Here is a 144,179-nt window from a genome sequence, read left to right as displayed (position 1 = left end):
GCATTCTTCTGTCTTCATATTATCTCTCTCTCTGGTAGTACTTTGCAGGTGGTATTTTACTGTATCATCTATGTAAACTATGAAACTAAATTTAATCATACAGATCAAACCCTGTCAGTCATTGCACATGTGCTGCACATCTGTACTGCAACGTATCACTGCCAGAATACATCACTGGAATACATATTGCTGGACAGATTGAGGTGATCTGGGAGACGTATGAAAAGAAGTTAGAAGTACTCCATCTTATGGCTGTAACATCTGAAACTGCTGTTGCTGGAGCTCTTTTGCCAATTCACCATCACTAATCATACACTACCGTGTTTAATTCCAGCAAAGATGCCTCCATATGTTTCAGTACTGTAAGTGATCACATCTGAACCACAGAAAATCACAGTACTTACAGGGGTATTCTGCTCAAACATTACTTTTCATATGTTTCTACCCATGGTGAGACTAACAATTCCAGCATACCTGTTACTATCTATGCAGTCTTCTTCCCCCAGTTATGAGCTGCTGCTTTCTGCTGAGACAACTGGTGTAAACAAGTCTCTCGTAGGCTATATCTGCAACATCCTAGCTGCGTAGCTTCGGTTTGTAATGCTGGGAGCATTGTTCTAAGGTCAAGATGCTGATGAATTCACTGTGATTAACCCTCCCCAGCATTACAAAGTTGCAGATAGGGACTTGTTTACATCAGCGGTCTTGGAAAAGCTCAAAGACACAGACTTTGTGTCTTTAGCAGAAAGCAGCAGCTTAGAACTGGAGGAAGGAGGCTGAATAGATAATAACACGTATGAAAGAAATTGTCAGAAATCCACAGGCTCCTGTTTTGCATATTCACATGTTCCCAGGGAGCAATACACCTAGGATTTCACTCTATTGAGCGGTTTAACTAGCATCCGGTAGAGTTATTTTTGGCTGGTCTCCCTAAGATCAGTGATCTGTTTCTCTTATGGCTTTACTAGGCATTGCTCCCACCTAACCAGAATCCTGCTCCACACTGATGAGGGGCAACACCCTGAAACAGCTGTCTGTGGATAGATACCTGGCCTTGGTTTTTCCCTTGTTATTACATTGACTTACAGGGCCACTTAATATGGTGGTTTCCCTACAGGAGCCACCCCTTGGCTGGGTCCTTCCCGGAGGGATATCTGACCAGTCTTGTGTTTTGAGACTTTTAAGTGAGGCTCCATGGGCTCCTTTTTTGCATATTCTTTTATCCCAGGGAGGAATTCACCTAGGATTTCACTGTATTAAGCACTTTAACCAGCAGCCGACACTGTTTTTTTGACTGGTCTTTCTGAGGTCAGTGATGTTTCCCATATGAAAAGTTATGTTTAAGTGGAGTACCCCTTTAAAGCGACTCCACCAACCCACCCCACCAAACTGCTAGTACCATCCGTTTGAAGAGAGTTAATCCTTACCAGTCATGTCTTTTAAAATACGCCTGGTTCCCTGGTTAGAGCAAAATATAATCTTTTAATCTGCAGCGCTGTGTTATACAGGCGTAGCCTAGTGTATCTGTGCCCCATGTCTGCGATACCTCTCCTCCTCATCATTAGGAACATCCCTAGGCAGTATTTCTGTTCATTGCTCATCAAAACTGCACCTGTGTAGGCCAAGCGCACTGTGGGAAGGAAGGAAGGAAGGAGAGGTGTGACAGACCTGGGGCAAAGACATACCAGTTTGACACAGCACTGCAGATTAAAAGATGCTCTAACAAAGGCACCGGGCACATTTTAAAAGACACAACCGATGAGGATTTTCCCTCATCAGACGGATGGTACTAGTGGTTTGATGGGGTTTCATATACATTCATATAGACATGGCTTTTTTTCTGCCACGTTTTCTCCCTTATAAAAGGGAGAGGAAAAACGCCAGTATTCTGCAAAAGAGCAGAAAAATGTCCTGAAGAAAATGTCAAAACCAAAAACTTCATGTGGGTATAGCAATTCATATTTCTTCACTGACCCTCAGCTAACATCTGGCCACATTTTTAAACACCTAGTCTGAGTACACCCTAGAGGGGCTTATCCATAATTAAAAGGGTATTTTCACCTCAACTAACAGTTTCCCTCCCATTGTTGGTGGCTTGTTGTGGAGGCAGCCATTTAACCCTTTTACTGCCGGTATGCAATGCAATCACAGCATTTAATGGGCTAAATGATAGGTCCCGCATCTGTCAGTTGTCTCATTGGCACCCCGGTAACATGATTGATTGTTACAACAAGCCGAAAATACTTACCTTCCGACTCGACCGATGTGTCTCTGCTAATAGACTCTGGCTCAGATGTGGCCTCTAGCAATTTGAAGCAATAGGGGTTAATGCAGTGTTGATCTTATAGTGTGATGTTTTGTATGCACAAGAGTGTGATTTCTTACAGTCCCCATTTCCTGACCTATCAAAGGTTTATGCTACAAAGTGTGGCATGTCAAGCCACCTCACAATTTCTCCACCAATGGGGAATTGGGCCCACCCTCTTCTATAAAATTCCCTGTTGGTTTCTGGTGGTAAGGTAGAATAGTAGTGAGTTAGTAGTGGAGGAGTCTATTAGGAGTCTATTGTTTAAGCCTGTGGTCTGTGCTGCTGGATTTGGCACTTCCAGCATGAGGCAGTATTCTTCAAACTGTGAGTACGGGTTTCTTCTATAAAGTACCAAGTATTAAAGTCATCCTAACAGAGTTTTGCACTGCATAGACAGGTCCCTCTGGTAGCCCCTTATTAGTTCCAAAGGTCATCTTACTTAAAACTTATGTAGGTGACTGTCCTTTTTCCATTCCAATTATTCCAAAGTATTGCCTTAGTGTTTTCAAAAAAAACCTAAAGCCATCATGCTAAAGCGCACCCCACTGACTGTAAACTTGTGCAAAGTATAAAGCTGTACCCTGCCTTTAAAGTAAAAGTTTACAACTAGTTAATATGATAATATAGTTAATATTATAACAGAACTTTAAGTTTAATACTCATACAATTGTTTTCATTTCAATACTCTATACCAATTCAATACTTAATAAAGTTTTGGGGGAAAAAACCCTTCATCCTAGGTTGTGTATTCACTACATTTCCTCCTTGCGCAACCCACGGGCCAATAAGGTACTGTACATGCTATAAAAGATATTTTGAGCATGTTTTGAGACTATTATGCTACCCTTTATTCAATACAAGGCAAATTTGCTTCACTTTCCAATCTGGATCTACAGGCCAAGATCCAAACATACATGACATCTCACCCGATCCCTAAACTTCCTCTTGAAGTTAGGAAAACCATGGAGAAGGAAATCTCAGCTGTAGAGCTAGAATAGGTTATCAAAGCCACTAAAAATGGGAAAACTCCAGGCCCAGACAACTACTCGGCCGGGTTCTATAAATCACTTGGTGGCCTATTGTCTCCTGTGCTTCTCTCTGCCTTTAATGATGTTCTCAATGGGGGTACATTACCTTCATCAGCCCTTCTGGCCCATATAACAGTTCTCCCTAAACCTGGGAAGCCCCCAGATGTATGCAGCAATTTTAGGCCCATATCTCTGATTAACCTGGACATTAAACTATACTCTAAAATCCTAGCTCAAAGGCTAAGTCTTTTTATGCACTTATTTATTTCTAATGATGAGGTGGGCTTTGTGAGACAGAGAGAGGCACGGGATAACACAATCCGGACACTAACCCTGGTGGAGAGAGCCAGAGCAGCAGGAATCCCCCTGTGCATCCAGTCTCTTGATGCCGAAAAGGCTTGACAGGGTGCACTGGGGGTTCTTAGAGTCAGCACTACAGTTTGTAGGCCTGTGTCCCATCATGCAAAGGGGGGTCATGGTCTTATATTCTAACTCATCCGCCCAAGTTAAGGTAAATGGGTCCCTATCTTCCCTTTTCCCGATCTTAAATGGGACACGACAGGGCTGCCCCTTATCCCCACTCCTCTATATCTTGGTCATGGAATTCTTTGCAGCTGCCATCAGAGACAATGATAGCATATAGTGGAAGGGAAGGAGCAAAAATTGGCCATGTTTGCGGACGATGTTCTGCTGTATGTCTCACAACCGTTAGTCAGCATCCCCAATATCCTCGTAGAAATAGGGGCCTATGGCGCAGTAAGTATCTTTAAAATAAACACAACTAAATCTGAATTTCTTAATATATCTCTCCCCGACCCTGTTGTGTCCCATCTACGCTCTGTATTTCCCTTTAAATGGCAAGTGAACTCCCTGAAATATCTAGGCATCCACATAACACTTTTTGATTTCTGCTTGTATTTTTTTTTTCCTTTGACCTCCTTTCTTCTGCCTCTTTCTCTTTCTGCCCTTCTTCTCCTTACTCCCTTTTTTTTTTTTTTTTTTTGCTTTTTTTCCCACTTTCATCTCCCACGGACCTGCATGGGACTTTCATCATTCATTAATGTCTGTTAATAGTTTTATCATTCTACTTATTGGGTTTAACCAGCATTATATTAGAGTATCATTGCCTATTTATTTACACCAAACTCTTTCTATGTATCCTTTCCCCCCTGATATGATAAGACTGTGGATGTGGATAATTTTTCATTACATTTTACAGTTCAGACAAATATGCATGCAATAATGCCAAATATGTTTGTTTGTTTTTTTACTTTTTTGAACAAAAGAGGAAAGGGGGGATTAATAGAAATATTATTATGATTTTTTTTTAATTATTAAAAACACTTCCCCTCTACCTCCTAGCATGCCTCCTAGGGCACAAGGAAGTATGCTGGGAGTTGCAGTTGTGCAGCAGCCGTGTCCCAACACAACAACTCCCAGCAAACCTTCTTTTGCACTACAACTCCCAGCATACCTCCTTGTGCTCAAGGAGGTATGCTGGAAGGTGTAATGCACAAGAAGGTATGCTGGGAGTTGTTGAAGGGCCACTGCAATGGTGGGGGGAGAGGATGGTGGGGGGAACTGGCAGGTTCGAGAGACTGCTGGCTGCAGTGGCGAGTCCTGAGGAGAGGGGAGAGGATGGGTGCAGGACTGGCAGGTGTGAGGCACCGCTGGCTGTAGTGGTAGGTCCTGGATAGAGGTTGAGGGGCGGAACTGCATTGGTGGGTCCTGGGAGGGGGAAGGCGAGAGGATTGGAGGCAGGAATGCAATGGCTAAATTACTGCCATCTGCGTGATCGAGGGCCACAGTCTTTAGGAGTTAAATGCTGCTGTCAGTTGTGACAGCGGCATGTATACAGTAAAGTTTAAAGTTGGCGCCACTGGGAGTGGAGTGTTCGCAGGATGACAAGGGGGGCAGGGGGCGTAACACAGAGAATATTGCCAGTACTCAGGTAGTCGCCCGACGTGTTCTCTGCACTATACTTTATGTTAAGCTGCATAATAGTGCAGCTTAACATAAAATACTGAATACCAGGAAATCCTGGAACCGAACCGTTTTTTTGCCAGGAATATCGATAGTAGTATTATTATTTCAGCGCATCATGCATCACTACTGGTTAAGTTAACTGCTGTTCCTCTGGATACATTACAAGGACTACCTAGAACAGTATAAAATTCAGCTTTGCTGTAAATTTTATAATAATGTGAAAAGTGTCATGAGAAAGTACAGTAAGTCCTGCAAAAACAAGCCCTCATATGGCTCTGAATATAGAAAAATAAAGGTGTTATGGGTTTCAGATGATGAGGAGAAAATGAAAACTTAAAAGTTAAATTAAACCTGGACTCAAAGGGGTTAAACCACAAAAAGACAGCTTCATCAAGCCATAAGGGTCCACAATAGAAAATGGGCAACAAGTCTGCCACTGAAAAAATAGGTGGGGATAATGAGAATTTTAAGTAAAAATGTTATTTAAAAGAAAAACTATGAATTTGAATCTGCAAATGTGTTTTTTGCTGTGGATATGTAGCCCTTCAATTTCAAAAAGCAGAATCACTGCAGATTTAGGCTACATTCACACGTTCAGTAGTTTTTCAGGACTGTATATGGTTTCTGCAATGGTCCACAATCCGCAAAAAAATCTTCCGTATTTTTTGCAGGTAAGCAAAATAAAGAGAAGCTGACAAGTAAGTGGGAATAGTTTACATATACATATATAATTTTTTTTTTTATAGCTTTGCAGACATTACAGCTGTAAACTGTACGTACTGCAAAAATTACTGACACTTCCATAGACTTCTATGGGAGAATCTGTGCCGCAATAACAGTCAGTCTAGAGCTTGTCAGTAATTTTTGCGAATTGCAGATTCAGAATAGGCAGTGTGAACAGCCCAATTGGAATCAATGTGCTCTAAAACTACAGAACACATGAATGTAACCTTAGACTTTCGAGGTCAATAGGAAAAGTCAACAACACAACATATTTGTCAGCAGATAAACTGACAATAATCAGTAAAGTAGTATCAAAGTCAAGCAATGCAAAACACCAAACTATGATATGAACAACAACAAAGACTTTATTTGTTTTTATTTTTTATAACATAATACCATTACAGAAAGCACTTGACAATAATGACTTGCACTGTCTATAGGCTATATACAATATATGTGTAAATAAATATACTTGTGGCAGCAAGTTAAAGTCTGGGTCTAGTCTATTACTATTGTACTTACATTAAGCGTGGATTTTAATTCTTTTCAGGTGACATATTTTGTGTACATTTTGCTACTTACGAGCTCTTAAACACAGCTAGCTTTTTATAGATTTGGCAGCTAAACAATTGCAAACTGGCACACAAAAGGCAGGGTGTCTTTGCAGTTTTTATCAAACCACTTACCAATGGCAACAGCAGAAAGAGATGCACAGTTCTCCTGCTTGCCACCATCAGGCTGAGTGGTTATTTCAGTTTCCCAATGTTTAAAGGCAATACGGCTGCCAGTCATATCAACCCAGGTTCCTTCATTAGCCATATCATTGATACCTATCCAAACCTCAGAACCTGAGCCTAAGCTCTTCCGTACATAATCATATAAAGCATCATTTTCATCGCCGTTCCCTGGAGCACTCAGGGTTCCTCCTTGTGAAATGCAGGTGTCACTGGCTGCATGGTACGTCTGGGCTTCAGAAAACGACAGGTAACATTTGTTCAGACCCTTGTGGCCCTTAAGGCAAACTGGGAAAATAATTATAATAAGATTTATGATAAAACTAGAATTAAGCATCTATAAAGTAAACAACAATTCCAAAAATAGTGGATTTAAAATGAACATCTTTGCAGGGTTGTCGCATGACAGATCAACCAGACAGGCTGTATGTTAGGTGCTTTTAGGATCCCAACCAGTGGTTCCAATTGCTGTTCATCTTTTTTGGCCGCTTGACGCCATCTTTTTGGATGTTCATAATTTGAGGCTAAATAACGGATGTCATTTTTAAATCACCTCCCTGAGGTCAACCAGCATCCTTTTGCATGCACTTACTAGTCATTGCTCCCACTAGCCAGAAACCTACTCCACACTAATGAGGGACAAAAACCCCAAAACAGCTGTCTATGGATGGATACCTTGCTTAGGTGGTTTCCTTAATTGGAGACATTCCTTGGTTTAGTTGTTCCTTCCCGGAGGAAGGTCTGGCTAGTTCACAGACGTTGAGACATGTGATGGTGTCTTTGCAGTGTTCTTTTGCATATTTGATTTCCCAGGGGGCAATGTTCTATAAAACACTGACGTTGAGACACGTGATGGTGTCTGAGGTGTTTTGGTTGATCTCCCTGAGGTCAACCAGCGTTCTTTTGCATGCACTTACTAGTCATTGCTCCCACTAGCCAGAAACCTACTCCACACTGATGAGGGGCAAAAACCCTGAAACAGCTGTCTGTGGATGGATACCTTGCTTAGGTGGTTTCCTTAATTGGAGACATTCCTTGGCTTGGTTGTTCCTTCCCGGAGGAAGGTCTGGCTAGTTCACTGACGTCGAGACATGTGACTGTGTCTCTGCAGTGTTCTTTTGCATAGTTTTAAATCACAGACATTATTGCAAAATAACAGACATCTAAAAAGATGGCAGTCAAATGGCCAAAAACACTGTGTGTGAACCTAGCCATTCACTTGTTTCTGACATTTCCATTTATCTTTATAGAGCGCTATGATGTATGCTTGCTCTGTTATCTGGCCAGAAATGTGGAATTGGAACATCTCGTTCTCAGCAAGGTAGGTATCACAGAGGTTAGACTTCCTATCTAACTTACCTTTATAGAATGTTTGATGGACATAAAAGTAAAAGAAAAAAGGATGGCTATTGAAATGAATAAACAGAGTGACAGAAAGACAAAAAGAATGAATTTAACAATCATCAGACCATTGTCCATACCAGGTCTGCCATCAAAGCAAAGGCACATGACCTCCCCATAATATATGTACTGGCGATCTAGCCACTAGTTCAGATGGTGTGGGCATGTGAAGGGATTAAAGGGATATCTATTGGCAAGAAGGACCACAAAATTGGACTGTTTTGTCTTCCTGCCCCTAGAATCAATGCCCCATATATTAGAAATACTGAATACATTCAGCTCTGTTTGTTACTATAAAGTAAACTCTAACAAATCACTGATCTTAGATGTAGGAATCTCTCCTGACCTTAAAGCGGGACTGCAAGAAAAATTTCCCTGCCAATAGTCCGATGGTGCTGTTCCTTACTTAAAGCGTAACTGTCATTTCAGGGCCATTTTTCTGAAAACATTAAATATCAACAGTACAAGCGATTTTAAGAAACTCTGTAATAGGTTTTATATACTAAAAGAGTTTCCTTCTGGACTGAAAAAGCAATCTCCCAGCCTCCCCCTCACATCAAATGAAGCAGGATTTCTCTCTCCATTATGTGGCTATGGAGAGGGGAGGGGCTGTTAGAAGTGACTGAGCACGTAGCAGTCCTGCACAGCACAACACCCTGCAATCTTCTCTCAGTAAGTTCATAAATAAGCACTGACCTTTCTGACCCCAGAATCCTGCGGTTTAGGTGCCCAGACAGTCTACAAACAGCTGACCTTCATGTCACCTCTTCCTGCTCCCTCATCTCCCTCAGCCCCTCCCCCCTTCATAGGGTTACAATGGAGAGAGCAGAACCCGTCTTCACTGGCTTCTCTGTAATGAAGACGTGTTTGCCTGATAATGCACAGATAAGAAGTCGGGGGGGAGGCTGGGAGATTGCTTCTTGAGTACAGAAGGAGGCTTTTTTGGCTGATAAAACCTATTACAGAGTTTCTTAAAAAAACATGACAGTTACGCTTTAAGTGTTACCATCACATTCCCATTGTCTTAATTGGTGAGCACTAATAATGCTTTGATTTCCCCTCTCTCCAAGAACATAGCCAGGTATGCAAAATCACCTATTTCGTGGATTGGTAAGGTGTCATCCTGGTAAGGTGTATTTAGGAATTTGCCTAAATGTATGTCCGAACCCCCTGCTAAATTTCTAAACCCAAAGAGTATGGCCGGTGGCTTATTTAAGGGCTATAAAGCTCGATAATGTTGCTCTGCCGGCCTTGGTAAAATGGGAATTGGACCTACAGAGGTCCTTCACTAGAGAGCAATGGTGATAGGTATTCCTCTCAGTCTCCTAGGTGTTCAGATTTATAACCCACTTGGAGTCTTCAAGAAAATTGCTATACCGTTAGTCCTTTACCCCATATTGCTTGTCCTTGATATTCCCAACCTAACCCCCTGTATGTTGGTGATAGCAAAGCGGAATTGGTAATTTACTTCATATATGGTAGAAATGTCCCTGTCTACTGCCCTTCTGGTCTTGAATTTATGCCCTTCTTAAGAAAATACTCCATCTGAACCCCTGCCTCCCATGGGGGACCAGCTATGGCCTTGTTAGGCTTGGACCTAGACGACTGGCCTCTTACAGATCTTAGTTACTTTACATGTTTTGCTAGTGTCTAGGAATTGTATTGCTAAGAGGTGGAAAATTGTGGAGATCCCTACAGTCACAGAAATCATAGCGACTGTTCACTGCAACTACCAAAAGGAGAAACAAATTGCTATAAGCATAGGTTCTGTAGAATCTGTGACAAATAAGTGGGCTTAATGGGTGGAATATTATATATATATATATATATATATATATATATATATATATATATATATATATATATATATGGCCTTTGCTTTGCAAGGGTAATAACAAGGGGTATACAGGCATGTAGGCGCAATCTCACATTATTTGTTTACCACACCATAGCTTTTTTGCAAAATGTTCTTCTGGATGCTGGTTGTTGTGTCTCTAGTTGTGTTTACTGAGTTTTTATTTTGGTTGCTGTACTTTGCTGATATGCTAACCTTTTATTGGCATTGATGTACATTTTCTGATGTTTTAAATTAATAAAAAATTATTAATCATAAAAAGCAAAGGCACATGACCATCAGAATAGGTTCTGTTCTTCAACACAATTTTATATATATCAAGTCTTGCTTCTCCTTTATTGATATTGCAAAAATTTAAGTGCTGTAGAAAAAAAAAAACGATTTTGCAAGCATGGGTTATACAGTAGTCTTTGTACCTACTTGTCTGCAGTGCCTGTTGTTCCTTCAGGTGATTGATCTCCTGCCGAAGATCTTGCAATTCCTTCTTTACTTCTTCATACATTTTCATGCTAACTACATCTGCTGAAAAAGCAGACAATGACATCAGACAATGTCACCAAAACATTATTATATGATTATTAGTACAATAGATAACACTGTCCTATTAATAATTGAACTAGGGTAGTTGAGGCTATTGGTTTTACTATGAAGTCCATAGTGTTGACTTATGCTTTAAAATGTACAAATGTAAGAAATGATAAATATATAGCTGTTAACCCCTTAAAGGCGTATTCCACTCAAACATAACTTTGTTTGCCCATTGATGAGACTAACAATTGATTCCATAATTATTATTCATTTAGTCTCCTTCCTCTAGTTCTGAGTGGCTGCTTTCTTTTGAAGACACAAAAAAACGTGTGTGAGCTTTTTTTCCCCCTCCTCCTACCCCCTTCCTTCCGAGACGCCAGATGTAAACAGGTCCCTGGCAGGCTTTATCTGCAACTTTGTTGCTTCTTTGTAATGCTGAGAGAGTTATTCTGAGGTCAAGTTGCTAATGAACTCACTGATTAATCCTTCCGGCATTACAAAGTTGCAACTAGGGACTTGTTTACATGAGCCGTCTCAGGAGGAAGGGGGAAGCTGACACAGATTTATTGTGTCTTCAGCAGAAAGCAGAAGCTCAGAACTGGGGAATGAGACTAAATAGATAATAACAAGTATAGAAGGAATTGTTAGTCTCACCATGGGCAGCAACATATGAAAGGTTATGTTTGAGCGAAATACCCCTTGAAGCTATGTTCCTATGACGTATAAAGATCGCAAAGAACAGCCGTTGTTGTTAACCCCTTCAGGACCAGGCTAATTTTCGTTTTTGCGTTTTCGTTTTTTCCTCCTTGTGCTTAAAAGGCCATAGCAATTGCATTTTTACACCTACAGACCCATATGAGCCCTTATTTTTTGTGTCACTAATTGTACTTTGCAATGATAGGCTGAATTTTTGCATAAAATATGCAGCGAAATCAGAAAAGAATTATATGCGCGATAAAATTGAAAAAAAAAGACAATTGTTTTTCTATGGGGGGGGGGCGGCTTCGTTTTTACGCCGTGCGTCCTATGGAGTAACTGACGTTATGTATGTTCCTAGAGTCGTTACAATTACAATGATATGTAACATGTATAACTTTTAATGTATCTGATGGCCTGTAAAAAAACTTCAAACCATTGTTAACAAATCTATGTTCCTTAAAATTGCTCCATTCCCAAGCTTATAGCGCTTTTATCCTTTGGTCTATGGGGCTGTGTGAGGTGTAATTTTTTGCGCCATGATGTGTACTTTCTATCGGTACCTTGATTGCGCATATGCAGCTTTTTGATCACTTTTTAATAACATTTTTCTGGATTTGATGCGACCAAAAATGCGCAATTTTGCACTTTTTTGCGCTTACGCCATTTACCGAGATCAAGAATATGATAAATTAATATTTTGAGCGATTACGCACGCAGAGATAGCAAACATGTTTATTTATTTATAAAATGGGAAAAGGGGGGTGATTCTGACTTATTAGGGGAGGGGGCTTTTTTTTTTATTAATAATGATACTTTATTTTTAACTTTTACACTTATACTAGAAGCCCCCCTGGGGGACTTCTAGTATAAGTGCACTGATCTCTCATTCAGATCTATGCTGCATAGATATGCAGCATAGATTGATGAGATCGGCACTCGTTTGCTTCCGGCTGCTGCAGCCGAAAGCAACCGAATGCCGAGCTGGGATCAGCGCCATTACGGTGCGGACCCCGGCCGGCACCAGTCACGGAGATCACTCCTTCGTGACAACATCATGGGGGAGCGATCTCCCCACTAGACACCAGGGAAGAGCTGTTCTGAAGTCTTTAGATGCGGCTGTCAACTTTGACAGCTGCATCTGAAGACTGAATTAGTGGGCACGGCGATCGGACCGTGCCTGCTAATAGCCGCGGCCCCGGGCTACATGGGGCACCCGGGACCGCGGCGGTTCAGAGCGGGTTTGCCGCGCGGCCCCGCTCCGAACCCCCCCCCCCCCGCACGAGGACGTACAGTTACGTCCTCATGCGGGAAAGGGTTAAAGAGGATGTACCATCAGGTACATCCTCTTTAATCTAACCCAGGGATAGAACGGTGCGGTCACTGTGAAGCTGTGTATGGCGCTGTTCTATCCACGGCCCCGGGTCGCAGCTGAAGCACAGGAGGCGGGCCGGGCAACCCCCAGTGGGAGGGAATTCCCTTCCCTCTATGACGAAGCTTCATTAGAATCAATGGAGCTGCGTCATACTGGGGGCAGGCCGGCCCGTCTCCTGTGCTTCAGCTGCGACCCGGGACCGTGGATAGAATGGCATTGTACAAGTCTTCCCATACTTTTTAGATGCTGTATGTCCTGCAGGAAATGTTTTCTTTTCAGTCTGACACAGTAGGGATTTGCTACTGCTCTGGACAGTTCCTGTCTCGGACAAAGATATCAGCAGAGAGGATTGTGTCAGACTGAAAATAAAATGGGAAGACTTGAGATTTTCAGATAGAAGTAAACTACAAATCTATATCACTTTCTGAAACCAGTTTATTTGATAGAAAAGATTTTCACTGGTAACCCTTTTAACAACGGACATTCTTTTTGATCTTTAATACGTCATGGGAACATAGCTTTATTGGGAAAATCCCATCTCATAAAGAGATAGCATATTGCTTGGTCATGGGTGGCCTGACCACTAGAAACCTCCACATATCCTGGGAATGAAGGGTGCACAATGCTGATTCAATGCAGTGGGTCTCTCACGGTGATTGCTGCAAGTCCTCTGCATGCAAGTGGTCAGAAATGGCAACTGTAGTCCCCTGCATAGCTGGTTAACTTGTAGAACTGATGTTTAGGAAATGTATCAGTAAATCCATCATTTTCAGGATCAGGCCTAGAGGTTGCACCCCACCTGTCATAAAGTAATAGAATATCTAATGCCAATTATGACAACAGCAGAAAACTGCAACCTGCCTACTACTTTGCCTCTGGCATTGTTCAGCACAGTGCAGAATGTTGTAAGAACACTTCATTCTTCCCTAAATGTCCTAATAAAAAAAAAATAATTATTTATATAAATATATATTAGAAGATTGTGATGTACACAGTGAGGACTGCTCAGAGACAAGATCCAGCCAAACCTCCTGAAACAGCAGGACGATGTGTCATTTTGGGAGGCTGAGACAACAGTGCACTAAAAATGAAAGGACTACACAACTTTTTCTCCGTGGTAATTCAAGCAAAAATATGCTCAGCTTTCATTTTACCATTTCTGAACCTTTGAAAGCTCTGATTGTTATGAGAAAATAATTTATTTATTAGGATTTAAACCTAATTTTACTTTTATTTTTCCTACTAACAGACCTGAAGCAGCTACAAACTGCTTTGGAATACATTTTATACAAAATTATGGCCTTTCAACTGTAAACTTACAGGCAAACCTATTAGGCAACACAGTTACATAGTTGATAAAGGTGAAAAAAGATAATCACTAAAGTTCAACCTATAATCCTACTGTATTAATTCAAAGAAATTCAAAAACCCCTCATGAGGCAGATGTCAATTGGCCATGGAAAAAATTCCTTCCAGACTCCAAATTTTGCAACCAATAGAATGTCAAATGCCTTAAATACCACAGCCTTTATTTATCATGGCATCTAACATAATTCAGTTCAGGCTTCATTGGAGGGGTGTGGCCACAGAGGATACTGGCCCATCTGGCATTTGCAGAATTGCCAGATGGGCACTATAGTCCTAGCACATGGAATTCAGGCAAATAATATTAGAGTATATTCACATGTACCATATCCGCTATAGATATTACACTGTAGATTTGATGTTCAGTGTTTGTTGTCTGTGGCCTAAAACAAACCAATGTATTTAAACTTAGGTTTTGCAAACTGTACGTGTCAACATATCATTAAAGGGGTGGTGCGGAGTTTAAAGATTATTCACTAAATAACACACATTACAAAGTTATACAACTTTGTAATGTGTGTTATGTGAGTCAATGGCCCCTTTCCCCATGTTCCCCCCTACCCCGGAAGTGTGGTGCATTATACTTACCAGATTACTCTTGACCCCGGACGCCATTTTGAACATAACTGTGCTCAGCCAATCGCAGCTGAGCAGCTGATGACGCGGCAGAGGGGGGCTGGCATGAGTGACGGCTGGGGCGGTCCAGCCGGCCTCCCGAAGATGACGTTGTTTGACCCAAGATGGCGGCCAGGGTTGACAGTAATCTGGTAAGTATACTGCACCACACTTCCGGGGGTGGGGGGACAGGGGGATGGGGGCCAATAACTTACATAACACACATTAGAAAGTTGTACAAGTTTGTAATGTGTGTTATTTAGTGAATAATTTTTAAATGCTGCACTACCCCTTTAAACAGCATCCAACATTTTAGAAATCTATTGTTTTCATACAATCTTGTTCAGAGAAAATGCTACATGCAAATTAAACAAAAATGGTCTGGAGTAGATTATTACTGTATGGTAGGATGGTCATAGTGAAAAACTGAAATAAAAGGGGAGTGCACTGTTGAGGACTGTCAGAGCATTGAATTACCCTTTCTACAAAGTGCATCCCTGAACAGGCAGTGAAGGGGCTGGTAAGTAATATAATGTTGTACTTAAAGGGATTGTCCAGCAAAAAAATGTTTCTTTCAAATCAACTGGTGTAAGAAAGTTTTATAGATTTGTAATTTACTTCTATTTAAAAATCTCAAGTCTTCCCATACTTATTAGCTGCTCTCTGCTGACATCTCTGGCCGAGACAGGAACTTTTCTATGGGGATTTACTACTGCTCTGGACAGTTCCTTACTTGGCCAGAGATGTCAGCAGAGAGCACTGTTTCTGAATGTAAATAAACAACCCTTCCTGTAGGACATACAGCAGCTAATAAGTATGGGAAGACTGGAGATTTTTAAATAGAAGTAAATTACAAATCTATATAACTTTCTGACACCAGTTGATTTGAAGGAAAACATTTTTCGCTGGACAACCCCTTTAATTAAGTATTCTGCTTTTTCAATTACTATTTATTTATTTCAGCAACAGGCTCGTCCGCATACTCATCTGGGCTGGTCATATTCCCGTGGCATGGTAGTATTCAGATTCCGCTGGCGCCCGAGTGACTTCTCCTCTGGCTTTCCCAAATCTAGAGAGGCTAGAAGACACTGTCTTCTATGCATCTATATGAGGGCATTGTCATAGAAAAGCATAGAAGTGATTTCCAGCTTTTCAACAGCGCTGTAGATTGAAGAAAGTGAAAAGAGAGGTCTTGTGGGTTCTAAACGATATTAAAGCACCCGAATAACACCACAGGACATTGATCAGCCCGGGTGAGTTAACAGGCCAGTCTGTTTGGGGGGGGGGGGGGGAGCAGAATGCTTCTTTAGGGACATGTTGCATGATGCCCATTTTATTACAGTCAATGCATTCCTGTCATGTTTGTTGCAATGTTAAAATGTCATTTTATTCACAGGGACTGACCTCAATTTATTTGGAACTACCCATGGAACTAAGGTAAATATCACACACAAACCAAGGACAAGAGTAGCGCTGTTTCTGAAACAAAAAAGGAATGTTAAATCTGGAGCTAAAAGCCTCTTAAAGGGGTACTCCGGCCTGGGGGCTTTTTTTTTTATATGCCCGTGGAGGAGGTGGCTAATGGCAACGACGTCCACTTACCTCCCCGGTTCCAGCGGCGGATCCTGTAACGTGGCGCTCCAGTCCCCGCTGCCCGGCCGCTTTCTGGTGTCTGACACAGGCTTGAGACTTGACGTTTCAAGTCCGCTCAGCCTGTCAGTAACAGAGCAGAATTTAAAAAACTAGCATTTAACTCACCTGGGGCCCGTTCCCAGCCTCTGCGTGCCTCCCACACTGTTCTGGGCGCAGGCAGTGCTCGGCTGCCGGGAGAGCTAAGGGAGAATGAGAGAGGCTTTGGGAACTTCCGGCGCCTCTCATATTCTCCAGAAGCTCTCCCGGCAGCAGAGCGCCTCCGAGCCTCTACGAAGAGACACTCAGCTGCCCGGGAGAGGTTTGGCGATCTTTGTCTCCGGTGCAGGTAGTGTACATCACACTGCCTGTGTCGGAAATGGTACGGAAGGTGCGTGGAGATTGGGAACAGTTAAATGTTTTTGTTTTTTTTTTATTTGTAGTCCTTCTATTTTCCTTTTTCTGTCAGTGGTAAAGCACCGAAAGGCAGCTGAAGCAAATACTATTAATCATAACATTATATTAGAAAGTTATATATCTTGGGGTTTTGACAGCGGCATTAAAGGGGAACTCCGGATAAGAAAAACTTTCTATTAAAAGTACATTAAAAGTTAAATATATGTGTCTATACAATCTATTACTGTATCTGTATGGTTCTGCCACACTGGTAGCTGATAGAAATCCAGGAAGTGAATAAAAATGGCATCTGTGCAAATCCACATTGTCTCCTGCTCCCTATGCTCTTCCGCCTTAGGAGACAAATCTTCCATGCCTCTGTCTCACATTGTGTGTGTTTACTGAGATCAGGCTGATGATGCAGACAGGGGGCAGGGTGTGATGTCACAGGAGGCTTGGCTGGATCACCCAATCCCCTGAGTGATTCACCATCTTTGACCAGCCAGAAGCAGGTGTTGCACTGATTTCTCTAATTGTGCAGAAGTGTGCAGTGAAATTAGGGCTGTGTTCACACATGTTGGAGTGTCATTGCAGTACTGCAGCGTATTCACAAAAATGATGCAGTAACACAAGTAAATGATGCTAAACGGCAGAGAGGATCAGAGCCTTATTGTCGGGCTCAACTTCAAAGATAACAGGTGCTTGATCATAATATGTGCGTGGAAATGAATAGAAAAAAATAAAAAGGTTCTTTACTTTATTCCAATATCAGAGTTACAGGTAGAGAATACAGGTTGCTGTATGGTGTTACAGATAGAGAATACAGCGTGCTGTGTGGTGTTATAGGTAGAGAATACAGTGTGCTGTGTGGTGTTACAGGTAGAGAATACAGTGTGCTGTGTGGTGTTACAGGTAGAGAATACAGCGTGCTGGGTGGTGTTACAGGTAGAGAATACAGGGTGCTGTGTGGTGTTACAAGTAGAGAATACAGTGTGCTGTGTGGTGTTACAAGTAGAGAATACAGTGTGCTGTGTGGTGTTACAGGTAGAGAATACAGTGTGCTGTGTGGTGTTACAGGTAGAGAATACAGCGCGCTGTGTGGTGTTACAGGTAGAGAATACAGCATACTCTGTGTGGTGTTACAGGTAGAGAATACAGCGCGCTGTGTGGTGTTACAGGTAGAGAATACAGCGTGCTGTGTGGTGTTACAGGTAGAGAATACAGCATACTCTGTGTGGTGTTACAGGTAGAGAATACAGCGTGCTGTGTGGTGTTACAGGTAGAGAATACAGCGTGCTGTGTGGTGTTACAGGTAGAGAATACAGCGTGCTGTGTGGTGTTACAGGTAGAGAATACAGCGTGCTGTGTGGTGTTACAGGTAGAGAATACAGCGCGCTGTGTGGTGTTACAGGTAGAGAATACAGCGCGCTGTGTGGTGTTACAGGTAGAGAATACAGCATACTCTGTGGTGTTACAGGTAGAGAATACAGTGCGCTGTGTGGTGTTACAGGTAGAGAATACAGTGTGCTGTGTGGTGTTACAGGTAGAGAATACAGTGTGCTGTGTGGTGTTACAGGTAGAGAATACAGTGTGCTGTGTGGTGTTACAGGTAGAGAATACAGTGTGCTGTGTGGTGTTACAGGTAGAGAATACAGTGTGCTGTGTGGTGTTACAGGTAGAGAATACAGCATGCTGTGTGGGTGGGACCACAATGAAATCATAAATTACGTCAAACAATTCAGTAACACAAATTCAGTAACACAATGAAATTGCAACGTGTGAACACAGCCTAGATGTTCTGCAACAGCTTTAGGCGGGGAATGAGCAGGGTGGACTGTGATGAACAGCTGAGGGAAAGCAGTGCATTAGGGAACCTGTAGTACTGTGTACAACTGATAAACTAGGAAGTGCAGAAACACAAAACAGAACCCCCCCCCCCAAAAAAAAAAAAAATAAATGGATTTTTGGTAGTTTCAAAAATGGAATAGATAGGTAAGTTATGCTTTATGCTTCTGCAGAAGTTTCCCTTTTTTAACCTCTATCTGGAGTTCCCCTTTAAATAGTTAATTAGCTAGCACAGCAATCGACCCCTGGCAGCTCTGCATAGAGGGGGCTTACATTGTGAGAGCTCTCTGTACATCCCTTAACCCATGACGACACCCCTGTAATCCCAAAAAAAGAAAATTTGAAGCACACACTAAAGTAGGAAAATTGTATGCAAAGGAGTGCTACCCTTCTCTGAAAATATCGAGCATGAAAGCAAAGAAAGAGAAGCCTAAGAAAAGGTAGAAACAAAGAACAAAAACAAAGGCAAAGTGCCTCATAGAGTAGAACCTCTGGATCAAAATAGTGATCTAATGTATGTTTGAAATCACTGCTCAGCTTTTGGGGTTGTGGAATCAGAGCCACAATACCCACCAGCACATGTAATGATGTGTCCAACACACCTCCCAGGGATTGGGGTAGCAGTAGTCTTCACAACAGGTCCAGACCGGGCTTCTTATACAAAGACTCGTAGCTTCCGGTAAACAGATAGTGCCAAAACACAACACAGTCTGTCCTGAATCTGACAAAGGGGCGCCACAGCCCTGAAATACGTTATTATTGGACTGAATAAATCGTGTTTTGTGTGAACATTGGTTTCCACAATATTTCTGGTAGTGAGCGCAATCTCCAGGTCATCCTTTGTCGTGTTTTGGCACTATCTGTTTACCTGAAGCCTAAGAAAAGAACTTTCCACCTCCAAAATATATAAAATAATGATGCTGGCCTGCCCCCAGTGGGAGGAATTCTCCAGCCCTCTATGATGCGGCTTCATTGATTCTAATAGAGCCATGTCATAGAGGGGCGGGGGTGTCCTCCCACTGGGGGAAGGCTGGCCCGCCTCCAGTGCTTTACCCCCGGCCAATGCCCCGGAATAGAACGGTGCCGTATGTGGGAACCAGGCCACGGTTCAAAAAAAGGACAGCAGCAACGGCTTCCCCGCACCATAACACACAACGATAGTTGTTAGTTACGATGGCAATTGGAATGGCAATTACGATAGTTTGCATGCTCTAGTATAAAAAATGATCGTAATAATGAACGAACGATGTGTACATACACCGTACAGTTAACAATTTCATGGTGGGCTTAAAAGATGCGATCAATGGGACACGAAAAATTTTCAATTAAAGCCTACATACACACAGAAAGATTATGGTTTAAATTTGAACAATGTAATGATTTTTTACAGGATACTTGTTCCGTGTAATAGGGTACTAAGTCTATGGAGTCCATCTCCTGCAACAAGCTGAACTCTGCTCCCAGCTTGTTCCAGCAACTAGTAAAGGTCTGAACACCCAGACTGATTTGACATTTAATAAAATTCAAAACTCCCAAAAAAAAAAAAAATCTAAACTTAAAATTAAAAAAAAATGATAGTATTGCTTTATCTGTGGGATAACCCCTTTAACCCCACAATGTATTATTGCCGGTGTAATTTTCTCAGTTTTTCCATAATCACCTCTAAAGAGCTGTACCTTTTACATATTTCTGGTGACATAGCCATATGAGGTCTTGTTTTTGAGAGATGGGGTGTCATTTATGGAACCATAACTTTTACTATTTTTACAGGGGAAATGGGGGAAAAATATATGCATGATTTAGTCATTTCTTTTTTTTTTTTTTATGTTTGATTATAAGTTTATGTTTTTTTGCCAATAATTGTGCCCCCTCCCCCCTGCAGCATGGTTGTTTTTTTCTTCCATCTCCCCCCTAAGCAGCCACATACAGTGCATGTCTCCCACCTGTGCAGCCACATACAGTACATGTATCCCACCTGTGCAGCCACATACAGAACATGTCTCCCACCTGTGCAGCCACATACAGTACATGTCTCCCACCTGTGCAGCCATACAGTACATGTCTCCCACCTGTGCAGCCACATACAGTACATGTATCCCACCTGTGCAGCCACATACAGAACATGTCTCCCACCTGTGCAGCCATACAGTACATGTCTCCCACCTGTGCAGCCACATACAGTACATGTATCCCACCTGTGCAGCCACATACAGAACATGTCTCCCACCTGTGCAGCCAAATACAGTACATGTATCCCACCTGTGCAGCCACACACAGAACATGTCTCCCACCTGTGCAGCCACATACAGTACATGTCTCCCACCTGTGCAGCCACATACAGTTCATGTATCCCACCTGTGCAGCCACATACAGTACATGTAGTCCACCTGTGCAGCCACATACAGTTCATTTATCCAACCTGTGCAGCCACATACAGAACATGTCTCCCACCTGTGCAGCCACATACAGTTCATGTATCCCACCTGTGTAGCCAAATAGAGTACATGTATCCCACCTGTGCAGCCACATACAGTTCATGTATCCCACCTGTGTAGCCAAATACAGTACATGTATCCCACCTGTGCAGCCACATACAGTACATGTCTCCCACCAGTGTAGCCACATACAGTACATGTCTCTAACCTGTGCTGCCACATACAGTACATGTATCCCACCTGTGCAGCCACATACAGTACATGTCTCTCACCTGTGCAGCCACATACAGTACATGTATTCCACCTGTGTAGCCAAATAGAGTACATGTATCCCACCTGTGCAGCCACATACAGTTCATGTATCCCACCTGTGTAGCCAAATACAGTACATGTATCCCACCTGTGCAGCCACATACAGTACATGTCTCCCACCTGTGCAGCCACATACAATACATGTCTCCCACCAGTGTAGCCACATACAGTACATGTCTGTAACCTGTGCAGCCACATACAGTACATGTATCCCACCTGTGCAGCCACATACAGTACATGTCTCTCACCTGTGCAGCCACATACAGTACATGTATCCCACCTGAGCCCCAACAGTGATTTAGGGCCCATTTGTTCTATGCCCTATTAGTGCTGTTCTGGGATCACTACCACACTATATATTCACACTATATATTCTGCTATATATTCTGATCTCCCACAAAGCATTCAGTGTACAATGCACCCAGGACCCTCCAAGTACACTACAACTACCAGCACACACTGCAGTCTGCAGCCCTCAGGATGTGCCGAGAGCTTCATAAGTGTAAGACATTCTGAAAGTTATAGTTATTGTTACTCCGGGAGTTGTGGTCACAGATACATTAGTCCAAGATAGGACAAAGTCTGCATGTCGCTTCTGACGGGTTCTTTATTTAGGTGCCCCCCATGATAAATTCTATTGGTTGGCCACAGGTACCCCAGTCCCACACTAAGGCCTGCACAGACTATAGTACAGTCCTTTAGTGGGCCCTGCCATCTGTGCTGCGCTGTAGGGCCCTCCCGAGACACCAGGACACGTACAGGATACCTGGGCGTACATATGTGTGCGTTTAAGGCAGAAAGATAGAGAAATGAATAAGTTATGGGGGCCCAAACACATTTTTTGCACAGGGGCCCTTTGCAGTCTGTGTCCGTCCCTGCCTAGAGGCCTGATCATAACCCTCAGCTGCCATGGAGACTAATTGGCAAGGGTGCAATTGTGTCACCAGGAAGCCGATGGGGAGAGCAGAGGACAGATTCCTTAGGTGTTCACTATTTGACTGCAGCCTATAAGAAGTTAGTCTTACATGCTGGAGGCTTCTCTGCTCCTGGTAGTTATAGGAGCTCCTACAATCCCTGCATAGGAGACCTGTGCAGCTTTATTCTAGCCATGCAATAGAAAGGTGGTGGCCTTTCTTGATCCATAGAATAAATCCCTCCAATGACCACTGTAAAATGTATTTCAGTGGTCATTAAGAGGTTAATTTCATAAAAGAAAAGTTTTTTGATCTACACAGGCTGGAAAAGCATCTTGGCACTTGACTATCTATGGAATTGGAAGAACTGGACACATTCCACATGCATTATGTAACATTAACTTCAAATACCAATATCACAAAGAATATGTCTTTCTTGAAAGATATTTAAGTACATTTATAGATGGTCTGTGAAAAGAGGTCCCATTTTCCAGTGCCTATAATAATAAACAAAACTTTCTCTAGGATTATTTGTTATTTATAAGTTGTTTGTGTAGCTTATTGCAATTACACGCATTATGGTGTGAGTTTTGTCTAGAAAAATCATGTTTTGGACCCCATAAGGTTTGCACCCTATAAGGGTACAGTATGTTTGCATTTAGCAGATATAGTGCAGGCATCTTGGTGACTAAAAATCTCCTCCATTCTTGTTAAGTAGTGTGGATTCTGCAAACCCTATTCAGTATAAATGATTCAATCTGATGACCACTATATATAGTGAGGTATTGAAAAACACATTTGCCATTTAAAATGTACTTACCTTTACTTGCTTGCCTTTGTTTTTTCTGTTGGTAGGTAACTTGGGCACAGCAAAAGAGGCACAGTACCAGGCACACTCGTCTGAACTCCATGATAATCCCACCACTGGCAATCTACTGTCTAAAGCACTCTGTGTGTCTGCACTCTATTAAATACGCCTATAATAAAAACATGCTGTTCAGGAACTCCTCCATCCAGGCAGGGCACTCGTGATGCTCTACAGAAGTTATTCATATGGTTAACATTTTGAAACTCTGAAAAATCTAATCTATTAGTACTTTCACTGACATCAAGAACTCAGATTGTTCAATATCCCAGTGTATGTTTTTTTTTGAGAAATAATTTTTATTTAACAATTCCATAAAATACAATTACATACAAAAAGCATCACAAGTTAGTTTAATTTTTGTGCCCCAACTAACCCCCCCCCCACACACACGGTACAGGAAAGGAAAAGAAAAAAAAAATTCTAACAATAACATTTCTAATTGATTCTCTCATAATTAGCATTGGTCTAACCATTTCCATGAGCATTTACATGCAATGTTGCTGCCTAGTTCCAATTTTTAACAAATCAATAGTCTAGCCACAAATAACCTCTTATTCATTATTATCTTCTTTTTCTTATCTAAATTTATTATCTGGGTATCATCCCCTAGTATTACCAGCAATGGGTATGGTATTATTTTCATCTCCAGTTATTTTCCTACCTCTTCCACAACCTCACTCCAAAACTGTTGTAGAGTAGCACAGGGCCAAAATATATGTACCCAGTCCCTAATCACCTCTCCACATCTGGTGCAATCCGCCGTTTCTCGTTTACCTATTTTATGGAGAAAATCAGGTGTGTAGTATAACCTGTACACAATATGCAGTTGTACAATTTGATTCTGATTAACTGAAACATCTTTCTCATTATTTAACATTCTCCGAAATGGTACCTAGATCTTTCTTCCATTTTCCCCTTCTTCCCTTTTTTACTATCCTCGTGAGCATCCGGTACCAATTTACGATAAATACGAGACAACCCTTTCTTTATTCCCCCTCCTCTCTTTATCTGGTGTATTATTTCTGTGGTCGGGCCTACTCTAAAAAGGCTTTTATCTTTAGAGTTGGTGACAGCATGCTTCAATTGCACTTTTTCGTACCAGTCCTGTTCCCCCACCCCAAACTCCTTTTTCATACGTTGCCAGGGCTTCAATTGGCCCTCGGTAAAAGCGTTGTGTACTCTCACTACACCCGCTTTCCTAAGTTTTTCAGCGTGCCCATATTATATAGTAGCAAACCCCACAGAGAACCTCTCCTACTCTGGACAGTTCCTGTCACAGACAGAGGAGGCGGCAGAGAGCACTGTGTCAGACTGGAAATAAGCAATACTGAATTTAGGGTATAACGGTAATGCAGCAATAGAATAATGAGTTTGTATGTACTAGCTAACTTTCATTATATATTTGACAATGATTTGCATCTCTATTATATCTTCACTGGGTCCAGTCATGTGATTCGAGCCCCTACTACCTAATTTCCGGTTACACAAATTCTAACATGGCGCTGGTTTTAGCGGTTTCTGGGATTCCCAACAGGTAATAATAATTAATTCATTATGTGTAAATAGACTCAACATCACCCTCTTTCTATGCTAACTCCTGATTAAGTTATGGGGACATAACAGAATGCGTGAGGTGTAGGTGATTGTATGCCAGGGCGGACTTGCGTTTCCTTCTGTATTTGATCATTTATATTATGTAGCACTTGGTGTTTTTTGTATTGTCATTATGACATTGGATTTTCCTTTGACTCTTTATTTTGTGCATACATATGGTTAAGTTATTGGTGGTTGAAGTAGCAGCAAGTCCTTTTGTGATGGTCTATTTTTAGTCCACCTGGCATATTTTCTGTTGCCCCAAGTATTGTGGGGGCACTGGTGTTGTTATGGTGGTCTTTTGTGGTCCCTTTTTAATTGTTTTTAATCTTGTCTGTGATGTTGATGTACTAATAAAAGATTTGTATGATTAACTTAATATTGAGTGTGCAACTTTTCTATAGTTTAGCAATGTACATAATACAGTGGCACTCACCAAATGCATGAAATCAATGCTTTATTTCAGGGCAGATACAGAGGAACAAACAAGTGCATTCCACAGGAAGGAGTGACAATCGTTTTGCACTACTGCAATTCGACTGGCTCAGAGTGAGCATTGATTTTATGGATTTGGTGAGTGCCACTGTCTTATCTACATTGCTGAACTGTACTACCGCTTGAGTAGAGCACCACCGAAACAGTGACCTAGCCCTTAACCACAACTAAGGCAAGTGAACCGCCTTTGGACTGTGCCCAGTCTCTTTCTGCTGTGTGACTTTTTTATAGTCTAAAGGGGAACTCCAGGTAGAGGTTAAAAAAAATTAAACTTCTGCAGAAGCATGTAGCATCAAAGCGACTCTGTACCCACAATCTGACCCCCCCCCAAACTGCTTGTACCTTCGGATAGCTGCTTTTAATCAAAGATCTGTCCTGGGGTCCGTACGGCAGATGATGCAGTTATTGTCCTAAAAAACAACTTTTAAACTTGCAGCCCAGTGCCCAACGGGCGTAGCCTAGATTTTGTATGCATTAGGCTGGCGCAACCTCTCTGTCCCTCCTTCCCACCCTCTTCATCATTAGTAATGCTCCAGGCAAATTGTCTCCTATTCCCCACCTGTGTCAGCCCGGCACATGGGCTGGATCGTTAAGGCACCTATGCAATGTTCAGCATGGAGAAAATGTTCCAGTGGCATTCCTAATGATGAAGAGGGTTGGGAGAAGGGACGGCCGTTGGGCACAGGGCTGCAAGTTTAAAAGTAGTTTTTTAGGACAATAACTGCATCACCAGCCGAACGGACCCCTGGACAAATCTTGGATTAAAAACAGCTATCTGAAGGTACAAGTGGTTTGGGGGGGGGGGGGGGGGGAGTCTGATTGTGGGTACAGAGTTGCTTTAATTATCTATTTATCTATCCCAGTTTTGAAACTACTAAAGATCCATTTGTTTTGTTTTTTTTTTTGGGGGGGGGGGGTTGTTCTGTATTGTGTTTCTGTACTTCCTGGCTGAGCAGTTCCCAGAATGGAGTAATGGCTCCAGAATGCAATGCTTTCCTTCAGCTGTTCATCACAGTCTGCCACCCTGCCCATTCCCCACCCAAATCTGTTGCAGAACATCTAGACTGTGTTCACACATTGCAGTTTCATTGTGTTACTGAATTATTTGCTGTACTTAATCATTTCATTGTGGTCCCACCCACACAGCACACAGTTACTACCTGTAACACCACACTGTATTCTCTACCTGTAACACCACACAGCACGCTATATTCTCTACCTGTAACACCACACAACACGCTGCATTCTCTACCTGTAACACCACACAGCACACTGTATTCTACCTGTAACACCACACAGCACACTGTATTCTCTACCTGTAACACCACACAGTACGCTGTATTCTCTACCAGTAACACCACACAGCACGCTGTATTCTCTACCTGTAACACCACAGAGCATGCTGTATTCTCTACCTGTAACACCACAAAGCACACTGTATTCTCTGCCTGTAACGCGGATATTGGAATAAAGTAAAGAACTTTTTGAATTTTAACTTTTATCTTTGAAGTTGAGCCACACAATAAGGACTTTATCCCATATTATCTAACATGGGATATACTGTTTATGCCTTTACTTGTGTTACTGCATCATTTTTGTGAATACGCTGCAGTACTGCAATGAAACTCCAACATGTGTGAACACAGCCCTAATTTCACTGCACACTTCTGCACAATCAGTGAAATTGCAGCAGCTGCTTCTGGCCGGTCAGAGATGGTGAATCACTCAAGGGATTGAGGCATCCAGCCAAGACTGCTGTGAGATCACGCCCTGCCCCCTGTCTGCACTCAGCAAATACACACAATGTGAGACAGAGGCATGGAATATTTGTCTCCTAAGGTGGGAGAGCAGAGGGAGCAGGAGACAAATGTGAATTAGCACAGAGGCCATTTTTCTTCACTTCCTGGATTTCTATCAGCTATCAGTCTGGCAGAACCGTACAGATATGGTAATACATTATATAGACACATCTATATAACTTTTAATGTCCTTTTAATAGAAAGCAAATTTACCTTATGTGGAGTTCCCCTTTAAGCCGCTTTTTCTTGTCTGTTCAGACTGGAAAGAATACACCACTTCCTGCATGGCAAATAGCAGCTGACAAGTACTGAATATTTTCACTTGAGACTGATAATCATTTAAAAATTTGTGCAACTTTTTGACAGAAGTTGAGTTGAGTACCCCTTTAATATAACGTGCATTTAATATATGCATAATATGCATTTAATATAACGTGGCTAAAAAAGTAGCTAATAAAATCATGCCCCCTCCGAGTGAAACATTTAAAAAATGGCCAGCATAAACTGCTCAAAAATAGCACAATCACCTTGATAAATGTTGCTTAAAAATTTACGCAATGTGCTATAACACCAAATTAGGCAACATTATAAATAAATAAATAATAATTTGGGTAGAAACCCACTTGCCGGATCTGCAGCGAGTCCCCTCCCACTGCAGGGAAGCGATTGGGGCTGCAGGGGAGCGATCGTGGCTGTGGGGGGAGGCCAGGGGGTTTGATCGGGCGGCTGGAGCTGTGGGGGGGGGGCGATCAAGTGGTCAGGTGGCCGGCGGCGGCAGGGCGCGATCGGGCGGCTGGGGCTGCGGGAGGGTGGCTGGCTAAAGCACATACTTCACCAGCTCCAGCTTGCTGAAGACACCGGGAACCGCCAAAGCAAGCCGGAGCCGGGATCAGGTAAAGTATCAGCTCCGGCGGCCAGGGGGTTAACGGGGCGGGCTGCGGACAAACTGTATATCCCTGCTGCGTGTTTGTCTGCCATTGAAAGTATAGGGACAGGATTCGCAGAGAGGGGACTTGCTGCGGATCTGGCAAGTGGGTTTCTACCCTAATAATAATAATAATAATAATAATTAATATGCCCCTAAATGTTATGGCTTGTCAGTGTCTATTACAGGCCAAATGGACACTACTATGGCCTCTTCTGGGTGAGTGGAGCCCTATGGATACATTTGCCATATACAATGGGAGGTTTTACCATTTTATACAACAAAAGGCAAAGTTTAAACATGATATCAACAAAGTCTGGTAGTAAATAACACAAAAGTAAAGTTTAAAAAAGGTAAAAGAATGCCAATATTTCTGTAATATGGTAATACAAAAATGAATAAGGTCACTGGAAAAACTTTTCTTTTTAAAGGAAAAAATGTGGACAATGTCTGTAAACTGATAACTGTTTTCATACAGAGGCAAATTTAGCTTTAGCTAAAATCTGGCATACCTACTGATATAGAATCCAGTATTGCCACCACCCTTTTGAACTGGAGCAGATACATGCCAAGAAAGCTATAAAAAGTAGAGTATCATATTAAACCTCAGCTAAACAAAAGGTATTTGTAAAAATCACTTGTTTTATTCAGAATACAGTTTAGCACAACTCCTTCTCTGTTCCTCAAATGTGAAACGTATTTTAGACAATAAGCATCAACAAATATTAAATACTCATATGGGGCAACTTACTAAAGACTGGTGGCTTGTGCAAAAATGTGTATCTTTTTGAGCATAAAACCAGATAACCAGAAGTAATAGATTCATAAATTCCCATCTTCAGAAGTTTACTACTATAAATCTAGAGGGTAAAATGCCAAAGTGACAAGTGTTCAAGGTTGAAATCACTCTGGACAATCTTTGCAGTTCTTTTAATTTTAGACATCAACAATGTTGAACTCTACTGATTCAGCAACACAACAGGGATTCTGGTACTTTCCTTCTCTCAAAGCTCATAACTGCATCACTTCATTGCAGTAATTAATATATAATTGCCACCCTTTACTGCGTTAACACAATGGATCTCCAATGTGTGTGTGTGTACATACCCTTAAAGAATTTCATTTTTGCTGGAGTCACCATTTGGCCTTCCTTATCCCTCAACTAGTATTCAAATTTGATTTGGGGAATTGGTTATTCTTGCAAGTAATCCGCCTGCCATTTAAGCATAGAATTGCTGTTTCATGCACATCAAATGGGAATCTGTGTATTCTAATATACAAGTTAATGTGCCTCCTTTACAATAACCTAATGAGTACTGATGAGCGAGCGCTAAAATACTTGAGTGTTTGTTACTCGAGTTGAGCATTTTTTAATGCTCGAGAGCTCAACTCGTGTAACAAACCCCATTTAAATCAATGGGAGACTTGGCAGAGTGGAGAGAACTTGATTCACCTGAAAACCTTGGAAATTGAAAGTCATAACCCCCTGGGGCCAGACTGTGCCCTGTTGAAATACCGGCATGCCGTGTCTTCTCTCTTCAGCTTCTTCATCTGCAATGAGTCAATCAGCGGCTGAGGTGGGACACTAAGGATGAGCAGAGACTGCCAGAGTCGCTACCCAGCAAATCGGCAGATGCAGGGGTGCCCTGCCTCAGTCGCTAATAAGATCCTCCATCTGCAATGAGCCAAAGAGAAGATATAGCACACCAGGATCACTGGAGGGCAAGTTAACCAACTCCCACTTAACCCCCAGGGGGCCAGACTGGACTATCTGCTGTGTTGTGCGTCAAGTTGGGTCAAGTGAATTAACTCCACCTTGCTGGGGTGAGCACAGTGTCCTCAGGTAAGCAGACAGATCATTGTTGGCCCCCAGGGAGTTGAGGGGAGGCAAAGCATATCCACTTAACTAACCGCCTGACAGCCAGACTGTAAGCAGGGATCTGTACAGATGCTGCATACTAGGAGCAGAACACCTGTCAAAATGATGACTGTTCTGCTCCTGCATTTCCTTTTAGTCTCGCCTTTATGTTTTTCAGATATCGGTATCCTGAGGACTACTTCGGATTGGTTGGACTATGACCATGACCAGTGGATTTTTTTTTTTTTTAGTCCAGGAGCGCCATTTTTTGACCCTGAGGCGTTGGGTACTAGGGTAATAATGTGGGGGTTAGTATCATCCATTACTTCTCTACTTAATCCCTTGGGGGCTGGACTGAACAATCTGGCACCTACAGGGTTAAGTGAGGAATCCCTGAAGGTCAAAGGGAGGTGTGGGGATTATACATACCCTCCCAGGCGCCTCTTGAGAGATGTCTCCCCCTCAGCCGCTGACTGGCTGAGAGCAAACTGCCAGAGCAGATGTAGCACTTCAAGCATTCTGTGCTGGGTCTGCTGAAAATTGAAGACCAATGCCTGGGTGGGTACATAAAATTTCTCCTCTCATGAGTTTAAGGCTGTGAATATGCATTATTTCAAAAAATTTTTTTTTTTTTTTTTACGAATGAGCACCTCAATGCTCGTGCATCATGCTTAACTGAGAATGCTCGCTCAAAGAGTTTTCTACAACATTGATGTCCCTGTGTTTCCAGGATTTTCGTAAAGTGGTAAAGACTCTTCAAAATGTCTAGTTGTAATCTTGATTTTACAAAAATACACAATAAATACTCCCTGAAGGAATGCCTGATTCAGAACACATCTATAGTTAAACTGGAAAAAAACTAATATCCTGTCCATCATAATCAAATTAAACAATGATAGCCTGAACAGATTACATTTCCATAGCATCTCGTGTACAGATTTTGTGTTCTAAATGTAAGCCCATTGCTCAGCAGGTAGTGATCTGAAAAACAGCATGATTGATATTCCACCTGTCACCTTCCTGCACTTCCTGTGCCATTTCACAGCAGGTTCCCTTTAAACCGCTCTTTCTTCTTAATCATCAAAGCAGATACAATCTACAGCCCAAGCATGATAGTGTTAGGTAGCAAAACACTAACAAACTATAAGAGCAAGTCCACTTATCAAAGGATCAGACTGATTTTCCAAAGTTTACCAGTAGATAATATATCCTCCACTGTTTTAAAAGAAGTCACTAGAATGCACTACAAGAAGCAGGCAAGCGTGTGAAGAAAGTGTTGTGCTTTGGGTAATTTTCTGCTGGAAAACATGGGGTCCTGGGATTCTTATGGATGTTATTTGACGCACAACTCTATAGAAGGCATATATAGATGTGCTGCGCAGCTGTTCCCAGGGGTTACACCACCAATGGTAGGAGAGGAATGCACAGCAATGTGATCGGAGCGGATCACCGGACCAAGAATCCCCACAAAAAGGATCAGCACAGGGGTACTGGATGGCACGTAACCGCAAAAAAACCCACCAAAGTGCAAAATTGCGCATTTTTATTTACATCAAATCCATCAAATGCTCGAAAAGTTGCATATATGCAAGCAAGGTACCGATAGAAAGAACAGATCATGGTGCAAAAAAAATACACCTCACACAGCCCCATAGACTAAACAACAAAAGTGTTATAAGGATGGTAATAGAGCAATTTAGTTTTTTTTTTTTTGTTTTTTTTTTTTTAAACAAGCTTTTAATTTTTTAAAAGCCATCAAATAAAATAAGTTATACATGTTACATATGGTTGTAATAGTACTGACTTGAGGAACATAGATAACATGTCACTTTTACCATAGAGCGAATGGCATAAACATGAAACCGTGCAAAATAAAAAGAATTGCACCTCTTTTTCAATTTCACTGCACAAATATTTTTTTTCTGGTTTTGCAGCATATTTTTTGGGAAAAAAAAAAGTCTGTAGTTGCAAAGTACAATTGGTGTAGCAAGCAATTCATATGTGTGATTACCTTTTCTGTTTTCTTCCCCAGTTCTGAGCCTGCTACTTTCTGCTGAAGACACAGAGAACTGTGTGTGAGCTATTCAGTCCATAGTTAGTGGAGTACCTGTTTAATGGCAGAGGGATATATTGTGTCTAGTTGCTTCCATACTTAAAGCGACTCTGTACCCACAATCTTGTACCTTCGGATAGCTGCTTTTAACTGTCCTGGGGTCCGTTCAGCAGGTGATGCAGTTATTGTTCTAAAAAACAACTTTTAAAACTGGCAGCCCCGCGCCCAACGGGAGTGGCCTGGATTGTGTATGCATTAGGCTGGCGCAACCTCTCTGTCCCTCCTCCCCACCCTCTTCATCATTAGGAATGCTCCAGGCAGATTGTCTCCTATTCCCCACCTGTGTCAGCACGGCACATGGGTAGATTGTTAAGGCACCTGTGCAATGTTCAGCATGAAGAAAATGTTCCAGTGGCATTCCTAATGATGAAGAGGATGGGAAGGAGGGACGGAGGGGTGGTACAAAGTTAGGGCACAGATACTCTAAGCCCCGGGCCGTTGGGCACGGGGCTGCAAGTTTAAAAGTTGTTTTTTAGGACAATAACTACATCCCCTGCCGAACGGACCCCATGACAGATCTCGGATTGAAAGCAGCTATCCGAAGGTACAAGTGCTTTGGGGGGGGGGGGGGGTCAGATTGTGCGTACCTAGTCACTTTAAAATTTTAAAGACAGATGTTCATAAGAACAGGGTCATAAAGCAAACCCTGGGCACATCAAAACTACAGATGGCTCTCTGATTGTGATTACTGTTAGTGTAATACTGATTGTGATTACTGTTATCTCTTTTAAAGCTCACTTAACAACAGTAGGATAACACCAAGTCATCTACAAAATAGGTGGGGGGTTTTTACAAGAAAGAATTGGAGTCCTCTCTGATTAGTCCAATTTTTAGCTTTACCCAACACCAGGTCATGTAAGAGTTATGGTGCGTTTACACAGACAGATTTATCAGACAGATTTTTGAAGCCAAAAGCAGAAACAGACTATAAACAGAGAACAGGTCATAAAGAAAACGCTGAGATTTCTCCTCTTTTCTAATCCATTTCTAGGTTTGGCTTAAAAAAATCTGTCAGCTAAATCTGCCTGTGTAAATGTACCATTAGACAGAGATTGGTGAGGCAAATAGATATACCTACAGTTTGTAAAATTAGGGAAACAGTGTAACCCCTTCATAGAATAATCCTTCCTGGAAAAAAGTTTAAATCACCCCCTTTCCCATTATACAAATAAAAAATGTTTTTTTGTTTTTTTTTTAAATGTACAAAATAAACATATTTGGTACATTAAAATGTACCATTATTGTCCCTGCACAATGAACAGCATAAACGAGAAGAGGGGGAAAAAACACCAGGATTGCTTTTTTTTTTTATTTTTTTTTTTAAGAAAGTGATAAAAAAAATTTATATAGACCATTATGATACCAATTAAAACTAGAGATCATGGTGCATTCAATGAGCCCCCAACCATTCATGTAGGAGAAATGGCTTATGGCTTTTAGGAGGTGAGGAGGAAAACCTCTTCAGTGTGACCTGGACATCCGTGCATCAATGACCTTTGGTCATGAAGGGGTTAAACAGTAGAAAGTCAGGTTGCAGCTGCAATTATTAATGAATTATCAGTGCTAGTGGCTGTGATTGCGATTTACTAGTAATTGTGTGCTGTTCCTGGAATTCCTGGAACTGGTAAAAGCAGCAAGTCCAGGTCCTGTCTGCAGCTCACCACTGCATGCTCTAGCTGCACCCAGTAGCGCCCTAATGCTACTGGTACTTGGGGCTGCAGCTTAGCCTTTATGCCCCTGGCAAATGCCTCTTAGGGCTCTGACATCTGACTGGGTTTTGGGCAAATACTTTCCAATAGTTCATTAAAATCCTTATGTTCAGGATCTGAAGATAATCTAGACTGTTACTGACTTTTAGTTGAATAATAATTCACAGTACCATATGTGATGCTGTATTTTTCCTATGATTTGTTATTTCATCTTGTTATGCTAACTTAGTAACTAGTATATGTTTCTAGCCAGGAGAATGGAAAATACTTATAATGCCATGTGTTGGCAGTTTCATGTGGATTATATGCAGTAGAAATGGACTTTACAGTGAAAGGTATTTAACAATTCAGCAATATGCTGAGCTTCAGGTGTATGGTATGAATGTGTCTAATTACATATACATCACGTATTCTGTTCACAGGATGCAGGATTGATTATGTTACAGATCTGAGTGTGTTTCAGACTGATTTGCACCATCAGGCTATGTTCCCACACAGTATTTTTTCTCAGTATTTTGCAACCAAAACCAGGAGTGGATTGAAAACACAGAAAGGATCTGTTCACACACTGTTGAAAATTGAGTGGATGGCCGCCATTTAACAGCAAATAATAGCCTTTCTGCGTTTTTAATTCACTCCTGGTTTTGGTTGCAAAATACTGCATGGGAACATAGCTTTTTACTGTGTTTTGGACTTACCCCTGGTCTTGATAAAATATGGATCAAAGCCTAATATTGTGCTGTCAAAATAGCTTGTACTTGATCTATAACAATGTTAAAGGAGTTATCCAGCGAAAATCTTTTTCTTTCAAATCAACTAATATCAGAAAGTTATATAGACTTGTAATTTACTTCTATTACAAAATCTCAAGTCTTCCCATACTTATTAGCTGTTGTATGTCCTGCAGGAAATGTTGTTTTATTTTCAGTCTGACACAGTGCTCTCTGCTGACACCTCTGGCCAAGACAGGAACTCTGTCTCGATTTTCTATGAATCCCCAGAGAAAAACTCTCCTGCTCTGGACAATTCCTGTCTCGGCCAGAGATGTCAGCAGAGAGCACTGTGTCAGACTGAAAATAACACAACATTTCATGCAGGACATATAGCAGCTAATAAGTTTGGGAAGACTTGAAATTTTTTAATAGAAGTAAATTACAAATCTATATAACTTTCTGATATCAGTTGGTTTGAAAGAAAAAGATTTTTGCTGCACCAACCCTTTAAGCTAAACATTGCACAACTCAACCAGGCGAATCCACCTGTTCCAGAAAGGAAGGGGTTCAGTGGCCCCTTACTTGCTGGAGCGGGTGCCAGACCCAAGCACAGTTTTCTGTGTGCCTGGTCGCTGGGTGGGCAGAATGCCACTCTGGTCCCTAGGGGGTTAAATGATCCCCTGTGGGCCAGACTGCAATCTGTTTGGGGGGGAAGGAGGGGGGGGGATAGGGACCCAGCTGCAGCCACTCATTGGCTGAGATGACACTTGTGCAGTGTCATCTCAGCCAATCAGTGGCTGCAGCCACAGATTGTCTGTCGTCACATTTGAAGAGCTCATTGTGCAAGGCTCTGGTGAAGAATGAAGACGTTGGTGGTGAGTATAAACAAACAGTCACCCTCTACTCCCCCAGCACTGCACCCATCCCAGCAAGGAAGGGGGGCACTTAACCCCACTTTCTTGCTGGGATGGGTACATAGTGAGATCAATCTGGCCCCCGTGGGGTTAAGTGTGGATGCAATGGATCCTCACTTAATCCCTTGTGTGCCAGACCATAAGCGGCATCAGGCAAGATGCAGCATCCTGTAAGGTGCAGAACATCTGTCAAAATGATGGGTGTTCTGCTGCTGGCTTTTTGTGTTTTTCCCTTTTGTTTTTCAGATATCAGTATACAGACATCCAGCCTACATCGATGACCAGCATTGTGTTCTTTTTTTAATAAAGTGGTAAGGGGTGTGGGTGTGTTATTTTTTTGAATAAAACACATTTCTCTATTGTTTTGTGTGTTTATTATTATTTTTTTTTATTACAGGCTTATTAGTGGAAGCAGTCTGACAGTCGGGCCTAGTGTTAGCCAGTATCAAATGGCTAACACTAGGTTATGAAAGGTGGAGGAATCCTACTCTTTTTTTCCCCTAAATTATTATTATTATTTTTTTTAAAAGACGCATAGGGATCTTCCCATTTCCATTACCAGCCAGGTTAAAAAACAAAAACAGCAGCAGCCTAGCAGTACCAGGTTTGGAAGGGCCATTTTTTTAGGCCCCTAAACAGCCTAATAATAATTTTGACAGGTGTTCTACACCTTTCAGTATGCAGATGCTGCTTACACTGTGGTCCCCCAGGGGTTGAGTGAGGATACATGGTATCCACACTTAACTCCATGGTGGCCAGATTGATCTTGAACTTTACCCATCCCAGCAAAGGAGGAGGTTAAGTGACCCCTATTACTGGGATGGGTGCAGTGCTGAAGGGAGAAGTGGGTGACTGTTTATAGTCAACACAGACATCTTCATTCTTCAACAGAGCCTGGCAGTGGGAGCTAGAAGTGTGACAAGCTCTGACTCTTCAAATGACAACAGCGATTAGCGACTACAGCCGCTGATTGGCTGTAATGACACTGCACAAGTGTCATCTCAGCGAATCAGCGACTGCAGCAGGGTCCCAGCTCAGCTGGTTATCGACAAAGACAGGGAGAAGACCGTAGGGGTAAGAGGGAGTTGTGCGGCACAAAGCCGATTCCAATGAATATCAGAAGAATGACTAAACAGAAGGAGTAATTAATACACCATTCTGTTAAGCATTTCTGTTTATGCTGCCTTCATTTAAGCCAGCTTAACCATAGTAACAGTTTCCATTTAAGAAGTTAAATGCCCAGAGTCAGGACCACAGAAGATTCAAACTATAAAGCTTAAAGCAAAATATAAAGATGTAACCTCAAACAACTTTCCAGAAATCAAAAGTACAAGCGATTATAAGAAAGTCTGTAATAGATTTAATTAGGCAAAAGAGCTTCTTTCTGTACTCACAAGGCTGTTTTTCCACCTCTCCCTTTACCTCTCATTTGTTCATTAATAAAGCAAATCTAGTCTGGGAATTTCTGAAGATTTGATACAGTGTAGAAGGATTGCAGGATTAGTGACTATATTATAAAGGAGGCAGCACAGAGGGTAGTGTGCATCTACACTGCAGCTTAGCATAATATACTGCTAAGGGATAGTATATACTATTGAGTGAATGGCCAGATATAGTCCTGCTCCACACAGAAAAGCTGATTATGAAATGACAGTTACATTTAAAAACAAAATAGCAATGAGAACAGAAATATCGATAAATAAAACAGAAGCCTGTTATTGTATTAGAAAAAAAAAATCTTTATTGCTTTTTCAAATACACTGCTCACACTGTTCACCTTAAGAAGCCAACTTTTTGTCTCGTCTTCCCTAGGCTTTCTTCTTGATTTAAAACATTCTGTAGGGACAAATGTAAGAACTTTGCAACACGCTTCCCTGTCTAAAAGGAAATAAATAAATAAATAAATAAATAAATACTGGTATACTGGTGTTACACAATGTAAAATTATTTGAAGGCATTGTCCCATAAATAATCATTCACTCTGTTCAACCACACACACAAAATCAATGATCTCATCATAAACCTACATTTCAGTCTGTATTAAAAACTTATAATTTGCATCTGGCTGCACACTAACTGAATGTAATATGTTCCAGATGGTAAAAAAAAAAAAAAAACATGTTTGTTGTCCTATGTTCAAGTGCAAAAGTATGCATTGAAGTTCATGATCAATTGATTCCTTGCTGTGCAGCAGACAGAAAGTATGAGAGAATATAAAGTGACAGGTTAATGCATGCATTGTCCTAATGATCCACAGAACCCATTTTATAGAAACAGTTTATCAAATTTTAACAACCTTGTACCAGACCTCACGAAAGCAACGAGACTAGGAATCAAGAACACACATTTTTTTTTGTGTAATTCTATTTTCCACCATTTTGACTCAATGCTTTGGAGTCTGTATATGGTTTGCTGGTCAGCTTTATACTGAAGTTACATTTTGGAGACAGTTTATAAAAATAATCTTTAGCATGCATCCAATTTACAGACTGTTGCAGGGTATATGTTGCCATACCAGGGTGCAGTCAACTAATACTGTCGGTTTCCAAATGTTTATTTGAGACTCAAAACCACAGTAGAAGTAGACCTCAATTTTTAGGTTACTAGTAGACTGCTTCACGCCACTAGTAAGAATGGCCTAACTTTTTGATGGTAAGCCGACATCACACACATAAAAAACTCTATTCTTATAAGAACATACCCTTATCTGTAACATCCTTACCTCGATCATTTCAAAGATGCTTTCTGGATCTAGACTTCCTTTGCCTATTTTCCTCATACAAGTCAAAGTACCCTTACTGGTAACTGAAATAAGAAGACTTGCCAAAGAACAGGCCTCTTCTTGCAAAGTGGCATCTACTACGTGTCGGTGACCTATCTGATAAAAGTAAATAAAAAATGACCGTTTACAAAAAAATCCATTGCCACTAACTGTGGAATCAGAAGTTTGTTAGGAAAACCAAATTGCCTTTCACTTCTAAAATTTTGTACAAATTAAACATTTCTAAAGAATCTAAAAGCAAAAGACAGATACTGCTATTCTCTCAACTTGTGTTTTTATAGTATAGTATACTTACTCGGCTAAGTGTGACAATACAGGGGACATGCTCTACATTCAGCCGCATGCAATCATAAGGATCATCAGAAAGTTCTATCTCTTTGGTTCCCTCGTTGTCCTCCAGTACACGCACTTTTGGTATTCTAAATCACAGGATCACCATAAAGGGAATTTTTAAAGTGTCATCATAACTTTCAAAATTTAAATCAACAGTAGATGTGATATAAAGTAAGTTTGCAATTTACATTTATTATTAAAGAGTCCAAACACAGGAAGTACCGTGTTTCCCAGGTCATCTGAGCGCTCACAGAGAAGGCAGTCATTTAATTGATGGACACATTGAGCCATGACACACTGTACAGGCCGAGACTCCCTGTTTATCTCTTTTTTTTAACCAGCACAAGACTAAAAGCTTGCCTTCAGAAGACTGGACCTGGATATTTGTTAAGTATAGCATTTAGCTTTTTTTTTACAGCATGAGAACTTAAAAAAAAAAAAAAAGGATGTTATCAGAGAAGACAGAACAGGAGAACAGCGAAAACCAGAAGATCTCATAGCCACAGTGCTTGAGGAGCAGGGGAGGCAAGCATAATAAGTTCTGTTACTTTATTGTTACACTTTCTTGGTAAAACCATTTAAAGGCAACTGGTCACCTGGAATGTGTGGCTACAAAACCACTAGCTGTGCCCAGTACATGTTGTAATAATGTATCTGACTATATTTTCTATATTGTCCGACTATGAAGTGATAACAGTAGATGCAGGAAAAACGCATTTTAATCTGGCTATTCACAAGTCACTTTTCTGACTAGTCATGACCCAGTCTCCCAGATGTCTACACAGAAGCGATTTACATACCGCACATGCCGGATTAAAACACATTTTTCCTGTGTGTACCGTTATCACTTTATGCAAAAAAGATATGATAGGAAATGTTATTAACCCCTAGACCACCCTAGGCGTACCCGTAGGAGCAGCGGTCGCTAGGGGAGTTCACAGCGGGGCTGCGAGGAGGCCCCGCTCTGAACCGCCGCGGACCTCGGTGCCGCTTTTAGCCCGGGACCGCAGCTGTTCGCTGGCACGGTCCGATTGCCGTGCCTGCTAATTAAGTATTCAGATGCAGCTGTCAAAGTTGACAGCTGCATGTAAATACTTCACTTTCCCACTCCGTGGTGTCTGGGGGGGGGAAATCGCCACAGAACTTACATGTAGTCAGGTGTGTAAGAAGCATAAGAAGGCATATAGGTGATACACGAACAGAATACTATGATTATGAACAATTTCATCAATTAAGTTCAACATGGAAAAGTCTTTTGCGGTTGCTGAAGCTTGTTAATACAATAATATTAAGGTATTAGGAAAGACAAGGGAAGAAGGGAAGGAGAGAGAAAAAAAAAAAAAAGGGGGGAGGGAGAGGAGGGAAGGGGAATGCCTGTGGATCTCCGCATGCTCCTGAAGATGCCCTTGAAAGTGGTTAGGTTTCCAGTGCGGTCCCACGAAATTGTATTAAATCGGCGGGTCGTCTGCTAGTTGTCTGGTAAGATACCACGTTGTGTTTTGGAAGGTATGTCTAATTTTGTCCTGAATTCGGAGAGGCAATGTAGGAATGAAAGTTTCCCAAACTTTAAAGAATTTTTCCACCCTACGTTCTTTGAGGATGGATGCCTTCATCCAATCCATTTTAAACAGAAATAGTAGTTTATCCAAGAATAATCTACGAGAGGGAGGGTGTGGGGACTTCCAAACTTGTAAGATGGCTTTGCGTGCCGCTGCAGCCAAGAGATGTAGGAGCTTACTCGCTCCCCAGTCACAGTTATATTTAACTGGATCTATCCAGCCAAAAATCCCCCACAGGGCTTCATAGGGTACAAAAGATACAAGGTGTGACCCCGCGAATCTCTCCACTGTTTTCCAAAAGGTTTGTATAACTGGGCAGTGCCAGAGACAATGAGCTATGTCAGTCCCCGGTGCTCCACATTTGAAAGCCTCTTGTGGGGGTAATATAAGTTCTGTGAAAGATCCGCAGGGTCATCTCCACGTAACGGGCAGAAGGTAACGTTTTGACTGGATAGTCCAGCATGGACAACAGGTCTGGGATATCTAAGTTCAGACCCGCTTGTGTCCAACGAGACAAACCAGTTGTCTCATTTCTGTAGTCTATGGAAGAGTTAAGATAGCGATAAGACAGGGAGATTTGATGTCTAGTGGAGGAAGGAAGATTTAAAGCCTTATGAAATGTAACATCCCATTCCACAGGCGGTGAGGTGCGGATTAGCTTGGTGATGTAACTACGGGCTTGCAAATAGGCAAAGAGAGGGAAGTGAAGTGTAGGATAAGCTTCCTTCAGGGATTGTAAGGTAAGTGGTTGCTTGGTGGTCATGTCGACAAAATGCTTTATGAGTCTGAGACCCCCCCGCGTGCCAGACAGTGAATATGCGATCTGGGCGACCCTGCTCAAAGTTTGGATTCCCTATCAGGGTGGTAAAGAGTGATGAGCAGGGGTTAAGGTGCAGAGTTTTACGGATTGTGGTCCATGCCTTCCATGTGGAGATGAGGAGAGGGTTTTCCTTTACCCAGGGAGGTAGTTCAGGGTAGGGGGTGTGTAAGAGGTTAGGAAGAGACAAGGTGAATGTCATGTGACATTCTAAGGAAGTACCTAAGTGTATATCAGTATGTTGTGTCCAGTCTCTTATGATACGGAACTGTGTGGCCAAGTTTAGAAGGCGAATGTCTGGGAAGTTAACACCTCCATGTTGTTTCGTCTGTTGTAAAATTCTATAAGAGATCTTGGATTTCTTATTTCCCCAAATGAAAGATCTATAGAGGAAATTAATTTTTCGTTCATCTTTTGGACGTAGGTAAATGGGGAGTGTCTGCAGTAGATACAAAAGTTTTGGCACCTCAACCATTTTCAAAAGGCTTGCTCTTCCCATGAAAGTCAAAGGGAAACATTTCCAAAGCGTGAGGGTATGTTCAAGTGTCCTGATATAATGGTCTATGTTCAGGGAGTACAGTTGTGCTGGTGACTTGGTGACTGCGACCCCAAGATATTTGAGTTGGGACGTGTTCCAATGAAGTGGGATCGATGATGACCACAGAGGACGGCTCGGTCCCTTGAGAAGCAATGCTTCGCATTTGGTGAGATTCAGGTTATAGCCCGAAAGGGCGCCCTTGGCCTGAAGGTCATTGAGTGCCGAAGGGAGAGAAGTTCTCGGAGTCTCTAACGCTAGTAAGAGGTCGTCCGCAAAGGCCATGATCTTGAGCTCGGAGCCACCAATTTTGACACCAAAACGGGGAGGTTTCTATATGTCGTAATAGGGGGTCTATAGATATGTTGAAAAGGAGGGGGGATAAGGGGCAGCCCTGTCGTGTGCCACGGAACATGTCAATGAGTGGAGAATTTTTGCCGTTGATAGTGAGGGCAGTGGCAGCTTGACTATTGATGTGTTGCAAGAAGGATAGGAATGTATGTCCGAAATTCCGTTTGGAAAGGGTGGCGTACAAGAACGGCCAGGAGACTTTGTCAAAAGCCTTCTCAGCATCTAAGCTTAAAAGCATGGCAGAAGGGTTGTTCTTGTTTAATGCATGTACCGTGACCGCCACCGCCTTCCGAACATTTCTAACAGAGCGTCTATTTAGTAAAAAACCCTGTTGGCTGTGGGAAAGGAGTGTGGGCAAGAAGGACTGAAGACGCGTGGCCAAAATTTTGGTTAATATTTTATAGTCCTGATTGAGTAGGGCTATTGGTCGGTAAGACTGGGGGGAGGTAGGGTCTTTATTAGGTTTCAATAATAGGATTGTGCGTGAATGTGTATAGTCATGTAAGGGGACATTTTCTTTGTAAATGAGATTGAGAAGATGGGTGAGATAGGGGGTTATCTCTTCAGCAAGAAGTTTGTAATATTCCCCCGAAAATCCATCGGGTCCCGGAGTTTTATTGTTAGAAAGAGAGAGGATGGTTTGGGTTACCTCTTGCTCAGAGATGTCCGCCTCTAAGGTTTCTTTATGGGAAGTTGATAGGCTAGGAAGAGATAGGGAGTCAAGAAAGGCGTGTATAGAGGACTGGTCCGAGGGCTCAGCTCTGTATAAGTTGTCATAGTAATCAGTTAAGATAGTTTCTATCCGTGTGCTGTCATGTGTTATCTCCTGTGAGAGTGGATCACGTAATGAAAGAAGTGCGTGACGCGTGTTCAATGGACGAGTCAGTTTAGCTATAAGAGGGCCTACTCTATTTCCCCATCTGTAGTATCTGTTTTGGAGGGCAAGTGACATGCCAGCTTGCATGAGCTTGGATGAATGTGTCAAGGAGGGATTTTACTTCCTCCAACGCATGTTTTGTCATGTCAGAGGGTTGGGTGAGGTAGTCTAGTTGTGCAGTTCTAAGGTCAGAGTGGAGTCGTTGGAATTGAGAGAATTGTTTACTCTTTTGATGACGAACATAACTAATGATATGACCTCGCATCACCGCCTTGGAAGTGGCCCATAAGAGTGGTACATCATCTACATGGTCGATATTGTCGTCAATGTAGTTAGCCCAATTGGTTTTCAGGTAAGTCAGAAAATCCGGAGAGGATACCAGATAATTTGGGAATTTCCAGATTCTAGTTTTTTGTATGGCGGGGGCCAGTTCAATGGTCAGCGATACCGGGGCGTGGTCAGAAATGAGTATGGGATGAATGCATGGGTCTGATGCTAAGGTGAATAAGGATGTGTGCAGAAGAATATGATCAATACGAGAAAATGTATCGTGCACATGAGAATGCCGGCTCAGCATTCTATTGTTTTCGGCTGCAGCAGCTGAAAGCGTTAAGAGTGCCTATCTCATAGATCTATGCAGTATTACTATACTGGGGGCTTCTAGTATAAGTGTAAAAAAAAAAAAAGTGTTATTAAAAAGCCCCCTCCCCTAATAAAAGTGTGAATCACCCCCCTTTTCCCATGTTATATATAAAAATAAATTAAACATCTTTTATATCGCTGCGTGCGTAATCGCCCAAAATATTAATTTATCACATTACTGATCTCGTACGGTAAACTGCGTAAGTGCAAAAAAAATCCCAAAGTGCTAAATTGCGCATTTTTGGTCGCATCAAATCCAGAAAAATTGTAATAAAAAAAGCGATCAAAAAGTCGCATATGCGCAATCAAGGTACCGATAGAAAGAACACATCATGGCACAAAAAATGACACCTCACACAGCAACATAGACCAAAGGATAAAAGCGCTATAAGCCTGGGAATAGAGCGATTTTGGGGAACATATATTTGTTAACAATGGTTTGAATTTGTTAAAAGCCATCAAATAACATAAAAGTTATGCATGTAAGGCTAGGTTCACACTGCGTTTTTGCAATCCGTTTTTTACATCCGTTTTTTTGCAAAAAACGGATGCATTTGTGTGCATCCATTTTTATCCAATTTTCGTAAACGGATCAAAACGGATCATTTTTTTTAACGGACACAAAAATTGTGTCAGCTACGTTTTTGTGTCCGTAAAAAAAAACTGATGCGTTTTGATCCGTTTTTGTTTTTTTTGTTTTTTTTACAATGGAAGTCAAATGGAAGTCACACAAATGCATCCGGATTGCAAAAACGCAGTGTGAACCCAACCTTACATATCGTTGTAATCGTAACGACTTGAGTAACATATATAACAAAACAGTTTTACCCCAGGGCGAACGGCGTAATAACAAAAAAAAAAAAACAAATAGAAAAAGTGTTTAGTTTTTTTTTTATTTCACCACACATTCAATTTTTTTTCTGTTTTTGCAGTGTACTTTATGAAAAAATTCAGGCTGTCATTGCAAAGTACAATAAGTGGCGCAAACAATAAGGGCTCATGTGGGTTTCTAGGTAAAAAAAAAAAAAATGCAACTGCTATGGCTTTTTGAGCAAACGGCAGAAAAAACTAAAATGCAAAAATTGAAATTGGCCCTGTCCTCTAAGGGTTAAAACTTCTATTGGGCACAGCTAGTGGTTTTGCTAACGCAATCCTGGTGATTTGATCCCTAGTGACTGCCACTGATTGAGGCTTTACAAAGGACAAATATTAAGGATTAGAGTTTTCTTCAATCTGTGCCATCGTTGCAGGGTGGTGGTTGTCAATCACAAAAAAATTACCAATGCTGTCTCAAAACTGCAAACGCATCAGCCCACCATAAGTGCATTTTTCAAGCATAGGCCATCAGATATAGGGGGTACCTCAGTTCTCAAACTTAATTGGTTCCTAAAGGCAGTTTGAGAACCAAGCAGTGTCTTCCCATAGGAAATAATGTAAATGGGTTTAATTCGTTTCAGCACCCACAAATAATTACCTACAGTACCCATATATTACATTGAAAAGTGCCCAGTGCAATCACTACAGTACAGAACAGCCATCAACCAAACCAGCATTCATAGTACAGTAGTCACTTACTCCTCACTCATCCTTTACTGTATAGAATCCCCCCATCTCAGCACTGTAATGGATGGGAGATGGGGGTGCACTGACTGTACTTTATATTCACTCCAGCACTGTAAGGGATGGAAGATGGTAGTGCACTGACTGTACTACTACTGTACTATATATGCACTCCAGCACTCTTATACAGTACTGTACTATATGTAAAGCCTCAACTCACCAGGTACAACCTACCATCCACGATCGCAAAAACGTTCAGATACAGAGTACCTCAAGACTGGGTGCCCGAGAAGAAAAGAGTTTGAGAACCGAGCAGAGTTTGAGAACCAAAGCAAAGTTTCTTGAAAATACTGTTTAAGTTCCAAGCAGTGTGAGAATCGAGGTACCACCATCTTTAGGTCTTTGTTAGTACCTTAAAGAAGCACTGGGGTCAGTAGTGTAGCGAGGATTTATGGGGCCCCATAGCAAAAAACTGTATGGTGCCCCCTCCCCTACACAATATATATATATATATATATATATATATATATATATATATATATATATATATATACACATACATATATACACACACACACACACACACACACACACGTGCAGAGGCAGAGGAGAAAGCCAAGGTCTGCTTATTCTGTCCATCCACTGTGTTTAGCTATAACAGCCTATTAGGAGCCTCATGGTTATATACATAGGTGCAGGAGCAGACTACCTTTTGCTTAACCCCTTATTTACTGCAGTGTGTAAGTGACCCAGTCTTCTCTTACATGCTTCAACACAAAAAACGGTTAATACAAAAGACAATTAGCTCTCTCCTTCACTATTCTGCACTGATAACCTCTGACCTCTGCAGGAGCTCAGAGAACAGAGGTAAGACTTATCAGAGCAGTGAGGCAGAAAGCTAATTGTCTTCTGTATTAACCCTTTTTTGTGTTGCAGCATGTAAGAGAACATGTTGTGTTACGCCCTATTCACACATCCTGTTCCTGTCCGCAATTGCGGATCCGCAGAAAAATAGGACCAATGTATTTCAATAGACCCATACACATATCCGTGTTGTGTACTGGGCTGCAATCCGTTCCGGATAGAGACAGGCCCTAGTACGGACAGTAACTGACACACCCAATACAACTCTATGGGGTCCGTATTTTTTTACGGATGCAATACGGACTGAATTTGCGGATTGTTACTGACTGAAATTTGCGGATTGGAAAAATATACTGACGTGTGAATAAGGCATAACACCTCAAGTGTTATTTAAACTGATAGTTACACTGAAACAATAGAAAAAAAAACATTAAAGGACTTTCTTCCAAAAACAGCACTCCAATAGGTTTTGCATGATATTGCAATTATGCTCTATTAACCCCTTAAGGACCGGGCCAATTTCGCTTTTTGCGTTTTTGTTTTTTCCTCCTTGTGCTTAAAAGAAGGGATGGTCCGAAAAGGGTTCGGTTCGGGTTCGTACGAACCCGAACCCTCAGTAATGATTTGCGCTGTCTTCCCGCTCCGTGGAGCGGGCGGATCCAGCGGGAGGACCGCCTGGAAAACTGAGATACAGCCATAGCCATAGGCTGTATCCCAGTTTTCCAGGCGTTCCTTCCGCTGTAATCTGCTGCAGAGCGTTCGGGTTCATACGAACCCGAACCTCGGCAGGTTCGGACCATCCCTACTTAAAAGGCCATAGCACTTGCAATTTTTTCACCTAGAAACCCACATGAGCCCTTATTTTTTGCGCCACTAATTGTACTTTGCAATGACAGGCTGAATTTTTTCATAAAGTACACTGCGAAACCAGAAAAAAATAAATCTGTGGTGAAATTGAAAAAAAAAACAAAAACGTATTTTGTTTATTTGGGGGAGATTTGTTTTTACGCTGTTCGCCCTGGGGTTAAACTGACTTGTTATACATGTCCGTCAAGTCGTTATGATTAAAACGATATGTAACATGTATAACTTTTATTGTATCTGATGGCTTGTAGCGCTTTTATCCTTTGGTCTATGGGGCTGTGTGAGGTGCCATTTTTTGCGCCATGATGTGATCTTTCTATCGGTACCTTGATTGCGCATATACAACTTTTTGATCACTTTTATCACAATTTTTCTGGATTTGATGCGACTAAAAATGCGCAATTTAGCATTTAGGGATTTTTTGGCGCTTACGCCGTTTACCGTGCGAGATCAGGAATGTGATAAATTAATAGTTCAGGTGATTACACACGCGGCGATAGCAAATATGTTTATTTGTTTATTTTTATTTATAACATGGTAAAAGGGGGGTAATTCTGACTTATTAGGGGAGGGGGCTTTTTATTAATAACACTTTTTTTTTTTTACACTTATACTAGAAGCCCCCCTGGGGGACTTCTAGTATAAGCACACTGGCCGGGTGAGGATGTGTGGATCATTCCTCTGGGACAACGTCCTGGAGGAGCGATCCACCCCACTAGACACCAGGGATCGGCTCCGGAAGGTAATCGGATGCAGCTGTCAACTTTGACAGCTGCATCTGATTACCTAATTAGCGGGCACGGCGATTGGACCGTGCCTGCTAATAGCTGCGGTCCCGGGCTACATGCGGCACCCGGGACCGCGGCGGTTCAGATCGGGAGTCGCCTTACAGACTGCAGGACGTAAAAATACGCCCGCGGTCCTTAAGGGGTTAAAGTGCTACTATGACGCTGATAAAAAAAACATACATAATTTTTACAATTTTTTTCATATAACTTTGTAATGTGTTTCAATTACCGGAAAAAAGGTTTTCGCTGGAGTACCTTTTTAAGCTTTGGAACCGACCTCCTAAACCACTACCAAACAGAGGACAGGTATGGTTCTGCTTCTAGAAGAAAGCAGACACGGTACTTTTCTAATCCTAGAAACCCCTCTTTTAAATGAAAAATACAATAGTCTGTAATAAAAGTAAACTGGTATGTTACACATTTTCCAGTTGGCTTTACTTTCCCCAGCTAGGCAATCCTTCCACAACTGCTGAAATCAGATCTGAGATATAAGATTTCATAATACACCCAGAGCATACACTGCTATTCCAGCAAGTGATCACAACAAAGACTTTCTCAATAAGGACATGTGGATCCCATTGCTTTCAAGTATTAACACTGCACAAGGGAAACTTCAGAGACATTCTTTACATTGTCCTTCTGTCAGCTTAAACCTCTAATGGAAGAGAACAAGCTAGCTGCACTACGGTTACTATCGGGATTAGATGGCTAGTGGAACATTTTAAGGACTTTACTATAAAATGTCTCAGAGGGGTACTAACTTCTAGTAGCTGATGAAACATGGTAATCAATGACCACCAAACATGGCTACCAATGACGTATCATTAAGTGGCGCTCTCTAGGGAGGTTGATAAAATAAACAGCCCAGGAAGAAAAAGAAGAAAACAAGCAAATCTAAAACTCCAACCAATATTGGTATTGTGGGTAGATTATCAACATATCCCAAAATACAAATAAAGGGTGTATGGACAATCAACACATCGTACATAGAGTTGAGCAAGCCTACCAACCCTTCCTGTACTGTTCAAGGCTAGAGCATGGACACATCATGTGGAGAAGATCTGTGCTGGGAATTTCACATCTATAGTATACAGGTCCTTCTCAAAAAATTAGCATATAGTGCTAAAGTTCATTATTTTCCATAATGTAATGATAAAAATTTAAACTTTCATATATTTTAGAATCATTGGACACCAACTGACATATTTCAGGTCTTTTATTGTTTTAATCCTGATGATTTTGACATACAGCTCATGAAAACCCAAAAATCCTATCTCAAAAAATTAGCATATCATGAAAAGGTTCCCTAAACAAGCTATTAACCTAATCATCTCTAAACACCTGTATAAGATACCAGAGGCTTTTAAAAACTACCAGCCTGGTTCATTACTCCAAACAGCCATCATGGGTAAGACTGCTGACCTGACTGCTGTCCAGAAGGCCATCATTGACACCCTCAAGCAAGAGGGTAAGACCCAGAAAGAAATTTCTGAACAAATAGGCTGTTCCCAGAGTGCTGTATCAAGGCACCTCAATGGGAAGTCTGTGGGAAGGAAAAAATGTGGCAGAAAACGCTGCACAACGTGAAGAGGTGACCGGACCCTGAGGAAGATTGTGGAGAAGGACCGATTCCAGACCTTGATGGACCTACGGAAGCAGTGGACTGAGTCTGGAGTAGAAACATCCAGAGCCACTGTGCACAGGCGTGTGCAGGAAATGGGCTACAGGTGCCGCATTACCCAGGTCAAGCCACTTTTGAACCAGAAACAGCGGCAGCGCCTGACCTGGGCTACAGAGAAGCAGTGCTCAGTGGTCCCAAGTACTTTTGTCTGATGAAAGCAAATTTTGCATGTCATTCGGAAATCAAGGTGTAAGAGTCTGGAGGAAGACTGGGGAGAAGAAATGCCAAAATGCTTGAAGTCCAGTGTCAAGTACCCACAGTCAGTGATGGTCTGGGGTGCCATGTCAGCTGCAGGTATTGGTCCACTGTGTTTTATCAAGGGCAGGGTCAATGCAGCTAGCTAGCAGGAGATTTTGGAGCACTTCATGCTTCCATCGGCTGAAAAACTTTATGGAGATGAAGATTTCATTTTTCAGCATGACCTGGCACCTGCTCACAGTGCCAAAACCACTGGTAAATGGTTTACTGACCATGGTGTTAGTGTGCTCAATTGGCCTGACAACTCTCCTGACCTGAACCCCATAGAGAATCTGTGGGATATTGTGAAGAGAAAGTTGAGAGACGCAAGACCCAACACTCTGGATGAGCTTAAGGCCGCTATCAAAGCATCCTGGGCCTCCATAACACCTGAGCAGTGCCACAGGCTGATTGCCTCCATGCCACATTGCCGCATTGAAGCAGTCATTTCTGCAAAAGGATTCCCGACCAAGTATTGAGTGCATAACCGAACATAATTATTTGAAGGTTGACTTTTTTTTAATTAAAAACACTTTTCTTTTATTGGTTGGATGAAATATGCTAATTTTTTGAGATAGGATTTTTGAGTTTTCATGAGCTGTATGCCAAAATCATCAGTATTAAAACAATAAAAGACCTGAAATATTTCAGTTGGTGTGCAATGATTCTAAACTATATGTAAGTTTAATTTTTATCATTACATTATGGAAAATAATGAGCTTTAGCACTATATGCTAATTTTTTGAGAAGGACCTGTAGAGGCGTTTCGGTAAAAAAAAGAAAAAAAAAAAGAAAGTTGTGTGATAATCCCTGTGTAACAGACATAGACGTGATAAACAGTGAACGGCACTAAGAGACATCAGGGTGGTCATACCAATAACATCCAGCAAATGGCTTTCCATAGTGAGCCTAATGCTCTTGGGTTTTTTACAACAGATGAAGATAAGTATGTGATATGAGACCTGCAGAGACCTCCACAATGAACTTTCAGAGACACATACCCCCTAACCAGTGTTAAATAAACAGTGTTCTAGCTATCCCGCCACTTAACGCCTCTCTCTGTCGCTGCTCTCTGCGCCCACATACCGCTTCCTGGTCCGCACTGCATGCCGGCCGGGAACAGGAAGCACGGCGCTCCCTGTGCTTCCTGTTCCCGGCCGGCATGCAGTGCGGACCGGGAAGCGGTATCTGGGCGCAGAGAGCAGCGACAGAGAGAGGCGGTAAGCGGCGGGATAGCTAGAACTTCTTAGCTGGGAGGAGGAAGCGGAAGAGCGGCGGAGGGGGCATCCTGAATCCCTTGTGACAAGCAGCGGTGCGGCGGCGGCGTTCGTTATGGTGATAGCACAGGTACTACTCCCCCATTATCTGCTTATAAGATGAGCAGATAATGGGGGAGTAGTACTGTGCATACGTGGAAGCAGCAGCAGCACCGAGCAGGGAGGGAGGGGGGAGGTAGATGCACTTCTCTCCCTCCCGGCTCAGTGCCTTCCTAATGTACTGACTGATTACATTTATGGATTACTTTGGGGAGCAAGGACACTTGCTCCCCAAAGTATTCCATAAATATATTCAATAAAAAACATACTGTATCATACACTTACATACACTTCCATTGTAATTCCAATGGAGTGTCCAGCAGGGGCGCACTATATATAGAAGTCAATGGTACTCATTGACTTCTATATAAAATGCGCCCCTGCTGTCGAACCATTGTAATTACACCCCCGGTTCGTGACGTCACCTTTTTTTTTAGAGAATCTGAAGTCTCCCTGATCTACTGAATTAAGGGAAATAGCCCTATATGTGCATTTCCCATAATTAATGTACATTAGAAATTTGTCTAACTTTCCATTAGTAATAACATATTAAAAAATAGTTTTGGCCGGACTTCTCCTTTAAGTCACATGAGGGATCAAATAACAGTGAGAGACTCATAGCTCATGGCAGGAGTATGCCGTCCTTCAAATGTGACACTGATGTCATCTGTTATGGTAAGGTCCTATTACACAGAGCGATTATCGGTTGATATCGACTGTTATGGCCGATAATCGTTGTAATAGAAGACAACGATCAACCAACATGCATGATGCCGGCTGATCGTTGTCTTTCAACAGGTTGAAATGACAACGATCAGCCTGTTAACGATCTGCTGCCACCACTCCAGGTAACAGGAGCGTCGGCAGCAGACCGCCGCTGTCTCCATTGGGCTGCCCAGACAATCAGACGGTCGCCAGGGCAGCCCACCTGCGCTTACCCACGGGCAGTCGGCACGTGTAATAGTACCAGCAGTGGAACAAGGAGCAAGTGAGTGCTTACCTGACAGGTCGGCACTCCCTTGCTCTCAACATTGCCCCATGTAATAGGGGCTGTATACTTGGTTCTTCAAGAAACCCCATTACCAGAGGTCACACAGGGTGAGGATCAGGTGAGCGAAGTGGCCATTTATGATACAGCGACACTTGTTTTATTTAATGAATATTGAGAGGAAACAATGAATAAGTCAAATCAAGGAAGCAAGCTAGTAATCTTACCTGGTATTGAACAGTGCTGCCTTTACTGCTATAGAAATGGTGTCAAACAAGTTACCACCACACTCCAGTAACTGCAAAAAAAAAAAAAAAAAAAGGACCTCAATGAGTTATCTTACAGGTAATGACTAGGTAAGGCAGCTTCCCACACCAAATGAGAACTTGAGAATATCCTTGTAGAAAAAAAAATGTCTCATGTTATTCTCCTATTTAGACAGAACTGTGAAATGACATCAGTGTTGCAGTGCCAGTCACCAGAGCAGACAATGAACAATTAGTCAGGAGGTAATTAGTAATGTGAACGGTCTCCTAATTGCTGAGGGCTTAAATCAAGCCCTTTATAGAAGAACAAAGGGCCTTTTACAAGAACTTTAATCACTGAAAATTAGATGTTTCTTGAAGGATGAAAGACATCAGATGCAAGAGGAAGAATAAAAAGGGGAAATGTGCCTATATTATTGTTATATTATTTACATGACAAACAAAATACACCCTTCATAATATTATCTACAGCCCTATCTCTTTGCAGAAACTTAAAATGTAATACCCCTTTTGAGAAGGAAATCTGCATAGAGAGTCCATTAGCTGAGCAGATATTTTGGCCTGTTTCTTCAGTCTGCAGTAACACCATAACAGACAATGCAGAGAAGAGGGAAGGGTGTAGGAAAGAGGGAATGAGGCTGCAGCAGCTCTTATTTTCTAATAAAGATAGGTACTCTGGAAGATAAAGTGCTTTCAGAGGCTCCCTCTTACCTCCCTACTCATAAATCATGGGGGGGGGGGCAGGGAATCTTATGTGTATGGCCAGTTTTAGAGTATTACATGGTCTGACCCCACACTGTAAATGGCTATCATTTTCATTGTTAGCGATGTCTGTACAGCCCTTGCTTTGGTGTAAATGTAATACAGAGATATACTTTCCAGCCCAGGCTCCCCCGATGTTCTCCCTCCCTGTTCCTGTTTTCCCAACTCACTGAAGCCGCCTTGAGGACTTCAAAACCCTGGCCACAACGACACAACACCACAGCCAGTGATTGGCTGAGTGGCCTGTCAGTTGAGAGACAGGTTTGGAAGTGCAGGATGAGAGTGCGGTGATCAAGGAACACAAGAGCAAGCCAGGCTCTGCACAGGCAAGTGTGATCTTTATTAGATTCTTTACCCTTGCATCAGCTGTCAGCTACGCATCACTAAAGGCCGTATTCCACGGCCCAACTCTGAGGAGCAAACGAGTGCTGTCAATGCTCGTTTGCTCCTCGTTCCCTGCTCACTGCCACCGCTATTACACAGGGCTGCAGTGAGCGAGCGAGTCGCTGCCCAAGTGATTGCTGATCGTCCGGTCAGCCCATAGGATACAGCGGAGCGGTGGCAGCAGATCACTGCGATATAACTCGTTTGACTTTCAACATGTTGAAAGACAAACAACTTCAACGATCAGCCGACATGAACGATGTCGGCTGATCGTTGCCTTCTATTCCACGGGTCGATTATCGGCCGTAACGGCCAATAATCGTTCCATGGAATAGGGCCTTAACATTAAACTTGGTGATGCGCACCTGGTGGGTGATTTTACATGTTGGGGCTGCGTTCACACTACGTATATTTCAGTCAGTATATTTCAGTCAGTATTGCAACCAAAACCAGGAGTTGATTAAAAAAAAAGAAAGAATATGTTCACACAATGTTGAAATTGAGTGGATGGCCGCCATATAACAGTAAATAACGGCCATTATTTCAATATAACGGCCGTTGTTTTAAAATAACAGCAAATATTTGCCATTAAATGGCGGCCATATACTCAATTTCAACATTGTGTGAACAGATCCTTTCTGTGTTTTTAATCCACTCCTGGTTTTGGTTGCAATACTGACTGAAATATACTGACTGAAGTATACATATACTGACTGAAATATACATAGTGTGAACGCAGCCTAAAAAGACAACGATCAGCTAATGATCAGCTCTTGTCTTTAGGACACAGAGCAATAATCTGCTGAAGCGGCAGGCTGGTCTTTATAAATTGACAACTGGGTGTAACCATACTGCTCATCAATAGGATGCAAATTTACATTAAAAACTAAGCAAATTGGTTTGTTTGCTCAGCACTCTGCTTATACGCCAACTGCCTTTGATTTCTGTGCCTCTACACCCCAGGTGCCTGGAAAAGCTGGATCCAGTCCTAAGAAACTGGGACAAGTTTCTCAGGACTGGATTTAGCTTTTCCAGGCACCCGGGGTTAAGTGGCAGTGAGCTCGACAGAGATCAAAGGCAGCCAGTGTATAAGAAAGAGCAGAGCAAGCTAACGGGTTCGTTTTGTTTGTAAAGTAAATTCCCTCATCTCTAGATATGAGGCCAAGTTTCCACTGAGTTTCCCAAATCTGAATGCAGTGTAAATCACACCGCCATGTCTCCTACCAATAGCTGTGCAATGTTGCTGATGATTCTGGCCATAGTGTGGGAACTGGGGGGAGGGCATGGTTTTCACAGCTTTTAGAATACATTCTGAATGCATATGAGGAAACCCAGCCTGAAATAGGGACTTGATGTTAAGATGTTAACATCCAGTTTCTAATTGAATTCTACGTTTGCAGTAGGATTAACACAGGAATGGCAGCTGAGCAGCTGATGATTGCGGCAGAGGGGGGGGGCCGCATGAGGGAGGGCTGGAGCGGTCCAGGCAGCCTCCCGAAGAGGACGTCATCGACCCAAGATGGCAGCCAGGGTCAACAGCGAATATGTAAGTATAATGCACCACACTTCCGGGGTGGGGGGGAACATGGGGAAGGGGGGCCATTCACTTAAACAACACACATTACAAAGTTGTATAACTTTGTAATGTGTGTTATTTAGCGAATAAAAGTTAAAAGTCGCACTACCCCTTTAAAGGTTTTTTTTCTTCAAAATTATATATATATATATATATATATATATATATATATATATATATATATATATGTATGTACACACACAAATTACTCACCCCCCCCTCCCACAAAAAATACAACTAAATTTCCACTAACAAAATAATTTTTATATAAAACATAAAAAAGTATTATTCAAAAAGAAAAAAACAGTATAATCTATAATATATACACATATCCTAAAACACCACATTGGTAGCAACCTGAACTATATTATCTCATTATTTTCCCCAATTGGTGAATGCTATATTAATAAAAATGAAGACGACTACACCAGACTTGATGTATTTTGCTAGTTTTGCTTCGATCAAAAACTGATATGTCCCTAAAGATGGTGTCAATAGAAAGTACACCCTGTCCTGCAAAACCAAGCTCTTATATAGGTTTGTTAAATAAAAATGAAAAGGCCTTTTAAAGGCAACAATTGAAAAATGCTTTGTCATAAAGGGGTTACTGCATACGATCAGTTCTCACACTATGGCCTGGGATTTCAGCATTCCTATTCAAGTACTTCCGGGCTTCCCAATAAAAAATATGCACAAGCCAAAAAGACAGAAATGGCTGCACATCGCACCCATGGCTGACACGAAAGCTTATTCAGCTATATTTAAAACCAACATCAGAAGTTAGTATATAATTTGGCCAAACCATATTGCCTCATGTACCACGTGCAGGTCTTCTGATACACATGAGTCCCTTACCAAAAAACATCACTGTGCCGGTAAGCGACCACAATCCCTGCAAAACGTGCGCAAGCAGAGAAGGGGGGCCACGTCACACATAGTGTAGGGACCCATGTGTATCAGATACCTGCACGCGGTACATGGGGCAGTGTGGCTTGATCAATTCTGATGTTTTTTATGCAGCCGAGAGGCACTAGTGTCAGCCATAGGTGTGAGGTGCAGCGCTCTTTCTTCCCTGAACCAATAAAAAATATCCCCCCTAACATAAGACATATTCATATATAAAAGGTATAGACCAATATGTGTCTCACTCACCAGCACATCCACGTAAAGGACCCAGCAGTGCTCACCAGGCAAAATGCAGAGCGATCCAAGGTCAATGCTGCTCTTGTTATCAAATATTTTATATAGCATGTTAGCAATCTCTGTGCCAAGCTCTTCTCCTCCACGACCTTCAAACTCTGGAGTGGCATTAGCAGAACTGAAAAAGAACATGTAACATTTTTATATAGAAAGGGTCGCTTCCATCTAATAGTGGCAGCTTATTATTTTATTGCACCATTACTTTATTAACAGCGAGGTCCTAGCCTCTAGGACCCCAACCTACTCTATGAATGTAAGGTCTGAAGCACTGCTTTACCTCTGCTTCCCCTTTACTGTTTTTTCTTGCACAGCGGCACGCCGGCCACTTGCTGTTCATGGAACTGCAGGACAGCTGCACTCAGGTAATAGGGCCAGCTACAGCTAAGTAGTCAGGAGTATTGGTGTGTAGGGAAAGTTTAAAAACACCTCACAGTACTAAATCAATACTGCAACCCTATCACTCCCAAGATCGGGAGTCCCAGAGGCTCAAGGCTCCAAGAGCAGAGAATGTTACAAATAAATCATGAGCATATCTGTCCTTGCAGCTGTTCGCACATTGTGTTTTGAAGCTATTATACCATAATTTGGGTAAATGTCATTTTTTGGCACAATTTCACGACAAAAACACCTATGTTTGAACACAACCTTATATTATATCAAGCAGTAATATAAAGACACCAGGGCAAAGCTATACTATATTTGTAATAATCTTTCCAAAATGGAAATGGAATAATGTCAAATTTATATAAATGGCACCATATGCATGATAATTCTGAGCAGCCCCCTAGACAAATATTATCCATAAAGTGTACCTGTCGTTATAAAAAACGTTATAGAAAGTTTTGATTGGTTCGGGTCTGAGTGTTCAGACCTGTACCACTCTCCACTCCGAATTAAAAAGAAGAGTCAGAGTTATAATGGGCTCCTGTGGTGCTTGACTTTTTTAATTATTATTATTTTTTCTTTATACTAAGAGCGCTGTGGCTGCGCTCCTCTCCCCGTTCTATTTTCCGATGGGTACGGGTCTGAACACTCAGACCCGGACTGATCAAAACTTTTGAAATGTCACTATGACATGTCAAAAGTTATTTGTTATAACAGCAGTGACACTTAAAATTGCTTGTCCCACGAAATAAGAAAAAAAAAAAAAAAAACAACAACACCCTTTGAATAATATGCCCCACTATTCTAACAACTGTGGCTTTCTGAAATAACAGTCACTCTTTTAAGCCCATTTCTTTACCTCTCTGCAGCTCTGATCTTGTCGCCCTTTGTGGCCAGTCCCCAGGGATCATGTCAACAGAAAGCAGCTGTATTACCAAGCAGTGCATTGCAGTATGGTCCTTGGTCCCTCTCTAGTTACCAAAGCTCACCTCTCTTCTGTTCCCCTACTGAGTGGTCCTACACACACAGCTCCATAAAGCTCTCCTTAAGGCACTATTCCACGGAACTTTTTCAAACGATTATCGTTCATAAAATCGTTCAAACGACCGCTCGTTAACGATATTCGTTCTGTGGAATAGCTGTAAACGAACGAACGACAACAGCGTTATAGTCGTTGAGTCGTTCACTATTTTTTTTCAACATGTCGAAAAAAAAATCATTGGTCTTTCAACAATAATTCGCTAATCTTTTCGTTGAATAAAAAATCTTTCAGTCATTCTTGAAATGTCTACCTACATTTCCCCACGTTTTAAACGTAATGTAACGACCGCAAAAAAATCGTTAAACTACAGATATCGTTCACGTTCCCACACGTATTATGTGTTATCGTTCGCTTAAAAAAATCGTTAAGTGCTCGTTAACGAGCGGTCTTTGGAGCGAGTCTATGAACAATAATCGTTCCGTGAAATAGGGCTACTACATAGTGCTGTGAGATATAATTTCACACAATTTGCTTCTACAGTCCAAATTAGACGCACACTCACTTTTAAAATGTAATACTAAGATGCTTGCAAGGCTAACAGAGTGATACTGAATATAAAAAATCAGAGCAAGGAGCGCCAAAAAGCTAGAGAAGCTAAGTAGCTGGTTGGGAAACATGTGGTTGAACAAGGTTAGGGTGGCAGAAGAGCAAACATCAGGCCAGAAATTGCTACTGTCCTCAGAGAGGGAGCGGAAGGCAGAGCTGCAGAGACTGGGGAAGGCGCCAGGACACCAGGGAATGTGGTAAGGTAAGTTAATATCTAAAGAAACGATGAGCTGATGATCATTTAATTGGCTGATCATTCTCTCTATTACACGTCATTTATTTGGGCGGACGGCGGAATCTGCACGGACATAAAGTGGAGCCTGACCTGGCCAAAAAGTTCACAATCTTGGAGAAGTGGAAAGGCTATTACAGGGCTTCATATGTACAGTAGCAAGTTTTCAGCGTATATTGTGAGTTTATGTTGCATGCACATCATCTAAACACTCTGTATGTCTGAGAAGAACACAAGGCTACTGCCAAGTGTTCCATGTCAACTATGTAAAGCATACCATTCACTAGAGAAAATGGATTTGAGAGAACACAATTAACCTTTACCCGAGCTGTAGGGTTGTTATAAAAAGCAAACATTGTATTTCTCTCGCTTAGTCCTATTTTGTTATGAGGTCGCTTGCAGAAATGACCACTTAAAATGATCAAATGCCTTTTCTGTCCACCGAGACCAGACATAAAGAGTGTTTTTTAGACATGGGACAATAACAAAAGGTTGTTATCATTGTCCCTGGCTTCTCTTTACTTTGATGACTGCAGCTAAATCTTTGTCAGAAAATGGTGTCTCTAAGTCCTCAACTATATCTGATTGATGGCAATGTGGGGAGTGCTGAGGAATGGATGTCAATCCTATTTTTAAGGTCAGATGGGGGCATGTCAGCTAGAGAACCTTTCAAGCTATATAGAGCACTGTAAAACTCTCTAAATGTTTGAGCTATGTCTGTTGGTTACGTGTCAGGGTTTTGTTTTGGCAACTTCAACATAACTCTCATACGTTTGCAATGTCCATGCAGTCCTTGTAAAATAATAAACTATATATACCACTCCGCGCTCCCTAATGTCCTGCCAGCTTTAGCCCGCTCCCCATAGTGTCTGAAGTGACAGGCCAAGGCACTATCCCAGTGACTGGTTCAGCGGCCTGACACTGCAGGGAGCAGGTAAAGGTAGCAGGATATTAGGGAGCATAGAGAGGTACGTATAGTTTATTATTTTTTTCTTTTTTCTTTTACACAGTCATCAGCTGTGCATCGCTATTACACGTATCAATGCGGGCCTGGCGGCTGATGATTTTAGGTCTGGACCTAAAGACACGATCAGGCCATGATTGTTGTCATTGGCCGATCGTTCCCTTTGTTACACAGATGATCTGCCGAATCGGCCTGATTCTGAAGATTATTGCTCCAAGTAATAGGGTCCTTACTATTGTTGGTGGTGCTCAACAAGTGATACAATCTTCTTCAGAAAAGTAAATGAAGCTGTGGCACTCACCAGTATGGATGGTCCGAACCTGCCGAGGTTCGGGTTCGTATGAACCCGGACGCTCGGCAGCAGACTCCCGCTGTCTGCCCACTCCATGGAGCGGGCGGATCCAGCGGGAGTAACGCCTGGAAAACTAGGATACAGCCTATGGCTATGGCTGTATCCCAGTTTTCCAGGCGGTCCTCCCGCTGGATCCGCCCGCTCCACGGAGCAGGCAGACAGCGGGAATCATTACCGAGGGTTCGGGTTCGTACGAACCCGAACCGAACTCAGTTCGGACCATCCCTACTCACCAGTATGCATTGGTTCCCATTGAAGTCTATGGAAAAACAGCTGTTAGTCCACACAATGCATTGAATAACAGCAGCCGTCAAATGTTCATGACATTCATTTGCAGTGGTCATTCAGTGAACAGGAACTGTTAGGGCTCTATTACACCAAAAGACGTCTGACAGATTACACTGGCCAACAAATTTTCAAAAGTTGTTTGGTTAAAAATAAAATTAACCATTTCTTAATGATCTTTATGTGCTGAATTCAAATACCACAAGGAAAAATGTTAATTGGCTCTAGTTTCTATGATATGGAAGAGTTCTCATGTTACTGTTTTGTGAATTGTATAGAATACGGTATAATAGCCGACATATTTATTACTTCTGCACTCATAAGGAAGCAAGTTTACTGTTCATAAACTTTTGAAATATATTTATAGGAAACTTAGTTCTAGCTGAAAACAACTACAAATTACAGGCATATCCAAGAATTTTTACAAATTAATTCTGTTTATTGAACTCTGGAATGTAGGTCCTTATTCAATGGCTAAAGGATAACGGAAGTCAATGGAAAAGCAGATCAAAATGGATGCACACAAATGCATCTGTTTTTTTTCATCCGTTTTTTTGCAACAAACGGATGAAAAACACGGATAGCAAAAATGTGGTGTGAACCTAGCCTTATACCATAACTATTGGTCATGCTAAGATGATGCAATATACCAGTTGATGATGCAATACTGATGATGCAAACTTTTCCTAGTATTGTATCACAGGCTGTGAGAAGTACAGTACAGAAGTACGTCTATATTTTGAAAATTAGAGCCAATTTCAAAATTTGAACATCATTTTCGATCTCAGCACTAGAGATGAGCGAACCTTTCGGACTTTTTGTCCGAAAGCAGTTTTCTCGATCGTGATGCCTGCCATCCTGAGTGCATAGTTGTGATCCCCGGAATATATGGCCAGGATATCCATTCCCTGGAATATTCTGGCCGCATATTCACAGGATCGCAAGTATGCACCCGGGATCGCAGGCATTACGATCGAGCGCAGATGCCGTCGGACCAAAAGTCCGACGGTTCGCGCATCTCTACTCAACACCCCAAAATTAGTTAAGTTCAACTGTTTTCATGTTGGAACCTTTTTGGCTGTTGACCAGTGTTATCGGACATATATTTTTTTTTTTTTTTGCCAAAGTCAGGAACGGACTATAAACAGAGAACAGGTCGTAAAGATAAGACTGAGATTTCTCCTCTTTTCAAATCCATTCTTGGCTTTGGCTGAAAAAAACCTGTAAGATGATCTGTTAGACATCTTTTGGTGTAATAGGGCCTTTATTTTAAGTTGTTCACACACAGTATTTTTTTTTTGTTTATTCACCATCCTTTCACTGCCTTTTATATGAAATTCAACAGACCTTTAAAAAAAAAAAAAAAATGGCTATCATTCAACCTGAACCAAAATAATGTACCAACGACTGTCATTACAATGACGGCCGCCATAATATGTGAAACAGCTGTTATTTGACCCTCAAAACAATGACCACTATTTTGAGAATCAAATAACGGTTGTTGAAAATAGTTGTGTAAACACACCCTAAATTAAGATCTAATATTTTAGAAGCATTCACTCTGATAAAATTTGGTCAGCATGTCACCAAAGGAAAACTAAAGTAATATATTATGGGAAGTGCTAAATCCTATCTGCAAATCTAATGAATTCCTCCTGTGACCCACCATCCATCTGTTAGTAAGTGAATGCAGACTACAAACATGTGAGGACTCTGGGTATATGATACTTATTTAAGGCTTTGCACGAAGTGAGCCTTGTTAGGATGATTCCCAGAGGTGGTAAATTCAACACATGTGCTTATATGACCAAAACAACCTTTAACATGCGCACTTTGCAGTTAACTGTTTGGGGTTTAGTCTTCTTGACCTTCTGTATTATATAGAAATCCCAACTTTTTAAGGGTGGGTTCACACACAACAGATTTGTAGCAGATTTCACGCTGCAAGTTTGCAGCTAAATCCGCTGCAGATCTTAAACTGTCATTTTCAATGAGATTCCATACTCTCAGCAGGATGACAATCAATGACATACATTACCAGTTTGCACTCTGGCTTGCTTTAGAGGCTCTCAGCCAATCAGTGCGCTGCGGCGGAACAACCCTACTGCGAGTATGGAATCTCATTGAAAATGACATTTAAGGATCTGCAGCGGATTTCACTTCGAATTCACAGTGCGAAATCAGCTGCGGATCTGTTACATGTAAAGCCGCCCGTAAAAAGTGACACCACCTTTTTACATTCTGACTTCACTACACAGGTGTAAAAGGTAAATTTAGCAGTTTTCATACCTTATTTTGTATCATACATCATGGTGCTTGTTCAAGTAAAAAGTCATCTTTTATCAACTGCAGATTGTGCTAAGAGGGCAGGGCTTCATGGCAACAGCCCCACTTGGCCCCGCCCTCCATGACATCATAGACCCCCACCATTCGAACAGGCTGGCCTAAAGGTCTAGGCCCCACCCCCTCTAGGGCCTATGTGTAGGTGACGTCCCGGAGGGACAGGACCAACTGTGGTGCTGTGGGCGGGGCTAAGTGGCACTGTTGTCATGAAGCCCTGCCCTCTTAGCACAATCTGCAGTTGATAAAAGATCACTTTTGACGTATGACACAAAATAAGGTATGAAAACTGCTAAATTTACCCTTTACATCTGTGTAGAGAAGTCAGAATGCAAGAAGGGGGTGACAGTGTCACTTTAAAGTTTATTTTTTAAAAAGGTCTTTTACAAAAGAAAAGCTGAAAAAAATATGCATATGGACATCTGCAAAGAGTTGTACCACTGCTTACTGCAAAAAAATTTTTTATACTACCTGGTCGGCACTGGCGCTTAGATCCCAGTGCCACAATCCATGTTTCAAACCGCCGCCCACTTCCTGGTTAATTCGCTTTAAGGCTATGTTCTAACTAGGTTCTGTTAGGCGCAAACAGTAATTTATGTTCATGATTATAGATGAATTTACAGTAGGAATCTATTTGCTCATCAGGCTGCTTCTCCCTAGGTGCTGGGTAAAGATGGATCCAGTCCTGGGAAACTTCTCCCAGCTTTGCTTGGTTCCTACTGTTAAGTCGCTTATCTATTCATGATTGTTAATTCCGGACATTGTTTTCACTTAACAGTATGTAGTGGGAACATAGTCTAAAGCTGTGCCAGATAAGTCTGCTCACTATGCAAACCTACAAGCCCAGTCCTTTAGCCATGAGTAACTTTTTAAAGAGAGCTTGACCACTTACCCATAAAAAAAAGCCCTATTCTGCATTATATTAGAAACCAAAAGCGACAATATATTTTTTTTTTCTTATTTGTGGATGTGCATCATGTTTAATGTGGCATGTCCCTACTGGTTTGGAGTACATCTATTTCTGACATGCTTAGTTGCACTCAGAATATTTATTTGCAGCGCTTACCAGTAATACTGGTTTTTATCTATTCTGCATCATAAAAATTACCTAAGGTTGGTATCAGGTGGATACTTTGACAGCACTTTTGCATCTTTATTATGACGGTAAGTCCTGACCCCACCTTGGGACTAATGACCTGATAGAAAACATGGTAACTCCGTCTGATGCTTACAGTTTGGATCATTAAGGTCGGGCCATAACACAAATACAAAAAATACGTCTGTACTACACATCTCTGAAACCAGCCTTACTCTGTATCATCTACCTATACCCGATGCATTCAGAAAAAGCAGAAACACACACTGGATTGGGGATCAGGGGTGTAAACTTAAATTGGCAAAAGAAATCACATCTTAACAATATCAGGCAAGCCTACTTTTTGTGCCGACTGTCATTGGTTGCTGTTATGTGGAAGAATGGGAAAAGGCACAGCACTGATCACACGGCGAGATCGGAGAGACATACAGTAAAATTTTAACATAATAGTGGGTTCAGGAGTTATTCTTACAGTATGGCTATAATAACACATGTCTACAATACGGTATAGTTACAGAAAATATTAGGATTAGAATGGGTCACTCTACTGATAATAAAGCAAACTCAGGTAAGGTCCAGTTCACGGTCCTTGTTCTGACCGACACACAAGCATCTCAAGCCCAGGTGAAATCCCAGTAATGAAGAAACAACGTCTGGGCAGAAAAATGTTCGACATGTTTCTGGGTTACCCCTGAAGTCACAGACATATAATTAGGGTGCACTACACAGACAGATTCAAACTTGCCCAGGACTTTTTTTTTCTTTATTGCTGGAATTTATAATAAAGGGTTTATTAATACAGAACAAGTCAAAGATGCAATGATCTTTGAAAAATTAAAGGGAACCAATCACCCCGAAAATCGATGTAAAGACAAGGATATGTGCTGATAGATCACCCAGCACACTTCCCAAATATGCCCCTGTAACCTCTGTGCCCCCCTCAATGAGACAGTAATCTTACTTTCTTCTTGTCACGCGCTGTATGTAAATTTTTGCTAACTAGTCCGGGTGGGCGTATGTAGTCCTGGTGGGCGTATGTAGTCACGGTCCGTGGGCGTATCTACTCACGGTCCGGGGGCGTATGTAGTCGCGGTCTTCGGCTGTAATCACGCCCAGAGGGGCGTGATTCGGCGGCTTGCGGTCCAGTGACGTCATCCGGCGGCTTGCGTTCCGCGTCGCGGCCGCGCTGACGTGTTCGGGAACCCGCGCATGCGCAGTACGGCGGGAGACGACGCTGACGTACTGCGCATGCGCGGGTTCCCGAACACGTCGGCGCGGCCGCGACGCGGAACGCAAGCCGCCGGATGACGTCACTGGACCGCAAGCCGCCGAATCACGCCCCTCTGGGCGTGATTACAGCCGAAGACCGCGACTACATACGCCCCCGGACCGTGAGTAGATACGCCCACGGACCGTGACTACATACGCCCACCAGGACTACATACGCCCACCCGGACTAGTTAGCAAAAATTTACATACAGCGCGTGACAAGAAGAAAGTAAGATTACTGTCTCATTGAGGGGGGCACAGAGGTTACAGGGGCATATTTGGGAAGTGTGCTGGGTGATCTATCAGCACATATCCTTGTCTTTACATTGATTTTCGGGGTGATTGGTTCCCTTTAAGCTCTTCACAAATGGTCATTTATGTTTAATTGTCTGCATGGATTTAAAGGGAATGTGACACCTAAATTTTCTTTTACTGATTAGAGTCAGATACTAAAAATTGTTCTTTTATCTCAATATGTTTCTATTGCAATCTGTATATATTAATGACTGTAATTTTGTTTATTCCACATTTAGTACATTGTTATGGGGGCTGCCATCTTGCCTGGGCTGTTCTTAATAGCATTTAGTAAAATGCTTTACAGCAAGCCTTATGGATATAGATGACAATAGACAGACTCTGTCCCCTTGAGATAAATGTGAAACATCAATGAGTGTAATCTGTGACCTTTGAGCAGGTCATTCCTGAAAATACAAAAATTAGAAAAAGGTAACCAAATAAAAAAACAAAAATCAGTTTAAGGGTGCCTTCACACATAACGACTCGCAGTGGAAATCTCGCTGCGAGTTAAGGTCCTGGCAGCTCCCTGTGAATACATACTAGCAGCAGTCTGAAAGACCGCTGCGAGTATGTAATTCAGCCGCCCCCTTAACCCCTTAATTGGCTCCCGTGCTGTCGGTATACATTATCCGTCTCCTTGCTGTGTGGGTCCTGGCTTCCTGCTCTCTGGCCCAGCCGATCACTGGCTGTGGTTGGGCAACACACTGATGTAATGGTGGCAGAGCAGGAAGCCGGGAACCCATGCAGCAAGGAGACAGGTAATGTATACCGACAGCGATGAAGGTGTTAAGGGGGCGGCTGAATTACATACTCGCAGCAGTCTTGTATGTAGTCACAGGAGCCTGCCAGGACCTAACCTCATAGCGGATGTCGCTGCAAAACTCGCAGTGAATTTTTCGCTGCAAGTCGTTACGTGTCAAGGCACCCTTGCATAAAATTATTATTAATGGTGCGTTCACACCTACAGGATCTGCAGCTGATTTTCTGCAGCAGATTTCATTTAAATAACTGAACACAGCATCAAATCTGCTGCAGATCTGCTGCAGATCCTGTAGGTGTGAACGCACCCTTAAACAATAAGTTATTTTCTGATGACACACTCCCTTTAAGACAGAGGGCAATGTTGAAGTGATTCACCATCATCTTTAATGTGATGCCAATAAGGGAAGGAAGTTATCAGAGATTTATCCAGACCTGAACCTAACTGTAGCACTGCAGCTTAAAAGATCTTTGTCCCTTCCTGCACAAGTTCATCCCCTCATATCACAACATTTCACATGGCTGTTCTCAACACAGGTCACACAGTGCACAGCTATAAAGGTTACACCCATCATATCTATCCTATGTAACTCCAGCACACAATGCCTGCAATGAAATAACAGTACTTGACAAAGCCAGCACAAGAAATAATAAAATACTAGGCAAACCTTTAGTATGTTACAAGCACAGAGATGGGTGGCAAATAGAATTACAACAACTAAAAAGAGAAGTCCCGTGAAATTAAAAATAAATAAGGAAAAAGACAGGGGAGTGCGGGAACATAAAGTATACTTACTTATCCTTATGCCCCATAGCACTGCTGACAGACGCCTCCTTCTGCAATGTCACATACCTGGCTGAACGATTTCCTGCTAAGCCAATTAGTGACAAGAGCACAGCACCGCCCCAGTTACTGACTTGCTGAGCATGCAATTGATCAGCCAGGATGTGATGTTACAGCTGGAAAAGCCGGGAATGTGTGTGATGTCCCCAGATTTCAGTCAAATATAACAGCCAGTGGCCATCAGCAGGGACCAGGAGCGGCACTAAGGAGGCAAGACTGTATATTAAGTTCCCCCACCACCCTGCCTGTTTTAAATTTCAAAGGACTTCTCTTTTAAAGAATCACTGTAGTTTTTTTTGTTTTTTTTTTGCAGAAATCAATAATCCAGGCGATTTTAAGAAACTTTGTAATTGGGCTTATTAGGCAAATATGCCATTATCTGAATTTAAAAAAACTTTTCCCAGGTCCCCCGCCCCTCCCTCCTCTTTTCCATTCACTGCAAAATATCAGAAAATTGTGACTTGGTGCATCAGACGTACCCTGTCTGTTCTATAGGGAGGGGAGGGGAGAGAAGGAAGGAGGGAGATGAGTCGTCAGCAAAAGCGGAGAACAAAGGATTACACAACATGGAGGTGGGTGACAGCGTATTCAGAGGTCAGAAAGGTCAGTGCTGACTGTCAGAGGAGATAGCTGGGTCATGTAGTTGTAAATTAACTCTTTGTTGTCCTGTTTTGGTGTCTCATTTCCCTCTCTCCATAGGAGAACAATAAAGACAGGGGGGAAAGCTTCAAACTGCTTTTTCATGATAAAAATGCATTTTTCAGCTAATAAACCTAATTACAAAGTTTCTTAAAATCGCCTGTACTATTAACAGTGACACTTTAAGTGAGGCCCCTTTCACACATGAGGAAAATCTGTCCGTTTTTCTTATCAGGAATTCCTGTCAGGGGACTTCCTAAAACTATTGGGTTGCATTGAACACTCACAGCCTTCATGATTTTTCCTGAAGGGTGTCTGTTCAGGAAAACAGGTCAGGAATTTATAGAACCTGTCCTATTTTTTATCAGGATTTCCTAAACAGGAGATAAGGACAAATCAGTTCCATCACTTTCATCCTCACTCTGCACATTAATTACACAGGGCATTCTCTGTTTTCCTCTGTACAGGTACCTGATACATACTCTTCAAGAGTATGTTCACATGGAGCAGAAAGTCGACATGCTTTCAAACAAGGACTTTCAGTAGGAAAAATTAACTATTTCAAATCTCTTTAGTTTTTCCCTCCTCCCCTTCTAAGAGCTCTAGCACTTTCAGTTTTCTATCTACAAGGCCATGTAATGGCTTGTTTGTTACAGGAATAGTTGTACTTTGTAATGGCGTCTTACATTACATGTATGATGGAACCCCAAATATATTATTTATGAAGATATAAATAGGTGAAATCGTAAAAAAGAATGCAATATGGTAACGTTTGGGGGGTTCCTGTGTCTACATAATGCACTATATGGTCAAAGCGACATGATACCATTATTCTATAGGTCAGCCTGAACACCACCATATGCAGGTTTACACAGATTCTCTAATTATATATATTATATATATTTTTTTAATGAAATCCTTTTTTTTGGCAATTAAATATTAATAAAATGGGCCTATTGTGACGCTTATAACAGTTTTATTTTTTCACCTATGGGGCTGTATAGGGTGTCATTTTTTCCACTATGATCTCTGGTTTTTAATAATACCATATTTGTGAAGATCGGACGTTTTAATCACTTTTTATTATCTTTTTATAATAATATATATATATATATATATATATATATATATATATATAACGTAAAATCAAATCAGTAATCCGTGCACTTTTTCCCCTCTTTTCGTGTACGCCGTTCGCAATGACGCTTGTTATATTTTAATAGATTGGACAATTACGCACGCTACGGTATATTGTGTTTATTTATTTTTTTTATATGTTTTATTTATATAATGGGAAATGGGGGTGATTTCAACTTTTATTGGGGGAGGGGTTTTGGAGTAGTGTGTTGGTGATTTTAACATTTTTTTTTATGCATTTTAAGTCCCTTTGGGGGACTTGTACATACAATACTTTACTTTTTTACACTGATCATTGCTATGCCATAGGCATAGCATTGGTCAGTGTTATCTGCGCTCTTCTCCTTGAGCCTGCCTGTGCAGGCTCAGTGACCAGAGCGCCGATCGGACCGCACGGAGGCAGGTGAGAGACCTCCGGTGGTCCGTTTTAATGATCAGGACCCCCGCAGTGTGACTCCCCTGTCACTTACACTTAAACGCTGCGGCCTCGCCGCGATCGCGGTATTTGAGGAGTTAATGTCACGCTGCAGCGTGTCATTAACGGTGAGGTGCCGGCTGCTGATTGCAGCCGGCCCCCACCTGCTATGAAGAGCGCTCTATAAGGAGGGGGGTAGAGAGGGGGCCATCGATAGGAGGGAGGGGGGAAAGGGCCATCTATAGGGGGTGGGAGAGAGGAGGCCATCTATAAGGGAGGGAGAAGAGGGGGCTATCTATAAGGGGGGCAACATGGGGGGAGCATCTATAAGGAGGCTGCACAGTGGCGGGCATATACTATAAGGGGGGGGGGTCACATACAGTCAGCCTACCTACTAAATGAGGGTGTACAGGGGCCAATACAGATGTGCAGTGTGTATAGAGATGAGGATGGTGCCAGAGTGAGGAGCCTAATATGTTTCTCTGGCAGATTCTGTGGATTCGTCGCTCGGAGAAGTTCTCATAACGGCCCAGGGCAGATGGAGAAGAAGATGAAAAGGGAAGACCTCCGATCAGAGAAGACGTCCCCTGTGAGTCACGTCCCCTGTGAGTCACCTGATATAACTGCACTGTAATGTATATGGAGTACAGAACCTGTGTACAGCTGCATCAGCCTCTATATGACTGGATGACGTTATAGTGATCTGTGTACAATGGATGTTATTCAGTAGCAGCGGTGGTGTTAGTCAGTATGTGGTGGTGTTAGTCAGTATGTGGTGGTGTTAGTCAGTAGCAGCGGTGGTGTTAGTATGTGGTGGTGGTATTAGTAGCAGCGTTGGTGTTAGTCAGCATGTGACAGTGTTATTCAGTATGTGGTAGTGTTAGTCGGTATGTGGCGGTGTTAGTCAGTATGTGGTGGAATTATTTGTTAATTGTTATCTGGTAGTGTGTTTTATTGGTCTTAGTATACAGGATTTGGTCAGTAACAATATGGTGGTGATGGTAGTGGTTGTGGTGTGGCGGTAATATTTCCTTCCTATATACTGGTAATATTGGTCTCAGTATACAGGATTTGGTCAGTTACAGTATGGTGGTAACATGTATGGTGATAATATTTTCTCTTCCTTTACGCTGGTGTTATTGGTAATATCTGTCTTGGCGTGTGTATATATATATATATATATATATATATATATATATATATATATATATATATATATATATATTACACACACCAATAGCATTACTTGGTCGTGAAGGGGGGGGGCCACGTTGATCTCTCGCACAAGGGCCCAGGAGACATTAGCTACGCCCCTGGTGCTGTGTGGTGTTACAGGTAGAGAATACCGCGTGCTGTGTGGTGTTACAGGTAGAGAATACCGCGTGCTGTGTGGTGTTACAGGTAGAGAATACCGTGTGCTGTGTGGTGTTACAGGTAGAGAATACCGTGTGCTGTTACAGGTAGAGAATACAGTGTGCTGTTACAGGTAGAGAATACAGTGTGCTGTGTGGTGTTACAGGTAGAGAATACAGTGTGCTGTTACAGGTAGAGAATACAGTGTGCTGTGTGGGTGGGACTACAATGAAATGATAAAGTACTGCAATAATTCAGTAACACAATGAAACTGCAATGTATGAACACAGCCTAGATGTTCTGCAACAGATTTGGGCGGGCAATGGTGGACAGGGTGGAGGACTATGATGAACAGCTGAGGGAAAGCATTGCATTCTGGAAACTGTAGTACTGATCAACCAGGAAGTACAACCACACAATACAGAACAAAGCAAATATATTTTTTTCTAAATTGGGTTCTCTCTACCTGAAGTTCCCCTTTAACTTTGCAAAGTCTTTTAAAGGGGTTGTGTAAATGTTTCCTTTCTTTTCTTTATTCAATCAATCAATCATAAATGAATGTGAGAATATTTTTAGTCTATTTATTTATCCCATGTATTGCATCACTATGAACTATCCTGTTTAATCCATTCATTGCTTTATTATGGACTATTTGTTTTGTTTCACAGACATGGGCATACTGCAGCTGTATACAACGCATGAGAGTGGAATTTTAAAGACATTTACTAATTCTATAAATGAATCTAAAAAATAAGAAATGGGCAACACCTGTAACTTTACAATTCCTTAACATTTCCTCTCCCCCCTCCCCCACATGTTTCACAGCATGTGTTCTGAAGCCTTTTATATAGAATTATGGGACCTACAGTGGAATTGCTTCTAAAATAATTTTCTACTGCACCAAGCTTAAGACTCCATTGACTCTTGTTGAAGAATCAAATTACAAAAGGGAAATTATATTACATAGATATACACAAATCTACATAAAGCATTTACTTTTTTAACACTGACAACTATAGCTTACTGCTAAAAAAAACCCCCAAAACCTTAAAGTTAGTATCTTGTAAAATTAAAGGGGTTAACTAAAAAGTAGAAAAGGTCCTACCTCTTCTGCTCCCCATCACTCCAGTTCCCCCCTCTGACTGTCTGTGCTGATAACTTCAATAGACGGGGGGGGGGGGGGGGGGGGGGGGGGGGCGGAAGCAAGTTGAGAGCAATGACCAATAGCTGCCTGATGTTGGCAGCTATTGGACATTGCACGCAGACAAGGTTTCGCCGGCATGCAATGCCCACAGCCTCTGCAACATGTTTTCGTCCCACTCTCCTCTGCAAAAGTTATAAGGGCGGGGGTGGGGGGGTGACGGTTGTGGAGCGCTGGGGAGCAGAAGAGAAAGGACCTTTCCTGAAGTTGTCTCTAGGTCATGAGTAACTTGATACAAAGAATGGACAGTTGTAGCCCATGTCCCAGATACATCTGTGTGTAGTGGCTCTTGATTCAGTACATGCAGCGAGTGCTCTTACACAGTGCAGTGTTCAAGTGAGGATCATAATGTAATAGTGAATATAAAAAACAGATTTTTTTTATGCTGTGTTCCCACATATGCTTTCTGAATGTGTTCCTGAAACAGTGAAACCACATCCCCATTCTTGTTTATTCATAATGCAGAGAGTTATCTACTAACCAATCTACAAAAAATTCCAGATAGCCTTCTTTAGGATGGGCCAACTTTGGTGTTCCCATCTCCGCTTTGACTCCTACTAGGACATCTGTGTGACCCTGAAAGACAATAAGAATAAGTCATCCAGAAAAAGATGTGACTGTATAATAATGATGGATATATTATTTAGGATATAGTAAAAATGTTTTGCAGTCCAGTTAGTGCTGGGAACATGCATTATGTGCAGACAGTTATAAAGCTATACTGTATTAGAGACTGTTGTAAATATGGTTGGTGAATTGTGACACCTGGGCGGGGCTTCATGACTGCTGTGCCACTGTGCAACCCACCCACTTCATTGCTATAGCGCCCTGTTCCTCAGTGACGTCATCATCGTCTAGGCCATTGGAATGGGACGACCTAGAGGGGGTGGGGCTTAGACCTCTAGGCCGGCAGTTCTAATGCCTACAGCACTTATGTGGGCGAGATCAAGTGGCACAGTGGTCATGGAGCCCCGTCCAGGTGGCACAATTCACCAATCATAAAAAAACATTTTTTCACTGGACCAAGCACCAAGAAATCTATTATAAAGTAAGGTATGTAAACTGCTGAATTTAGGCTTTACAGCTGTGTAGAGAAGTCCCTTACACAGAAAGGGGATTACAGGGCAGCACAGAACTGATTCTCCAGTGTGCCTACAGTAAGTCTTATCACTCAAGATAACATTTAGCACTTTTTTTTTTAAGGTAAGCTGAGTTCACACACAGTATTTTTAAGAGAAGTGAAACAGATATAAAAACTACTGGCAAAAGCTACAATTTGCATCTTTTTTGAGTTTTGGACTGACTCCTGGTTTTGAGGCTATGCTTTCACGCTGTATTTTTGCTCTGTATTTTGCAATCAAAACCAGGAGTGAATTGAAAACACAGAAAGGCTCTGTTCACACACTGTTGAAATTAAAGGGGTTATCCAGAGCTACAAAAACATGGTCACTTTCTTTCAGAGACAACACGACTCGTCTCCAGTTTAGGAGCGGTTTGCAATTAAGCTCCATACATTTCAATGGAACTGAGCAGCAAAACCTCACCCAGGCTGGAGACAAGAGTGGAGCTGTCTCTGGAAGAAAGTGGCCATGATTTTGTAGTGCTGGATAACCCCTCTAAGTGGATGGCCATCATTTAACTGCAAATAACAGAAGTTTTAAAATAATGGCAATCATTTGCCTTTAAATGTGGGCCATCCACTTAATTGTGAACAGAGCCTGTGTTTTCAATTCACTCCTGGTTTTGGTTAAAAAATACTGAGCAAAGATACTGTGTGTGTGAACATAGCTTAAGATTACAAACCCACTTGCCGGATCTGCAGCAAGTCTCCATGCTGCGTTTTTGCAGCGAGACTCGCTGCAGATCCCGGCCCTATACTTTTAATGGCAGACAAACACGCAGCATCGATGTACATCCCTGCTGCGAGTTTGTCTGCAGCCCACCCCATTAACCCCCCGGCCGCCGGAGCTGATACTTCACCTGATCCCGGCTCCAGCGGTTCCCTATGTCTTCAGCAAGCCGGAGCGGGGACCAGGTGAGGTATATGCTCCAGCCAGCCCCCCGCAGCCCCGGCCGCCCGATCGCCCCGGCCGCCCGATCGCCCCCCCCCCCCCCCCCCGCAGCCCCGGCCGCCCGATCGGGGCTGCGGGGGGGCGTGGGGGGGCGATCGGGGCTGCGGGGGGGCGTGTGTGCGATCGGGGCTGCGATCGGGCGGCCGGGGCTGCGGGGGGGGGGGGGGGGGCGATCGGGCGGCCGGGGCGATCGGGCGGCCGGGGCTGCGGGGGGCTGGCTGGAGCATATACCTCACCTGGTCCCCGCTCTGGCTTGCTGAAGACATCGGGAACCGCCGGAGCCGGGATCAGGTGAAGTATCAGCTCCGGCGGCCGGGGGGTTAATGGGGCGGGCTGCAGACAAACTCGCAGCAGGGATGTACATCCCTGCTGCGTGTTTGTCTGCCATTAAAAGTATAGGGCCGGGATCTGCAGCGAGTCTCGCTGCAAAAACGCAGCATGGAGACTCGCTGCAGACCCGCCAAGTGGGTTTGTACCCTTAGATGAAGTTCACAAACCATAAAATAAAGGTGAAATACGGCTGTAATTATAGAATAAAAATACAGACATATTTTAAAAATAATAATGCACTCCAGTGAAATTAATGGAAAATCTGTCAGCAGTGCACACACCGTATAGAACAAATGTAGTAATTACAATCAATGAAGCCATATCATAGAGGGGCGGGGGTTTCCTCCCACTGGGGGTGAGTGGGTTGGCCAGCCTCCAGTGCTTCAGCCTGGGCTTGATGGTACATCCACTTTAATGAAACTGAGCTGCAAAACCCAACCTAGAAACAAAAACTGTTCTGTCTCTGGAAGAAAGTGGCCATGTTTTTCTAATGCTAGATAACCCCTTTAATTTGAGGTACATGAGGCCTCTGTTCTAGCGGTCAGTGGGGTTAGCAGTGGTTAGACCCGCAGCAAACATACATTTTTACCATTTCCTGTACAGATCAGCAGCACATGTCCAAGTCTATGGGCCCTTATCCTATAATTTTATACACAGAATTATTGCATTCTACACAGATCTGACAAAAGAAGAATAATCTGTTTCAGAATAGGTTTGGACTTTTCCTAACAATTATAACTTACAATTTTCACACGGGCAGATCCAGTAGTGTTTGAGACAACATCTGTCTCCACTTCAATCCCTCGGTAGTCCTCACAGCCTCTGCCATCTGTCCGCAGATCATCCTACAAAAGCAGATGACACTCACTATGAATGATGTACTGATACTAGAAAGATTCAAGCCACAGTGACTTGAATCACAGCGGACAGAAATGCCGAACAGATTGATGTGTTACTTTCATCATTCTGTTCAGCAATTCTCCTAATATGCAGGATAATATGATTCTTGCCTCAACCCTCCCCCCCACCCTCCAGCTACTAAATTGACAGGTGACTGCCTATACACAGCAAGAATAGATACTGCCAATTATCTGGTGGGCGGAGTTTTTTGCTTCTCATGAATAATGAGGACTACTGGGCTCATGTACATAATGGAGAAGACTACTTATTGTCCATGTTATTCAGGAGATCTGCAAAAAAGCTGCAGAGAACTCTGCTCAGCTTCACTGTCACTACATACTACCCTTAGACAGGACAGCATAAAGCTACCAAATCTCTTTAAGGGTGCCTTCACACCTACCGACTCGCAGCGTTAACAACGCTGCGAGTCGGCTAGGTCCTGGCAGATCACTGTCAGTACATACACGCAGCGGTCTGAACGACCACTCGCTCCACGGGGTCCCGGCGTCCTGCTCTCGCGCCCGGCCAATCAGTGTTTTGCCCTGCCGCAGCCACTGATTGGCCGGGCCGGAGAGCAGGACGCCGGGACCCCGTGGAGCGAGTGGTCGTTCAGACCGCTGCGTGTATGTACTGACAGTGATCTGCCAGGACCTAGCCGACTCACAGCGTTATTAACGCTGCAAGTCGGTAGGTGTGAAGGCACCCTAAGGGTAGCTTCACATGTAACTGATCTGCAGCGAATTTTATGCTGCGGATCTCGTCATTGATTTTGAGAAGCCATACTCGCAGTGGGATTGTGATCACGCTGTGAGTGTGTAAGTCCCAGCAACATTAATCCCCTTCCCTGGGGATGATACATTACCTGCTTCACGATCTGGACGCATCTGGACGCATCGCTTCACGATCTGGACGCTGCGGATCCGTTACATGTGAAGCCACCCTAATGCTGGGTTTACACGGAACAATTATCATTCGAATTTTTCCTATAACGGTCTCATTTGAGCGATAATCGTTCCGTGTAAACACAGCAAACGATCAAGCGATGAGCGAAAAATCGTTAATTTTGATCTTACAACATGATCTCAAATCGTCGTCCGCTAAATATTCGCAGATTGTTTTGTGTAAACAGTCTTTCAACGATTCACCCTATGTGAAAGATGGGCTTAAACGATCTTAAAAACCGATCGAAATAACGATTTTTCTTACGAATCCGTCTAAACGCTGATCGTTATAAAAACCAAATTGTTGCTTCAAAATCGTTAATCGTTCAATTGGGCGAATTATCGTTCCGTGTAAACCCAGCATAAGGCTATGTTCACACTACGTAAAACTACGGCCGTTGTTGCCGATGGCAGAGCTCTGTGGCCGGAAAGATCATCCGGCCGGTACTTAAGTAGAGATAATCCGGCCAGAGACCGGCCGTTCCATGACCCGGCCAGGTCACGGAATGGCTGGTCTCATACGTAGTGTGAACATAGCCTAAGGGTGGGTTCACACACAATGGATTCGCAGCAGATCCTTACCTGTCATCCCACTGCGAGTATGTAAAAGTCAGCCCCCTTAGCCCCGCCACAGCGCAATGATTGGCCGAGCGGAGATGCTGGGAGCCCCCGAAGCAAGCCGGAGAGCAGATCAGTAATGTATGTACTGGGCTGACTCTTACATACTGGTAGTGGGATGACAATCCTGCTGCCACTATGGAATCATGTTGTGTGTGAACCCACCCTAAATATGGTTTTCCTGAAAACGCCAAACGCCATTCACAGTCACACATAAGCGCATTTTTAGTGGTGACCACTGCCTACATCTAATACTGAGCTGTGCACAGCGTATAACAGAACATGACAGGAGGACACAGAGCACATAACGGTGCGGCAGTCTATAGGTAACAGAATCCCGTGTGTAATAACGGCGGCAGTGTCCCCGCCAGCTGTACCGGCCTCACACCTGGACTCCGTGCAGGATGTACACCTTCTCCGCCTCACTCAGAACCACCGTAGCCATGCTGCCTCTCTCCCCTCTTCCGCCAATACACGCCTTCTACGTCATCAGAGCGGGACCGCCGGGCTTCCCACACAAACACCTAGCAACACAACGTCATCAGCGTGCGGCCCAGCTCCTGTCCACACTCCCTCCCTCTTTCCCCCTAGTGCTGTGCGAAGTGGTGGGTGCGGCGGAGGTGCCCTCTGCTCTACCCCTTCACCCCCACCCTCTCAGTGTGGGTGGGGAAACCCCGGGGCTGTCACCGGTCTGTTATAAGGAGGAAGCGCGGAGGACATTGTGAATGGTAAGACAACCTATGGGAACTCTGACGGGGAAGAGTGTATAGTAGTGTGTGCCAGCCCGGGGCAGAGGGGGGCAGCTGGCAGCCCCCTATGTACTGCACGCTTCTCCACAGCCCTGAGACTTATTGCGGCTCTCACAAGGCAAATGTGTCTCTATTTATCAGTGTATTTATGTTTCTATATCCTATGACACACACACATAAATGTATATTGTATCATCTATCTGGGTACCTATATCCTATCTTATCATATATATATATATCTCCTATTCATCACATATATATTCATCTATATCCTAGCTATCTAGTTACCTATCTATGTATCTGTATGTGTATCCATCTTATGTTCCTGTCCCTCTTATCTCCTTTGTACTGTCCATCTGTCTATTTAGGTATATACTGTAGAAATATGTAGAAGACGGCACTTCCGTGGCGGTGGTGCTCGAGGTGAGAAAAATATTCAGATATTAGGAAGAGCCCGGCACTCACCAAGTAGATTATGCTTCTTTATTGTAGTGTAGCAAACATATGGTACAAGGACGCGTTTCGGCCAAGCATGGCCTTCATCAGCTAAGGGGTGTACACTTGGTGAGTGCCGGGCTCTTCCTAATATCTGAATATTTAGGTATATAGACCACCGCAGCACTCCAAAGTATTTGCAAAAAATGTTTTAGCCCCATGTCAGCGGTTTGTATGGGTGAGACCACCACCGATTACTAGAATATTGGGGCTGAAGCACTTATCAGTGCGCACTCTGCCCTGTCATCTCCACTCTGACCGCTAATACAGCAGTGGTGGGAATTATAATGAAGCCTGAGGAACTTCCAGCAGTCGCGTCTTTTGGTACTATAGCAGTGAGAGGGGAGATGAAGGGGCATCTTCCTTCTAGCAGGGGTCTTCTAGGGGTCTCAGCACCAGTCCCCCCCACCAATACAAACTTTTGACGTGTGGCTATATATAACATGTCAGAAGTTTGTTCTAATGATAGGTACACTTTAAATCCGTTGTGGAAATGCAAATTCTGCAGCTTATAGGGATTCTGTCATTTAGGTTCCAAACTGCTGACACTGTTATGTCAAGGAGACTCTAGTAAAAAAAAAAAAAGTCAGAGGCTTTCCCAAGCTCCTGAATAACTACAGTGCTGGAAGCTTTTCTCTCCTCCCTCCTTGCTTGATTGACACCTGGAAGCAGAGTCCCCAGCAAGGTCAGGTAAGGGAGGTAGGAGCGAGGAGGTGTAGACCTCATCCACACATAGGTTTTTCTTCTGGGACCCCTAAAATCAGGATCAGTGATGTATCAGTTTTGCATCAGTTTTTTGCACATCCAAAAAATGAATAGAAGGGTAATAAAAGGCCACAGGATGGAGCCTGTCTAGGGCTTGCTAGACAACGCTTCAGTTAAAAATTAATGGCATGTGGATCTTGCAGCTGTAGGTCAGTCATGCATTCAAAGTACATCTATCATTTGGATGCTGGTGGAAAGATACACTGTCAAAATCCTGCCGGTACAGTGTCTGTCTAGGCCTTTGCTAGAGACGCAATTCTTTCGGAAGCATCTACTGCATTGTATACAGCCAGTCCACTGGCAGGATTTTGACAGTGTATCTTAGCGCCAGCATCAAATGATAGGTACACTTTAAAGGGAACCTGTCAGTCCTGACAGCTGGTCAGAACCCACCCTGACCCGGGATACAGCAATGGATACTTAGGGTACGTGCAGAGACACGGAATCCACCTGTCATATAAACTTAATGATATTCTCTGGCGAATTTCGCCGTCTGCCCAAAGATTTGACATGTTTGGATGAGGACTTACAGTTTGATGCACTTTAATAGCTCTGAAAGCCTCTTTGACTCATTTACTATAGATTAAAACCATTTTTCTACGTTATTGAAGCACAGCAGAATATATGAAAGGTACCATGTGTCTCCTTGTCCTAAAAACCTTCTTACAGCACGTTGGGAATGTGAATTACAGTTGGCAGATTCGTTCATGCTCCAGATCAGAGAATCTACAGCATAATCTGTATCCTGTGATTATATTTGTGGATGAGATCTTAAAAGCACAACCACATATATTGTACTGTAAATTGTTGGGGACAATTTGGGACATTATCTATATAGGAAGCATCTGCTATGTGGTAATATACCCCTATACACTCCTGCTATTTTACTGATCTTCTGTGGTGATAATAGGGGGCACTAATATGAGGGACTGAAGGGCTCTTCTTTATGTTATAGTTGTTTCTTCTGTCCGTGTGCATCATTTGTCTTCACTTTAAGCACATTGACTTCTAGTATACCAGATAGAGCCCAGGGATAAGATGGACCTGGTGTACAGCTAAGGGTTCGGTTACATTCTGCAGTATCTCTTGGAGATGGGAATTGTGGGAAAGCAGCCTGGCATTGCATTGCACTATAGTGAAATGTCATTCTACTTCACAATACAACTGAACAAGCAATTTCTTTGTCCAATGCTGGGCTGTTTTCCTCCTGGAGTCTGATGTATGGACACTAAATAAACAGTGCAATGTGCATGAAAAAGGCTTGTGACAGGAATCCACTGTGCCCACATCAAGCTCAAGTCATCACCATACGTCTTTCCACTTTGTATTATCTGATCTAATTCTGTCTTTGTAGTCAGATAGGGAAGAACACAAGTCTGTGGACATTATGCATGGGGTCAAACATAGGATGGAGTGTTATTCTCCATCTATCAGCTTGATCCGTGTCCTCATGTGGTATCAGTAATTCCTAACATCAGGGACTGTGTATGAGTTGTGTACAGCAAAATTAATGTACATTGTTTGTCTATAGTGTAAGTTGTATGAATGAGCGTATGAATAACACGAACACGCTGTCCTTACAGTGATTGGCCTTTCAGAAGTCACTTATATGAATAAGCGCCCTTTGACTAAGGCTGGGTTCACACTGCGTTTTTGCAATCCGTTTTTCTTTTTTCATCCACTTTTTTTTTTTTTTGCAAAAAACGGATGCATTTGTGTCCATCCGTTTTGATCTGTTTTTCTATTGACTTCCATTGTAAAAAAAAAACGGATCAAAACAGATCCGTTTTTTTGACAGACGCAAAAACGTAGCTGACACTACTTTTGCGTCCGTTAAAAAAACAGATCCGTTTTGATCCGTTTTTTTTACAATGGAAGTCAATGGAAAAACGGATCAAAACGGATGCACACTAATGCATCCGTTTTTTCCATCCGTTTTTTGCAAAAAAAAAACGGATAAAAAAAATGGATTGCAAAAATGCAGTGTTAACCCAGCCTAAGGCCCCGTTCCCACTGAGCAAAGGTAGCGGAATTCCGCAACGGCATTGTCCCGGCAGAATGCCGTTAGCCTCCCGCTCATAATGGGAGTCTATGGGAGGCGCACGCTCCTGCTCTGTACGCGCTGAAGAATAAACATGTTCATTCTTCAGCGCGTACAGAGCAGGAGCGCCTGCCTCCCATAGACTCCCATTATGAGTGGGAGGCTAACGGCATTCCGCGGTGGACAATTCCGTCGCGGAATTCCGCTACCTTTGCTCAGTGGGAACGGGGCCTAACACAGGTGCCTTGCAGCACTGGGCCCCCGAATACACATTGTAGGACATAGAGTATGCTAGAGCATGCAACAATTGTTTTCTGTCTAATTCAGTCAGACTGAGTCTTGTACAGAACCAGTATGCATGAGCCCATAAACAGAAACATGGTTACTAGTAATAGCTCATTTGTAGACTAATCCAGCTGATTTTGGAAGTCATCAGGACAGAGCTGGGATTTTGCAAGTGCACATGTGATAGAGTGGTGGTTAATACTTATAAACCTCACCCCAAGTACTATTTAGTGTCACCTGGAAGCAGTAACATGATGATGTCACCTGATGCCTGGATGGAGCCCAGCCATGGTGCTTCTGAGAGTTCATTGTATTAGATACTTCGTCATGAATGCTTATAAATATTTAGACGTCGGTAACAGAATATGGACAGCTACTGTATGTGTAGGTGATAAAACTGTCCATCACTGCAGAGCAAATCTAAACACAGGTCTAGGGAGATACAGGAAGGACCTTGAGCACTATTACAGCCGTGTCATGATATATCTGCATGCATGAAGCAGAGTTTTAGGTGTTGACTTGAGCGTCCTCTTTTGCAGAACCAGCCATGTAGTAGCCAGTCAGTGTGTGTATCCTGTACTGGGTGCCAGGGTCACATTAGAGAGACATGGCCAATATGCGGAGACATTGAAACTTAGCATAAAGACGGTCCACCATCTCAGCATGTCACCTATGCAGTTATAAATAACAGAAGAATATTTTCAAATTTAAGTTTTTTCACCAATTCATGATTTGGGACTGGCTTTTTTTGTTACAGACCCATCCAATAGCACAGTACTAGGGACATGCCTTATGTTTGTGGGATGGGGAATAGGAATAGTAAGGCAGTGTATGCCCCCTGATAGCATATGGCACAGTAGGATGTCCTGATGGTAGAGGTGTGAAGAGCACTTTATAGGACAGGTTACTAGACACACTATTATAAGATTATCTAGGGTTAGCTTTTATTCTAAAACTGGACCTTGCACTGCAAGTGACTGCATGACTAATAATAGGGTAGAGCCCAGTTCTCAGTAAGGTATGATAGGCTTTCTCTCTGGATGTGTAGTTACTGTGTTAGATGGGCGGGTATGAAGGGCTGGACTGGGACAGGTTTACATAAGGAAGTGACTTGTCAGTATGAGCCGCACTTTACTTCCTAGTTGCCAACATTTCTAGTGTCACAGGCATCACTATGTCTCCAAGCTGGATCTAGGTTGGTGAGGTGGCTTTTGATTTCTCTACAGCTGTGTGCCAGGCCTGGTGGTCTGTTGTTTAAATTGTTTGTTTGCTAGCTGTTTGTTCTATGAACAGTAGTTTATACACAGTTTACATGTTAGAAGTTCAGGTGGTTTTCATGTCCCTTTTTGTATACACAAGTAGCTTCATTCGTTAGATGTAATGCCTTTTTTTTATCCAGTCAGGGCTGGATTTCTTGAATGTAAGTGACTGCTTTGGGTTTATAAAGTTTTCACTTTATGCATTAATTTTCTTTTACCAGTCAGAGGATGAATAGATGTAGAGATTCATCTATAACATGTATGTTAATGACCAATGTGAATAATGGTTAAAGAGGTTGTCCAGGCAAAATCAACTATTCACTGGATAGTCAGAGATTGCTGGGGGTGACCTCTGTACCCCTGACGATCTCCATATCGTCAGTTGCTGGTTGCAGGATCGCATGGAACACGCGTCTAAGCTCTGGACCCCATGGATTCTTTTTGAGAGCTCACCTGATTTCCTCTCCCTCTTGTCATAGGGGCACTGTGGTTACATTCCATATGTCTTGCGACAATATAGGCCTCTTATCTCTGCCGTGCTTTTCCTTCTATGTGAACATTGTTTGTTTATGTCTGTTCCCCCTTGTGCTATTCCCCGTGTCTTTTGTCTGTGTTAGTCTTGCTTGTTCACCCTTTCTTTGCAAATCTGTTTTTACATGCTTGCTGTGTAATAGGTTTTCTGCTGAACGTATGCGTATCTGTGTTTTTGTAGTAGCTCGAGAATTTCATTTGGGGCTGTTGAGTTATGCATACACGGTGGAAGGGCCTTATGGATGCTATCCAGCTACTGCCGTACAATGCTCTCCGTTGGACTTTTGGGCCCTTAATGTCATTGTACACTTTCAGCACTATGATAATGTTTCTGTTGAAATGTCTGTAACCCCTATTTCTGCAAAAAATCCTTAATAAAATAAGTTAAAATAAATAAATACAGTTGCTGTCACCCGCGGCTTTATTAATAACAAAGAAGCTCTATTCATATTTCATTCATTCCTGTGGAGCCACCTGAAAGAGCAGAGTAAGCACTTTCTGGCTTACTCTGCTCTTTCTGGCGGCTCCTTAGGAATGAATAGAGCTGCAAAGTCACATGCCATACCCGTGGCTGTAATCATAGCACAGATGCCAGGGGTCCAATACGGAGATTGGCGGAGGTTGGACCTTCCACAATCTCTTACTTTTTCCCTATCCTGTGGGTAAGGAACAACATAATATCTTTAAAGAGACTCCCACAATCCCACAATCTGACCCCCCCAAACCACTTGTATCTTCAGATAGCTGCTTTTAATCCAAGATCTGTCCTGGGGTCCGTTCGGCAAGTTATTGTCCTAAAGAAATACTTTTAAACTTGCAGCTCCGTGCCCAACGGGAGTGGCTTAGAATATCTGAGCCCTAACTTTGCAACACCCCTCCGTCCCTTCTCCCCACCCTCTTCATCATTAGGAACACCACTGAAACATTTTCTCCATGCTGAACATTGCAGGTCCTTAAAGGGGTTATCCAGCGTGGGGGCTAGGGCTGGGCGATAATGGCCTAAATCAATATCGCGGTTTATCGTACATGTAGCTGCGGTAACGATAAATTGAACGATAATTATGACACGCCCCTTTTGAAAACCCCATTTTCCGATGGTAATACAAACGTCGATTTACTCCATATAACAATGTGCAGCAAACTTCACAAGTAATACACAATATTTTGGCACCTCCTACACCATTTTCAAGTGGCACTTGAAAATGGCATAGGAGACGCCAAAACGTTTTATATTACTTGTGAAGTTTGCTGCACATTGTTATATGGAATAAATTCATGTTTTCACGTTTGTATTACCATCAGAGTATTTTTTACTAGCTGACTTGATCCAAGGTCTGGGATTTGTCTGCTGGCACCCACAGTTCGTTTATTGTGCTGCCTATATTTTTTGCTATATCTATCTATATACTGTGGGGGAGATTTATCAAACATGGTGTAAAGTGAGACTGGCTCAGTCGCCCCCCGGCAACCAATCAGATTCCACCTCTCATTTTCCAAAGAGTCTGTGAGGAATGAAAGGTGGAATCTGATTGGTTGCTAGGGGCAACTGAGCCAGTGTCACATTACACCATGTTTGATAAATCTCCCCCTATCTGTGTGTGTGTGTGTGTGTATATATGTGTGTGTATATATATATATATATATATATATATATATATATATATATATATATATACATACATATAGACAGGAGATAGATAGATGATAGATGTAATGATATTCCAAAGGATCGCCCACAGCACTCCAGTTCGTGTATCAGAATACGTGATTTATTGTAACATAGTAGTGCAACTGTGCTGCACTATTATGTTACAATAAATCACGTATTCTGATACACGAACTGGAGTGCTGTGGGCGATCCTTTGGAATATTGTGGAAGTCCTGGTCAAGACTACCTGCGGGCACCCTGTATCTTCACTATCAGAAGTAGTGCTGCTCAGAGATTCAAAATACTTAGATGTAATGATAGATAGATAGATAGATAGATAGATAGATAGATAGGAGATAGATAGATATGTAAAGATGTTCCGCAGCACACCAGCATACGTGTAAAAGGTGATTTATTCCAAAAAATACAGAGAAGTACAAAAGATGCGACGTTTCGACCTCCTCACGAGATCATTATCAAGCATAATGCTTGATAATGATCTCGTGAGGAGGTCGAAACGTCGCATCTTTTGTACCTGAAACCTGAGCTGTTATTGGTTGCTATGGGCAATTTACACCAGTTTCTGTTTTACACACTTTGAAAGCTCTGGGCCATACTGTATGGCTAATTTTATCTTTATCGCTCCTGGACAAAGCGGTAGCGAAACGCGTTGGAGTGTGGAGGAGTGGAGTCAGGACGCATGGCCACCGGGTCGGTATAGGGTGATATGTGGGGAGAGTTGGGAGGTATTTGGGCCTTATTGGTTTCTGTATTACAGACATCGGGATTTGAGTTGACCAACAAAGGGACTAGTGCAATTCTACCCATATGATCTGTAGGCCGATTGGGTCTTGTGCAATATAGGTTGGGTATTTATCCATGTGCAATAGATTGGGTGTGCAATATAGTTTGCTCTTGTTCCCCTATTTTGGTTGAGAGGAATTTTGCCAGCATCATATTACATATGTTGTTTTGTATTACTAACTTGTACTGATACCTCTCAATTCCCATTGCCCAGAGTTTATGTATTTTTTGTATGTGTAAACTACCTCATTGTGATTAGATGTTCCTGACTCCCGATTAATATGGTTTTAAATGTCTTCATTGTATGTGTTTTTTAGGGGGGGACTGGTTTCTTGTAGAAATAAAATTTATGAACTTTTCAATTAATCATTGTGGACATTAATATTTTTTGGGTTTTTTTTTGTTGTAGGGGTTATTTTAATTTTATCTTTACCTTATTTCTTGTAAATTAATTTTTTGTGTCTCTTCTAGGCTAAAAATATGGACTATAAAGCTTACCATGCCAACCCCAAACCACCGCTACCGCGACATTGAGAGGACAGCAGAATACCTCCAACCAGAGAAGTGTCTCCCGCCACCAGTAGATAACTCCATGGATAAAGTGTGGTTTATCAAAGATGGCTGTGGCATTGCATGTGCCATAGTTACCTGGTTTCTGGTTTTCTATGCAGAGTTTGTTGTTATTTTTGTTATGCTGCTGCCATCCAAAGATTTGATTTATAGCACAATCAATGGGATTATCTTTAATGCACTGGCATTCCTAGCCTTGGCTTCACATCTACGCGCCATGATCACTGATCCTGTAAGTATGATGATAGAGAGATTACTTTCGGATGTAATTTAGATATTCTGTAACCATAAAGGATAAAAAAAAATCCATGCATTTGACTGTCATCACTTAACTGCATTTGTGTATCTGTTTTCTGCCTATGGTGAAGTTGGTGCAGGGATGGTACATAAAGTTTTTAATAGTTTATATTACCCTATAAGGCTGCGTTCACATTTCATCATTGTGTGGACAGAGCCTTTCTGTGTTTTTAATCCACTCCTGGTTTTGGTTGCAATACTGACTGAAATATACTGACTGAAATATAGTAGTGTGAACGCAGCCTAAGGCTGGGTTCACACTATGTATATTTGAGGCTGTATTTGATCCTCATGTCAGGTCCTCATAGCAACCAAAACCAGGAGTGGATTGAAAACACAGAAAGGCTCTGTTCACATAATGTTGTAATTGAGTGGATGGCCGCCATATAACGGTAAATAACTTCCATTATTTCAATACAACAGCCGTTGTTTTAAAATAACAGCACATATTTGCCATTAAATGACGGCCATCCACTCAATTACAACATTATGTGAACAGAGCCTTTCTGTGTTTTCAATCCACTCCTTGTTTTGGTTGATATACAGCCTCAAATATACGTAGTGTGAACATAGCCTAAGGGTGTATGGACATTGCTCAGGTGTACCCGGCCTGTCCATCATCTGTCATTAAAGGGGTTCTCCGGGTAAAAATGATTGATTGACCTCAGGACAGGGGATTAATCACTGATTGGTGCAATGCCGACATCTGTGGCTTATTAGCGATTGATGGATATCCTAATGGTACCTTTACACAGGCAGATTATTGAAGCCAAAGCCAGGAATGGATTGGAGAAGAATAGAGAGCTCAGTCTATCCTTTATGACCAGTTCTCTGTTTATAGTCTGTTCCAAATAATAAACATGCTCATAATAAGTAGCATCAGTAGTACATTTTTTATCAGTTTATACATTGTTTTCTTTTCACAATTATGGTCACTCAGCAAATGGCCAGGCAAATAGACATTTATTCAGCAATTTAGGCAAAATTTTAACTGTAATGGTTTGTCCGCATGAGCATGTGCATACATGGATGCTGTGAATATTCCGCACCTAATTTCCGAAATCTCATCCTCAATTCTGCTGAAAAATTCTTCATGGAACTCACACAGAAATTAAATTCCCCAGCATATTTTTTTTGGGGGGGAGATGGGGTTAATTTTCATGATTTACTTCAGTGGGTTAAAAAAAAAACTGCAATAAATCCACAGAGGTAAATCTGCACCAGATCAAAACCAAAATCTACATGATTTGTTGCAGATTTACCTATGTGGATCTTGTTGTGGCAAAGCTGCAGATTTGCCAATGGATCCTGTTGTGAAAAATGTGCACTAAATTGTGCAGATTTTGTTGTGGAATCCATATACTGTATGCAAATTTAGGGGGAAAAAAAATCAGTTCGTTAAAAAAAAACAACTGCTGTTTGATATGAATTCTCAGTGTTTTCCAGCAAAAGCCGCAACGGTACAGATTTATTGAATTTGACTTCCACATAGAAGTCAGTAAGGAAAAATCACAGTCAAGTCACAAAATGCAGCACAGGTCAATTCTGGCATGGATTTTTTTCTGTTTTTCCACAGTGTGTGGATGTGCTAGTGTGTTGCACTAAATATTCTGATGGAAATTCCCACTTCTGCAGCTTATCTGCTGTGTGTAATAATAACCTTTGTGGTCAGGGATAATGAATATGAAAATAGACAGCTATGACCGTATGAGTTTGGCCTCTTTCACACATCCACTTATTCTGAATAATGACCCATTCAATTCTATGGACCCATACATACACCCATACGTATTATGGGTCCTCTGTTCTGAAGGAATGGCTGTGTGCTAATGCAGACAGCTACGGGTGCACATCTGTACTGCTGTCAGTAGATGCAGACATCACTGTGGAAGTATGAATGTGGCCTTACTTTGGATAGTGAGACTTTGTACATAGTGAACTATCATGCTGTCAATTTAGGTCATTAGACCCGCGATTGACCAGAAAGGGCAGCTGTAATATGGACACATTTTTGCTTATGTGAAACCAGCTAACAGGTTGTTTTTGTGTGACAAATTTAGTTGTAAAGCTGGATAAATGCAATACAAATCGGATGATACGGCCATTATCTTAGCGCAAAATAATGGCTGTCTCAAAAGACCTGCGTTAAAGGGCAAAAAAATTTGCTTTGTGGTCATGGCCTTAAGGGGTTATCCGGAGAGCAGAAAAGGTCCTACCAGCACGGAATGTCCAATAGCTGCCTGATGTCGCCATGACATTGATAACATTGGGCAGGTATTGGTCATTGCCTGCAACTTGCTCCCTCTGCCTCTTGTCTTATTACTAGCTCAGACGGGCAGGGGGGTAAAGTGCCATAGAGCAGAAGAGGTAGGACCTTTTCTGCTCTCCGGATAACCCTTTTAAGGGTGCCTCCACACACACCAGATCCACAGCAGGTTTCACAAAGCAAGCCGGAGCGGGGAGGAGGTTATGTATGCTCCGGCCACCGGGGGGGGGGTTAACTTATAAACTCGCAGCGGGATGTCGAGTATGTGTTTTCATAGGGATGCGTTGACACTGGATCGACAGTGGGAAATCACTGCAGATCTGGTAGGTGTAAAGGCACCCTTAGTGTGTGTTTGTAGACTACGAGCTGTGGAGCTCCACAATGGGGTTGGGAACCTACAGTTATTGCTGTGACATACAGAGCTTTAGTAATATGCCTGGTTGTTTCTTTGTTTGTTTCATTTTCTTTCCACGTGTGTTCCACGTGCCTTCCTGGTACGTGTAGACAGAGAATTTTTGGTTGGCTTTGGCTTGCTGGATGGAGTGTATAAGAGGTCCTATTCTATTTTTTCCCCATTGTAATTTTCCCCATTTTTTTCTTGAAATAAATCCTGATATTCCTGAGGGCTGCATTTCACTGCATGTGCCATAAGTCTACAGAATAGATTTTTAGAAGTTCAATAGGGAAGAGTAATGTTAAAGGGGTTATCCAGCGTGGGGGCTATTTTTAGATCTGCCCGGCCAGATCTAGGTGGCTGAAAGAAAAGACGTCCACTCACCTCCCTGGTTCCAGCGGCGGGTCCCGCATCGTGGTGCTCCGATGCCCGGTTCCCAGCCACTTCCAGGTGTCAGCCACTCAGTGAAAGAGGCGGGATCTGAGCGGACTTAGAACGGATTCCGCCTCCTTCACTGAGTGGCTAAGCGGACCTGAGACGTCACGTCTCGGGCCCGCGTCAGACACCCGGAAGCGGCCGGGCACCGGAGCGCTGTGATACGGGAGACGCCGCTGGAACCGGGGAGGTGAGTGGACGTCTTTTCTTTCAGCCACCTCCTCCCTGGCCAGATCTAAAAATAGCCCCCACGCTGGATAACCCCTTTAATGTTTTAGTATGCAAAGACATTTTAACCCTTTCCCATTGTGGTGTCCTATTACCCCATGATAAGCTGGACATTTCTGCACCATCTTTTACACAGCCAATACCCTGCTATAAAAGCCAGCATTAAAGATCACTCCAAGCCCAGCTATTTAACCTCTTAGATGCTGGGGTCATGACTGCGGCATGTAAATAGGTAATCAGAGTGAGGGGTTCCCCTCTGTTACATCATTTGCAGCCTTATGACTTAATTTTGGGGTGTGGATGGGTTGTAATGGCAAATTAAGGGCTTATGTGCCAATTAGATTGCCCATCAAGTTTTTGCTGCTGATGGAAGCTGACACATACCGTGTCATCCACAGCAGATATCAACCGTGCATGTATGGTGGGTGTTGTCAATGGGTTAAAAACAAAATTCCTTCTACGAAGAACAAGCCCTAATATAGCTATTTTAATGCAGCAATAAAAAAGTTATGGTTTTCAAAATGGACAGTTGTATGCATCTAACTTGGTGGGAACAGCTTGGGGAAGGCCCTTTTCTGTCCCAGCATGACTCTGCCCTAGTCCAAAAATCAAGGACCATGAAGGCAATAATATTGGTATTTGCCAATGAGTATTCATGTCATGTGATTCAGGTCAAATATTTCCTTGCTGCAATTATTTTAGTATTCTTCTTTTTGTAGTGTTGGCCAAAATATTCACTCTGTCGGGTGAGTGCGCCTAATCTGCTGGCACAGGCCATGTCTGCTCCACACCAGATGAATAAATACGTGCACAATTTTTGAAAAATTCATCAAGCACAAAGAGAAATACAAATGGCTAAAACTATTTAGAAAAATCGCAACTATTAGACTCGACAAGTCTCCCTCATTGTGCATATTGAATAGCTATATGATCTTGAAAACTATCAAAATAGCATATGATGAATGTAGTAGCAGAATGTAGTTGGATCAGTTTAAACAGATGCAGGATTTAGTGTTCACATGTTGATACATATGTTCCCAGAATATCTCGATTACTCATTACCTTGTGCTATTCCTGTCATCCTATATGAAAATATATCTATGGATGTGCTATACTTATTGATAATGCTAAAACAAATGAAAACAAGTAAGTTGCCAAGTTATGTTTGTGTTGTAGGATTCTTATGACTGAGTAAACCCACAGATATTTCAGATATCTATTACATCAAGCGACTTACATGTAATCTTTACGTTGTAGAAGCTTGAAACATTATGATCAGTATGACAGCATCAATATCCATTGCATAAAAGGCTTGTTCATACATTCCATGAAAGTAAGTAGTGAGGAAAAGTTTACATTTAGGCTGGGTTCACACTACGTATATTTCAGTCAGTATTGTGGTCCTCATATTGCAACCAAAACCAGGAGTGGATTAAAAACACAGAAAGGATCTGTTCACACAATGTTAAAATTGAGTGGATGGCCGCCATATAACAGTAAATAACTGCCATTATTTCAATATAACAGCCGTTGTTTTAAAATAACAGCAAATATTTGCCATTAAATGGCGGCCATCCACTCAATTTCACCATTGTGTGAACAGATCCTTTCTGTGTTTTCAATCCACTCCTGGTTTTGGTTGCAATATGAGGACCACAATACTGACTGAAATATACGTAGTGTGAACCCAGCCTCAAAATGTAAATTAAAAAAGTATTTATATATAATTTATTTTTATTTTTTTTGTCAACTGGTGGATTAGATATGTACACTGAAATTAAGGCTTGGAGAGGGTGAAACCTTGTGGCCGGAGGCATAATGCTGCATTTAACTGAATGCACACCTGATTAGGAACACATTAGAGATGAGCGAACCGGGTTCGAGTCGATCCGAACCCGAACGTTCGGTATTTGATTAGCGGGGGCTGCTGAACTTGGATAAAGCCATAAGGTTGTCTGGAAAACATGGATACAGCCAATGACTATATCCATGTTTTCCACATAGCCTTAGGGCTTTATCCAACTTCAGCAGCCACCGCTAATCAAATGCCGAAAGTTCGGGTTTGGATCGACTCGAGCATGCTTGAGGTTCGCTCATCTCTAGAACACATATAGTTAAAGAGCCAGCATCAGCACCCGGCAGTACTAGTTTGGGTGCTGACGCTGGCCTGGGCTGCCAAGCAGTGCATCCAGAATTCCGAACAGTTTCCAGATGTGCATCTGGAACTTGTCCTATAATTCCTGGGCCTGTTTTCCGGCACGGACACCCTTCATGAAAAATCCTGAAGGGTGCCTGAGCCCTATAGAACCCTATGGGTTAGAAATTCAATTAAGATTTGCTCATAAGAAATCCGGATAGATGTGTAAAGGGGGCCTTAGTGTTTGTGTAAGCTTTACCAAAAATTGGGGCTGGCTAGCAGGGAAGGGCAGGATTAAAAAAAACAAAGGAACGATGTATGCCATGGAAGTCTGTGCGTGAGTGACCCATGGCAAACAGTGTATGCATACAACAGCACAGGTAATAGGTAGTATAATAAAGGGGTGGGTGCTCGTCTCGCCTAACCTGTCCCAAGGCTGGCAAAAAAATCCAAAGACAGCATTTCCAAAGCATATGTCAGCCTTTTTCAAGCAGTGATGCAGCAGATTTGATGGTGCAGATTTGATGCTGTGTTCAGTTATTTAGATCTAATCTGCTGCGTATCGCAGCAGAAAATACGCTGCGTATACGGTGTGTGTTTGTACCCTTAATGTTTTAGTATGCAAAGACATTTTAACCCTTTCCCACTATTTAACCCCTTAGATGCTGGGGTCATACACTTACACCATTGTCTGCATTACTCTGTGTCCAGTTCTGGAGACCTCACCTAAAAAAGGACATTGATAAAATAGAACGGGTCCAAAGACGGGCTACAAAAATGGTGGAAGGTGTGAGGCATAAACCATATCAGGAAAGACTTAAGGATTTGAATCTGTATAGTCTGGAGGAAAGACGGGAAAGGGGGGACATGAGTGAAACCTTTAAGTATGTTAAGGGACTAAATAAGGTTCAAGAGGGGAGTGTTTTTAGTAAAAAACTGAGCTCAAGAACAAGAGGACATAGTGAGAGGTTAGTTGGGGGAAAGATCAGAAGCAATGTAAGAAAATATTATTTTACTGAAAGAGTGGTAGATACCTGGAACAAACTTCCAGCAGAGGTGGTTGGTAAATCTACAATAACAGAATTTAAACACGCCTGGGATAGACATATATCTATCCTAAGATAATAAGGAAGAAAATACTTAAAGGGCGGACTAGATGGACCCAGTGGTCTTTTTCTGCCGACAATCTTCTATGTTTCTATGTTTCTACTCTATAAAGTGAGCTGTGGAGCTGAGCTTGCATCATAGAGGGTCATCACCTTTAATGATGGGCCACCGCTATTGTGCGGTTGTCCGCCATCCTCACTTTCAATGCCGCAGTGTTTAAATGTCAGTAACGGGAGGGCAGCTGTGATTGCTGGGGTCCCAATTGTTTTAACTGAGAGCCGGAGGTCTAACACTTACCTTCATGCAGTCAGCTCGGTGATCTTCTCATAGCAGGCAGGCTCTATGTACAGATCACAAATAACACTGATCAATGCTGTGTAGAGATGAGCGAATCTGGTTCGAGTCGATCCGGACCCGAACGTTCGGCCTTTGATTAGCGGGGGCTGCTGAACTTGGATAAAGCTCTAAAGCTGTAATTTTAGAAAACATTTTAATGTATTTTAGTATAGTTTTTCATTGATTGTACAAGCAAGATCAGAGAGAGAAAACCACACTCATAATGTCACATAGAGTTAGTTTGTTTTTTACAATAAATGTTATCTTAAATACACTGACTTATGTCTATGACACAGAGCATGTCTTCAGCTAAACTGGAGCAGCTTAGCAGACTTGCCTTTAAAAGCCTCACTTATCAGGGCTCATGTTTACTCAGTAAGGTGCGCCTGGAGTCACATATTCTAGAAGTCATATAGGATGTAACATGTAGCTGTTATTAGAGTATTTATAGAATATATAGATTTATAGAGTATATGCAGTAGTGATAATACTGGCTATCACTAGTGTCCTATCATTGTTCCATGAAGCATTCATCTCACAGCTGTCTTCCTTGACTTTACTATTCATGCTAGTTTTGCTTGTCCTAATGGGCTTGTTATCTGTATGGAGGCAGGTAGATGTGTCACCTGTGATTCCTGTTATAATGTGCGTGTTCTGCATGGGAAATTCCCTGTATGGGCCAGTGTTAGACTGAGGCTATCTTCATACACTGTATTTTTGTGGCTGTATTTTTTGGCAGCTGTTATTTTTGGGATGAAAATATGGCTGTAATGTTCAAATGTGGATGTATTTTCACCCTAAAATGAGGGTTGTGCAAAATATGGCTGCAAAATGACCTCTGGGCGTGTAACATAATCACATGATTTCACCATCCTCCATGTCATATTCATCATATTCTATGTCATTATGACACAAATTTGTATTAATGGGGTGATCCAGACTTAGAAAAACAGAATCGGCAAAGCTCTGCAGTTTAAGTGCGACTTTGCAACTAAGTTTCATTGAAGTGAAGGAGCTGAATTGTAATACCACGCACAACCTATTTTTGCCAGAAGGTAAAAACCCTTTATTACACGGCAAGATGTTCCAGGGGAATTGAGCGCCAAACTTTCAGGTCAGTGATTGCTTCCCCCTAGTTCCCTGCTCACTGCCTGTGCTACTAGATGCAGGGATGAGCAGTAGGGACAGCCTGAACAGTCCTTAGATCATTCAGGCAGCCATTCAAGTTACATGGAGCGACATGCAGCAGACTTGCTGACATAATGGTGATCAGCTCACATTGTGCGTGTCGGCTGATTCTTGCCTTTCAACATGTGCTATTACACTAAATAATTATCAGCCACCCCTGGATAATACATAGACTATACTCATCTTAGTATACAAAACTTTTACCTGGTCTAATTCCTTATATCATTAATGTGGAATAATGGTCTTATCTTGTCCTTAGTTTATTTTGTTCATAATAGATACATATGGTTTGATCAGCCTTGTTATTTACCTTCAATTTATCTTCTTATGTTACTATACTTTCCCTGTTTTTTCCTAATGTTTAAACTCTTTGTACTGTTTATTTCTAAAAAATCCATAAACAAAAATAGAAAAAAAATGATTATTGGCCTAGTTAGACTGATACGTTAAAGGAGTAGTGCAGCGCTAAACAATTATTCACTAAATAACACACATTACAAAGTTATACAACTTTGTAATGTATGTTATGTTAGTGAATGGCCCCCTTCCCCGTGTTTCCCCCCACCCACGCCACTCGCGGAAGTGTAGTGCTCTATACTCACCTGATCCGTGTCGACCCCCATCCGCCATCTTGTGACAATGATGTAATCTTCGGGCTGCCGGCCGAACCGTTCCGACCGTCCCTCGTGCCGGCCGCCCTCTGCCGCGTCATCAGCTGCTCAGCCGCGATTGGCTGAGCATAACTGTGCCGCCCGAAGATTACATCATTGTTGGAAGATGGTGGACGGGGGTCGACACGGATCAGGTGAGTATAGAGCACTACACTTCTGGGTCTAGCGTGGGTGGGGGGAAACACGGGGAAGGGGGCCATTCACTAACATAACATTGTATAACTTTGTAATGTGTGTTATTTAGTGAATAATTGTTTAGCACCGCACTACACCTTTAGGCCAGGTTCAGACTATGTAAGTGTGCGGCTGTATTTGCGGCTGTAATTGTGCGGCGGTATTTTTGGTGGTTCATGCGTACGCTGGAAAGTATAGGATATACGGCTGCACAGTGTACACTATGTATGAATCTACGGCCCGATCGTTAACAAACCCGTAAAAAATGAACAAGACCATTGTTTGCGGCTGGAAACGCGGCCATGGATTGACAGGCGGTCCGTACGGAGTACTTCAAAAATAGCCGGCAATGATGCCGAATGCCGATGCCTCTAATAGTTAATATATTAAATTAATAAAACACATTTTCTTTGTAATAAAGTCCCTTTCGTTGTTCAATAATTTAATTCTAACGAATCCATCATTTTGCAATTAAATATACTGTTAAAATAAATATATATATAAATAAATGTATATTTATATATATATATTTATTTTTTGACAGTATATTTAATTGCACAATGATGGATTCGTTAGAATTAAATTATTGAACAACGAAACTGAATTTATTTCATCGAAAATGTGTTTTATTAATTAAATATTAATTAGTACAGGAAGCTCCATAAGCCGTTAATTCATATTGCCGGCAAAAGAGCATTCTGTACTAATCATCACTTTACTTTAATGAAAACATCAAATGTTTCTTCTAATTATGTTATCACAATAGCATTATTAGAAGAAACATTTAGAATTATATGTGTGCTCAGCTGATTGGCTGATCAGCTGAGCGCACATATAATTAGCGGGTCCACAGTACAGTGACTTCATTGTGCTGCGGACCAGCGAAGAGACAACATCGGGGTGAGTATAGAGCTCTCCCCACCCCCTCCCCAGCACTGCACCCATCCCAGCAAGGAAGGGGGGTCACTTAACCCCTTCCTTGCTGGGATGGGTGCAGTCTGACATCAGTCTGGCCCCCAAGGGGTTAAGGGGGATGCAATACATCCTCCCTTAACCCCTTGGGGGCCAGACTGTAAGCAGCGATCTGTAAAGATGCTGCATACTGTAAGGAGCACAACACCGCTCACAATGATGGGTGTTGTGCTCCTGTTTGTGTGTTTTTTGTGTGTTTCTCCCTTTTTGTTTTTCAGATATCGGTACCCTGGGGATTACGTCGGATTCCGTGGACTGCGTCGATGACCAGCGGGTTTTTTTTTTTTTTTTTAATAAAATGGTCAATGAGGGGTGTGGGGGTGTTTTTATTTGAATAAAATTTTTTTTTAACTTGTGTCTTGTCTTTATTTCTTTACTTTATAGACTTAGTAGTGAAAGCCGTCTAATAGACGGAATCCATTACTAAGTTGGGGCCTAGTGTTAGCCGGTATAAAATGGCTAACACTAACCCCCTATTATTACCCCAGTACCCAATGCCACCAGGGGTACTGGGAAGAGCCGGGTGCCAGTTGTCCCGGAGCATCAAAATTGGCGCTCCTGGACCGGGCGGCAGCAGGCTGGTAAGATTTAGGCTGGGGAGGGCCTAAACCAATGGCTCTTCCCACCCTGGTGTTACCAGGCTGCTGTCGTTTGGTTTTTAACCCAGCTGGTTATAAAAATAGGGGGGACCCTATGCGTTTTTTTTTAATTATTTATTTAAAAAAAAAACCCGCATAGGGTCCCCCCTATTTTTATAACCAGCCGGGTTAAAAACCAAACGACAGCAGCCTGGTAACACCAGGGTGGGAAGAGCCATTGGTTTAGGCCCTCCCCAGCCTAAATCTTACCAGCCTGCTGCCGCCCGGTCCAGGAGCGCCAATTTTGACGCTCCGGGACCACTGGCACCCGGCTCTTCCCAGTACCCCTGGTGGCATTGGGTACTGGGGTAATAATAGGGGGTTAGTGTTAGCCATTTTATACCGGCTAACACTAGGCCCCAACTTAGTAATGGATTCCGTCTATTAGACGGCTTCCACTACTAAGTCTATAAAGTAAAGAAATAAAGACAAGACACAAGTTAAAAAAATTTTTTATTCAAATAAAAACACCCCCACACCCCTCATTGACCATTTTATTAAAAAAATAAAATAAAAAAACGCTGGTCATCGACGTAGTCCACGTAATCCGACGTAATCCCCAAGATACCGATATCTGAAAAACAAAAAGGGAGAAACACACAAAAAACACACAAACAGGAGCACAACACCCATCATTGTGAGCGGTGTTGTGCACCTTACAGTATGCAGCATCTTTACAGATCGCTGCTTACAGTCTGGCCCCCAAGGGGTTAAGGGAGGATGTATTGCATCCCCCTTAACCCCTTGGGGGCCAGACTGATGTCAGACTGCACCCATCCCAGCAAGGAAGGGGTTAAGTGACCCCCCTTCCTTGCTGGGAGGGGTGCAGTGCTGGGGAGGGGGTGGGGAGAGCTCTATACTCACCCCGATGTGTCCTCTTTGCTGGTCCGCAGCACAATGAAGTCACTGTGCTGCGGACCCGCTAATTATATGTGCGCTCAGCCGATCAGCCAATCAGCTGAGCGCACATATAATTCTAAATGTTTCTTCTAATAATGCTATTGTGATAACATAATTAAAAGAAACATTTGATGTTTTCATTAAAGTAAAGTGATGATTAGTACAGAATACTCTTTTGCCGGCAATATGAATTAACGGCTTATGGAGCTTCCTGTACTAATTAATATTTAATTAATAAAACACATTTTCGTTGAAATAAAATCAGTTTCGTTGTTCAATAATTTAATTCTAACGAATCCATCATTTTGCAATTAAATATACTGTCAAAAAATAAATATATATATAAATATACATTTATTTATATATATATTTATTTTAACAGTATATTTAATTGCAAAATGATGGATTCGTTTAAATGTAATTATTGAACAATGAAAGGCACTTTATTACAACGAAAATGTGTTTTACTATTTTAATAGATTAACCATGAGAGACATCGGCATTAGTGCAGAGGATCGCAAACCCCGGTAATAGCAATTCCTGTAAACTGTGTTCCCTGCTTTCCCAGATGCATCCAGAGGTGTTTGCATCACTTTCTTAAGATTTTATTTGTTATTTTTAGTTGAACCAGATTTCCAAGTAAATGACCGTATGTTTTGAGCCGCATGTCTATTTTTTCCCACGGCCGTAGTTTCATCCGCACATTTACAGCCGCATAAAAAATACAGCCGCACAGTTACATAGTGTGAACCCAGCCTAAAGCTATAACTTTAAAGGCAAGTTATTTTACCTTTTTCAGCAAAGACGACAAGTATTTGCATACGGCCTGAAGTGCAGAATTTGTAAAGCAAATCCTTTGGCTGACGTCACTGGTTCAAGCTCACATTCATCATCCAGAATTTACCCGAAACAAGGAAATTGATGTATTTTACATTCTCTCACTTTCTGTTATTGTTTGCCAAAGGTTATGTATGCAAGGTTCTTGCTTAGCAAACCTTACAGCTGAAAAGGTAGTCACTTGGAAGTCTGCCTTTTGATGGTTATATTACCTGATCAGCAGGGAACATGTCATTATCAGACTCTTTCAGTAATTCTGCTTCAGGCCTGTAACAGTCGCAATCATTTCTCATCCTAGGACTAGATTCGCACACAGTATTTTTTCTCAGTTTTTGGTCAATATTTTTCAGCCAAAACCAGGAGTGGATTTGAAAGGCTATGTTCACACACTGTTCAAACTTAAGGCCCTATTCCACGGAACGATAATCGTCCCGTGGAATAGAGTGCAACGATCAGCCGACATCGTTCATGTCGGCTGATCGTTGCAGTCGCTTGTTTTTCAACATGTTGAAAAACAAGCGACTGATATAGCAGCGATCTGCTGCTGTCGCTCCGTTGAATAGGAGCGTCGGCAGCAGACACTGCTATATCCTATGGGCTGCCCGGACGATCAGCGATCACCCGGGCATCCCCCCCGCAGCTCCCCGCCGCCCCCTCCCGCACTCACCCGCTCGTTGCAGCCGCGTTGAATAGCGGCGGCAGCGAGCGAGGAACGAGGAGCAAACGAGCGCTGAGAGCGCTCGTTTGCTCCTCTGACGACCTGTGGAATAGGGGCTTTAGTGGATGGCTGCCATGTAATGGCATATAATTACTGTTATTTATTTATTTTAATTTTTTTTTAAAGGCTGTTATTTGCCATTAAATTATGTCCACTCAATTTCAGCAGCATGTGAACAGAGCCTTTCTGTGTTTTCAATCCACTCCTGGTTTTGGTTGAAAAATACTGATTAAAATATTGAGTGAACATAGCCTAGAACTTATATTGAAAAATGGTTTCACAATTTCAATTTACAGTAAAGGGATACTTCATCAAAGCTTTAGCTAGTAAGGACATATCCTAGCAATATACCATAGCTTTGTGAGATGGGGAAACCCCTTTAAAGTGTCATTTAGGGTGCGTTCACACGTACCGTATTGTTGCGTATTTAACGCTGCGTTTTTATCGCGTGTTTGGTGCGATTTTTACATGCGAGTTTTGATTTTCACATGATTTTTCGCATGTAAAAATCGCACCAAAAACGTAGCGATAAAAACGCAGTGATACGGTACGTGTGAAGCTACCCTTAAAAAAACAACATGTCACATATGTCAGATGTTTTGATTGTGGGGGTGCTGGGGAGGGGAGACCTGTGCTGATCGCTAGGAGAGGCGTGAACCTCCTTTGCTCGCCATTTAGTCCGATTCCTTGCAGGAGATAGGCTCCATTACAATTCTATGGAGCCCAACTTCTGTCGCACACCTGTCCTGGCTATATCTACAGATTTCTGTGGATCTTAATACAAAATCGGATAAAAATACATATTCTTTTTCTGTTTAATTTGTGATTTTAATTTAATTTTAATTGAAATTAGATTTTCTGTACCTAGTCATAGGGGAGACTGTCCTATCTAAGCTGCTGTTAACGGTGTTCAAAGATATAGTTTGTTACAGCTAAATAGACCATAGGAACCTGTAGTCAGAAGTAACTCACTAACTTCTATGGGAGAGCTCTTGGCATGCTCTGGGACCTGTTCGGGTAGGGGGAGGAGATGAACCAGTGTGAAAACTGCAAGGTTTCAGGATTTATCTGACTTATGAAATAAAAAAAAGATTAAAAATTATGTTCAACATAAAGTGATAAATGGTTAATTTCCTGAACAAACATTCTCTTTACACAACTAAAAAAAAAATGTTGTTTTGTTGTCTTTATATAGGGTGCTGTTCCTAAAGGAAACGCCACAAAGGAATTCATTGAAAGCCTGCAGCTGAAACCAGGACAGGTGGTTTACAAATGCCCAAAATGTTGCAGCATCAAGCCTGATAGGGCTCACCATTGCAGGTATTGTCAAGAGAGTCTGCTGACCTGTCATAAAGGTCCATCTAGTCTGCCTTTATATAATTTACCTTTTTATTATCTTAGGATAGATATATACAAATATATCTATCCTAAGATAATAAAAAAGGAAGTTATATAAAGGCAGACTAGATGGACCTTTTCTGCTGTCAGTCTCGCATTCTATTCTCGATATTTTTTTTTTTTAAAGTGTACCTGACGTTTTGATATGTCATAGAGAAGAGAGAGAGAAGCGTTGATGGATCTGGGTCTGAGTGTTCAGACCTGTCCCAAGCGGGAGGGGACAAGCTGCAGTGGGGTCCATTCCCACTCTCTTAGAAAAAAAAGTCGGGCTAATAATGTAAGTCTTTGGAGCGTGATTCTTTTTTTTCCTACATAAAGTGAGGAGAGGATGCGCTGCAGCGTGGTCCTCTCCCTGTTTGTTCTGTTAATTGGGAAGGGGCTGAACACTCAGACCTGTACTTTTGGCATGTCTGTAAGAAATGTCAAAAGTTTTTACAAACAACATGTACACTTTAAAGTGATATTGTCACCCCCTTACTCTTTGTGCTGTTTTCTGCACCATCCACAACCTCTGATGCTGCACATTTAGTATATATACCTGTATAACTTTTGTCTATGTCTCCTTTCTGCTTTAAAAATGCTTCATTGTATCAGTGGACAGTGGCACCTAGGCGGGCTTCATGGTAGTTGGGCTTCATCTTTCCTATATGGACAGTAGCAGTTGGGCTTCCAGGTGGGAGATGGAGCCCAACTGCCATGAAGCCCGCCTAGGTGCCACTGTCCACTGATACAATGAAATTATATTAGGCCCCGTTCACACGTAGCAAAACTAGCGGAATTGTCCGCCGCGGAATGCTGTTAGCCTCCCTCTCATAATGGGAGTCTATGTGAGGCGCACTGCTGTTCTCACAGCATCTCTCCGTGCTGAAGAATGAACATGTTCATTCTTCAGCGTGGGGAGAGCAGCAGCGCGCGCCTTCCATAGACTCCCATTATGAGAGGGAGGCTAACAGCATTCCGCGGCGGACAATTCCGCTAGTTTTGCTACGTGTGAACGTAGCCTTAGAGCAGAATGAAGACACAGACAAGTTTTGTGGATGGTGCAGAGAACTGCTCATAGAGCAAAGGGGATGACAATATCACTTTAGTTTTTTTTTATGTTTAAATCAACGGTATACATATGGCCACTATGTGTCTCCCTTCCTGTCAAACTGCGGTCGATGCTCCATCTGTGCCGATATTTTCTCTGTTAAAAAAAGAGACCAAACACATGTCTCAGTCCTTTGCATGCTCACACACACAGCTTGGTATTGATTATTATTTATTTATAAAGTGCCCTTAATTCCAGAGCGCTATACAAGCGATAAGGGTAACAAACAGGAAGATTACAAGATCAAAGACACATTACATGAAGGCAGATGGCAGACTGGTACATGGGGGAAGAGGACTCTGCTCGTGAGGGCTTACAATTTATAAACTGCTGTGCATCCATGTTCAGTAGCAGAAAATCCTCTGGGTTCTCACATTGTACGGTCAGCTCTCCTGTCTTACCAAATTCTCTGTAACCACACAGTGACATAATACTGTCTGATTTGTTGCATAACAAAGAGCATTGTCTCCTGGTAAGCATGTATAATTCATAATATAATTGGCAAAAGTTAATCATATAATTATAACAAGTTAAAGGGGTATTCCCCCCCAAAATTATTTTTGCATTAATACGTTGCCCACCCGTAGCTTTCCATCTTTCCAATATAAAGTTATTATGGATTTAGCACAGTTTTGCTGTTATCTAGATGAACTTATCCCCACCGAATGCATAGAATCATCAACTCTCAATCCAACCTGACACGCTCCCTGCTCCTGGCCCCCACCCTCGGAGTCGGCATCACGTGTCCTCCCTCTCTTCAATGGGCCGGGTTAGCGCTTCTAACCCATCTCACTGAAGTGAAGGAGGATAGTGAGACAGTTACAGCTGCTGCTGCTGTTCACCTGCTGGACGGGGGCGGCATCACCCGTGGCATCCTGAACCCCGCACTCACCCGCGGCCCGCAGCCCCCCCCCCCCCTTGATTCACTGACTGGCCCGTGGCTAGCAACCCCCCCCCCCCCCCCCCCCGGGACATGTGTGTGTAATATTAGCCCGTGGATGACAGAACTGCACTGCATCCAACCCCTGCACCCGGAACTCACCTGCTACTCCAGCCACGCCGATTCAGGTGATCCGGCGCCGTCACTCACAGCCCTCACAAAGTGGGCGCCGTCGCTCACAGCCTGCTGCAGGAGACGTAATGAACTTTGTCCTCCTGTGAGAGTCGAGTACCAGCGGGAGACGGAGATTGCCGAGTCACTGCATACAGAAACGTCTCTCACCAGATCAGCGGTGCGGCTTTCAGCAGTGACCCGGCAAGCTCCGTCTCCGGTACTCGGCTCTCACTGGAGGAAAAAGTTTATTACCTCTCCTGCAGCAGGCTGTGAGTGACGGCGCCGGATCACCTGAATCGGCGTGGCTGGAGTAGCGGGTGAGTTCCGGGTGCGGGGGTTGGATGCAGCGCGGGAGGGGGGGGGGCTTGTTAGCCGCGGGCCAGTCAGTGAGTCAAGGGGGGGGGCTGCAGGCCGCGGGTGAGTGCTGGGTTCAGGGGGGCTGTGAGTGACGGGGCCAGAGCTTGCCGGGTCACTGCTGAAAGCCGCACCGCTGATCTGGTGAGAGACGCTTTTGTGTGCATTGACCCGGCAAGCTCCTTCTCCCGCCGGTACTTGGGTCTCACAGGGGGACAAAGTTCATTATCCAGGAGATCCGGTCCCGTTACTCACGATCCCCAGAGATCAGCCACCCTCCACCTGCTACTCCAGCCTGGGGATCCGGCCCTGAGCTGAAGTAGCGTGCGCCGTCACTCACAGCCTTCACAGCCTGCTGCAGAGAAAATTAATTTTGGGAATATCTCCTTTGCAGCAAGTGACCCCCCTATGATCACTGTGTGTTTTGTTGCTTAGTAAACACAGTCCTGTTGGCAGTGGGCAGGAAGAAAGCAAAGGGGGCGGGTACAAAGGGTCCAATCAGGGAGAAGCAATGCATGATGGGAAATGTAGTTTCCTACCTTGGTTATAGATGGCTCTCAGAAAAACTTTTAACCCAGGAACGGCAGCAACTAGAAAAACAGGAGATGGCTCAAAATACTCAGGGGGACTTGGCGAGTAAGACCAGCTAGGTTTGGGAGCATTTCATTTTTTTAGCTCTTGGGGGGGAATACCCCTTTAATATACTAGCCCTTAGTTTATATAAAACCTGCTTGATGAACAGGTGTCTTTCCTTATGTGAACCACAAAGGACTGGGACTTCCTGTGTTTGGTCTCTTTTTTTAAACAGAGAAAAGACCAAATATTGGCACAGAGGGAGCATGGACAATAGTTTGGAGATTCTGATCTCTTCCCCAACTGTTCTTGTAAAAAAAACTTCCCACTGACTGATATGTGTATATTCATGCTGTCAGTTTCCTGATACCGATCACACAAGCATTGCTTACGTACCTTCAGCAATGCTGTATAATCTGGCGTCTTCTGGAAAAGGGATCTTTATTCCAGGATGACAGTCACAGAGGTGGGTCTCTGACACTGTCTGCGCCCACCCCGCACAGCCTCAGCCTGACCCATTGTTCGTCTCCCTCTGTGTTTTCAGGACACAGCCCGATCTCTTTCAGAATGATTGACAGCAGGGTGTGGCCTGAGACACAGAAGGGCTAATGCTGTGCGGGGCTGATATGTGCATATCCGAGATGTCAGTTTCCCTTTAACATATTTAAAGGTTTCAAGCAAATGCCCCCTTTCCCTTCCCTTGAACCACTGATGAGTACAGTCTCCCTCACTACAATGAACTGGGAGCAGACCTGTCATTTAGGCTCGGCAGGGCAGGACTGGGCATGATTGATAGATCTCTCCCTGTACAGACATAGGAAGAGACCTGTCAGTCAAGCACAGTGGAGCAGGAAGAAGCTGGCATTCTTCACCGTATGCCATGATCCTGGCTCATCTTTTAAAGGAGATTTATCAAAATTAGCAACCAATCACAGTTCAGCTTTCATCTTACCAGAGCTAGAAGCTGAATCATGAATGGTTTCTATGAGCAATTCATACCAGTTTCTGTTTTACACACTTTAATAAATCTGGTTCATGTACCTTTCAAATCTCTGCCTCAGGTATGTAGAAACATGCTTTTATTCTCCTGTACATACATCAGAGGGGCTTTACTGGGCTCCTGAAGTGCTACGTGTTGGAATGCCTCATGAGCCCCCTCCAATCCATGTCCATGTTTGATTGACAGTCATGTTCAGTTTCATCTGACTAACATTGTAGTGAGGGTCTCCATACCTGTGTCATGCTGCTTGTGATTCAGGCAGCATAAAACAGCTGACAAGTGCCCTTGCATTTTTTTTCGGGACAGATTCACAGATCATTTTTAATGGAGGGAATAGATGTGACGCTATGTCACCCATTTTAGGTAAAGAGAGATTAGGCAGAGCTCTTCATTTATTTAGATGGATTATTCTAATTGAACCTTTGGAGCCAGATATACAACTTGCTGGATAATACAGTGGAAGTTTTAAGAGCTTACATTGTCATTAAACAACATGGAAGACAGACTTCCGATCAATGATTATTTCAATTATTATTTTAGGCATAACAACTGGAAACACAACATCAGTTTCACCTTGGTGTTTGCTGTTTTTGTTTAAAATCATTAAGCCTAACAGTCATACCTAATACTATTGTTACTGATAGTGTCTTCTAAGATCAAAATTACTTGGGGATAAGCGCTAGGGATCAGCAGTAACGCTACATCACACCACGGCTTTTGTTTGGCGTTTCCAAACAGGAAGTACTTGTGGAGTTTATGGGCGGAAATTTATGAAGGGGTGTAAATATACACCAGGTGTAAACTGCCCAGAGCAACTAATCACAGGTCCTCTTATATTTTACCAAAGCTGAGCTGTGATTGGTTGCTGGGGGCAGTTTACACCAGGTGTATATTTACACCCTTTCATAAATCTCCCCCTATATTTCTATATGTAGTTGTAGTCAACATTATTGGCACTTCTGATTGTTTAGTGTAAAAAAGACCAAGATTTACTTATTCTTAAGGTCCTAATACACTTTATATTTTTGCCAGCTATGCCCGCCCTGAAGTATAGTATGAACTTACTGAAAAATAAGTGAATACTACACATAAAATTGAAGATGATATTATTAGTAAATACTAGATTTGTTGCTATATAGCCAGCTTCACTGGATGTAGATATTCTGCAAAAATTAAATCTGGCCTCACGCTAAATACTTTTCATGCCTTATCTTTCCCCCAGTGTATGTAAAAGATGCATCAGGAAGATGGATCATCATTGTCCTTGGGTTAATAACTGTGTGGGAGAAAACAACCAGAAATTTTTTGTTTTGTTCACTGTGAGTATCTGACCTTACGTACTAAGTATTTTTATGCAGATGTGTGATATGTCAGACTGGTATTGGGGCTTGCCAAAAGCTTGCACTAATGTTTTAGTATATTGATTGATGGAGTATACTTGCATGCAGCAATAATGTTGCAGTAGATCTTTACAACTGTACTGCATGTGTTTGCCACAATTTTTCCTGTGTTGCTCATGTTGTGTATAAAATCCCTTTAGGGTATGTTCTCTCATACTTAATATGCTGTGGGACTCATGCTGCAGATTTAAAGGGGTCTGAAATTGAGCTCCAATGGAACTGAGTTCCAAACCTCACCCAATCTGGAGACAAGAGAGGGGAAAAAGCGGCCATGTTCTTGTAGCGCTGGATAACCCCTTTAACCGATATAAATAAATAGCTAAAATCTGGAGCATTAAGTACATAGCACAATAAGTAGGTGTGAACGTATCCCTAAAGGGCCTATTACACAAAATTTTCGGCCGTTGTGGACGATAATCATCTTGTGTCATAGAAGACAACGATCAGCCAAAATGAATCATGTCGGCTGATCGTTGCAGTTGTTTGTCTTTCAACATGTTAAAAGACAAAGGGCTATTATAGCAACGATCTGCTGCTGTCACTCCATGAAATAAGAGCGGTGGCAGCAGACTGCTGCTATCCGCTATGGGCTGCCCAGACTAGCAATCACCCGGGCAGCTCCCCGCAGCCTCCCCCCTGTACTCACCCGCTCACTGCCGATGCATGTAATAGTGGCAGCAGCGAGCAGGGAACGAGGAGCAAGCGAGCGATTACAGCGCTCGATTGCCCCTCTCTGTCACACCCGTGTAATAGGGGCTTAAGTTAGGTCATATGCTGCACAACAGTTGACATGTTGTGGATTGTAAATTGGCAGCGCAGGTCCATTTTTGCATGGGTTTTACACAAATGGCTGAGATATTTTAACATTTGTACTTCTCAGCTCCTGAAATGCTGTGGATAATCTGCAGCATTTCCGTGACCCCAAAAATACATATGGTCAGCTCCTTTAAGCATCTCTTTACTACCCCATATAATTGCTGTCAACTTTAGTATGATCAATTTAATAGTCAACAGTGTGGACTGTGTATGTAAACCTTTTACATATACAAGTCTGTGCTTCTAAGGTCCAAACAGGCTCTGTCAAGCCTCTAATATCCAACCAGATAACATAAATGTGAAGTCTCTACAATAGGTCACCACTTAAATAAGCTAAGTATAATTGAAAAGGCACAGGAATCACCTTTCTGTAGTCTTCTGTGGGTTTATTGAAGCAGAGGAAAAAGGGAAGGAATGCCAGCCAGCTCAGTGGTGACTTTATTGTAGTAGATCTCTTACTTGGCAGCGCCCTATTAAGCAGGCCTTTCATTAAAGTGAAGGACAGCCATTTGCTTCTTATGTGTCACTAATGACTGTAAGGAGATAACATATGTCTGTCTATATTTATTGCATGCTTACATAGTTTTGTAAACAAATTGTACAATGACAATAGACAGTAATTAAAGGGGTTTTTCACAACCTTAATATTAATGTCTTGGCGAAGGATCAGACTAATGACACACCCGGCAATCATCTTTTAAGGGGATACATTTCTTCATTGTGTACCCGGCACTGCATATTTTGCAGTGGCCGTGCCTGGTACTGCTGGTAGATCCTATACCTGTAAAGTGCTGAACCTGGTAAACACTAATGAGCCTAAAGTGCTGCAGTCCCGTGAGTCAGCTGATCAGTATGAGTACTATAGTCAAACCCCTAGTGATGGGCCCACAAGAAATTTTGTAGCTATTCTGCATGCAATTTCATTTATAATGTAAGCAGTTTCCGTAGATTTGTATACACCCTTTTAAACCCAGTTTAAGTTATTTTCTGAAAAACACACTGACTGACTGTGAAATAATAATGTGGAATCATATAAAATGTTGTTTCCCCACCACCTGAGAGCTAACATTGTCTTTGTTTTTTTCCAGATGTACATAGCCCTGATTTCCTTGCATGCCCTCATAATGGTAGGGTTTCATTTCCTGTACTGTTTTGAAGAAGACTGGACAAGTGAGTGCATTTGTATGAAAATGCTTAGCATTTATGGTGTACAAAAACAAGCGACTGTCAGTGTAATACCCCCAGCTATACTGGTCATCTGTGTGACATTGTATCTCTCATCGTGTGTCATCTGCATATTTCATTCATAGAAAGGCTCAAATATGATGCTCTTTTTGGTTGTTGTGACAATAAATAAGCAGAACTGACACCCTGTACAGAAGCCTTTATTGTGTCAGGAGACTGGTCACAGATGATCTATTGATAACTCAACAGTCTTAGGGTGTTATTACATGGCCCGATAATAACTGTAAACAAGCGCCGATCTGCTAGATCGGTGCTCGTTTACTGGGCCTATTACACGGCCTGATTATCGTTCAACAAGGGCTGCAGGAACATCTTTACCGATGTCCTTGCAGCCCTTGCTTAACTTTATACATTACCTGTCCAGGCTGCAGGGCTCCTCTTCTCCCCAGGTCCCACACTCCAGCTTCAGAGCTGAAGCTGGAGCGCCCGGGACCTTGGAAGAAGACCGCAAGAGGAGCCCCGCAGACTGGATAAATAAAAGACTGTACACCGCTATTACACACAGCGACGCGCGGTCAGCGCCCGACAATTATAGGTTCAAACCCATATCAGCGATCAGCCAATGATCGTTGTCGTCGGCTGATCATTGTATTTATTACACAGAGCGAAAATTATTGTTCCATGTAACAGTACCCTTAGGAGTGTTTTCCTATGCTGTATATTCATTTGAAGGTGTAAAATCTACTATGGGTACTATGATTCTATATTTTGTCTGTATTTAACCCATTTGTGCCACAGCTATTATTGGCCACTGCATTATAATTTTTCCTCCCTGTCTTCTAAGAACCAAACTTATTTTAGGTTTTCATTTTAATAGGGGGGTAAAGGTTAAACTTATTTATAAGGGAGAACTCCGTTCATAAATCTTAGCTAGAGTTTATATTGGAGTTCATAACCACAAATTCTCCTGTGAGTAAATCCTGAATACTACATGCTAACAAGTAGACTATGCAGTTCTCTCCTGGGCTTGTTATGTATGCTGTAGGCGGAGATCAGGAATGAGAAGCAACCCTACTTGTGTCTGAGAGGATTCTCACCTTTGGAATCTATTTTCATTTACATGTTCTATTATTCATGTATTAAAGGAGATACAGTAGGTTTGTGAGGATTTTAGCTGCTGAATAAATGCTACAAAGTGGTTGATAAGTAAAATCTATAGCATAGCAGGAAAACATGTAAGACTGGTTCCTGATACCTGGACAAGCTCATACTTGACTGACTACACTCTTCTAATCCTTGCTTATTGTCTTCTTCCCATAGAGTGTAGCTCCTTCTCTCCACCAACCACGGTCATCCTCCTTATTCTGCTTTGTTTTGAGGGTTTACTCTTCCTCATCTTCACTGCTGTGATGTTTGGCACACAAGTACACTCCATCTGTACTGATGAAACGGTGGGTCCCGTTCTTTACTTCTTGTCTTTGTGCGATAGTCATAAAGTTTCTAGGGTTATAATCCATGTCCTCTCATATTGGAAGTGCTCAGTGAGGTTGTCCTCATTTTCAGGACATTATTATTAGGTGCAAACGAGTCTTAGGCTATGTTCACACTACGTACATTTCAGGCAGTATTAGGTCCGCAAGTCAGGTCCTCATAGCAACCAAAACCAGGAGTGGATTGAAAACACAGAAAGGATCTGATCACACAATGTTGAAATTGAGTGGATGGCCGCCATATAACAGTAAATAACGGCCATTATTTCAATATAACAGCCGTTGTTTTAAAATAACAGCAAATATTTGCCATTAAATGACGGCCATCCACTCAATTACAACATTATGTGAACAGATCCTTTCTATGTTTTTAATCCACTCCTGGTTTTGGTTGCTATACAGCCTCAAAAATACAGCCTCAAATATACGTAGTGTGAACCCAGCCTTAAAGTGTAACTGTCATTATTTCTTATTCTGAATTTATAAAAATTTTATCTTTACCTGGTGCTTTTTGTCTCTGCAGACATGTTTTCCTGATGCTGTACCTGATGTTCTCTGTATCTTGCATTGGGTATGGCATCAGGTAGACCTGCTTAGACAGAGAGCAACGGATATAGTCTAGTGCACATTGCAGAGCTTCAACTGCTCATACACAGCTGTTATACACCAAAGTCCTTAGTGACATAACCACTTCTCATTACTCTCAACTACTCCAGTCCTAGTCCCAATACTATTATCTGTCACAGAAATAAGTCAATTGGAAACTCGCTTTAACATAGTATAGCAGAAAAAAATCGGCATATACTTCCATAAACAATTTTTGTGATTGTGATTTTAAAACGTTAGGTCATTAAGTTTTTTTCACTATGCATAAAAGAGACCCTATGCTAACATAACACAACAATGCACATTGGCCTCATAAATGCAAACAGTTGTACCAATCGCCTAGACCTCATTTGGGAACCATATGTAAGAAGCCCTGCAGTCTCTGGTGGTATTTTCCATGCGCCAGTACAATTAGTCCACTGGGCAGTAATGTATTAAGAAGAGTCTAGTCTTACCCACAGTCAACTGTATGGATAATGTTGAACCCCAGACATCACAAAGAGTTATGATTAAGGAGGGGTGCAGGTTAAACTTAGATTTTTACACAGAAAGGGCCACATTATAGTAAAACACATTGTAGGATCGATTAATATAACTTGTAATCTGTAAATACAGAATAAAAATATAATGTCAATTACACATAATTTTTTTTCCTATTTCTGAAAAAGTCATAGGAGGGATTTGTTCAATGAAGATTGTTACTGAACATTGAATGTGGGGTTACATTAGGTTAGATGAGCTGAAAGATGATTCTTTCTAGGGCTGACCACAGATGCAAGAGTTTTGTCGAAGAAACACCGTTAAAGGGATATTCCCATCTCAACTAACATAAGTATACTCGTAGGACTCATCAAGTTATATATTTCTGCAAAGGCATTCATTTAGCAAACTTGTCTCCTTCTCTTGATGTGCTGCTTATTCCCTCTAATTGTTGATAACTCGTTGTCTAGGTTACTGACCACCACACTGCTCTAAAAGCAGTTGTCTGGTTAGTTATATACACCAGCCAGACCACTGTTTTTAGAGTAGAGTCATGGTCAGTAACCTAGACAATGAGTTGTCAACAATGGGAGGAAAAGAACAGGATATCAGGAGAAGGAGGCAAGTTTACCAAATAAGTATATTTACAAAAATAGTTATCTTGACGAGCCCTACAAGTAAAGTTATTTTTTTTAATTAAATTTTTATATATGGGGGAAAAAAAAGCAAAAACAGGTTTAAAAAGAACATCTGGCATTTGCTATGCAACCTCCCTTGGAGGCTTATTGTTCACGCATATCATACTGTATAGCCACCAGCTTCATTGCTTGTTATTAAGAGTCTTCTATTTTATAAAAATTCTAATAAAAATTACAGTTTAAAAAAAAAAAAAAAGAACATCTGGAGTAAGGATAATTTATATTAATTGAGATGGGAATATCCCTTTAACCCCTTAACTACGCATGACGGGTATACCTGTCATGCGGCCGTTAAGGGGGATCAGAGAGGGCTCCCGGCGTGAGCCCTCTCTGCAGCCCGCGGTCCTCGGTTGCTATGTGCTGGCTAGTTAGCTATTCAAATGCAGCTGTCAAAGCTGACAGCTGCATTTGAATAGTGACTGTTCCCCTGTCCCTGGTGTCTAGTAGGGGATCAGATGTAAGTCTGTAGATGTTATGGTAGGAATCTGTTATCTTTACAACCTTTTATAAGGGCTCTTAAGTTTTTTAAGCACCAAAATTGTATTATTGGGTATTGCAGTTTGCATTATTACAGTTTTTAGGACTGGGAAATGTTGTGAACTGTATTTCAAGATTGACCACAATGTCTATCCTGATAGACTGTGCAGTGTCACAGAAACATTTCTTAATTAGTTTTTTAAGGTATATTCACACGTATTGCACTTACATCAGATTTCACACTGTGAGTTTTGCAGTAAAATCCACTGCAATACTTTGGTACAATTACAGTCTATGGCCCTGCGTTCTGGCAGCAGATTTTTATTCCGCTGCAAAAATGTAATAAAAGCCAAGTTAAACTAATTAGATGCCGGGCTGGTAAAAATAATCAGTTGTGAATGCGGTACGTGTGAACGCACCCTTATAATGTGTATCCACACCTTTCATTTTACAGAGTGGATCCAGAGTGAATTAAAGTGATACTGTTACACTAGTTTTCCTGTGTGCTTTTATAATTGCTTTAGTGACACTGTCCAAAAATTATAAAAGCACACAGGAAAACTGGGGTGATAGTATCACTTTAAACTCAATATGAGCTTGAAAAAAAAAAACTGAAAAGCCACAAGTAGACCACATAATTGTCACCAAACACTATACGGCAGATTCCATGCTGATTTTAAGGTTTTGTTTTTTTCAGAGCAGGTTTTGCCACTGTAAAAAAGATATTTCTGAAATTAAAAACCAGGTCATTTTATCTGAGTTGAGATATTTCAGATAAATGGGATAGTTACAGAAACGTCTGCCATAAATTTGCCTCATGTGAATTCACCCTTAGTAATATCTTGCTTTGCAGTGCTTCAGATGCCCATACACTTTAGAAAGCTGTTAGCCAACAACAAATTCTCCCGATTCATTCGTGTGTGCATACCTGGTTTTCCTTAAAATACTGCCAGCCTTGTCTGCCCTCTGGGGACCAGAGTTGTGATACCCCTGTAAACATGATTGTTAGCCAATCCCAACAGAAAACACAGTTTTGAGCTGATTTGCATGTAATGTGTATGGGCACCTACAGCAAGAAAGACCCCCATTCACAGGTATTTGAGGGGTTCTGTCTATGCTCTTAAGCAGTAAGTGACCTACTGATGTACTTGTTGTATTCATTGTTACATAACAGTTTTTATATATATGACTCCCGTCCCCACAATTGCCTGCACCATACAATATTACTCTCAAAGAGATGAGCCATCTGCCCCACCCCATACAACATTACCTATAAAGATATAGGCCATTCTCCCAGCCATCTACACTATCACTTGCAGGGAGATGAATTGTTCTCTCATCTGCCAGCTTATTACTCATAAAGTGGCAAACCGACCTCCAATCCTTCACACAGTTACTTGCAAAGAGATAGATTGCTCGTATTGCCCAAAGAATATCACTTACCTCCATCTCTAGCATGTTGAGATATCAGGACTTATTTTCACTTATTTTGGCTTCTTAACTATCACAGATGATGGCACTGATTTCCACTTGCTAACTGTGTTTCTTTACTGTACTACCTTCCCTTTAACTGCTGTCAGACTTTCAATATGAGATTTCCTTTCTATCCACTTAAAAAAAAAAAAAAAAAAAAAAAAAAACACTTGGTATATTGCTACCTTTATACAACAACTTTATATTCCTTCTGCTACCTGGGGTTTATCATGGCTCATTAAATATAATGTACATATGCAATGCTTGGCCAGTGTGTTGACATTGATCAGGCCCCAACCTTGTTGCAAGTTGTATAGAAGAGAGTCCTTGAAAATGTTGACAGCCCTATACAGAGGAGAAAGAAGCAGTGTTAACATACATGTGCTGATTGTTATATAGGCTGCATGACCCCAAAATCTTAGTTTTAAGGGTACATGTCAACTGCCATTAAGCCCACCCAGCACCGCTATCCTGTTAAGATTTACTTTTTACTTACCAGACTTGGAGTCCTGGACTTTTCCCCTGGCTCCTGGCGCTTTCACGGTGCACCAATGAAGCCAAGCAGAGTACACCCTGATTCTTTACACATCCATTATAGTGATAAATCGTACTCTCCACTACTTCATCTACACAGTGGGGGATGGGTCACTATTGTTACATGTTGTAATTGTTGCATGCAATAAACTGCCCACAGGGACCAAAGGGGTTTTATTGAGGCGTTAGTGCTTTTATGTGCACATAACTTGTTGCATCTGATGCTTTCCTAAATATTTCTCTTCTCTATGCTACTACAATTCTCTCTAATAAACTTCTTGTGACTGCTCTTTGGTGTTGGTGGCCTAGATTTTTTTGCTATATATTTTATGAAAATACGTGATTTTCAGAGATTAGATACAATCCACTCACTACCTGTCCTGCTCTTTTGGAGCTCCAAATGACTCCTACTCCTAGACCCCTTTCCACAGGAATAGCATAACCCCACTGTAACCGTGATATTGCCCTGTGAGCCACAGCCATCCATTTTTACTGAAAGTTTGTGATCTTTCTGTTTTCAGGGCATAGAACAGTTGAAAAAGGAAGAGAGAAGATGGGCTAAAAAAACAAAATGGATGAACCTGAAAGCAGTATTTGGCCACCCATTCTCAATAGCATGGCTTAGCCCCCTCGCCACACCAGACCAGGGGAAAGCAGATCCGTACCAGTATGTGGTTTAAGGAATTCTGTGCCAGCTTTGTCGCACAGGAAGACACCACAATACTTCCATTTACCATCTTGACATTGAATGTTTCATAAGAATACAATTTATTCTATTTTTGAAATGGCCGAGAGTTACTGCTAAGAAGAAGCCGCCAACATGCAGCAGTTTTTTTTCTCCTGTTTTCTGGAACCATTCAATCATTATTTTCCTTTGTTTCTTTGTTTTCTTTGCAATAACACAATGATTGTCTATCCTTGGCTTTTTTTACTATTTCAAGCTCTGCTAACCAACCTGACTTGACTTACTCTGCCATCATTTGCCATAGCTGACTGTGCCAACTAACCGCTAACTCTTTTTTGGGCTTAGTGTAATTTTTGAAGAAAACTTGAATTACATGATGTTGGTAACACCTCAAAACCTTGCACTGCTGAAAAACGAAGACAAATATCGTATCACAGACTTTATCATTTATAGTTGTATTATGGATTTGGATGGCCATTTTCCAATGAAACATATGAGTAATTCATACAAGTATATTCATTCCCACTGATATTACTGAATATATGTTTTCAAGGTTTTTCCATAATGTCCTTCTGATCTTGTGGTAAGCGATGGTATTACTAAAAATGTATTAATTTAAATACTATTCGATGAGGTATGCCATATAGCATATCTAAATAGTGGTAACCTGTCGCTGTTTCTCCCTGCTACATGAATGAGAGGAGAAGCAAAAGTTATATAAACATGTCAACAGTTACAAATTGTGGGACCTGCAGCAATCACGAGATAGAGTTGGGTAAAGCACAAGACATTGTAACTTACTCCGCAGCCAACTGAGGAACGACTGATTCACTTCATAGACTACAATGGAGAAAGTTAGTTTGATTGATAGATGAGGGATGAGGTCCACATGTCTAAAGTTAATTTATTTGACAGTAACTTTTTTTGACAGGTCACACAGACATGTCAAAAGTTTTGATTGGTCAGGACAAATGAGCTGCAAGCTGGGGAGTAAAACATGCTCCTGCGTGCTTCTCCTGGCTATATCTAGATTCCCTGACTGATCAAAACTTTTGACTTGTTTGTGTGACAGATCAGAGGTTTTATTAAATGACTGTAAAACTTAATTGTAAATTCATATTTTTCGGAACACTCCATTTATTAGTTTTCCAGCCTTCCATATACATACTATCATATAGGATTTTCTATAGACCAAGCAAACAGATCATTCAAAAACATTTTGATCCTATATAGCCCAACCTTTACAACTTGGGAAACTTGTTATCTTCTTTACCTCCTCAGCACCAAATCATGTGCATTAGAACTTTTTCCCGAGGTGTAGTACAATCATGTGAACTAAGCTCCTCCCTCTTTAGTAACACTACAAGAGATTACAAATGGAAGTGAAGCGTGTCCTTTTTTTTTCCTTTTTTTTTAAGTCATTAAAGTGTATAAGAGTCACGCAAAGAGATGAAAAAACTCCAAGAAGCTGAAATAAAATGCTAGTGTGCTTGCTTTTCTTGAAGAGTTTCATAATTGGTTATCTTCTCATTCTACACTTGTCAGGCCTTTCTGACACGCTGCACTGCAGAATAAAAGCATGTCTCTACATCCTGGAAGCCCAGCTGGATATATTAAAGGCTCCATGGGTCTCCTTGACCTAACAGCTATCTAACAGTGACTACAGGAGTTTTTATGTAGGTAATGCTTTAAGTGCAAACCGCTCAAGTGTGCTGAGTCCTAAAGGCTTTTGACAACAGCACTTTATTATGATTAGACATGAGTAAATCTACCATGTAAGTGAAGTAAAGGGTTTTGCTAAGTTCTGCTGTTGACTTGTCAACCCACTGCCTTAGAACTAGAAAGGCTGTATGCAGTCCTGAGAAACTTCTCCCAGGACTGCATCCAGCTTTTCCAGGCACCCAGAGCGGAGTTGAAAGGCAGCTGGCTGACAAGATTGGCAAAGCCCTCTGCTATGCTAACACTTTAGATTCACTCATTAATTAGCTGACTATTAACATGCTTTAGCTGTGGCCTTTTAGAGCATAATCGAGAACCTCCACGTTGGCCCAATTCAGAAACTAGAAAACTGAGACTATAGAGGTATGTAGAACTTTATAAGGGTATATTCACTATTTTTTCCCCGTGCAGATTTTTACATGTATTTTGCTTCAAAACAGGCGTGAAATCTGACCTCAAACCACCTCCTACTGATTCCAATGGAAAATATGTTTTTGTGTTGAAAGGGTGTATAATTGTCTGGCCTGGAAAGAAAGTGACTTGCCATTTTTTTGATGTGGAGAATCTATTCATTTATTTCTGTTAAAGCTAACCACATTGAATCCATATTTTAATTTGGAAATTAATACCCATAAAATGCAAGTAAAAGCGCAGATTTCTAATGGGAATTTTCCTTGATACAGTGTAAACAGTGTTATTAATCAAAAGCTAAATTTTACATGGTAAAGTAACGTATGTTGGCATTTTAATATATTTTATTTCCCTGATACCCTAGTATACCCATGGTTAGTAGTAGTCCAACAATGATTGTATGTCATACTCTTTAAGTTATTACCTTGCCTCCATGCTGGAATTGTGCACTAATAGTTTTTTATTACATTGTATAGCATGGCATTGCATGGGAGTATGTCAGACAGTAAAGCAAATTCTACGAATTAATGCACACTGTCATGTGTGACTGAGTCCATCTTTTACTATGGATACCATGGCATATGGTCTTAACTGTGAGATCACATGCAAATACAGTCTACCCTTTCATGTTCCCTTTTACAAGCCGCATTACAGCAAATGATTTAGTTAGCAGGACACTACTAAAATGGTTCTTGTTCCCTCAGCATACTAAAAGCCCTCTTTTATACTTCTGAACTGGTGACCCATTGTTTTGTTGTGTGCTTTTTCTGTTTATGTACTTGGAGATTTTCTATTGCTTCTTGTATTTCCTTTTTGTAGTATAATTGATGGGTGCCTCTTCATTCTTCTCTCTGTGATCCCTATCAGAATTCCCTGTATTGTTGTTTTGTGTTGTGATGTATCTTTTTTTTTTTTTTTTCCTTTTAAATCTATGAAATGTCCTCTCTCTCTTTTTACTCAGTCGCCACTTTGCCCATCTTTGAAGCTAAACTTCCAAAGATATAAATATTAGGCTTAGACCAGTTGGACTTCTGATATTGTTATACATTGACCTCATGGAGCATGCATTTAATGACCACACAGGAATATAAGGCTTTGGTTACTGTTATTGGGAAGGACAGAATAGTTGACCATTAGATCTATTGGAATCCCATATACCATGGTTTCTCGATGAGCTGTGTCAACCCATTGTTAATCTATTTTAGTTTATGAAGACTTCACAGACCATCATGTATTCTTAGTCCAATAACCATGGAACTTTCAGAAATTAAAATGCAGGTTTTTTGTTTTTTTTTACAGCTACGCTATACAAAGTCACCATTATAGTTACAGCACATCTTACACAACTGTTAATACAACGAGGGGATAAAACAAATTTATTCTGGTTTACGCATCATATTTTCTGCCCACATGAGATTACATTTCAGACATTGCATTGCTTACTTATAGGGTGATAGTGTTGGATTTGTCTGTGATTTTAGATCCTGTCAGTTCCTGTAAGGTAGAAACGATGATGGGAGATGTAATTTTAAAAATCTGGCACTCTCAAGCTACCAATCTTCCAGTATATGTAATATAGAGTGCAGAAGGCTGCATGTATCTGTACAGCAGCACATATGTTACATTTATTTTTCATATCATATGTACAGATATAAGTATTTACTTGTATATTCAGAACACATTCCATTCATAGGATTTTACTGAATATTTTTTTTAATCTTTTTGGGCAATAAGCTGTACCATATATATTTTTGGTTTATTTAAACTTTAGCTTTTAGAGATTGTAATGGTCTGGATTTCATGCTGGATATTCTAAAGGCCTCCACTGGTCTTCCCAAGTCTTAGGAACAGTTCTCTAGGTTGTGACGGACTAAAATGATGTTTTAGTTAAGTTATAATGTGAACGCTGCATCTCATTTAGCTCTGTACAGTATATGCTTCCATACTAAACAACAAAAATGTTAATGCAATAAAAGTTTTCCTAGAAAAGAACTGCATGCTTTGTGTGTTGTGTTTCCTTTACTGAGGTGGTTACAGGGAAGTCTGTCTCACAGTGTTGTTTCTTTTTTACTCACTTTTACAGGGATATTAATATTTTTTTTATCAGGCGAAAGATGACAAACGACAGCTCGTGTGGCTGCACTTTATAGTCAAGTATGCTGAGAACAAAAAGGGCAGTATGTCAGCATATTCAGAGTATTTCATAGATAATAAGCTCACCTTATGTTGTGTTACAGACACAGTAACTTCTTGCAGTATGTAGTAAATTCAGGAACATGCAGCCATCTCAGGGAAGGTCATCAGAAGATCTTGACTGTGACTATGTGCTGTGTGTAAAGGTCTATAAGGAGAAATTTGGGTGCAGCAGGAACTAGACCTGAAGACCATATGATTTTAATAGTGAAAAATATATTTTTGTCTTAAAAATAACATGTTTCGAACAAAAAGCTTCACCTGATGGGATATACATAAAAACATATAAGGATGGTATTTAAAATATATGGTCTTGCTTACCCTTGCAACACAAGCTATCATTTGTTACTTATAGTACAGCAGGACCCTCTAACAGGCCTCTTTGCATGTCAATCACTCCCACAGAGCATGCTGACAGGCAGAGAGCCGTGACTAGTCATGGATCAGACACCGCCCAGGTGGCTAGTTCATTAAACAGCGTTTCTCCAGGACATGAAGCTACGGAGCCAGGAACCCTCGACATAATAGGAGACCATCTGAGCACAAATGTGCTGATTGCTTCTCTTTAAAACCAACTTTAAAGGGAATCCATCAGCTCCTGGGCCCTACCTAAGGTGCTGACAGTGTGCTCTAGCTGGCAGTCCCCTAGTGAGCATGGTGGTAATTTTTCCGTGCAGTGGATTATGCACAATCTCACATTTCCTACTGTATTGAAGAGGCAAAGAGGAGTGGTTTGTGCCACTCTGTGGCCACTTCACCACTTCTTCCTCTTCCCTCTTCATGAATAATCAGTGCTGCCCGGCCTCCTGCTCGCTCAACTGTCAGTCCTCTGTAGGCAGTTTTTTGGTCTAAAAGAATCACTCAGATATAGTTGAACTCTCTAGGTCTAGTGATAACTCCCTAGACCTAATCTAAAGACCTGCCAGCAGTTTGGTCTCTGGTTCAAATCCCCTAATAAAAATGAAATAGAGGTCTTTAATTTTTTCTCATTGTTGTATCATTTTTAGGGCTATGTTTACACACAGTATTTTTGGTCAGTATTTTGCAACCAAAACTAGAAGTGGAATGAAGACATAGAAAGGCTATAGAAAGACTGTTGAAATTGAGCGGATGGCTGTCATTTAATGGCAAATTTCGGCCGTTATTTAAAAAAAAAAAAAAAAAAGTAATTATTTCCCATTAAGTGGCTGCCATCCACTCAATTTCAACAGTGTTTGAAGATAGCCTTTCTGTGTTTTCAGTCCACTCCAGGTTTTGGTTGCAAAAAAAATTACAAAAATACTGAGCAAAAATACAGTGTGAACATAGCTTTCACAATGATGAGAAAAAAACAAAGACCTCTACTTCATGTCCATCAGGGGGTTTGAACCAGAGAATGAACTGCTGGCAGGTCACTAGACAGGTGAGTTACCCCAAGACCACAGCTCCAACACATTAGGGAGAAGAGATTCAACTATATCTGAATATTTTTTTCAGACATAAACTGCCTACAGAGGACTGATCTGCAATCAGACACTGGCTGACAGCTGAGCGAGGAGGAGGCTGGGCAGCATTGATTATTCATGAAGAAGAGGTAGGTGGAAGGAGTGGAGAGGTGTGCCAGAGTGTGGCACAAAGGACTCCTCTTTGTCTCTTCATTACAGTAGGAGACGTGCGATTGTGCAAAATCCACTGCACGGAAAATTGCCAAAAGTCACCATGCTCACTAGGGGACTTCCAGCTACAGCACACTGTCAGCACCTTAAGTAGGGCCTGGGCGCTGACAGATTCCCTTTAAGGGTGAATTCATACTGAGGAATTCTCGCGGATAAACTGCGGAATTCCGTTGGCTGTCTGCGCGCATGGCCGCGTGCCTTTCCGCCGGCTCCAATTGACACCATTCTATGGGCCGGCATATTCCGCTATCCGCCAAAAGAAGTGACATGTCACTTTCTGCGAATAGCGGAATACGCCGGCCCATAGAATGGTGTCTATGGAGCAGGCGGAAAGGCGTGCGGCCGTGCGCGTGGACAGCCGACGGAATTCCGCGGATACTATCCGCAAGAATTCCTCAGTATGAACCCACCCTAAAGGAGTACAAGGAGAAAAAATCAACTGGTGGCAGATATATAGATTTGCTAATTTTCTATTGTTATTTGTTTCTATTAAAAAAAAAGCAAAAAAAAAAACCCCTCAAGCCCTCCAAATGTTCTCCTATTGCAACCTATTGCATGCTTTGCAGGATGTCATGTAGTTTTTCTAGTCAGACCCAGTGATCCCTGCTACCACAACTGTGTATCGGGAACGGTACAGAGCAGAAAAGCTTTCCTCTTGGGATTTGCTTCTCATCTGTACAATTTATAAAATGGACAGAGATTGCAAAAGGGGGCACCATGTTAGACTGGAAAGGACTACACAACTTCATCCAAGCTATACAGAAGCTGATTAGTACTGGAAGTTTTGTTTGTTTTTTTTGTAAATTTACAACTCTATAACTTTACAGCGCCAGTTGATTTGGACATTTTTTTTCCTCTGGATAAAGGCTTATAGATAAAGGCTGATATGCACTTACTGGCTGTTAGGTTTACCTGCTGTCTGCTAATCAGCCATTTGCTTATATTGCTTTTCCCTTTCTTTACCTCCTCAGGGAATTGAACGACTGAAGAAGGAGAATCCAACTTGGGAGAAGACTAGTAGTTGGGAAGGAATGAAACAAGCTTTTGGTGGCGGTTTCTCTCCTGCATGGTTCAGCCCTTTCTCACAAACCCTGTATCATAAGGTGCCATCAGATGTTGAAGTTGGTAGAGATGGAAGGGACAGTGAAATAGTAAAGGGCAGGTTGGAGGGACACGTTGAGGTCATTGAAATAGGGGGTGGAGTTGGTCACTGCACTAATTCATAAAAAACAAAAACTGGAAAGAAATGGAGACAGAATCCTATGGTGATAATAATATTATCCATTTAAAATTGAATAGCAATTCCACTATTCCAGGGGTAATATGTGTTGCAATGTTTTAGTTAGTTTACAGTTCACCACCAACTCAAACCTTCATCTTGTTATTCCATTTTACATATAATGGCAGCCAATTGAAATGTTATGATGTACATGGAGTCCAGCAAATGAATCATTCACCCCGCTGTGAAGTTAAATGTATTCTAATGACAACTGTAGTTGGTGCCATCTCATTGACATTAGGTTTTACATTGTATTGCTTGGCATATCTGTCTAGTTTACGGTTAATATACCTCTACTCTTCTACTCTTTTCCTTTTATCAAGCGTTAATAACTTATTTTGTTATGTTGTTTAAGTCTTACATTGATGATATTCATGATACTCGGAACCATCTAACCTTCCTTGGGAAAAATGGCTAATAAGGTGTTAACTGCAGATATACCCTCTATAGTTGTCTGAACTTCACACAGTGATAACTATAATAAAATAACCTGAGTTATTGTTTTATTAATGGGCTTCTAAATTAAGAGATTCAGAATACGCAGATTAAAGCGACTCTGTTCCTACAATCTGACCCCCCCAAACCACTTGTACCTTCAGATAGCTGCTTTTAATCCAAGATCTGTCCTGGGGTCCGTTCGGCAGGGGATGCATTTATTGTCATAAAAAAACAACTTTTAAACTGGCAGCACCGTGCCCTTTGGCCGTGGCTTAGTTTGTGTATGCATTAGGCTAGCACAACCTCTCCGTCCCTCCTCCCCACCCTCTTCACCATTTTTCCTATTCCCGCTCATCCAGCCCATGTGCCGTCCTCTCACAGCTGATGTATAGGAGGCAAACTGCCTGGAGCATTCCTAATGATGAGGAGGGTGGGGAGGAGGGACAGAGAGGGTGTGCCAGCCTAATGCATACACAGTGTAAGCCATGCCTATTGGGCACGGGGCTGCCAGTTTAAAAGTTGTTTTTTAGGACAATAACTGAATCACCTGCCGAACGGACCCCAGGACAGATCTTGGATTAAAAGCAGCTATCTGAAGGTACAAGTGGTTTGGGGGGTCAGATTGTGGGTACAGAGTCACTTTAAGCAGCAGATTTCCTTTTCAATAAGGTTAAGTTCGTATTGCATTTGGGCACCAACTACATTCAGCATATAGGTTGAAAAATGTTTTTGATATATACAGTATATACCCATACACTTCCCTTAGCCAGATGTACTGTATGCCAGAAAAGTGTCCTTACTGCATACATTTTGATGCTACAGCTTTGCGTCAACTCCTAGCTTTACAGCTGTGTGCAAAAATATCTATATTATACCATATATGTTGGTTTTGCCAGTGGATGGTATAGCATGCTTTTATTGTTCCCATAAATATAGTGTTTTGTCATTTTATTTCTGTACCCCTTCCATCTCATGTTTGATAGCCTTCTCCCTTTATTCCCATAAATGGGATATGTAAATTGTTTCCCGAAAAGTAGGAACATGTGTTTGACCACTTATGTAAGGTGTGTGAAGATGAAATGAATGGGAAAGGCAGTGACAATCTGTAACTAAAGTAGCCTTACAAGTAGTAAGAAGACACTAACTTTCTTGAGATGTTTAAAACTGGAATTTGGTATACACTACAATTTGTGCTCAATTCTCTATTAATTTACCATGATGAAAGTGTAAGACATAGGAGGCAGCATATCACTAAATGTAATGTGATATTTATATACTCTATCTGGGGAATGTGTCATAACCTGCATTGGCAGAGAGCGACAGTATTGCAAAATCTTCTGCACAAAACCCAATCTTTGCACAAAAAACTATGCGGAAACTTCTGCCCAATTTTGCTTCTCTGCGCTGGTGCTGGGTATAAAGATTTCTGCCCTTGTATATTACATGTAACTCTGTTGTACTAAACTGTTCTGCTAAGAAGCTTTGAATCTGTGGTGTATCCCTGGACACTAATGCTATTCGTTACCAATGTGTTCTCTGATTAGAGTGTGTAGATAGAAGCATTTCTGGTTAAAATCTTCAGCCTGTGTAAAGGTATATTCCCATGTTGGAAAAGGTGGGAAACTGGCGTATACATTATACAGAGGCCTTAAACATGACATGATCATAGCTTAGAACATTACCGACATGTCACACATCCGGAGTATAAACAATACAGTAGGATATATTCTTTTAACCAAGGTTATTTGCTTTTCTCAAAGTTTGTAAAAATGTTGGCCTACATTTATCAATGATGTGTATGTTATACCAGTGTTATTCCCCAATATAATTTGTAATCAAACCAGAGTCTAATTTTTTTCCGCTGCTGGGACGATTACTACATTAAACTAGGGTAAGTTAATTTATGAATATGTCTTCTTTAAAAATCTTGCAAATTTAACACATGAAGTTTTTGCAATGTGTAACATATTGTAACAAAAAATGCCTTTATCAGGATGCAATTGAATTATGTCATATGTCAGTACACAAGCGCCACCTAGTGGCAAATTCAGTATCAGTAGTTTGCCTGTCACTGCAGCTTTACACATGAAGAGTTTAACAAGGAGGATTTCACATTAGTCCTCATGCTTCAGGAGAAATTACTTACAGATTGCCTCTGGAAAACTGAAATCCTGATTGTAAATCCTTGTTTTTTTACTAGTTAAATCTTTCTAGTATGGGCCTATACTCTAGAAATTCTTAAACGGGCATTCCCTTTATGGTAAAGTAATGGCCTATCACTAGGATATGCCACCACTTTCTGATTAGTGGGGTACTGACTGCCATGGCTTCCACCAATTCTCAGAATAAACAGCAGAGCTAGATAAAGTGTACCTTTGAAAAACTTTTGACCCCCAACCAACTGCTCAAAGAAAGGGGGGGAGAAGCATGTGGCTAAACACTATGTAAGTCTATGGTAAGTCACTATGGTCCCGTAGACCTACAAAGCCAAGAGAGAATGTACTTGTTGTGCTCTTCTACACACTTGTTCTAGTGGTTATTTGTGGCCAGAGCTCTCAGACCCTGACTAATCAAAAAGTGTCTCTAGGACAAGTGACAAAGCTCAAGCTCTGCTGCTTTTTTACAGCATGTCTGGTTACCTGCTGTGCAGATACCTACAACACAATGCCATCTCCTTGAATCATTTCCCTGCATAAAAGAGAGAAAAAAGAAGAGAGCGAGGGCGCCTCCTGGTGCAATAAAAGATGGCAAGAGTATCTAACACAGAGGGGAATGTCTAGCACTCACCTAGAAGAGTTGTGCTAGATTATAGGCACAACTCTATATCAGGCATAGTAGAATGAACACCGCAGCTCCTGCCGGGGTACGTCCAAGGGAGTCGTACAATAAGTAGTATAATATGCCGGCCACAGCAGGCTTTAGGACCATGTGAAATCCCGGCTTGTATAGGGCGCTGGTGTCCAGTAGACCACAGATTGAAGTGGTTATCTCATAAAAAGGAGTTTTATTAAAATGCAACAACGCGTTTCGGCCGCCAAGTGTAAGCTGGCCTTTCTTAAGTTTACAAGACACGATAGAAACAGAGGTTTAAGTAGTGCTTAGTATAACATCATGGCTCATCACTTCCGGGGCGACAACATAAATATAAGCGGATCATAATATAGAAAGCATATATAAATCAAAATGTATAACTTACAGTCCCAAAGAGTTCCAGAGGTCGGAGTCCGGGTCCGGCAGAGTCACGTGAGCGGCCGGGCGTGATTGCGTCATTATGGTCATACACGCCGGCATCATGTGATTCCGGAATTCCGAAGACGTAGCCTACGTAAACTGCGTAAAACACATCAAGAATAATGAAGAAGCGTAAGTAGAGTAAATCTCGGAATCAGGCATTAGAGATAAAAATACAAAAAATGAGCATATAACCAATAAATAAATGAACTATTTATAACCAAGATAAACTACTACACCGTAAAAAATTATATTTTTATTCTTATTTTTATTTTGTCTATCATTTTGAGCATATTTTTACGGTGTTCATTTATTTATTGGTTATATGCTAATTTTTTGTATTTTTATCTCTAATGCCTGATTCCGAGATTTACTCTACTTACGCTTCTTCATTATTCTTGATGTGTTTTACGTAGGCTACGTCTTCGGAATTCCGGAATCACATGATGCCGGCGCGTATGACCGTAATGACGCAATCACGCCGGGCCGCTCACGTGACTCTGCCGGACCCGGACGCCGACCTGCAGAACTCTCTGGGACTGTAAGTTATACATTTTGATTTATATATGCTTTCTATATTATGATCTATATATGATTTCTGCATTAGTTTGGCTATCTATATATACTTGAGGCGCCGCTTATATTTATGTTGTCGCCCCGGAAGTGATGAGCCATGATGTTATACTAAGCACTACTTAAACCTCTGTTTCTATCCTGTCTTGTAAACTTGAGTAAGGCCAGCTTACACTTGGCGGCCGAAACGTGTTGTTGCATTTTAATAAAACTCCTTTTATGAGATAACCACTTCAATCTGTGGTCTACTGGACACCAGCGCCCTATACAAGCCGGGATTTCACATGGTCCTAAAGCCTGCTGTGGCCGGCATATTATATTTCCCTGCATAGTGAAAGGCAAGAGAGCACTCCTGAACAGGATATGACCTGGAGGGACAGCAATAGGAATCATCAGTAGGAGTTTCAGAGGCTGGACCTCCACTGATCATAACTAAGTGGCATATTATAGATCTATGTCATAACATTATAAGGTTGGGTTCACACAAGGTAGACCCAGTCAGTGATATATGCCGACAGTGGCCCCATTCCATTTAATGGCCCAAATATACTCAACTAGCTGAAAACGTTCAGGCCATTAAAGGGGTTGTCCAGCGAAAAACCTTTTCTTTCAAACCAACTGGTATCAGAAAGTTATGTAGATTTGTAATTTACTACTGTTAAAAAACCTTCCCATACTGATTAGTTCCTATATGTCATGCAGGAAATGTTGTTTTCTTTTCAGTCTGACACAGTGCTCTCTGCTGACCTCTCTGTCCGAGGCAGGAACTGTCCAGAGCAGGAGAGGTTTTCTATGGGGATTCATAGAAAATCGAGACAAAGTTCCTGTCTCGGCCAGAGATGTCAGCAGAGAGCACCGTGTCAGACAGCCAACCTCCAGTGCTTCAGCACAGCCCGGTACCACTAGATAGAACGGCGCCGTACACGGGAACCGGGCCGCGGTTCGAAAAACTTACCACAGCATCGGCTTCCCCATGATGGCGCCGTTCTATCGGTCTGTTAAATTCAAGAGGATGTACCTGGTGGTACATCCTCTTTAAAGCTTCCCTGTAAAGCATGAGATTGGTAAGGGTATGTTCACACTGAGTAAAAACGGTGGAGCCCCCACCGCGGAATCCGGCCTGCCTTAATGTGTCAATGAGGTGCCTCCGCTCTCTGCTCCTCTCCACTCAAAGAACTGACATGTCAATTCTTTGAGCAGGGAGTGGAAGCGCACGCAGCATCCCATTGACACACTAAGGCAGGCGGAGTTCCAGTTGGAACATATCCTAAGAGAGACTTATGGTGCGTTTACACAGACAGATTTATCTGACAGATTTTTGAAGCCAAAACCAGAAACAGACATAAACAGGTCATAAAGAAAACGCTGAGCTTTCTCCTCTTTTCTAATCCATTTCTGGGTTTGGATTAAAAAATCTGTCAGATAAATCTGTCTGTGTAAATGCACCATTACATGCTATATTTTGTCTTGGCTTGGTTCTTATTTGTCAGTTGACCATGATTACTTTGGGCCCAGGATATATTTATGATTCACCTAAAGGGGTGGGCTCATTTTGATGATGTAGAAGGAGGGTCCCCTGTTTAGGACACCCTATCCATAATCCAGAGCAGAGAGCTGCTAAAATTACCCTTTAGTTCAACTATCAATTAATATATATTTTTTTAAAGAACTGCACTATAATTTTTTCTTTTATGACTGGATGTACACTTTATATAATACCAAAGAACTGATTCAAGGATATTTGGTACTTTATTGATAGCCTATCATCAGAGTGGTGGGGGTCTGACACCCTCATAATCAGCTGTTTGCAAGAGCTCTAGTGCCTGGATATACAGAAAGCAGAGGTAGAAGCAGATTACACTGCACATTATGTAGTGAATGGTTGCTAAGCTGCAGTAACCCAGCATAGCCACTACACATTGTATGGAGCTGTCTTCATCCAGCTGCGTTCTTCGTGTATGTGGGAGACGGCGCTCCTGCAGCTGATGCAAATACCAGTTGGCATACTATAGATCTGCTATTGATGTCCTATCCTGGGAAATATCTTTTTACTTTGAAACAAAGTTTCTGTGTATATGAATGTACATAGGAGAAATACCAGTGACCAGTATATACATTTAGGTTTTATACTGCATGTTCACCAGCTTTTCCCCAGTACAGAGCATTGTGTAATCAGTTTATGTATGTATAAAGGAAGAAAGCTCACCTTAAGATCTCTCTTCGTCTCCAGGATTTTCTGCATTCACGCGTTCCGTGTTCCGCACGGAATACGGACGTGGAATGCCTGTAACTGACTCTCCTCCAGGTTTTAAAATAAATCTGCCTCAACCTAAAAAGTAATATTGTTTTAAATACAGTATATACCCAAGGAAGTTGGTGACATGAGAGAAATAACATGTAAATGCTTAATCTACATGGGCGCTGTGTCACCCACATTCAGAGGTCCTAATGGATGCAAGGCCTTTCCCTTAGGCTGCATTCGCACTTTCCGTGTTAAGCATGGAATACGGACGTGGAATGCCTGTAACAGACTCTCTGCCGCCTGGGCAGCATCTGTAATTAGATGCTGGGAGCGGGGGAACTGTACAGATATGCGCCGCGCTGTCATTACAGTGCGGCACATATCTGTACAGTTCCCCCGCTCCCCAGGGCTGTGGAGTCGGAACTAGTTTTGGCTGGAGTCAGAGTTGGAGTCGGAAAAAAATGTAAAAAATTTAGATATGAGTTTTGATATGAATTTTATAAGTTTTTCTCATCAATATATTTTATGAGCAACATTCTAATAGGACACTGGCCCTATTAGATAAGGGTGGTGGGGGAAAAGTTGTCAGCCACTATTTGGCCGTATGTTTCTAAGCTGGAATACAGGAGTCCATTGTGTGGGGGGAGATCTGTGCTGGTCTCTTCCTGGATGCTGGAAGACTGTATATGAGCAGCAGTGTAATATGAAGATATCCTGTGTAATATAGAGGAGGAGGAGAAGACATAAGTAGTGTAGCTGTAACCTCTGTCCTCAGTGTGGTGTTTTCTCTCTGGGAGAAGATTGTGTGTTTTTCTTCAGTGCTCTATGGCAGCAGCAGCTGTCTGTGTGTGCTATGGCTGGAGCAGGCTGTGTGTGTGTGTGTGTATGTATATGTATGTATGCATGTATGTATGTGTGCTATGGCTGCAGCAGGCTGTGTGTGTATGCTATGGCTGCAGCGTGCTGTGTGTGCTATGGCTGCAGCAGGCGGTGTGTGTGTGTATGTAATGTGTGCTATGGCTGCAGCAGGCTGTGTGTATATGCTATGGCTGCAGCAGGCTGTGTGTGTGTGTGTGTGTGTGCGCGCGCATGTATGTATGTATGCGTGCTATGGCTGCAGCAGGCTGTGTGTGTGTGCTATGGCTGCAGCAGGCTGTGTGTGTATGCTATAGCTGCAGCAGGCTATGTGTGTGTGTATGTATGTGTGTGTGTGTTTCTGTGTGTGTGCTATTGCGTGCCCCCACAGTGACCCTCAACATCACTATGTGTGACCCCTCTCAATCAGTATGGCTGACCCCTCTACATTACAGGTATCTGGCATTGTTAGCAGTAATTCTTTGTGTATGGTGAGTATTTAGTTAGAAACATAGAAGATTGTCAGCAGGAAAAAAACACCTGCTCCATCTAGTCTAGTTGTGAGTAGTTCAGGACATGGAGGCTGGAGACTGGCTGCATCCACTGCACACACAGGAGAAACTGCTTTATATACAGTATTCCTTTATTCCCTCAGAAGTTGCCCCAGGATCATGTAGGACATTAGGGAGAAGCTGCTGAGCCAGTGTGATAAATAACTCCCCTGGTATATGACTGGCCATTTATGAAGGAGCAGGAGTCGGGAGTCGGAGTCGTTACTGATAAAATTAAGGAGTCGGGAGTCGGTCCTGATAAAATTCAGGAGTCAGAGTTGGGGTCGGAGCTGCGGCTTACCGACTCCACAGCCCTGCCGCTCCCAGCATCTTATCACAGATGCTGCCTTGGTAGTCCGTTACAGGCATTTCATGTCTGTATTCCATGCTTAACACAGAAAGTGTGAATGCAGCCTAAGGGAAAGGCCTTGCATCCATTAGGACCTCTGAATGTGGGTGACACAGCGCCCATGCAGATTAAGTATTTACATGTTATTTCTCTCATGTCACCAACTTTTTTGGGTATATATTTAAAACAATATTTCTTTTTAGGTAGAGGTAGATTTAAAACCTCAGGTAAACTAGTATACATTAGCATTGAAAGGTGTAATAGTAAAGAGACATACTATGCACAATTTCAGCTTTGCTACCTTCTGTATATTTCAGAATTCGACTGTACAACGTTTAGAGGGGGTGTCTGTTTTAGTGAGTCTTTTTGAATACACCCTTTTAGCTGAGGCTAGTGGAGGGCTGTAAGTGCTCAGCTAACAGAGCCATATAGTAATATCTAGAAAGTGGTGTCCCATAACCATTACTTCCATCAGCTGGTGATTATTTCTGGACATCAAATGCTTACAGTATTTACACTTTGTTTTTTCCCATTGGTCTCCCTCAGATCAGTATTCCATTTTCCACTGCTATCTTTTACTCTTTCTTTCCATCATCCTCAGGATCTTCAAGTAAATATGGGTCTCTGGCTCAATAGCAAATGCTATGCCATCTACCTTAGTAGTTACACCCATGTATAAAGATGTGCAGGCAAGGGTGACTTTTTACCTTGTAAGGGCCCTTGCACACTGTGTAAAAGAGGCTCAATTCACGAGCGGAGTCCGCTCGAAATTCAGCCTGTCCTATTTCTTCAATGGGATTTCTCTTGCACCTCTCCTGTCCGCTCAAAGAATGAACATGTTCATTCTTCAAGCGGAGAGGAGAGGTGCAAGAGAAATCCCATTAAAGAAATGACAAGCGTAATTTCGAGCGAAATCCACCGCACGGAATGACTAGTTAAATTATATTTAGTCTAAGGGCTGATCCAGGACATGCCCCCAATTCTGCCTGCAGAGAGAGAGCATCACATCATTGGGAAGGAAGTTGATGCCAGAAGGGCATAAGAACCGTTGGGGTATGGAATGAATGACCCTTTGGCTATGTTACCACAATGACTTTTTTTTTGCCCATTTGAATCTAAACGTATGGTATTATGCAGATGACAGCCATCCTTATGTAATAACAGACGTTATTTGGACTCCAGTAGCCCAAAAAAAGTACATTGTGGGAACGTAGCCTTTAAGTGAAGAGTATGTAGTAAACAGGGATACAGTGTAATGGACTTCTGCTGAGATGATTTAAGCTGTGATAACGTTACGCTGGTTATATTAATTTTTACATTCCTTATTTACATATAGGTAATAACTTACTGCAAAGTTGTGTTTTAATAATTGATCATTTTCTAAGGGATTTTAAACTCCTTAACTGTATTTCCTGTATGTAATACAATAAAGCTTTGAATGGTAATAAGGCTTTGTCATGTTGTGATTTATGCACTCTATGGGCTCCTGTAGCAGAATAGACTTCAGCAGAAGAGTCACTGCAGTCAACATCTAAATTCCTCTTATGAAGTTGACGTTTAGTTTAAATAATTTAGAGTAAAGCGCAGGAACATTGGTAAAAGATGTATCACATTACTCAGGCACAGTACCTCACTTTATACTTGATCGTATTTATGACAAAGTATTAAGGGCCATAGAATTGTACAGTTTTATAGAGCAGAGGTATGAGGGGAAAGTTAATATGGCCAATATAAAACATTGTGTTTGCCACACATTGCTGTAAGTGGGCAACATAAACAACTGTAATGGTAATGTCTTGATATATAATTTTAAAACATTATAATAAATTAAAAAGAGCTCTGCTGAGTGTCCCATGCCACAACATTGCAAAAATTCAGTACTGAAATGAGATCTTATGACTGAGCTTATAGTCATACATATATAGGACCAGCCTGAGATGATGTGTGTTTTGTCACAGCACATTATGCTGCTCAAGAGATATACTCCATAAGAAGCTACACACAGAAGGTGTAATGTGAGAAAAATATATACAGTGATACCTTGGTTAAAAAGCAACTTGGATTGAGAGCATTTTGCAAGAAGAGCTTACCGTTTTTCAAGATTTTAACTTGGTTTAAGAGCATTGCTTTGGTTTAAGAGCTCCCTGTACTGGGTAATCTCTTCGTAGCTGTAATCCCTCTTTCCCAAGACAGAGAGGGCTGCTATAAGGTGCCCACTTATGCCCTGCTCATTCCTCAATGCTCCCTGCAATCTCTGTCAGCCCTGGTGTTTCTCATTCTCTTTATGCCTGCTGTAATGTGCCTGCACTCACACTCAGCTATACACACTGCTGCTATAATGTACCTGCACTCACACTCAGCTATACACACTGCTGTTTAGAAAAGTTTCTGTCACAATCGCTCTACACAGCTCTGATTGTCACTTCCTGATTGTCCCATGCTGAACACACACCGCATTGTGATCATGTGACCACACAGACCTATGACAGCAGCCCTGCTTCTCTAGTCTAGCCTGTTGTACTACACTCCTGCATTATGGGGATCTGCACCTCCATTCTTTATCTAAAAACGGCTGCTGTTTTGTCATTCTTATGCACTTACTATACATTATACACCACATGCTGATTGCTATACTGTACAGTAACTTATAATATGACACATTCAGCTTTCTAAAGGTTTGTTTTACCTGTGGTGTGGAACCATTTGTCTGCATTTCAATGATTCCTTATGGGAAAATTTGTTTTGGTTTAAGAGTGATTTGGATTACAAGCACAGTCCCAGAATGAATTATGCTTGTAATCCAAGGCACCACTGTATATACAATCAAAAGGACATCCACCACCAATAGTCTAAATCAGGGCTTATCAACATCTTTCTACTGTGCAGCATGAAATAAAGATGACATAGTGTTGATTTGGGATGACACAAAGTCGCCCATAGACCAACTCATTGCCACTGTGGACACAACCTTAATCTTTGTTTCACTCTGCACATAAGCAAAACAACATTAGAATTCCTAGATCTGCAAGTCACAGTAGGGGACTCAGGACTGACTTGCAGTACTTACCATAAACCTATAGTAATAAAGATTTTCTTTCTGTATTCAAGCAACTGTACTGACCCAGACAGATTTGAAGTGGAAACCGACTCCCTCACCAATAAATTTCTAAATGAACAATAACCCAACAAAATATTCCAGACATCCTTGCAAAAAGTTTAGGATTAGACAATTCGCATTAACCCTTAGGGGACACAGCCAGTTTTCATTTTTGTGCTTTAATTTTTTCCTCCTTGTGTACATAAGGCCATAGCACGTGCATTTTTCCACCTAGAGACCCAGATGAGCCCTTATTTTTTGCGCCACTAATTGTACTTTGCAATGGCAGACATACTTTTTGCCTAAAATATGCTGTGAAACCAGAAAAAAAATTATATGTGTGGTGAAATTAAAAAAAAAAACACTTTTTTTTTTTTATTTGGGGGGGGGGGGGGGCTTATTTTTACGCCATTCGCCCTAGGGTAAAACTGAATTATTATACATGTTCCTCAAGTTATGATTACGATGACATGTAACTTGTATAACTTTTATTTTATTTGATGGCCTATGGCAGAGGTCCTCAACTGGCGGACCGCCAGCTGTCCGGACCCCTGGTCAGACCTCCTAACCGCCCGGGACGGACCAGATCCGGGGCGGTTAGGAGGTCCCGCTCCCCACCGCACTGCCTCCTGCCCCATAGGTATACTGTCCTTAGATGTCAGTATGCCTGTGGGGCTGGGGGCAGTGCCAGTCCGGCCCCCGGCTGATACGCACTCTGTAGGGATGTCCCGGGGATTCCCCAGCAGAGCGCGCACCTGTGAGCTCAGTGTATGCCGCTGGCCTGAACTTCCCGGAAGTACAGGCCAGCGACGTACACTGAGGTCACTGATGCGCGCTCTGCTGGGGAATCCCCGGGACATCCTTACAGAGCGCGTATCAGCCGGGGGCCGGACCAACAGGAGAAGAGAAGACAACCGCAGCGGGGAACGAGGTGCTAGGTGAGTTGTGGGTTGTTTTTTTTTTTTTTTTGTCTGGGGGCCATATATACTACTGGGGGGACCTCACAGGGGGCTATATACTACAGCGGGAGCTAACAGGGGGGCTATATACTACTGGGGGGTCTATATACTACTGGGGGGAGCTCACAGGGGGCTATATACTACTGGGGGGAGCTCACAGGGGGCTATATACTACTGGGGGAGAGCACACAGGGGGGCTATATACTACTGGGGGGAGCACACAGGGGGGCTATATACTACTGGGGGGAGCTCACAGGGGGGCTATATACTACTGGGGGAGAGCACAGGGGGCTATATACTACTGGGGGAAGCTCACAGGGGGGCTATATACTACTGGGGGGTCTATATACTAATGGGGGGAGCTCACAGGGGGCTATATACTACAGGGGGAGAGCACAGGGGGCTATATACTACTGCGGGGAGCTCACAGGGGGCTATATACTACAGGGGGAGAGCACACAGGGGGGCTATATACTACTGGGGGGGAGCACACAGGGGGGCTATATACTACTGGGGGGAGCTCACAGGGGGCTATATACTACAGGGGGAGAGCACAGGGGGCTATATACTACTGGGGGGAGCTCACAGGGGGCTATATACTACAGGGGGAGAGCACAGGGGGCTATATACTACTTGGGGGGCTATACACTACTGGGGGAGAGCGCACAGGGGGGCTATACACTACTGGTGGAGCAACAGGGGGGCTATATACTACCAGGGCAGTCACCCCCTTTGTACCTAATATCAAAGGGCTGTTGAGAGAGGAAAAAATGGCAGTTTCCTGCTAATAAGCAGCAATTCTGTATGTAAATAGTTGAAAGTTTGTGAAAATTAACAAAACACGTTTCCTACTGATGTTCAGCTCGGACCTTCACCTGACAATAGATTCCGGTAAGTGGCCCTACGCTAAAAGTTGTTGAGTACCCCTGGCCTATGGCCTTTGGTCTATGTGTCTGTGTGAAGTCTCATTTTTTGCACCATGATCTGTACTTTGTATCGGTCCCTTGTTTGCATGTATGCAACTTTTTGATCGCTTTTTATTAAAATTTTTCTAGATTTGATGAGACCAAAAATTCCCAATTTTGCACTTTGGAATTTTTTGGCGCTTACACTGTTTACCGTGCGAGATCAGGAATGTGATAATTTAATAGTTCAGGCGATTACGCACAAGGCGATACCAAGCATTTGTTTATTTATTTCTTTTTATTTATAAAATGGGGAAAGGGGGGTGATTCTGACTTTTAGTAGGGGAGGGGATTTTGAATTAATAAAAAAACATTTATTTATTTTTTTACACACTTACCAGAACTCCCTCTGGGGGACTTCTATTATGACTGCTCTGGTCTCTCATTGAGATCTATGCAGTATAGTTATACTGCATAGATCAATGAGATCTGGGCTCTATTGCTTTTGGCTGCTGCAGTCGAAGGCAATAGAGTGCCAAGCCAGGATCAGCGACATTACAGCGCAGACCCTGGCCGGCTTCCGATGCGGGGATCACCCCTACGCGATCGCGTCGCGGGGGGGAAGGGGGGTGCGGGCTATCCCCCCACTAGACCACTAGGGAAAGGCTACAATGAGTATTTAGATGCAGCTGTCAACTTTGACAGCTGCTTCTAAATACTTAATTAGCAGGCACGGTCCGATCGCATGTAGCACCCTGGATCGCGGCAGTTCAGAGGGAGGTTGCTACCTCTGAACTCCCATAGCTGCACCAGGACGTTCAGTAACGTCCTGGTGCAGCTATGGGTTAATCGCAGGCAGACAAAACTATAGGTGATTCTTTGCCAGTCAGACCACTTATCGCCTATACGAGGGCCCCAAATTTAAGGATCAGCTGTAATGAACCCCAAGCAAAATCCCAGGAGTGGAACCTGGTTGGAGACACCTGATTTCCACAGACGTGTTTCCTTTAACAACTGCAAAGCCACATCCTTCTCCATGAAGACAACTGTGGAATCCACCAGCAATGTTTTCAAGTGGAAAAACTCAGAGTGTTTGTTCTGCAACCTGAAGGGAGTTATTTATCTGATCCAATGTATTTGCAGAAAACAATGTGGGGAGGACAAAGAGGTAATTTAAAAGGGTACTCCAAATTTTTACCCTGTTAAATTCCTACCAATAATCTAAGCTTGTTAGGAATAGGTTTCTATTACATGAATTTGGTTGTCAGCAGCACATCCTGAATCACACCCTGAAGCAGCAGAAAATCCTTACTTCCTGGTCCACATGGTCTCGGCTCCTCTGTCGTCCTTCTCCCTTCTGGAACCAGTAACATCTTCTGTTGCCAGGCAAGCCGTATCACCTCATCTCTAACCCTACCCACCACTGACATCACAACAATCAGTGAGCACCTGGCTAAGCAGTGGGTAAACAACAGAACAGTGACAGCCTCCTGAGCAGTATAGTGGAAAGGAAATAGTTGTTTCATCTCTCTCGCCTTGTAATCTACCTATGTAGTTAGATATTTGAGCCAGGGTAAGGTTTACTGTCGCGGTCAAAGGGTAATTTAATTACCTCTGGCAGTTAAAGAATATCAGCAGTGCCAGCATACAATACTGATAGTTGTCCAGCTGTGAGGGAGTAAACAGTCATTAAAAAAGGGAGTCCAGTCAGCGTTGTGCAAGGTAACAGTAAGCAATGTCCTGTGTGTGAGGTAGAAACAGTGACACTGAAAGCCAGATTTATGTGAAAACAGCAGCCAGAGATCACAGCACAGGAGATGGATTTGCCACAAAGGGAGAAAATTCAGCCTAGTGTGAATCAGATGGATTACAGGATAGGACTGGTATAACTCAGGTACCTGTAAACGTATCCCTTTTGTAAGAAGCAGCCAGACTGTGTGGGTGCTAGTAAGCAGGTTATCATTGTCACCATTGATGTTTCTCTCTGTTGGAGTTTACTGTATATAGCTGAATAAATCCTGTTAAACTGCACTTTAATGAAGCCTGCTTAAAGCGACTCTTTACCCACAATCAGACCCCCAAAACCTTGTACCTTCGGATAGCGACTTTTAATGCAAGATCTGTCCTGGGGTCCATTTGGCAGCTGATGCAGTTATTGCCATAAAACAACTTTTAAAGTTGCAGCCCTGTGCCAAATTGGTGTGGCCTAGAGTACCCATGCCCTAGGCTTGCAACACCTCTCCATTCCCCCTCCCCACCCTCTTCATCATTAGGAACGCCCCAAGAATAATTTCTCCTATTTATCACCTGTGTGAACACTGCACATGAGCTGGATCGTTACGGCACCTGTGCACTGCCCGGGGGCGTTCCTAGTGATGAGGAGGGCGGGGAGGCATTGCAATCCTAGGGCAGACATACACTCTATGCCACGCCAATTTGTAACAGGGCTGCAAGTTTAAAAATTGTTTTTTAGGACAATAACTGCATCACCTGCTGAATGGACCCCAGGACAGATCTTGGATGAAAAGCAGCTATCCAAAGGTACAAGCGGTTTGGGAGGGACAGATTGTGGGTACAGAGACACTTTAACTTCATAAGTTGTGCTATAGAGAGGATACACTTAAAGGACCCAAGGATCCCCCTTTCCCCCCAATTCCCTCAGAATCTCAAAGAACTCACAATACCCCACACTGCCATACCATGAGAGTGGCTGTGGATAACAGATAGATTGATAGATATTTTGTTTACAGTGTAAAACAGAAGCAGATTGAGCCAGCGATGGGCAGATACTTGGCAGTTGGCTTTAAGGTGCAATGCATGCTGGAAAAGTTTCCCAGATGGCGCAATCTTAAATATAGACCGGCTTTTTAAAAAACTTGTAGCTCATGAACGGCAGCAGCTAGAAAGACAGGTGATGGCTCAACATACTCAGGGGACTTTTCATTTTTTTAGCTCTAGGGTGGAATACCCCTTTAACAATCTGTATATCTGAACATATACAGATTATAAAACTAAGAAAGAAGACAAATAACATCCATAAGTCTCAAACTTCATTGAACATCACCATCAAGGCCTAGCACAACTGTCTTTTTAGTGACTCAAAGGGTGAAAAAGGACTGGAGCGGAGGGAAATTTTTGACTAAGATGTCTAGGGCAGAGACCCGAAAGACCTTTGAGTTTGACACATTAAAATTAAGGGGATTCAATGCCGATATTAAATTGTCTGCTTTTATCTGATGGTCTTGTTTTCACCCATGTTCCATCCAGAGCCAGGCTACCAGTGCGTGGACAGGCCCCGGGGGAGATCGCTCCCTCACAAAACACATCCATACTAACCTTTTTATCACCTTTAGGCTGGATTCACACGCTGTAACTGTGCGGCTGTATTTTTTATGCGGCTGTAAATGTGCGGGTGAAACTCCGGCCGTGGGAAAAAATAGACATGCGGCTCAAAACATACGGTCATTTACTTGGAAATCTGGTTCAACTAAAAATAACAAATAAAATGTTAAGAAAGTGATGGAAACACCTCTGGATGCATCTGGGAAAGCAGGGAACACAGTTTACATGAATCGCTATTACCGGGGTTTGCGATCCTCTGCAGTATAGCCGATGTCTCTCATGGTTAATATATTGAATTAATAAAACACATTTTCTGTCTAATAAAGTCCCTTTTATTGTTCAATAATTAAATGTAAACGATTCCATCATTTTGCAATTAAATATACTGTTAAAATAAATATATATATAAATAAATGTATATTTATATATATATTTATTTTTTGACAGTATATTTAATTGCACAATGATGGATTCGTTAGAATTAAATTATTGAACAAAGAAACTGTATTTATTAAAACGAAAATGTGTTTTATTCATGAAATATTAATTAGTACAGAAAGCTCTATTAGCCGGTAATTCATATGCCGGCAATAGAGCATTCTGTACTAATCATCACTTTACTTTAATGAAAACATCAAATGTTTCTTCTAATTATGTTATGACAATAACATTATTAGAAGAAACATTTAGAATTATATGTGCGCTCAGCTGATTGGCTGATCGGCTCAGCGCACATATAATGAGCCGGTCCGCAGTACAGTGACTTCATTGTGCTGCGGACCAGCGAAGAGGACACATCGGGGTGAGTATACAGCTCTCCCCACCCCCTCCCCAGCACTGCACCCCTCCCAGCAAGGAAGGGGGGGTCACTTAACCCCTTCCTTGCTGGGATGGGTGCAGTCTGACATCAGTCTGGCCCCCAGGGGGTTAAGGGGGATGCAATACATCCTCCCTTAACCCCTTGGGGGTCAGACTGTAAGCAGCGATCTGTAAAGATGCTGCATACTGTAAGGTGCACAACACCGCTCACAATGATGGGTGTTGTGCTCCTGTTTGTGTGTTTTTTGTGTGTTTCTCCCTTTTTGTTTTTCAGATATCGGTATCCTGTGGATTACGTCGGATTCCGTGGACTACGTCGATGACCAGCGGTTGTTCTTTGAATTTTTTAAATAAAATGGTCAATGAGGGGTGTGGGGGTCTTTTTATTTGAATAAAAAAATTTGTAAACTTGTGTCTTGTCTTTATTTCTTTACTTTTTAGACTTAGTAGTGGAAGCCGTCTAATAGACGGAATCCATTACTAAGTTGGGGCCTAGTGTTAGCCGGTATAAAATGGCTAACACTAACCCCCTATTATTACCCCAGTACCCAATGCCACCAGGGGTACTGGGAAGAGCCGGGTGCCAGTGGTCCCGGAGCGTCAATATTGGCGCTCCTGGACCGGGCGGCAGCAGGCTGGTAAGATTTAGGCTGGGGAGGGCCTAAACCAATGGCTCTTCCCACCCTGGTGTTACCAGGCTGCTGTCGTTTGGTTTTTAACCCGGCTGGTTATAAAAATAGGGGGGACCCTATGCGAATTTTTTTTTAAATAAATAAATAATTAAAAAAAAACCGCATAGGGTCCCCCCTATTTTTATAACCAGCCGGGTTAAAAACCAAACGACAGCAGCCTGGTAACACCAGGGTGGGAAGAGCCATTGGTTTAGGCCCTCCCCAGCCTAAATATTACCAGCCTGCTGCCGCCCGGTCCAGGAGCGCCAATTTTGACGCTCCGGGACCACTGGCACCCGGCTCTTCCCAGTACCCCTGGTGGCATTGGGTACTGGGGTAATAATAGGGGGTTAGTGTTAGCCATTTTATACCGGCTAACACTAGGCCCCAACTTAGTAATGGATTCCGTCTATTAGACGGCTTCCACTACTAAGTCTAAAAAGTAAAGAAATAAAGACAAGACACAAGTTTACAAATTTTTTTATTCAAATAAAAAGACCCCCACACCCCTCATTGACCATTTTATTTAAAAAATTCAAAGAACAACCGCTGGTCATCGACGTAGTCCACGGAATCCGACGTAATCCACAGGATACCGATATCTGAAAAACAAAAAGGGAGAAACACACAAAAAACACACAAACAGGAGCACAACACCCATCATTGTGAGCGGTGTTGTGCACCTTACAGTATGCAGCATCTTTACAGATCGCTGCTTACAGTCTGGCCCCCAAGGGGTTAAGGGAGGATGTATTGCATCCCCCTTAACCCCCTGGGGGCCAGACTGATGTCAGACTGCACCCATCCCAGCAAGGAAGGGGTTAACTGACCCCCCCTTCCTTGCTGGGAGGGGTGCAGTGCCGGGGAGGGGGTGGGGAGAGCTCTATACTCACCCCGATGTTGTCTCTTCGCTGGTCCGCAGCACAATGAAGTCACTGTGCTGCGGACCGGCTCATTATATGTGCGCTCAGCCGATCAGCCAATCAGCTGAGCGCACATATAATTCTAAATGTTTCTTCTAATAATGTTATTGTCATAACATAATTAGAAGAAACATTTGATGTTTTCATTAAAGTAAAGTGATGATTAGTACAGAATGCTCTATTGCCGGCATATGAATTACCGGCTTATAGAGCTTCCTGTACTAATTAATATTTAATGAATAAAACACATTTTCTTGGAAATAAATTCAGTTTCGTTTGTCAATAATTTAATTCTAACGAATCCATCATTGTGCAATTAAATATACTGTCAAAAAATAAATATATAGATAAATATACATTTATTTATATATCTATTTTTTTTAACAGTATATTTAATTGCAAAATGATGGATTCGTTAGAAATAAATTATTGATCAACGAAAGTGTCTTGATTACAAATAAAATGTCTTTGATTAATTTAATATAGTAACTATTAGAGGCATCGGCATTCGGCATCATTGCCGGCTATTTTTGAAGTACTCCGTACGGACCGCCTGTCAATCCTCGGCCGCATGTCCAGCCGCAAATAATGGTCTTGTTCATTTTTTACGGGTCCGTTTACGATAGGGCCGTAGATTCATACATAGTGTGCACTGTGCAGCCGCATATCCTATACTTCCCAGCATACACACGAACCACCAAAAATACCGCCGCACAATTACAGCCGCAAATACAGCCGCACTCTTACAACGTGTGAATCGAGGGTTAATAACATTTTTATAATCTTTGTTGATGTATTCATTATATAGTTAGCATTGTAATATGTGTATACATTTTTTCCATTATATACTATATACCTATAATGCATAGTTAGTTCTTACATTTGCATGCTATTAATGCTAAAAACCTAGTCAATGATCATGATGGTCAGAAAAGAGACTAAGGATGGACATATATATACAGGGGTAATATTGTGTCCACGGTTGAGACACATACATAATAGAAGATCCAGATTGAAGTAAAGTACATCCATTCTGGGTGTTACTTCAGATCTAAATCACAGAGAGACACCTTATAGAAGTGCAATAAGTGGCAACCCTTGCACTGACAAGCCACTGAGAAAGAGGTCTTAGAGGACCTTGGAACGCATTTGGTCATTTACACAACTGACACATTCAGATTAAGACTCCAGGGACCTTTTGACTGATCCTGCAACCTCCATATTTTCAACGAATCGTCCCTCCTCTGTGAAATTTATGGAGATCCCAGATTCTCTGCTACACCAGGAGCGCTATCTCTACTCCTGTGCAACAAACTATGCTACCGGTGTTACTGGAACAAGGCTGTACACCCATGTACCAGCCAAAGAGAGAATCGCATGCAGTGAAGAGGGGCACATACGGAAGGATGCTGGACCTGATTGGGATGCCAAGGAAGGGTATTAGCACCATCCTACATGTGTCCATCCCCTAGTACAAATGAGCATTGAATAATTATATGACTATGCCATTAACAGTGGTTGAGAGAACCATAGAGGTGGCAGTTATACTTATGCAGGCTATAGCGATACACAAGACTGAGTACGCAGCATAACAGTGGGGCGACCCATCATACAAACAGTGGAACCTTTCAATCTCATTCTGTTAAGAATTGGATGTGATTATACATTATATATTATCAATTACCTTGTCCGCAAGGGCCCTGCAGTTTACGTTGCCAAGAGTTATTTATACATCTTATATGTTTTTATATGTATATTTTTTTTTACCTGACGCTTGTTTATTAGATGCCACAGATATCATATTATTACGTAAAGCTACACTAGAATATCAATGTCTGATAAACATTCTAATGATGATTTTATTATTTTTTGTGATGTACAATTTTAGAGCTATTTAACACTTTGGTTTTATTAGGGTTATTCCTTACTATCATAGTACTTGCTGACCATTCTGGTCCTAGGTAAAGTCAGTGTTTCTCTTTCACAAGCTACTGTTATCTAAGCAATTGTCCAAAAGCAATTACCTTTTAACAACATGGGGAATTTATTATATCATTATTAGAGATGAGGGAACCTCGAGCATGCGCGAGTCTATCCGAACCTGAGCATTCGGCACAGTGGGGGCTGCTGAAGTTGGATGAAGCTCTTAAGCTGTCTGGAAAATATTAATACATGGATATGTTTTCCACATAGCCTTAGGGCTTAATCCAAGTTCAGCAGCCCCTGCTATGCTGAATGCTCGGGTTCGGATAGACTCAAGCATGCTCAAGGTTCGCTCATCCCTTATCATTATATCTCACGGAACATGGAAGAGGAATGCCTGTAACGGACTCTTCCCCCCGCCTGGGCAGTATCTGTGATAAGATGCTGGGAATGGGGGAACTGTACAGATATGCGCTGCAGGGCCGGCCTTTGGGGTGTGCGACCTGTACGGTTGCACAGGGCGCATCACTCCCGGCCAGCAGAGGGGCGCTCAGGCAGAAGAGACAGCAGCACATCTAGCTATAGAAATGTGTATGTGTATGTGTGTCTCTGTCTGCAGGAGCGACGGAACACTATAGGAGGAGGGCGATCAGCCATAGAGGCGCTCGGGCAGAGAGGCAGCTCTGCATACATACTTATCTTTGGTGTAGAGAGGAACGCTGTATGTCCTGCAGGAGCGCCGTTAGAAACCACTATAGGAGCAGGGTGCCGGGCGGCCAGCAGGGGGAGCGATCGGGGCGGACAGACATACACAGCATGCATTATGTGACAGTGTCGTGCTGTCTATGTCTGTCGACCCTGCTGAGTTAGAGTGTCTGGATTTTTTTGCATGTGTGTTTGTCAGTGACTACATCGGGCGAGGAGAGGGGAGGGGAAGGGGTGGCAACTACCTATTCACAGCTACCTACAATTATCTACAGCTACCTATAACTACCTACCTACAACTACCTACAGCTATCTACTTACACCTACTTACACTTATACTTACACCTACCTACAGCTATCTACAGCTATTTACTTACAGCTACCTACAGCTACCTATAACTACCTACCTACAGCTATCTACTTACACCTACCTATAACTACCTACAGCTACCTACTTACACCTACCTATATCTACCTACAGATACCTATAACTACCTTCATACAGCTACCTACAGCTATCTACTTACACCTACCTATATCTACCTACAGCTACCAATAACTACCTTCCTACAACTATCTACTTACACCTACCTATAACTACCTACAGCTACCTACTTACACCTACCTATAACTACCTACAGCTACCTATAACTACCTTCCTACAGCTACCTACAGCTATCTACTTACACCTACCTATAACTACCTACAGCTACCTACTTACACCTACCTATAACTACCTACAGCTACCTATAACTACCTTCCTACAGCTATCTACTTACACCTACCTATAACTACCTACAGCTATCTACTTACACCTACCTATAACTACCTACAGCTACCTATAACTACCTTCCTACAGCTACCTACAGCTATCTACTTACACCTACCTACATATTTTATATATAGTGTTTGGGGGGGGGGCGCCAGAGGATGGTTTCGCACAGGGCGCCATCTACCCTAAGGCCGGCTCTGCGCTGCACTGTAATGAATCAGCTGCATGGCGCTATCATTACAGTGCGGCGCATATCTGTACAGTTGTACAGTTCCCCCGCTCTCAGCATCTAATTACAGATGCTGCCCGGGCGGGGGAAGGACCATTACAGACATTCCATGTCTGTGTTCCGTGAGGAACACGGAACGTGTGAGTGCAGCCTTAGGATATATCCACTGCAGAAAATATTTCTCTTTAAGAGTAGTCATAGTACAGTTAGCCTTGGCCAAACTAGGAAGTGAGCTGCACCAACCCCCTCTTTTTTATCATATTTAAAACCACCTGGACTTGTGAAACAAAATGTGAACCCCATTCACTTAAAGGGTTATTCCCATCTGAGACATTTATGGTATATCTACAGGATATGTCCTAAATGTCCCTTAGATGCAGGTTTCACCTCTTAAACCCCACCTATGTTAAAGGGGTTGTCCGGCGATAAAAATTATTCACAGAATAATACACATTACAAAGTTATACAACTTTGTAATGTATGTTATGTCTGTGAATGGCCCCCTTCCCCGTGTCCCACCACCCCCACCCGTGTACCCGGAAGTGTGGTGCGCTATACATTACCTGTCACGTGCCGACCACGGTCTCCGATCCTCAGCAGTGACGTCTTCTTCGGGAGGCCAGCGGATCTTCCCGAGTGCCGGCCGCCCTCTGCAGCGTCATCCGAAGCTCAGCCGCGATTGGCTGAGCATAACTGTGCTCAGCCAATCGCGGCTGAGCAGCTGATGACGTGGCCGCGTCATCAGCCGCTCAGCCGCGATTGGCTGAGCACAGTTATGCTCAGCCAATCGCGGCTGAGCTTCGGATGACGCTGCAGAGGGTGGCCGGCACTCGGGAAGATCTGCCGGCCTCCCGAAGAAGACGTCACTGCTGACGATTGGAGACCGTGGACGACACGAGATGCGGTGAGTATAATGCACCACACTTCCGGGTCTAGCGTGGGTGGGGGGAAACACGGGGAAGGGGGCCATTCACAGACATAACATACATTACAAAGTTGTATAACTTTGTAATGTGTGTTATTCTGTGAATAATTTTTTATCGCCGGACA

The 144,179-nt window shown here is 42.2% G+C and overlaps 3 protein-coding genes across 8 annotated transcripts; 1 reads left to right on the top strand and 2 right to left on the bottom strand.

Moving 5' to 3' along the window:
* Positions 1–6,404: 6,404 nt before the first annotated feature.
* On the bottom strand, positions 6,405–23,122 carry CLEC3B (C-type lectin domain family 3 member B). Of its 2 annotated transcripts, none has more exons than XM_069960315.1 (3): positions 22,966–23,122; positions 10,456–10,557; positions 6,405–7,067 (listed from the first exon to the last, which is right to left on the bottom strand). In XM_069960315.1, exons 1-3 carry the CDS (start codon positions 23,054–23,056, stop codon positions 6,667–6,669), a joined length of 594 nt encoding a protein of 197 aa, XP_069816416.1. In that variant the 5' UTR covers positions 23,057–23,122; the 3' UTR covers positions 6,405–6,666. The 2 variants fall into 2 exon arrangements, with proteins under 2 accessions (XP_069816416.1, XP_069816417.1); XM_069960316.1 differs by having other exon boundaries at positions 10,456–10,554.
* Positions 23,123–36,871: 13,749 nt separating this feature from the next.
* On the bottom strand, positions 36,872–76,123 carry EXOSC7 (exosome component 7). Of its 2 annotated transcripts, none has more exons than XM_069958379.1 (8): positions 75,919–76,123; positions 73,815–73,916; positions 71,151–71,245; positions 55,467–55,632; positions 51,554–51,624; positions 38,210–38,333; positions 37,855–38,010; positions 36,872–37,010 (listed from the first exon to the last, which is right to left on the bottom strand). In XM_069958379.1, exons 1-8 carry the CDS (start codon positions 75,973–75,975, stop codon positions 36,906–36,908), a joined length of 876 nt encoding a protein of 291 aa, XP_069814480.1. In that variant the 5' UTR covers positions 75,976–76,123; the 3' UTR covers positions 36,872–36,905. The 2 variants fall into 2 exon arrangements, with proteins under 2 accessions (XP_069814480.1, XP_069814481.1); XM_069958380.1 differs by lacking the exon at positions 75,919–76,123 and adding an exon at positions 75,696–75,768.
* On the top strand, positions 75,940–121,119 carry ZDHHC3 (zinc finger DHHC-type palmitoyltransferase 3). Of its 4 annotated transcripts, none has more exons than XM_069958374.1 (7): positions 75,940–76,258; positions 84,579–84,909; positions 99,171–99,295; positions 104,667–104,763; positions 106,749–106,830; positions 108,166–108,296; positions 120,238–121,119. In XM_069958374.1, the coding sequence occupies exons 2-7, from the start codon at positions 84,607–84,609 to the stop codon at positions 120,490–120,492; spliced, it is 993 nt and encodes a 330-aa protein (XP_069814475.1). In that variant the 5' UTR covers positions 75,940–76,258; positions 84,579–84,606; the 3' UTR covers positions 120,493–121,119. The 4 variants fall into 4 exon arrangements, with proteins under 4 accessions (XP_069814475.1, XP_069814478.1, XP_069814476.1 ...); XM_069958377.1 differs by lacking the exon at positions 120,238–121,119 and adding an exon at positions 113,125–117,410 and having other exon boundaries at positions 75,943–76,258; XM_069958375.1 differs by lacking the exon at positions 75,940–76,258 and adding an exon at positions 80,994–81,060.
* Positions 121,120–144,179: the final 23,060 nt, after the last annotated feature.

Source organism: Dendropsophus ebraccatus, chromosome 2 (genome assembly GCF_027789765.1).
Source record: "Dendropsophus ebraccatus isolate aDenEbr1 chromosome 2, aDenEbr1.pat, whole genome shotgun sequence".
NCBI lineage: Eukaryota > Metazoa > Chordata > Amphibia > Anura > Hylidae > Dendropsophus > Dendropsophus ebraccatus.
The sequence above is the reverse complement of the archived record's forward strand: the minus strand, read 5'-3'. Positions and strand labels throughout refer to the sequence as shown.

Bases quoted from the DNA above. Each gene is read 5' to 3' on its own strand.
- ZDHHC3 (XM_069958374.1), top strand. From the start codon at position 84,607: ATGCCAACCCCAAACCACCGCTACCGCGACATTGAGAGGACAGCAGAA. The intron at 84,910-99,170 runs GTAAGTATGATG...GTCTTTATATAG, and splicing joins GCGCCATGATCACTGATCCT to GGTGCTGTTCCTAAAGGAAA. The intron at 99,296-104,666 runs GTATTGTCAAGA...TCTTTCCCCCAG, and splicing joins GATAGGGCTCACCATTGCAG to TGTATGTAAAAGATGCATCA.
- CLEC3B (XM_069960315.1), bottom strand. From the start codon at position 23,056: ATGGAGTTCAGACGAGTGTGCCTGGTACTGTGCCTCTTTTGCTGTGCC. The intron at 10,558-22,965 runs GTAAGTACATTT...CTGCTTTTTCAG, and splicing joins ACAAAGGCAAGCAAGTAAAG to CAGATGTAGTTAGCATGAAA. The intron at 7,068-10,455 runs GTAGGTACAAAG...TTATTTTCCCAG, and splicing joins ACAACAGGCACTGCAGACAA to TTTGCCTTAAGGGCCACAAG.
- EXOSC7 (XM_069958379.1), bottom strand. From the start codon at position 75,975: ATGGCTACGGTGGTTCTGAGTGAGGCGGAGAAGGTGTACATCCTGCAC. The intron at 38,011-38,209 runs GTAAGTATACTA...TACTTTTATCAG, and splicing joins GTATTGTCACACTTAGCCGA to ATAGGTCACCGACACGTAGT. The intron at 37,011-37,854 runs GTAAGGATGTTA...ATTTCCTTTTAG, and splicing joins GCATCTTTGAAATGATCGAG to ACAGGGAAGCGTGTTGCAAA.